This window comes from Macrobrachium rosenbergii, chromosome 45 (assembly GCF_040412425.1).
Source record: "Macrobrachium rosenbergii isolate ZJJX-2024 chromosome 45, ASM4041242v1, whole genome shotgun sequence".
Classification (NCBI taxonomy): domain Eukaryota; kingdom Metazoa; phylum Arthropoda; class Malacostraca; order Decapoda; family Palaemonidae; genus Macrobrachium; species Macrobrachium rosenbergii.
The window spans coordinates 33,453,260-33,567,725 of record NC_089785.1 but is presented as its reverse complement, the minus strand read 5'-3'; the positions used below and the strand labels follow the sequence as shown (position 1 = coordinate 33,567,725).

At 41.2% G+C, this 114,466-nt stretch overlaps 3 protein-coding genes across 4 annotated transcripts in view; 1 reads left to right on the top strand and 2 right to left on the bottom strand.

Annotated features, from left to right (window-relative positions):
• LOC136829902 (selenoprotein F) overlaps nt 1–1,545 on the bottom strand; it is a 14,041-nt gene extending 12,496 nt beyond the window's left edge. The window contains 1 exon segment of the mRNA XM_067089026.1: nt 1,383–1,545. Coding sequence (XP_066945127.1) covers nt 1,383–1,430 — 48 coding nt within the window. The 5' untranslated portion in view covers nt 1,431–1,545.
• A 20,427-nt stretch (nt 1,546–21,972) lies between these two features.
• On the bottom strand, nt 21,973–86,573 carry LOC136829901 (ADP-ribosylation factor-like protein 13B). 2 transcript variants are annotated; one of them, XM_067089024.1, is made up of 9 exons: nt 86,423–86,573; nt 45,131–45,201; nt 44,277–44,410; nt 41,608–41,723; nt 33,174–33,344; nt 31,915–32,185; nt 23,499–23,642; nt 22,709–23,000; nt 21,975–22,265 (listed from the first exon to the last, which is right to left on the bottom strand). In XM_067089024.1, the coding sequence occupies exons 1-9, from the start codon at nt 86,482–86,484 to the stop codon at nt 22,063–22,065; spliced, it is 1,464 nt and encodes a 487-aa protein (XP_066945125.1). In that variant the 5' UTR covers nt 86,485–86,573; the 3' UTR covers nt 21,975–22,062. The 2 variants fall into 2 exon arrangements, with proteins under 2 accessions (XP_066945126.1, XP_066945125.1); XM_067089025.1 differs by lacking the exon at nt 23,499–23,642 and having other exon boundaries at nt 21,973–22,265; nt 86,423–86,562.
• Nucleotides 86,574–111,997: 25,424 nt separating this feature from the next.
• Nucleotides 111,998–114,466, top strand: part of Invadolysin (leishmanolysin-like peptidase, invadolysin) — a 140,190-nt gene continuing 137,721 nt past the window's right edge. The window contains exon 1 of the mRNA XM_067089021.1: nt 111,998–112,149. Within this exon, the coding sequence (XP_066945122.1) occupies nt 112,030–112,149 (120 nt within the window). The 5' untranslated portion in view covers nt 111,998–112,029. The remainder of the gene's footprint in view (nt 112,150–114,466) is intronic.

Below are 114,466 nucleotides of genomic sequence, written 5' to 3'. Positions count from 1 at the left end.
TGTAATGGGAAAAGGTACAATATGGAATTGGAATAGAAAGGGAAATATAGAAACTGGTTTGTGTGACTCTCAGGGTGTAATGACAGGTTAATTGCCTGACTGCGACAAAAAAACAGTCAATTCCCAGCAGAGTCCAGTTCTGTGAGGGAGAGTCATCAGGAGCCAAACCCGCCATGGTGGAATGGCTAAGGATCTCTAATAATAATAACTGACCTAATAACCTAGTAGATATTATTTTAGAAAAGAGGAACCAGCCCAAAATACATGAAAATGTTTTTCTAGGTGATTTTGATGTGTTTTTCACGAATATCACCTTCATTTTCCTCGAAATTAACGGTTTTAGACTTTACTTGAGCACCTACAGTTTCCCGGGCCACTCGACCGCCGACCGAAATCGGTGGAAGAACACGGCCTTACTGTAACCCCTGTTTGTGCGCGCTGCGCAACATTACCTCTTGCCAGAAAATGTCGGGCTTGCCAAGAATCTTTAAATATGCGGATAAGGCGCGAAGCGCTGCTTTCTGCCACGGTATACTGACAGCACACACAAACAGGACGACATGTTGGTTTTGGTGTTCTTCCACCGATTTCGGTCGGCGGTCAAGGGGCCCGGGAAACTGTAGGTGCTCCGAGTAAAGTCTAAAACCGTTAATTTCGAGGAAAATGAAGGTGATATTCGTGCAAAACACATCAAAATCACCTAGAAAAACATTTTCATGTCATTTTGGGCTGGTTCCTCTTTCTAAAAATTTACCACCTAGTAGGCCGTGTTACTTAGCTGGGGGGCTCTGCCCCCTGGCCTCCCAATGAAGGTAACTCCTCTTTTTACCAAAAGCTCCCTTCTAACACTGTGCATGTGCAACAGCACGCCAGGAAGGCCAGCATACAAAAACATAATCAGTTCTGAGGTTAGTTACAGGTTAATTACAGTCGACCGACACAAAGTACAGGTGGGCTAACCTCTTGAAAAGACCCAAAAAGCTTTACTACAGGGAAAGTCAATTTCAAAGGAAAGGAAATACCCGACACGGAGCTAATGCTTAGTTTTGCCTTCAAAACACCTGAACCTAAGATTTACCCCCAAAATTCCCTCGGGGCCTAAACATTACACACTGGGCCATTCAGTGGCTGGCAAGGGCTTTCGGCCCTCATTTCGGTACCGCGAAAGCAGATGTCACGCTACATTTTGTATATGAAGTAACAGGCCTACTGCAACCATCTGACACCCACAGGTAAGCAAAGTACAATAACTGGGGCGGAAACTGTGAAATGACACCGAAAATCTCGGTAATGACGGACATTGACACTTCAGGCTCAAGGGTCACTCTCTTCAAGAGCTTGGCCTAAAAGAGCCTCCCAAAGGGGTCCCATTCGCGACTCACCACACTGGACACCACCAGGACAGCCACAGCCCCGGGGTCGACCATCATTTTGATGGCGACCTCCTCAAATAACCCGAACTTCTGTGGAAAGTTGACTCTGGTGAAGCGACGTCGAGTCTCAAACCTCCTCCACCATGCTGACGTGTTGCTGGAAGGCGCCGTTACTCATGGAATAGAATTGCTTGTAAGCCGTATTTCTTTGGATAAATTATTTATTTTCCGTTAAAAGATACATTACAACTTATAAAAAATGACTTTTTACGAGGCATTCACCTTAAGAAGTTAATATACGCGGGAAAAACCAGGAAGAAGTTTTATTATTTGTGCGCAACGCTCCCAAGGCTTTATGCCATCGGTACATAAGGAACAAAATTACTTGTAATCATTATTTCCTAGCATAAAACGTGTATTATCCTTTCAAAGCGTTGTTGTGACATAAAAATGGAATTTATATAATACATGCACCCTAAAAAGTTAGATACAGGGGAAAAAAAGGAAGGAGTTTTATTATTTGTGCGTAACGCTCCCGAGGCATTATACCACCGTTACTCGGAGGGATATCATTGCTTGTAGTCTGCATTTACTTGCATAATATTGTCTCTTATTCCCTAAAGAATTTTTCACTGCTTATAAATAATGACAATATAATACATTCACCGTAAAAAGTTACATCCAAGACCATTACTGTGGTGACTCTCTAAACCTTGACACAGAATTATTAATCACGGGAAAGAAAAGCATTTTCAATACTATATGTCCATGGTATCGAGAACATGAAATGAGGTATGATAAACTCGTAGAGTTAATTTGCACATGAAATAAGGTTCGATAAACCCGTAGAGTTTGTTTACCACATAAATGGGGATGGGGAAAGGGAAGGTGGCGGGGGTACGTGTTTGAAACCTACCCTATTATCTACAGTAACTCGTGGGTCAAATGTCGGCCACGTGCTGAATTTTGTCTAGATCAATCGAGAGGTTCAAGCGCTTGGGAACAGCATGATAGAACATTGAACCAATCTGCCAGAAGTGTCCAGGTTCCAGTGGGGTATGTGCATGGGTGTGTACGATCTCCCATGGGATATTTATGAGGGGGAACAGTAACTCTCACGGGGAGACTGCCTCGATCTTGGGTGGGTGATATGTGCTTTTAGCCTGGTGTAGTATTTAAAGAAACCGCCACTATGAAGGTACATTATCCGGGCCATAGAAAGAAGATCGCCCAGTGACATTTATATCTTTTTCCAGACTTTGAGAGAAAATTCCCGGTTGGGAAGCAGGAACTGATCGATGTCTACATAATGAATTTTCCCATTTAATGCTCCATTAGACATTTTTCTGTATGTAATGAACACCATTTCAGGTTTTAGTATAATGGTATGTTTCTCTCAACAGGAATTCGAGTTTCATCCTGAGAGGACAAATATTCGGGAAGTGGTGTTTTTACTTTTACATACTATATGACATACATTGTGGTCTAGAGTATTATAACCTTGTTACTTTGATGACCAGGGTGGTATTCACTAGTATTGCTTGGTACAGAATTATTTGTGAAACAGTATTTCCCCTAGTTACGATTTCCATGGATAGAGGGTGTGAATCACCCCATTTCATGACCGTAGCTTTAGCTGAACCACTTTCATTAAATTTGCAAATAAAGTCTAGTTTTGTATGTCAGTGTTTAATTTCAGTAGGCCTTTGTTGTAAAGATAGATACAGTGAGAGTGTAAAGTCCCCGCTCAACGCGTTCTCTGTAATTGAACATCCCGCCTTCTCATGCCTTCACATTCAACTCCTGGGGTCGACCGAACACATATTATTACCATAATTGTAAATTGTATATTTTATTGTCTTTCCAAATGATCATGGTTTATGTACATGTAACAGAGTTTTTACATTATGTATCAGGCATTACTGATCACTATGCTTTCTGTATGGACCTGTCCTGTTTTGTAGAGAATTAAGTTTGACCTCAGGTCGCCTGTAAATCTTTGTACCTGCGGTCTCTGTGAAATACGCAAACTTCTGCATCCCGCTTTATAAGCAGCTCGCTTCATCAATAAAGTTGCAGTATTTGTCTTCCTGCTCATTATTTTGCACCTCTCTCACAAGAGAAGTCGACAAAGGAGAAGGGATTTGCTGACCCAGGAATGAGCCATGGCTACCACAGACATCTTAAAGAAGTGAGATGATTGATTCTGTTCTTAAAACAGATACCCAATAAAAGATGGCCTCTTATTTGGGAGGCCATTAACACACACACACACACACACACACACACACACACACACACACACACACACACACACATTATCACATATATATATATATATATATATATATATATATATATATATATATATATATATATATATATATATATATATATATATATATATATATATATATATTCACAAGTATTCAGTTTAGCATAGCCTAAACCAGTCTGGTGAGAAATTTTAAATCATTTACTTAAATTTTTAAATATTGATGTGTTTAAATATTTTATTTATTTCCTAACTTCCAATTGTCATACAAGTATTAATAATCAAGTCAAATAAAAAAATAAGGTCTTTATTTTGCAAATGCATAAAGGTTAATATAAAGGGACATCACGACGCATCGTTGAGCTCTCGCGCCAAAAAGGAGCGCACCTCATGATTTTACTTCTCATCGGCTATTCTTCGACAAGAAACATTTTTCATCTGAAAACCTATGTATCTCCTACTTCTTGGCAAGCCCTTATATAAAAGACCTTATGGAGTTTTGGCTCGACTGAAAATGTATTTTCTCAGATCAAACAATTGTGAAAGCGTGAACCTGATCACCGAAGTCGTAGTTTGGGAGCGCAGGCTCCGTTCAATGAGTATAAAAATATTTGTTCCGACACAAATATACAAACCTCGGTCCTTTACATTAGGAGATACTTTCAGGCGTAGGCTGGAAACGGCCGTTGAACTTCAACAAGGTGGTTAGGCAGTTACTGTCCGGAGGCGGAGCACACATACTGCCAGGATAAACATTCAACTTGCTTTCGTACCGTCGTAGCGTGCACGGACGTTGTTCTTAAGTTATAGTCATGTAGAAAAATTGAAGATGAAGAAGAGGTTTGCTAGGATTAAAGAAAATGAGAAATGTAATTGAAGCTAAAGAAAAGAACTACAAAGTTGGAGAGAAAACAAAAGGTATGAGGTAAATGATATAGTGGACAAAAGCTATATCTACAAGATGGATGTAGTAACTGAAAAGGTAAAAAGGTGGAAGGATATGTAACAAGATTGGTAGCTAGAGGTTTGAAGAAGAAATGGCTGAATGGGGAAAAGATGCTCCTACATGCAATGCCAGAATTTTAAAATTTTGTTTTGACAGTAATAAAACTGAAAGATTGGAATTGTTATACACGTTAGATGTAAAAACTGCATATCTACAAGTGAAAATACAACAGAGGTATATTTAAAACCACAGTGAAGATGGTTGAATTAGTTGCAGAATTGAAAGAAAACTGTTTATGGGCTCAAGGATGCAGCAAAGGCATGATGTTATGAGTGGTAAAACTGGTGGAGGGACTTAAAGGTGAAGGAGTAGATTAGAACCTAATATATTCTTTTTGAAAAAAGACAATAAAGTGAATGGTAGTACATGTACACATGTAGATGATTTTGCTATGGAGGAACTGAAGGATTTTTAAAGGGAAACAATTGGGAAATTGAAAAATTACAAGTAAGGAGAACAAGAAAGTAAAAGTTTTAGTATATAGGAGTAATAGTAGAGCATAAAATGAATTTGTCTTAATCAGTGGCAGTATATAAATTCTATAAAGAGAACCAGAAGCCAGAAGATTTAGGTAATAGAGTATTAGGACAAAGGTTAGAATATAGATCAATTAAGTGAGACAGTTGAATTGGGTATCGCTTACATACTGTGCCAGAAATATCATATGATGTTAGTGAATTAAATAAACTTTTAAGAAGGAACGTCAAGATATGAGAAAGCTGATTAAGATAGTGAAAAACTAAGTGCATAATGGGAGAAGTGATAATAAGTGAGTTAGAAGAAAAGATTTATTGGGAAGCCTGTGCAGATGCTTCATTCAGAATATTGAAGATGGTCATACTCAATTGGGTTGTGTGATATCATTGACAGATGGTAAAAGGAGAAGCCCTATATGGTGGAAATCAGAAAAATCTAGAAAGTAGCAAGAGTCACCATTGAGCAAGCTCTGAGTGTTGGGGAGGCCATATGAAGGATTGATATATTTCAAACATTTGTGGGAAGAGATGTGTTAGGAGGGAGAAAATTACAGAAGCACTGGTGAAAACTGATGATAGCAAACCTAATGACTGCAATAAAAATCAAATTGCCAGGTAAGTAGTAAGAGATTAAATTGATATTGCAGCAATAAGAGAAACAATAGAATCTGGAGAAATAAGTGAGGTGAGATGGATAAAAGGAAAGCATCAGATAGCTGATGTATTGACCAACTGGGTTTCTGGGGAAAGCATTAGGAATTATGTGAGGGTAAGAATTGGAGAATAATGGAGATTAAGGGGATTAGGATAAGAAAAGGCTGGAGGAGGGAGAAGGAGATAAGTGTGATTGTATGTTGATTTTATAAGTTAGTCATTATTTTCTGCAGTGATGAAGTGTATGGGTATGTGCAGAATGTATAAAAAGCACATGTTTAATTTTATAAGGTGTTTTTATAACATAGCATTCCTTGTGTTTAAAGTGGCATGTTATTGTTGACGTCATAGGAAGTAGTCTGGGACTAATAGCGGGTGGGAGAAAAATGTAAACAAACAAGAGGCAGTGTAAGAAAGCATGGTGGAAAAAGGAGTAGAGAGAGCTCTCTGAGGTTAGGGCGATAATGGTTGGGTTGTGAAGTCTGTTTGTGGTTTTTGTTGTCGAGAAAGCTGGATTGCATGGAAATTAAAAGAACAACGTGAACAGGTGAGTGGATCACATAATTGAGTGATTTAAGGATACGTTAGGCTAGAAATTTTCGATGGTAGCAGGCGTGAGTTCGTTAAAATGGACGGATCTGATGGTAGCTTTGGGAGAGATGAAATGGAGGAGGGCAGCGTCCCGAGATTTAGCGGGGCACAGAGCGATTATAAAGGATGGAGAAGAACAAGTGAAGATTGGCTTGTGGTGTGTGGAGAAAGAAGTGAAATATCCGTAGAGATAAGGATGATGAGCTTAAAAGGGAAAGCTTTGAAATGTAGAGAGGAATAGATAGAGATATGAACTTAAGGATAGCGAGGTTCAAAGAATAATCCTGTCCCAAACTAGATGAAGTGTATCTAAAAGATACGTTAATGGAAAAATTACATTAATGAAAAACTATTTTAAATAGAAGAGAATCTGATGAAAAGGATAAGAGATTTTATAATTGGTATGAAAAGGCAGAGTCAAGGAGACAGTAAGGGCACTAGGGAAAGCATGTGAAGAGGAAGCAAAGGTTTTCATGTACTAGAACAATCCGAAGATCTCTGGAAGATCAAACAAATGGTATTAGCAGCTTGTGGTCTAGAAAAGTTGGAATATAAACAGGTGTCATAAATAATGAAAAAGAATATTTGAGGGATTAGGAATGAGGAGAGAATGGTTGTTAGGATCAGAAGGTTGTGAGAATTTTGGGAAGGGTGGAAAAAGCCAAGATGTCAGGGAAGATGAATCGAGGTAAGAGGGTGGAAGAACTACTTTAAATAGAGAAGAAAATATACACAATAATGCCTATGCAAATCCAGATGGCATTGGGCCAGAGATTTGTCCTCAAATTTTCAGAATAAGAGAAATCAGAAACTGGACAAGAAGAAGAAAAAAGTTTATATAGGAAAAGTTAGCAAAATAGAAGAAAGAATCTTGGGAAGAGGTTGATGCAATTTTTTGGGCAGGATGTAAGTCAACAGTTTGTGAGGAATTGTGACCTTGCACGCATTGTTGTGGAGTTTGAATCAGGAAAAATTGAGGAGAATGAATGATGAAAAGGGTCTAATAAAGTATTTAATTTTGGTGAGTCATCATACAAGTCGAAGAGGTAATGGAAATACGGTATTGAAAAACAAAAAAGTTTATTTGAAGACAGAAATTTTGCGGGGTGATCAACCATAGTTGTAGGTAAGAAAACCATGAGTAAAATGGGGATGACCATAATTTAAAGAAATTGTTAAATAAAATTATTAGGAAATGAAGAGGTGAAGTTACTGAGAAGACAGACAGGGCCATTTAGAATACCAATTTTGAGGAGGAGGTAGAAGAAGAATTGGTATTATTGGAGGGTGGAAGGGGAAGAGCCTAAAGGGAAATTAAAGGTACAATGATGAAGTTACACATCTACAATTGTACACAGGAGTGGAAGATAAAATATGGAAGCTAACAGAAGGAGCACAGTGGGTGACGGGTTTTGGGGAGAGAGAAGGAAAAAGAGGAAATAAAAAAGTTGCTAACTGACAATGTAGGATTGTAGTATGTAAAAGATATAAAAATCCAGCTAAACCAGTAGTGGGGATTTTCTTGAGTGAACATTCAATGAAGTTGGCAGCAATGGATGTGGGAAGATAGAAGAAAGTTCTTGAATGGTAGATGGCAGCAAGGTATTGTCAGGCTTTTGGATAAAACAGAAGCCAAAACTATTATAAAGACTCTTTTTGACGGGTGGTTTCACGATATTTGGGGCATAAAATGTTATCAGACAACGGGAAAATTCCGTGAAAAAGTAAGGAGGATGGCAGAAAGATGGAATATTAAAGTATTAGCCACAGCATCAAATCCTCCATAGACAATGGTTGTGTGAAAAGACAGTAGGCATAATCAAAAGAAAGCTTAAGAAGATGAAAGATGATGAGAAGTGGATTGGTCCATAGCATTAAGATGGGTAGTGAGTGCCAGGAACTTTGCTTAATAAATAATGGTGGTTTCTCCCTAACCAGCGATTAATTAGTATTTGGGAAAAATCCTTCTTGCCTAATTTAATGGAGAAGAAAGTTCAAGTCATAGCAGAGAGAAAAGGTATGGAAGAAAAGCATAGTAAGGGATACACTGAATGCAATGCATAGGCCAGAGAAGTGTTTATCAAAATGAGTCTTGTAATAAAATAAGAATTGCTCCTAAACAAAAATGTCAGAGAACATAAATTTAACAGTAATTGGGAGACGAGGTATTCTATAAGAGAAAATGAAAATGAATGGAGAGGACCTGCTCAGATGATGAGTTATCAGGTAAAACAGTAGTGGTTAAACATGGGATTCTCTGAAAGTAGCGAGAATCATGTTACTAGGTTAAAATTTATCACCAAGAAAGGAGAAGATGCTTAGTAGACAAAACACACACTGTGAAAGATGAATCCCTTGCTGCATCCAAAGGAAGGGAATATGGGCAGGAAGGAAAGATGATGGTGGCTGGAAAGATGCTGGTGTAGAAGAGACATAGAAGAGAGATTTGGCAGAGGAAACACTGGAAGATGAAGGGAAAGTGAAGTAAGAGAAGAAAGTGAGTTAATAGAAGAGATACCCAAAATTCAGAAGAAATAGAGTTAGAAACTATAAACATCTGGGACATAGTAGAAAGTGGACGATGTGTGAGCCTTGCAGGGGAAAAGATCTTTTGCAAGCAAATCTTGGGCACAAGTTCATTTTTAATGTAGAACTCACGATCCAGGTGACAAGGGATGGGTTGACTTAAAGAGATTATAGTCATGTAGAAAAAGTGAAGAGATGAAGAAGGTTTTAGCACAAGTTCGAAAATAGAAATGTAATTGAAGCTAAAGAAAAAGAACTACAAAGTTGGAGAGAAAACAAAATATGAGGAGGTAAATGACATTGGACAAAAGCTATATCTACAGATGGATAGTAACTGAAAAGGTAAAAAGGTGGGAAAGGATATGTAAAGCAAGATTGGTAGCTAGAGGTTTTGAAAAATGGCTGAATGGGAAAAGATGTCTATGCAATGCCAGTGTTAAAATTTGTTTGACAGTAATAAAACTGAGTGGAATTGTTAGCATACGTTAGATGTAAACTGCATATCTGAGTGATGAAATACAACAGAGAGGTATGTTATACCTAGTGAAGATGGTTGGAGTGGATTATGAAATTGAAGAAAACTGTTTATGGGCTCAGAAGGATGCAGCAAAGGCATGGTATTATGGGTGGTAAAACTGGTGGAGGAACTTAAAAATTGAGAGGGTAGATTAAGAACCTAATATATTCTTTGGAAAAAGACAATAAATTGAATGAGTATTTATGTACACATGTAGATGATTTTGCTATGGAACTGAAGGATTTTTAAAGAAACAATTGGGGAAATTGAAAGAAATTACAAGTAGAGCAAAGTAAAGTTTTAAGTATATGAGAGTAATAGTAGAACATAAGGAAAATGGAATTTGTGTAATCAGTGGCAGTATAACAAATTCTATAAGAGAACCAAGAAGCCAGAAGATTTACAGGTAATGAAGTATTAGGACAAAGGAGTTAACAGAATATAGATCTAATTGTGGTAGGACAGTTGAATTGGGTATTTTCATACATACTGTGCCAGAAATATCTCATATGATGTTAGTGAATTAAGTAAAGCTTTTAAAAGAAGGAACGACTCAAGATATGAAAAGCTGATTAAGATAGTGAGAAAAACTAAGTTATAATGAAATGATAATAAGTGAGTTAGAAAGAAGAAAAGATTTATTGGGAAGCTATGCAGACTGCTCATTTAAGAATATTGAAGATGGTCATACTCAGTGGGATTATGTGATATCATTGACAGATGAGTAAGGAAAGCCCTATGGTGGAAATCAGAAAATCTAGAAGAGTAGCAAAGTCCACCATTGAAGCAAGAAGCTCTAGTGTTGAGAGGCCATAGAAGGATTGATATATTTCAAACATTTGTGGGAAGAAAGTAATTAGGAGGAGAAAATTAGAAGCACTGGTGGCTTGATGCAAAACCTAATGACTGCAATAAAATCAAGTACCGAATTAAGTAGTAAGAGATTAAAATTGATGTGCAGCAATAAGAGAAACAATAGAATCTGGAGAAATAAGTGAGGTGAGATGGATAAAGGAAAGCATCAGATAGTGATGTATTGATGGAGTTTCTGGGGAAAGCATTGAGATTATGTGTAGAGGTAAAAGGGTGAATAATGGAGATTAGAGGATTAGGATAAGAAAAGGCTGGAGGGAGAGGGAGAAGGAGATAGAGTGTGATTGTATGTTAGTTTTATAAGTTAGTCATTATTTTATTTCTGCATTGATGAAGTGTATGGGTATTACCAGGATAAACATAAAAGAAAGCACATGTTTGAACAAGATGTTTTTATAGCATAGCATTCCTTATGTTTAAAGAGTATGTTGTTATTTAATGACGTCATGGAGAGAGTGACGTCACAGGACACTCTTGGAGTGGGAGAAAAATGTAAACAAACAAGGAGCAGGAGTGTAGAAAGCATGGTGGAAAGAGGTAGAAGAGCTCTCTGAGTTAGGGCGATAATGGTTATGGAACTGTAAGAATATGTTTGTGGTTTTTGTTGTCAAAGCTGGATTGCATAGAGTAAAAGAACAACGCGTGAACGGGTGAGTGGATCCATAATTGAGTGATTTAAAGGATACGTTAGGCTAGAAAAATTTTCAAATGATAGCAGGCGTGGTTCGTTAAAAATGGACGGATCTGATGGTAAACTTTGGAGAGATGAAATGGAGGCTTTGTCCGAGATTTAGAACACAGGGCGATTATAAAGGATGGAGGACAAGTCGAATTGGCTTGTGGTGTGTGTGGAGAGAAGTGAAATATCGGGGATAGAGATAAGGATGAGCTTAAAGGGAAAGCTTTAGAAGTAACAGAAGAATAGATAGAGATGAACTTAGGATAGCGGGTTCAAGAATAATCTGTCAAACTAGATGAAGTGTATCTAAAAGGCCGTTAATGGAAAGTACAGTAAAATGAAAAACTATTTTAAATAGAAGAGAATCTAGTGAAAAGGATGAGAAGATTTTATAATTAGGTATGAAAAGGCAGAGTCAGGTGTGAAGTAGGGCACTAGGAAAAGCATGTGAAGGGAAACAAAGGTTTTCATGTGTACTAGAACAATCGAATCTCACAGAAGATCAAAAACAAATGGTATTAGCAGCTTGTGGTCAAGAAAAGTTGGAATATAAAACAGTGTCACAAATGTGAAAAAGAATGTTTGAGGGATTAGAATAGAGGAGGGGAATGGTTAGGATCAGAAGGTTGTGAGAATTTTGGGAAAGGTGGAAAAGCCAAAGATATGGAAAGGTGAATCGAGTAGAGTGGAAGAACTCCTTTAAATAGAAGGAAAGTAACACTGTGTGCTATACAAATCGGAATGGCATTGGACCAGAGACTGTCCTCAATTTTCAGAATAAGAAGAATCAGAAACTGGACAAGAGAAGAAAAAGTTTATATAGGAGAAAAGTTAGCAAAATAGAAGAATCTTGGGAAGAGGTTGATGCAATTGGAACTGGGATGTAAGTCAACATGGTTGTGGGGTGTGTGCTGCGTGTTGTGGGTTTGAATCAGGGAAGAATTGAGGAGAATGAATGATCTAAGAAGAGTCTAATAAAGTATTTAATTTTGGTGAGTCATCATACAAAGTCAAGAAAGAATGTATGGAAATACCGGTGATATTGAAAAACAAAAAGTTTATTTGAAGACAGAAATTTTGCAGAGATGTACCATGGTTATTAGGTAAGAAAACCATGGTAAAATGGGGATGACCATAAATTTAAGAAAGTGTGTTAAAATGAAAGTAGGAAATGAGGTAGGGTGCAGAAGTGAACCAGGACCATTTAAAATACCAATTTTGAGAGGAAGGTGAAGAAGAATTATTATTGGAGGGTGGAAGGGAAAAGCCTAAGGGAAATTAAAGGTACAATGATGAGTTACATCTACAATTTGGCCACAGAGTGGAGATAAAATATGAAGCTAACAGAAGAAGCACAGTGGAGTATTGGTTTGGGAGAAGGAAAAAGAGAAATAAAGTTACTAACTGACAATCATGAGTTGTGAAGTATGTAAGATATAAAAAGAAATCCAGCTAAACCAGTAGTGGGATTTTTCTTAGATGGAACATTCAATGAAGTTGTAGCAATGGATGTGGGAGAGATAGAAGAAAGTTCTTGTGTGGTAGATATGGCAACAAAATTATTGTCAGGCTTTTGGATATAAAGAATGAAACCAGAAACTATTATAAAGACTCTTTTGACAGGTGGTTTGCATTATTTGGGGCACCTTCTAAAATATTATCGAACAACGGAGAGAATTTCAAAATGAAAAGTAAGGAGGATGGCAGAAAGATGGAATATTAAAGTATTAGCCACAGCATCTGGAATCTCCATGGGCAATGGATTGTGTGAAAAGACAGTAGGCATAATCAAGAAAGCTTAAGAAAGATGAAAGATGATGAGGAAGTGGATTCAGTCCATAGCATTAAGATGGGTAGTGAGTGCCAGAACTGCTTAATAAATAATGGTGGTTTCTCCCTAACAGTGTGTTGGGAAAAATCATTCACTGCCTAATTTAATGGGAGAAGAAAAGTTCAGAATCCTGCAAGCAGAGAGAAAGGTATGGAAGAAAGCATAGTAAGGATACACTGAATGCAATGCATGAGCCAGAAGAAGTGTTTATCAAATAGTCTTGTAATAAAATAAGAATTGCTCTAAACAAAAATGTCGAGAACATAAATTTGAAGAAGCATTAGTGGGGAGACGGGTATTCTATAGAAAAATGAAAATGAATGGAAGGGACCTGCTCAGGTAATTAAAGTATCAGGTAAAACAGTAGTGGTTAAACATGAGATTCTCTAAGAGAAGTGGCAGAATACACATGTTACTAAGTTCAAAAGACTATCATAAGAAAAGGAGAAAGATACTTAAAGTAGACAAAACACACACTGTGAAAGATGAATCCCTTGCATCAAAGGAAGGAATATAGATGAGCAGGAAGGAAAAGATGATAATTGGCTGGAGAAGAGGTGCTGATGTGAAGAGACTATAGAAAGAGATTTGGCAGAGGAAACACTGGAAGATGAAGGGGAAAGTGAGGTAACAGAAGAGAAAAGTGAGTTAATAGAAGAGATACCCAAATTCAGAAAGGAAATGAGTTAGAAACATAAACACCGGGACAAGTAGAGAGTGGACGATATTATTGAGCCTTGCAGGGAAAAGATCAAGCAAATCTTGGCTGATTCATTGCAATGTGAAGACTCACAGTCGGGTGACAGGGATGGGTTGACAGAGATTGTTATAGTCATGTAGAAAAAATTGAAGATGAAGAAGAGGTTTTGCTAGGATTCGAAAATAGAAACGAAATTGACTAAAAAAGAACTACAAAGTTGGAGAGAAAGCTTAAGGTATATGAGAGGTAAATGACATTGGACAAGCTATATCACAAGATGGATGGTAACTGAAAGGAAGGTAAAAGGTGAGGAAAGGCAAACAGATTGGTAGCTAGAGGTTTGAAGAAGAAATGGCTGAATGGGAAAAAGATGCTCCCCATGCAATGCCGAAATTTTAAAATTTTTGTTTGACAGTAATAAAACTGAAAGATTGGAATTGTTATACGTTAGATGTAAACTGCATATCTACAAGGTGATGAAATACAACAGAGGTATATTTAAACCACCTAGTGAAGATGGTTGGAGTGGATTATGGAAATTGAAAACTGTTTATGGGCTCAAGGATGCAGCAAAGGCAGCATGGTATGAGTGGTAAAACTGGTCTGGAGAACTTAAAAGGTGAGAGGGTAGAATTAGAACCTAATATATTCTTTTGGAAAAGACAATAAAATTGATGGTATTTTATGTACACACATGTGTAGATGATTTTTTGCTATGGAGGAACTGAAGGATTTTAAAGGAAACAATTGGGAAATTGAAAGGAAATTACAAGTAGAGAGAACAAGAAAGTAAAAGTTTTAAGTATATAGGAGTAATAGTAGAGCATAAGGAAAATGGAATTTGTCAATCAGTGACAGTATATAAATTCTATAAGAACCAGAAGCCAGAAGATTTACAGGTATGAAGTATTAGGACAAAAGGAGTTAACAGAATAGATCAGTGGTAGGACAGTTGAATTGGAGTATGCTTCATGCTGTGCCGAAATATCATATGATGTTAGTGAATTAAATAAAGCTTTTAAAGAAGGAACGACTCAAGATCTGAAAGCTGATTAAGATAGTGAGAAAACTAAGTGCATAATGGGAGAAGTGATAATAAGTGAGTTAGAAGAAGAAAAGATTTATTGGGAAGCTATGCAGATGCTTCATTTCAGGGTATTGAAGATGGTCATACTCAATTGGGTTATGTGATATCATTGACAGATGGTAAAAGGAGAAGCCTATATGGTGGAAATCCAGAAAATCTAGAAGTAGCAAAGTCCGCCATTGAAGCAGAAGCTCTGAGTGTTGGGAGGCCATAGAAAGGATTGATATATTTCAAACATTTGTGGAAAGAGATAGTAGAGGAAAAATTAGAAGCACTAATTGAAAACTGATGTAAAACCTAATGACTGCAATAAAATCAAGTACTGAGTAAGTAGTAAGAGATTAAAAATTGATATTTGCAGCAATAAGGAAAACAATAGAATCTGGAGAAATAAGTGGTGAGATGTAATTAAAGAGAAAGCATCAGATAGCTGATGTATTCTGACCAAGCTGGAGTTTCTGGGAAAACATTAGGAATTATGTAGAGGTAAAGAATTGGAGAATAATGGAATTAGAGGGATTAGGATAAGAAAAGGCTACGGAGGAGAAGGAGAGATAAGTGTGATTGTATGTTAGTTTTATAAGTTAGTCATTATTTTATTTTCTGCATTGATGAAATTATTATGGGTATTGCAGAATGTATAAAAAGAAAGCACATGTTTAATTTATAAGATGTTTTTATAGCATAGCATTCCTTATGTTTAAAGAGTATGTTATTGTTGTGACGTCTTAAGTGACGTCTGGGACAAATGGCAGGTGGGAGAAAAATGTAAACAAACAAGGCAGGAGTGTAAGCATGGTGGAAAGGAGTAGAGAGCTCTCTGAAGGTTAGGGCGATAATGGTTGGGTTGTAGATCTGTTTGTGGTTTTGTTGTCAGAAAGCTGGATTGCATAGAGTAAAAAGAACAACGTGAACAGTGAAGTGGATCACATAATTGAGTGATTTAAGGATACGTTAGGCTAGAAAAATTTTCAAGGCGTTCAATTGACACCTGTATTTTTACTCTCTCAAAGACTTTTCTCCTCATGTTTTGAGTCTTGCTTTGTGAAAGTACTTTGATTTCCCAAGGAATCTGGAGTTCATGTATGTGTTCCTTCATTCTGAGGACATTTTACTAGTGTTCCTTGTCTTTTTTTATTTCAAAGGTTCATCTCTATCATCTATATAGGTAAAGAGTCTTCGTAAGGTACTCTTGTTGCTAAAAATCCAAGTGTTTTTAATTTCATTGTTCATGCTCTTATTTTTACTGATCATATGAGAATTCATACTGGAGAAAGAAATAGTGATAGTGAAGATAATGGAAAAGCATTTTAAGAAATGCAAATCTTACAGTTCATTGAGAATTTATACTCAAAGAAGCCATTCATGTGCAAGAATTTGACAAGAATATTCTGGGATATCTTATAATTTGTGTGAAATTCTTACTAGAAAGTAGCCATTTACAGTAAACTCTCAATTATCTCTGCTGTAATATATCTACAAAGACTCTTGTGGAGACTGAAATTTGTGGATTTGTTAAAGAACACTTCATGGATGTAAATGCCAGTTATTTAAAATGAATCTTACCTAGTGTTAAAGTTAGCTTATATTTTACGTTACCGTGTCTGGGTACGTCGACATCTGATAAAGAAATATGGCAGCTAACCTGCTGAGCCGACTGTAATCACCTGTTTTCCACCAGGTGGCGTTGGAATGTGTACGTTCTTGTGAGAATTCTTCATGACGTGTCATTGTTTTTACTGTGTGAATCAGCTGTAATACCTGTGACTTCTGGCTTATTTTCTCCACAGTATTGTGCTTGTTTTCTGTTTTGCGTATGTCATCAACAACAAGCAGGAGATGAAAGCATTAGACTGTATAGGAAAGAGTTTGTGGGAACCAAATGTTTCAGATGTGCATGACCACTTAGCCTACCTGTTAGCCTAGCTGTTGAAACACGTGTTGTGTTTTCTTGATGTGAGTAATGAGTGATGATCTGATGAAGAGAGGATGAGGAGGTGTCATGAAGTGTCGGAGATGCTGGAGGTGGGATAGTTCACGTGAACAACTCTTTGAGGCACACCGTACTAAGCCTACTACTCGGTCTTTTCCTTTTGTCTTCTGGTGTTGCTGCTACTCCTCCATTAGCCTACCTGGAAGCGTAGGTCAATTTCTCTGCAGACAGAACATGGTGTCTCAGGCCGAGGTCTGTGCCTACGCCACCTCTCTCGGCTGTCTCTCAGGTTCGGATCGCATGTTCTCCAGATGAGTTGTTTGCAAGTTTGGCTCTCGCATTTGCCGACCCTAAACTCGTGGTCTGTTTTTGAGAGAGAGTGAATGTGTGTGAACTGTGTGATGATGCCCAGGGATACATCGGCGGCATAAAAACCACCGAGGCATACGATAACCCTCCACTGTCCTGCTCAGTTTTCCCTCTAGCCTCATATTTGTCTGTGACCAATTGCTGTATTCCTTTTTGTAGTAACAGCTCTTCCTCTTTCACAACATACTTATCTAGGTGAGTTGGCCTGGCGATGAACAGCTCTCTTCTGAAGCAACCACCTCGGCCAGTGATCACGTTTGCTGCCCGGTGACATCGCGCCAGAACTACTCTGCCTTCCCCACCCAGCCGTCCGCTACTTACCGCCGGCATTCTGTCCACGCCTTTTTGGCGTTCGGTAGGTATATGTAGTTCACCTTTTCCACACACGAGGCTCCATCTGATGGAGGCTCGCTCTTGGGTAGTAACCCAGCATTTCATTTAGCTTTCTCTGGTATCTACGGAATTACCTAGAAATAAGTGCTGAATGGACTTTTCATCAGGTAACACAGATCCTCTCTCCAGGAAATAGATTTTCCTTCACAAAATCCTTATATATATATATATATATAGAGTATATATATATATATATATATATATATATATATATATATATATATATATATATATATATATATATATATATATATATATATATATATATATATAATATATATATAATATATATATAATATATATATATATATATATATATATATATATATATATATATATATATATATATATATATATATATATATATATATATATATATATATATATATATATATATATATATATATATATATATATATATAAAACTCAATATGAAAAGGGAACACTTGAGTGCTGCAAGGCCTTATCTCCGTTGTCCTTTACTTAGCAGACTTGAAAGAATATAAAATAAGTTTACAAAGAAAGCTCATATAAATGACAGATGGGGATTACTAAAGAAAAATATGTACTGGGAATCCAATACAACTGAAGAATTAGCAGAACTACCAAAACAGGATTAAATATTTAAGATTTTTACAAAGGATTAGGATCAACGTTCAGAAGCAGGACAGGACAATTATGCTTATACAAGGGGTGACCATTGCAAAAATATTATAACAAAATAATTCTATTTTTGTAAAACAATAACAATTTTGCAAGATGAACATTTTTACAAATAAAATTATATAAAACATGAAATACATAAAATATATATAGGTAACTAGTTTGTAGTAAAGTCACTGATTTGTATCTTTGGTCATTCTTGAACTTTTTCTTACACAGGGTCCTAATATTACATGCCAGGGCTAAGGTTAAAATTACAATTGGAGTCATCGCTGATTATAAGCGGACTGACTCCAAAAGATTTCTTGAAGAAATGTTTTGATCTGGCAATCACTTCTTTCAGTCCAATTTATCCTGTGAGAGTTTTCACTTGAATGAATGAATATAGCAATTGGATGTTTGTCAGTTTTGACTGAATACTTTTGGTTCTCTACATATTAAATACATAGAGAACCATTTCAATGCATATTCAGTATGTATAGGAAACAACCAACCAACAACCTAACATGTCCATTTTTATTCAGGCCATCACCTTAACATCAAAATATCAATTTTTTTCTTCTATGTTTCTACGAGCTTTGCGCATTGTTAGTCCCCAGTATTTGGATCAAGAAATTGAATACGTAAGAATAATAGGGTCAGATTTATGTTATCCTTCACATATACTAGACATTTGTTATAATAAAGCCCACAAAAAGTTTTATAGTGAAAGTAACATGGAGAAAGAAATCCTTACGAACATTCTTAGCTTGCCTCATTTTGGTGGTTTTGAAAACAAAATCATTGTTAAAATCTTTTAATGTTAACCTCGTTTTTTCCTATAATAACACACTAAAAGGAATGTTAATAAAAAATAGCCATAAAGAAAACAACAACATAATATATAAAATTCCATGCTTGGACTGCCCCTCTTTTATATTGGCTAATCTAGCAAAGATTTAGATGTACGTATTAAGCAACATAAGTATTCAGTCAAAACTGGAAAAACATCCAATGCTTATTCTTTCATTTAAGTGAAAATTCTCACACGATAAATTGGACTCAAAGTTCAGTGATTGCCAGATCAAAAGATTTCTCTTCAAGAAATCTTTTGGAGTCCGCTATAATCCAGCTTACTTCCAACTGTAATTTTAACCTCAGCCCCGGCATGTATTATTAGAACCCCCTGTATAAGAAGAAAGTTCAAGAATGACCTAAAAGATAAAATCACTGACTTGATTACAAATTAGTTACCTTATATATATTTTCTATGTATTTGTACATTTAATATAATTTTTTATTTGTAAAAATGTTCATCTTGCAAATATTGTTATTATTTACAAAAAAGAGAATTATTTGGTTGTACTAATATTTTTTGGTGGTCAGTCACCTCCTTGTGTAATCTTTTAATTGTCCTGTCCCTGCTTCTGAACGGTTGATCCTAATCCTTTGTAAAACCTCTTAAATATTTAACCTTGTTTTGGCAGTTCTACTAATTCATTCTTCAGTTGTGTTGGATTCCAGGTACATATTTTTCTTTGTAATCCCTATCTGTCATTTATATGAGTTTTCTTTGTAAAACTTACTTTTATATTTCTTTAGTCTGATAAGTAAAGGACGACAGAGTTGAAAGGCCTCATATATATATATATATATATATATATATATATATATATATATATATATATATATATATATATATATATATATATATATATATATATATCTCTCTCTCTCTTTTCTCTCTCTCTCTCTCTCTCTCTCTCTATATATATATATATATATATATATATATATATATATATATATATATATAAATGGAATTCTTCAAAGGAAACATGTACCAACAACAAAAGGAATGGAGTAATACAATAATCAGTATGCTAACATCACCAATTCCTTTCTTTCTTTCATTAAATCTACAGACTATAAAACCCAAGAGAACTCCAAAGGGAAATCAGCTTACAGTAAGAGACAAGATGATACATAAATAAACATGAGGGAATAGAAAATAAAAATGATACAGCTGATATTCAGGAAATGTCAGTAGAGTGTAGGAATGAATTTGTTCCTTATTTAAATATTTGGAGACCAGAGGATTCCACAACCGCACTAGGCAAACTATTCCACATTTTAGTTGTAGCCAAGATAAAACTCACAGCATAAAAAACAAATCAAGTAAATACATCATCATGGAGTAAGAAAGGAGAAACCATACTTATCCAAAACTATGCTTAAGGCAGGCTCGTTTTAGAATTCTAATGCTACAGACACGGAGCAAAAAGACCAAGCTAACCTCAGACCTGAAGCATAATGGCAACTCTACTCCAGAAAAGACAAGGCTGCATTTACATACATTTCTTAATAAATAACATACCACCCACTCCAACACTTACATCCAGTCGTTATATCCAACACCAAATACATAAAATCAAAGCAGATTCCACAAATAACCTCATTGCATAATCCAAACATTCACTAACTATACAAGAAACTAATAAAAAATGAAAAAATAAAACTAAATCTCAAAACAAAAGCTCACAATCAATAAAGTGTTTGGGGACTTCATGAAAGCAGTAATTTAAGGCTTAAAGATGCAAGAATAATGTCACATGACATTGTCCAGAACCTCCGATCTACCCAAGCGTTCATTGCCTCCAACTGGCAGCGGTTTTCTTTCTTTTAAAAGGATCTGCAGCATCTGGGACAACTTCTTGTACATATAGAGTGCTAAATAATAGCACTGGGTCTGTCAAGATATTACACATGAAGTAAGACAAGTATCTTCAATGGAAAGTACCTAAATAGCAAAAGTCCTGCTTTTGCTTTTAGCTTCAATATGATACAGGCATAAAAACCTGGAAAAAGTATAATATTACTTTCAACAGGGTATTTTTTAAGAAGGCATTTCTCTAATAAATTTATCTTTAGTACTAATTTATAAGTAAATATATCACTACTCCTGAAATATACAAGTTGTTAAATGCATAAAAGTACTGTTTAACTTCTCATGCAAAATTGCAGGATATTACATATCAATCCAAATAATTAGATAGTCTTGTCCTAAAATATTGATCTGTCAGCCTCATAAACTGGTCAGAACACTTTCTATACCTTGGTTCATGTCAACTTGTAGGCAGCTATAAACATTCTTTGCTTTTCTTTTGTTTTACTCTTCATCTGCTTCCTTCTTAGCCTACCTTCCATTTCCAATATTCATTCAAAAACAAATCCTCTAAGTAAACCTTACTAGTCTGTGACTAATATCATAAATGCCAGATTCCATTCCTTACATGGCTTTATTGTGACATGCCAAGGTAACTCCCTATCTATTAATTACAATGTACAGTAATGGAGATCAGACTGGGCTCATAAGCTTCTGCCTAGTCTGACAAAAAAAAAACTAAAAGTTTCATAAACAATAGTAAAAACTATATTGGCAAAACTTTTTTTCCCAAGCCTACTTACTGACTGCACTTTTAAGATCCTGAGGTTATGATTGGGTAGTTCTTGAAAATCCCCATTTCACTTTTACTGAGTATTGTTATTGCCTGACCATTAATGACAAGAGAAAATGCGCAAGAGAATATCTTGTAGATGAAGCCAAAATATCCAAAATAAGGCACAAAATAAGCGCACCAAGGAAAATTCCAACAAGAAGCGATGCGTGCTAAAAATGGAATGTAGGTGGCGCTGGTGTGTTGACGGTCCACGAGTAGTGGGGCGTTGTATCGCACCTCACTGTTGGACTTTGACATCGGAATGTCTACAGGGCGGAGACCGATTGTGATTGTGTAATCTCACCCTTTCACATACACGACTCCATTTTCATGGAGCTCGCATCAGTAGTAAATCCAGCTGGCATTTTTTTTCTCTGGTATATTTAGCAAATGGATTTACCTAGAAATAAGTGCTGAATGATTATTTCACCGGGTGAGACAGGTCTCTTCAGAAATAGATTTTTCCTTTGTCAAAATCCTTTTTTTCAAACTAACTTTAGACCAAATCTTTTTTTTTTTTTTTACATCCCAATGCCAAAAGTGAACTCAAGAGCAGTAATCAGCATGAAAAGACAGCCACACCAATCAACTCTCAAAGACGACAGTGACATCCTAAAAGTTACTGCATTACAAAATACTACAATAAAACCATACCTTTAATATAGCTGACAATAGAAGGTGTGGACGGAGAAGATGATGTACGAACAGTGAAAGGGACGGCACTTCCCCGTCCCCTACTTGACACAGACCCAATGTCAAACAGCTCATCATCAGAGTCAATTGGAACACATTCATCCTTCCTATTTTCATTTGAAAGGTCAAGTTTTGAAGGGCTATAATCTGCAACATTAAAAGGAATTAATGTAAACTGTGCATAACACTTATTCAAATGTTGCCACATTTTACAACTAAACTTGAACAAAGTAATGTGGTATAAACAATTCAACTGAAGATACCCTTTCTAATATAGTACTGCTCCTCTTCACAATGTTATTGCATTTTACAACTAACCAACAAAGTGCAATGTAGTATAAAACATTCAATTGGAGATACCCTTCCTAATATACTGCTGCTCACGTTCACAATCTTGTCTTCTTACAAACACAGTACATTTAATAATGACAATTCTCCTTCACACAAAATTTTACAAAATGTGGAGATATTAGTTTACTAGTATCATATTGATACGAATTCAAACAACCTTAAAAGGTTAACTATACCTCAATGAAAATACTATGACCCATACAAATTCTACACAGGCCAAGACTGGAGACGTAACTTACAGACGGCATAACCATTTGGTTCAAGAATCCCGCTATCCTTGTCCTTGGTGGCACTTGAGGGAGAACTAGAATTGGACGATTCTTGATTGGAAGCAGCTAAGTGTGTGGAGATTCTTGAACTAAGATAACTCTGTGGTTTTGGTGGGGGAGGCGGTGTCTGTTCTTTTACTTTATGCCTTTCTGGTGACTGTCTGCTTGGAGGATCCTCTTCTTTGTGGACTTCCACTGGTTTCTCATCCACTTGGTGGCCTTTAGGCGGACTTTCCGAAGAATCTGAGCTCTGTGTGGATGCCTGTAGCCGATGAACCAAAATAAAAACAAATACTCGTTAGTACTATCAATATGGAGTCAAACAACTTGTTCTGCTACAAAGGAAGCTCTGATTTTCTTTTTTGTAATATTTACGCACAGACCACAGTAGAGTATACTTAAGACAAACTCTATATCTTACATTTTACACCTGACTCCTCTTAAAAATTAACTCCTGTGAACAGCATTTTTAATATAGGCACCATTTTGTGTACAAATAAATACCCAGCAAAATGATGAACATTCATTACGCAGTATATTTTGTAGACTCTTGCACAGTAATACTGAGACGTCGATATTGTATGTCATTAACCTAGCAAATCCAACAGCTAGTCAGTCTGTGTAATACTTTTTGATGTCTATGCATTTTTATTCTGTCTCGAGGCAGGTTAGCATTTTTATTCTGTCTCGAGGCAGATTAATGTTTCTGACTCCTAAGAGGAAAGATATTGGCGTCACACACACACACACACACACACACCTGTGGAGAAGAAGATGAAGTGGTTTCCTGGAGTTCTATCCTTGACTTGAAACCCAACTCCTTCAGCTCTTCAGCATCGGTTGAATTGCTTGCTTCAGGCTCCTCTTCCTGAGCATGGGCTCTTCTCAACTGAGGTATAGTACCCTGAACAAGGCATAGAATACATAGGATATCAAAAAGGAGACTTGACACAAAATGCAGAAGGATCTTGGAAAATAATGCTTGTATGTACTATGTACTGCAATAACAAGAAATAAGATGACAAGAGTCTGCAGATATCTTGTTTGGATATTCGCCACAAGGTAACTTCAATTAGTGCTGGTACCTCCAAGAATTAGTGCTTGCTACTCTAGCAGGTATCAGCACCTAAATTCTGTTGAGGTACAGCACCAAAAGTCTTACAGTATTGCCTTAAGTCTTTCTGACTTGCCTTACTGTTTTTATAGATGCAGTAATTTGCATTTGTTAATTTCTCCTTATTCATTTTCATCTATTTTCTTTTTCCCTTAAGAACATTCTATTCTGTAGAAGCTTCTTTACTATTCACTGGACTTTTAAGCTGGTTTCGCATTAATGTTATTCATTTTCGATAATAAAAAAATTCATTTTCAATAATAAAAAATTAAACCTAAACATGTTTAGAATTAATATTATGGCAATCCATAAACTGTGGTAGCAAATTCTCTCTGTGGTACATACAAACCTAAACGTCATCTACAATGACTTAATATCTTACCACAGTGTGCAGGTAGTGTTTCCAATTTAGCAAATCTAATTTCTTTATCATAAACCACTTGTTATAATACAGATCTTCAACCATTTTAAAAATTACAACCTCAAGATTCATCTTTGTTTATGTTCATGGAAATATTCATCAAGATTCTGTTCACGGCTAATATACATTAGATACTTCCCAAGTACATTTTATATTTCCTAAGGATCAGGAACTCTTTGTCCATTATACCTTAACAGGCAATTATGCTTGACATAGACTGTTTCTAAGAAATCATTTTCCCTTTAATGACTTTGTTCCTTGATTTTAAAAATAACAGGCCTTATATTTGTTTCAATGTTTTGATGCAAACAGCTAATTTCTCAAATATTTTATTTTTTCGAGCGAGAAAGATTATAAGAAGTTATCAAGGCCCCTTGTTTAACCCTTAGTGGATGGATTGAGCTTCAGTGTGAAGTAAAACAGGTTTGGAGAGGTGGACGGATTGAGTTTCAGTGTGAAGCAGAATTACGCACCACTGTTATGGTAATAATGATTTGAAACAAAGGTGCCAATACTTCTATATGCTATAAATTCAATAACGGCAACTTTTATACAGACGTGAGAGTTAGGCCAGTATCAGTAATGCTTGTGACTTCAATGGGGAAAGTGCTGCATCTCTCTCTCTCACATGAGTCTTTTGTAAATTTGCTTGTAAATATCGAAGGGGTTGCTGTTGTTTTTGTCTTTACAACAGTATGCCAGTTGTAAATGTAATTTACAAAGAAAATTGCACAGAAATATTAGGAAAAGCATGTAAAAGTAAAAAAGTTACTGAATCTTCCTTCTTGTAAACTTACGTAGAATATTTTACAACAAATATGCAAAAATTTTTACTACTTTTTATTTCTTATCTGTTTTGATATTGTGTGAGCAGTAATAATAATTTTACAAAACAAAAACTTATTTAATAGAAAAAACATATAAGTTGGTAAAATTTACAACTGTCTTGTAAATGAGGCCCCACAAGGGGGTTGTAAATAGTAATTTTCAACTTTCGTGGAAGTCTGGAAAATTTTTTTAGAATTTTTATTTATTCAGTGTGAATGTACGTCTCATTTTCTCTTTCCATTGATGTGATTTTTTTATTTTGCCGACCTCAAAGTTTCCCCGGTCTGGGGTGCTGCACATTGATAAATTATGCCGTCCCTTAAGGGTTAAACAATCAAATTTCTGGCCAATTCTGCGTTTTTGATGAATTAGTTCTGATAATTCTTCAGACCACCAAAGAAATTTCTTTCTGCTGTCACTGGCTGAAGGTTCTGTGATGCGCTCGTCTGCAGAACCAGTGATGAAATTTGTGATACAATATATTTCTTACTTTGTTATGGCCTCTAAATCCTTACTGGATGGGCATGATCATGTCAGGCATAATAATATATCTAGAGTGTTGTATCAATATTTTGCACCATGCAGTTTGAGCAAATTTTGTGGGAAAAATTCAGAATCACTTCCTGGGCCATAAATGACATGTCAATAACTCTTACTCAGCAACTTTTAGTACCTCATTACAGAATGACAAATCGGTGTGTGACTCCCATCCCGACATTTGTATATTTGTTTGTAAATATACCCACAGATTGCTGTTGGTTTTAGTTCTTATCTTTTATGATAGTATGTCAGCTACAATTGTAATTTTGCAAAGTAAAGTGCAAACAAATATTAGAAAAAACATGTATACCTCACAAAAAGGTACTGCATCTCCCCATCTCAGTACTTGTAAATATTTTACCATAAATATACTCAGACTTTGTCACCGATTAAGTACTTATCTGTTAAGATACTGTGTGAGCTGTAATTATAGTTTTACAAAATGAAATTTAAAAAATTATTAGAAAAAACATGTATAACTCGGTAAAATTAGCGTATTTTACGAGTGTCTTGGACAAGAGGCCCCTCACAAGGTTGGAAATATTCACTTTCAACCTCCCATGAATGGTACAGAAAACTTTTAGAATTTTTTTCCTTACACCATGTGCATTTGCATATCTTCTTTCCACTGACATGTCTTTTTTTTTTTTTTTAAAGTGGCCAACCTTAAAGTCTGTCCAGTCTATGGGTGTGCTTAATATATATTTTTTGATAGTGTAGTTGCTTGTTTTGTCCTCAAGGAGTTACCTTCCATGGTCTACCAGAGCTCCATAGTGAGCAAACTAATATCAAAGAATTCTCTTTTAGTCGGTCTTTTTGGCCAGGTATTGTGTCGTAATGATTAACATTATAACGCGTGATGGGGTTTATAATGGACTCAAAGATAAGAAGGCACTTTCCCTTATTTTCAGTGAAGCTGAACCCAGGTTTTCCAACATCAAAAGAACCTGCAAAAAAGAGAAGTGACTATTGTGCATGCACATTCGCCCTCTTGTTTACAACCGGGCTGTTAAAAACCAAGGAGCCATTAACTCTCTTTGGTCTACAGCGAACAGTTCACATCGTTACCAGCGCTCCAAACAAAATTCAACTTTTTTCTCCGTTTTCATTCTCGAGGATCAAGGAAACATCAAAAATAGCAAGATAAGTGCTTAATATTAAGTTCCAGTTAAAAGTTTGTTTTAAACCTTTGGAATTGATAATATCCTTATATGAGCCAGAACCTGGCTCGTTGATTGCTAGCCTACCTAGTTTCGTAAAGCATTGATTGCTACCTAGTTTCATAAAGTGAAAATTGTTTTAAATCCTAACTAAATGTTTTAACTAAAAGAAATGTTCCATAATTTATTATTACTATAGAAAATCCTTTCAGATTATATGATGTCTACAATAATCTAGGCAGTAAGTCAGAATAATTTAGACTAGATTAATAGTGGATGTTGTCTGTAGCCTATGTCCTTGGATTACGTATCCTAAGTGGCCTAGCTTAGACCGAGGACCCTACAATCAGATAATAATAATATCTGGGCAAAATAAATCAATAGCCTAACAATAAGGCTGCATATAATATAAATTTCTTCCTTTTATATAAGCCTGTGCACTTAAGCATGAGCTAAATAATCCAGGGCTAGCCTAGGCATTACCTTATATCAAGTTAAGTGATAACTTTTTACGAAACATCCCATTTTTGGACTAAATTGTTAGCCTAGACCATGTAACCTAGGACTAGATGAAATAGTGATTAGGACTAGATGAAATAGTAATGGCTACACACTAAGGTAGGCTAACTGTGTTTTATGTAACCCATACACTTAAGTGTGAATTAAATAATCCACATTAGGCAGTAGCCTAGATTAGAGTAAGTTATAGCCTTGCTATAAGGCTACACATTAATGAGTTACTGTTTTATATAGTAGACCAAATAGCCTAGGACTGGATATAAACAACAACCTGGGTTAGACAAAAAAAGTAGACTAACTATAATGTTTCATATTAGTAAGTTTTCTGTTTTTATATAGCCTAGGCTGTACATTTAAGAGTGATCTATAATAATCTGGATTAGACAATACCCTATACTAGGTTAAGAAAGAACAAATAAGCCTAGGATTATATATAAACAGTATCCTAGGCTCAATAAAATAACCTAGTTTTTATGACTTTGATAGCCTACCTGTAAGGCTACATACCAGTAGGGTCTTGTATAACCTACTTTCTTAAAGGTGATACAAACCTAGAACAGGCAGTAGTCTAACCAGATTAAGTAGGAACCCCTTTTTCAGGAATATCCTACTACAGGCAGTCACCGGTTATCGGCGGGTTTCTGTTCCTGACAGTGTGACGATAACTTAAAATTGCCAATAACCGACAATTGGCGATAATAGTGCTGATCCATGGTTATCGGCGCCGATAAGAGGGGACGGCCACCGCCGATAACTGGGGACTGGCGCCACCGATAACCAGGGATCGGCGCCGATAACTGGAGATTGGTGTTGAAAATCTGGTTATTGTTGTTGCTAGACAAGCACCGTAAAACCGGATGGCCGATAACCAGGGACTGGCTATATTATCCTAAAACAGTGATGGCCGAACATCAGATAATAAAAGGGTAGTCTCGGCCACATAAAACAGAAAACCAGATTATAAGAGGTTTATTTTCTGTAAAGTTTATATCCTTAAGTTTTAAATAAGCCTAGAATAGGTTAAGCAAGAACCTTCTAAGAAATCCTCTATTCTTAGCTTAACGTAGACTATACTAGAAGCATTAACCTAAGCTATATAAAACAGTAGCTTGGGTTAGTTTAACAAATTAGTTCATAGCAGTTAGTCTGAATGGCATGACAATTGGAATGAAAAATTTCACTTAGCCATTACAAAAGGACTAACAGTGTACAGTATAAGTAATACAGCCATATACAGGTATGAAAACTAACCTAAACCTTAAAGGATTTAAGTTAACATAGATATTCAATTAAATGTATTACAACTGCAAACCTGTGATCAAGTTAACCTGTAATATGGAAACTATATGAGGAACTACAGAAGTGTCCCTCACTTAAAAACAATTTATACTATCTAGCTTCTAATGACAACTTGCTTTATATCACTACAGGATCCTCAGTTCAAGTGTTCCGTAGCAAACTGCTCAGTTCACCTTTTGCTTGTGGGTACAAACCACCACCTCCCATGATGCGCATAGTCCTTGTAAAAAACAAGAAAATTTGCTTGGTCACCAGATATGCTCCTGGCAGCAAGTTTTAAGGATGAAGCAGCTCCTTTTAAACTGTCTCAATGGGTCCTAGGGTTCGGTAGGGGTGAGGAAGGGAGAGATCATATCTTTCCGGCAGAACTCTGGCAGTAGATATTTAACCCTTTCTCTGAACAAGATCAATGTTTGGGCCAAAACCCAGTAACATAAGTCCCCAATACCTCCCAGGTTAACCCTATGGAGGAAGTAGAGGAATCTTTACATGGGGTTGACAGTCTTACTAAAGAATATGAAGTGGACATTGCCATTAAATGGCCCTGCTGAACAGAGGGCTCAGGGACACAAATTTTAGCAAGTCATGGGACAAACCTTCCAGAAGGAATTCTATTTCCCATGCAGCTATAGCTGCTGAATAGGATCTTTTCCCTAAAAGGGATACTAGGATCCACCTAACTCCAACTGAAATGACTACATTTTCAGAGGGGTATAGTAACTTGCCCAGGACTTCTGCCCCTTGATTAATAGGCAGTTACAGTTCAATTGCTGAAGCTCAGTTAGACTGCGCAAGCTACCCCAAAAGGGATGCACAGTTTGCAGCATTTGATCAATTCCGTAAGAAAATAGAGTACTATCAAAGATGCCCTTGCCACAGAATGGCAATATGTCCTGGACATGAAGCATGATTCCAAAAGGAAAAGTAAATCGGTCATGTACACCCTAAAGTGTAAAAAGTACTGCATATCCTGCCCAGAAAGTGAGCATGGATACAAATGCTGCCCAAACAAGGTCTAATATTAGAATTGACTGGCAACAACAAAAGGATCAGTTCGGAATGCAGAACTTCAGATCAAAACATAATAGGGCCTCCAGTACTCATATGAAGACAGATTTTCAGAATTTGTAGTGACTAAAAAAAAGAGACAATGGCAGAATTAAAACCATCTGCCACAGTCATCCCAGTTTTGGGAAATTCCACCAAGGAATGGGCAACACTACAACTCCTTTTTGAAAGGAAAAAGCTCCCTAGATATAGCTACTCAGCACTTTGGGACCCCTATGAGAAGACTCTCAGAGGGGACAGCCTCGTCAGAAATTTATGGTAGGCCCCGACTCCTTAGTATTATAACTTCTACCACCTTGCAGGAAGTTGCCACCAAAAGGCTTCCAGAAGATTCCAGGATAATATTTTTGCTGTTGAGGCCAAAAGTCTCATGAGAACCCGATGGGAAGCACTCTGTGATTTCCTAGAATGGCGCATAAAAAAGCGCGAATGGAAGCACTGGAGGGCTTCATCAAATCACTCTCCAATGTCACTGCATTATTACATTCTAACCCCTTCTGTAAGGACCTATTTGAGAAGTCTGTTGTGGCTCAACTCAATGAGCATGCCTGCCACCAGAATTGCACAGTGTACCCTTTTCTGGGGAAAGGGGAATTCAGGAAACAAAGAACCCAAAATTTCCCTTTACCCAACACCCCCCAAAAAAGCCTCACTTTGATAAAAAATCACATATAAGCCTTCAGTCACCCCAAAAGTTTTCCTCAAAAGACAGGTAGGTGGTCAGAAGGGACAATTTCCTACAAAGGGACAACAACAGCAGCAAGGACATCCTTTTTCACAAGGTCCAGAAACCATCTTATAGGGGTAAAAAGGAAAAGCAACACCTGGAATGTCTATCAAAGGAGGAGGCAGATACCAAGAGGAATTGTATGGCTGGGGATCAGCTTTGATGACATCACAGACAATGGAAGTTTTCCCTCTGGGGGGACAGCATTATTTATATGTGAGTGTGGTAACTATTGCTGGGAGAAGGCCGACAGAACGGCAAACAAACCCAGCATGCTTAGGTAAGCCACTGCAGAACTACATCCTAAAACGTAAGTTCATGTATCGTTTCTTGTTCCTTGGTACCGAAACCTGAAGAGTATTTGGAATAAAGAATGGGACTTGAAATCTGTGGCTTGACCTCAGACCAAAATGTTTTTTTCCTCTGGGGTGTTGGGATTAAAAATTGAGAGCTTAAGCCTTTTCATCACCTGTCAATTTCTTTGTATAGCTCCTTGAGGACGAAACAAGCGACTAAGCTATCAAAAAACAGGTTTTGACATAGGAAATACCTATTTTTGGTAGTCGCTTTGAGTCCTCAAAACCCTCCCCACTTCCCTGATGAAAAGGCATGGGATTTGGGCAAGGGATTATCCTGCATTGACCAACAGAGAGTAATGGCTCCTTGGTCTTTAACGGCCCGGTTGTAAACAAGAGGGTCGACACGCATGCGCAATAGTCATTTCTCTTTCTTGCAGGTTCTTTTGACGTTGGAAAAACTGGGTTCAGCTTCACTGAAAATAAGGGAAAGTGCCCTCTCATCTTTGAGTCCATTACATACTCCATCATGTGTTATAATGTTAATCATTATGGCACAATACCTGGCCAAAATGACCAACTAAAAGAGAATTCTTTGATAGTTTGGTCACCATGGAGCTCTGGTAGACCATGGAAGGTAACTCCTTGAGGACTCAACAGCCACTACCAAAAATAGGTATTTCCTACATCAAAACCTGTTTTTTAGCCCGGCCTTTAAGGGCTAACAGATTACATGGTGGAATTTGTCCAGTAAATGAATTACATGGTGGAATTTGTCTGTTAAATAAGATTACATGGTGGAATTTGTCTAGTGAATAAAGTGTAATTTTCCCAATTTGTTTTTTATATTATACTGTGATGCTGAACAGAAATGATCTCCCAATATAAAGTGTAAGAGACATGCCACCCAATATGGTTTACTATAGGTAAAATCTTAGACTATGTCTGCTAAAGACATAAAGCTATGGGTTATAAAATACTAGTGTCTGCATCTTCCTTATTTAATCACCGTGAGTTATTATCAATTAAATATTCTATCTCAACCAGATCTGTTCACAGTTTTCCATTTTCAATCCCACAGAGGGTTGTGGCAATTGAAGTAACCAGTAATATAGTGGTTGAGGTAATATATAGCACTTGGTTGTAAAATCCCCATGTACAAAATGTAGAATGATAATGGAGTCAACTTTGAAAGGGCACTTACATTTGGTAGACCACTGCTCCCTGCCCTAGGACTAGGTTTTGTTGTGTCTTGTAAAGAATCATCGCTATCATCTAATACAGCAGTTTGCGCTCGCCTAGCCATCTGCTCGTTTCTGAGAGCCTCCTGTCTCTCACGCTCAGCTCTCAACTTCCGTATTCTCTCTTTCCTCTCATCTAGTTCCTTCTTCATTTGTAACCGTTCGTTTTCCATGTCTTGATCAACGCGTTTGTTTATATCTTTATAATGGACCACTATAGTATCTATCAACCATCTGAAATGGAAAGGTAACTATTGAAATAGGTTATAAGAAGGGACAAAAATTTTTAGGTGACTAATAAGAGGTCATCCCGACACTTTTGTACCACTAAGAATATCCAAACAAATATCCTATGTAGAAAAACATAATTGTTTTTGCGTTCACACCAAGTAGCACAAGAAACAATTTTTCTAGTCAAATGCCTGCAACTAGCCATCCAGATTCTGAGTCACAACAAAGCAATGTGATCTACAATCAGACTTCAAAAGCTTGGGCTACCCTGTATTCATTAAAGTAAGTTAATAAAATGATCAATGTTGCCTAAGCTTTGTCTCTGCTTTCCAAACCTGGCAAATGATAATGACATTAATGACATCATTAAAAGATACTGACGTAGTCATAGATGTGGTGAGCAGTAAACATTTAGTGTTAACTTTTGGAATGTCCTTCTCTTTGTGTTTCTTGACATTAAATGTTTTATTGTCTTTTGGAGAAATTTTCTCCAAAAGACAATAAAACAGGAAGGGAGACAACATATTTTTTGTCAAAATTGTTCCAACACAAGATGTATAAGAGAGTCAACACGATTTGCCTTAGTACAGTAATGGCATCAAGACTTCTTCAGGGCAAAATAAAGAAAAGAATACAGAATTTAGGCCAAAGGCCAAGCTGGGACACTTTGGAGGTCGTTCAGCACTAAAATGGAAATTGACAGAAAAAGGTTTGAAAGGTGTAACAGAAGGAAACCTCACAGTAGCACAATGAAACAATTGTTAGGAGAGGGCAGAAAGTAAGATGGAAGAAGGAGAATATGAATGGAGGTACAGTAAAAAGAATGAAACGGGTTGCAGCTAGCAGTCGAATGGACGCACTACCCACGCCCCCAAACGGCAAGCCAAAAGAAATAACAGAGGCTGTGTTGCTGGGTAGTACCTTAAAGCCATCTAAACTAGTGCACTGAAAATCTCAAAGGTAAAAGACTAAGTAATATGAATATACTTACCTAAAGCCATCTGCAATTGGTTTATCAGGTTTATTTTTCCGTGTCGTTATGGCAGAACAAGTTTCAACTCGTGTCGGACACTTGTACTTATTTACAATTTCTTCTACGTTAAGCGACTCGACTAAATCTATTTCATCCATGGCACCTTCCACATCCTGCTTGTTTGCTAGCCTGAAACAATCAAGATAATTAATATTCTATGTTGTGTACACTACTGTATTTTTTAATACAATTATTTACAGTTTTACAACTTTTTCAGTTTTTCTTTTCAATCCTTCTTCACACAGAAAATTTAGAAAAATTAATGTATGATAAAAAAAAAAAAAAAAAAACAATAACATCACCTTAAAAATATTCTTCCAACTATACAAAACCCGAGGTCCTTTACATGCTAGGAGATACTTTCAGGCGAGGCTGGAAAACGCCGTTGAACTTCAACAAGGTGGTTAGGCAGTTACTGTCCGGGAGGCGAGCACCGCCTGCCCGGATGTAAATATTCCAATTTGCCTTTCGCCCATGTGTACAGATTGAGGGGTGGCATGAGGTGGGTGAGAATTAGACTTGTTGTATATAGAAAAAATACAATTTACTTTCAAAAATTGTTATTTGTTCCGACACAATATACAAACCGGTCCTTTACTATTAGGAGACTTTACTGATTGGAGGGAGGAATCTGAAAAAGTCTCTCTGAACTGACTGGAGTTCACACCTTGTCTTCCCTTCCTGGTCGTAAGAGCGAAGGAAAAATCACCCTGACAAAAGATCGGGTTGTAAGAAACGCAAGACTATGCTTCTGACTTAGGGACCCTTTTGCATGAAAGAGGGAACGCCAGTTCATGCTGAAGTAGGCTAGGAAGAAATGACGTTTGGATGACAATAAGGCAAATACAAGCATTGGGTTTGTCTCAAAGTCATTTACTCTTTCCTCCCTTGCAAGAGAAAGGAGTGAAGGTTTCTGTAACCTGAAAGGAAATAGAACGGAAGCTCACGTTATGTGCTTACCTGCCCCGGACGCCCGGCCCAGCGCCTTGTAACGGCACGTCCGCCTCCTGCCCGTGGAAGAGAGCTTAGATAGGAGAAGGAAAGAGGCCAGTCACTCAACAAACATCTCCCAACTTACCGGTATAAACATAGGCGTAGATGCAACCTGTCTCGTTAGGGGAGCTGGATAAGCTACACAACTTGTTGAGCAGCCACCAGGACCCAAGGGAAAAGTGTCCATGACTTATGCACATCCCGGGAGGTAGAAGGAAGTGAAGGTAGTCTGTCGGGACCACACACCTCGGTTCTTCTAGCACCTGTGCCCATTATTATTCTTCCGGAATGCGAGATGTGGACCAATGCCGCGGACTGAGCTCTCGGACGGTTGCACTGCGCCGCCTTCTCCTGCAGCAGAGTGATTTCCTTATTGTCTCAATGGCCAAAAAGAAATGGTATTCTTGGACACTTCTTTCTTGGTCGAGCCAGTGCTAACGAAGAGTCGTCGACACTCAGGCCGGAGGTGCCGAGTCCTCTTCAGATAGCGCCGCAGCACCCTAACAGGACACAGTAGCATCTCGTCTGGATCATTATCTACAAAGTCCTCTAGGGAGGGGATCGTGAAGGACTCGAACCGTGCGTCAGGGACCAAAGGCCTCCTGAGCCCGCGTACAAAACTATGTGATGAAATCGGTAGCGTAACTGACTTCATCCCCTTGAGTATGATATCAAAGGAAAGTCCATGAAGTTCGCCAACTCTCTTCGCCGACGCCAGGGCAAGCAAGAAAACGGTCTTGAGGGTCAGATCCCTGTCTGACGACTCTCTTAAAGGCTCGTAAGGTGCACGAGTCAGGCTCCTTAGAACGAGAGTCACAATCCGCACGAGGCCTGAGGATCCCTGGGTGGGCAAGACTGCTCAAGCTTCTCACAGCAGAGAAATCTCGAAAGAGGAAGAGATGTTCACTCCTTTCAGCCGCAAGACTAGGCCGAAAGCGCGCCGGGTAGCTCTTACTGCTGAAATGGAGAGAAGCTTCTCTCGCGAAGGAAGACGAGGAAGTCCGCACTGCTGAACAGCAGTTTCCACCAGAGATACCCCTTCGACGCACACCAACCACAGAAGACGGACCACTCTTCCCTGGTATACCGCTGCGGAGGATCTTCTGAGGGTATCCCGGGGGTTATCCTGTTAAGCGCGCCGGGCGTGAAAGCCTCTCGCCGTAAGAGATGGTGGATAACCTCCAGCCGTGAAGACACAGGAATGCACTGCCAGGTGGAACCGCCAGCGCGAGGCTTGACGGTAGCTGCTGGGCCAGGGGAATTCTCCCGGTGCTCCTCGAGGAGAGCTAGCAGGTCCGGGTACTCACTGGCCTGTGTCATTTAAGCTACCAGAGCCTATTCTGAGATTCGGGTGATCATCATCGCTGATTACCCACTTTAATCAGACAGGAATGGAGGAAAGGCGTGACGTGTCGCAGGCTGTCCCACGGATGCTGGTGCGTCCTCCGCAGAGCGCCCATGTGGGTCCGCACGAACCGAACAGAAGACCTGGCTTTGCCAGCCGGGTGGCTAACAGATCTAATACCGGGATCGCCCCACAGGCCTAACAGCCTTCCGCTACTTCCTACTTGGAGGGACCATTCGTCCCTAACACCTGGTTTGATGTTGAGCTTGTCCCGCCAATACATTCCTCTTGCCTGAATGTATCTGGCTGATTAGCTCCACCGAAAGTGAGCTATCGCTCACTGCACCTGCATTGCCAACTGATGAAGCTGATGGGACACCAGTCCCCCCTGCTTGTTGACATATGCCACTACCGTGGTATTGTCGCTCATCAACACCACGGAGTGTCCCATCACTCGATCCTGGAACTCCTGGAGAGCCAGGAAGGCCGCCTTGAGCTCCAGAATATTGATGAAGGTGCTGTTGCCCTGTGCCACACTCAAGTCAGCAACCTCCTAGGTGTGCGCCCATCCTCAGGTCGATGCGTCCGAAACAGAAGCATGAACCGAGGGGGAGTATGGTGGATACTCCTATTAAGAGGTTCCGCCGCCCAACCACAGTGGAGGTCCTTTCTCACTTCCTCGAAAGAGGAATGAGGAAGGACTGGGGGTCTCGACTGGGACCAGAGCTCCTTTAGCCTCCACTGAGAGACCGCATGAAGACGCCCAGAGGAACTAGCTTTCTAACACCTACAGGTGACCGGATGACGACTTGCCATTGTTGAGTTTGTTGCTCCTGTCGAGACAGAGGAACAACTGTGCTGCCTCCTGAACTTGCTGATACGAGTCCGAGGAAAGACTTTTGCTGCCACCATAAGTTCATCAGCATGCCCAGGTATTCGGCCCTCTGCTTGGGGTGATCTGACTTCCAGATTTACTCACGATCCCTAGATCCTGGCAAAACTCGAGGAGACGCATCCCTGTCCTAGTAGCACCGCGCAAAGCAGAGTCGCCAGACCGAAGCAGTCGTTGAGATACCTCAGCAGACGTATTCCATGTGAGTGGACCCTAGCTGACATGAGCGAGAAAACTCTCATGAACACCTGGGGAGCGGTCGAGAGCCCAAAGAAAAGTGCCCTGAATTGGAAGACCGACTTCGAGGATCTGCCGGAGGCATCGGCGCGAGGACGATGGATGGGTATGGAAAATACGATCCTTCAAGTCCACCGTAGCATGAAGTCGTTTCTCCTGATGGAGGCTGGGGACCGATCGCGGTTGTTTCCATCGTGGAACCGAGTCTGGCGTAAGGAAACGGCCCAAAGGAGAGAGGTCTATGACTGGTCTCCATCCCCGATGCCTTCGCCATTTAGAAGATCCCGCAAAGCTGGAGACTGGTCCGACACGACTTCTACAGCATTCTTTCGCTCAGCATGGCCTGCACTTCTGCTGTAGTGCGATGTCCTTCAACCAACCTGAAAGATAAGTTTGGTGATGGACCGGAGTGTAGTGAGGGAGGCCGAGACTAAGGGTAGAGATATCCTCCCGGCTGAACATCCACTATCCAGGTCTCGGCCCATGTCGCCAAGCACGCGTCTAATGGCTCGACAGGCACCCCTCACCTTTGGCAGCTTCGGGGGAACGCCGCTCTAGCTGCTTTCCTTCTTTCACCCTTGCCCCTCTACCGGATTGGAAAGTGGGGCTGAAAGGACGGGAGTAACCCCTTTCGAGGAAGAAGAAGGCTGGTAGCCGACCCTTCAAGACTGGGACTTCTTAGGGCTGAGGAAGGGCCAGCCTGGCCCAAGACCTGGCTGCAGTGGAACGAGAAGACCCGAGGTCTTAATCCACTGCCTGGGTGGACAAGCCGGTCGTCTCATCGGCACGAAGGCTGTCTGTCGCGTATCCACCAACTCTCTAGGAAGAGAGAGAGGAACCTGTAACTGGGTCCATTCCGCGAGCGATTGCCGACTGGGACCTACAGAGATTTGGCAAAGCGAGAGAACGGCCTCACAACACCAAGTTTGCCCACAGGTTTGTAGTCTGGCGGGCAAGGTAGGAAATAGCCCTACCTCCAGACTGGCACAAGCCCCCAAAAGCAGAGTCCTCCCCCAGGCAATGAGAAGCGCCTGAGGAGCGGCATCTTCTGATACCGTGAAGGACCACAGATCGAGCCAGGAGACTGCCTGAAAGCGTCACATGGCGGAGTTTCCAGGGTTGCAGCTTGCTGGGGAGAGAGAAACATTCTTCTGCCAGACAATTGCTGTGAACGAAGACCCGATCCAGACGAACAGAACCGGTCAACCTGCTAGTCAGCAACGCCCTTCTGGCTGGAGTAAAAGCGCTTTGACGAGGTGGTAGAGGGGGATGCGGAAGAAGCTCCGAAGCGTGCTCGATCGGGCGGGAACTGTTCGCCCAGACACAAGACCGCTTCACTCATCGAAAATTCCCGGCAGCGTGTGACCACGGCAGCCCCACCGGCCTTGGGTTCCTTCTTAGGACCTCAGAAGGATTCGAGGCGCCGTAAGGACAATCCACAGGACGGCCGCGGTCCCTTCCCGAGGTCATTGTGCCGACTAATCAGCGCTATAACCTCCAAAAGTCCTCTGTATTTCGGGGTGTCCGCATCCCGAGAGGCAGAGACCTTTCAAGTCTCCAGGGTGCGGTCCTCCGAACTACTTCTCCTCAAGAGCGGAGAACCTCGCAGACTTCTGAGATCTTCCTGAACTACATCGGGCATAGGACCTGGTCGAGCCAAGGACCGAGCCAGGAACATACCCCCATGCAGTTGAACTCTGAGGAGAACACTTCAGAGTTCTCCTTCCGACTCACGCCCTTGGAGGAGACCGAAGGAGCGAGGACAGGGAGGAAGATCGGGCGTCTTCACTGCCTCTTACTGGCAGAAATCCAGAGTGTAGCAGGCCGAGGGCGGTCACCAACCCGCGGTGATGACGGGCCTCAGGTCGAGGAGAACGCTTTCATCCCAGGTGAAACGGTTCTCGGAGAGCGGAGCGGTCATGAGCCGAGCCGGCGTATTCGCTTTCCTGAGCCAGTTCGGGCCGAGGCGGCCGCCTGACTGGAGAGCCGACCTGCCGGCTGGCGCGAGCTTGGCGCTGTCCTCTAGACGCGCTTCAGACTTTTCGAGGCCGCTTCTCGGAAGACTGAGCAGGGACTTCTTCCCTGTTTCTCCATGCACTCGGCCCCTCGGGGCTGAAGCATTATCCCGGGAACCTGACCTGGCACTGGATGGAGTGCCAGCAGGAAGAGAAGGCACCCATGCCTCGCTCTTTCTTCCGCCCCACGCCTGGTCTGTACGGCGAAGTGTCCATCAGAATAACAGACTGGGGTATCCTGGTCTCCTTGAGACCCGGTACCGGAGCAACTCGCGAACGAGTCCGACGCGTCTCGCTGGCCTAGAAGCAGGAGGTTTTTAGGCGCAGCGGGAGTGCCGAAATTGGTCTGCATTACCTGGTTCCCGCTGCCCCCGGCCCGGAGGCCGGAACAGCGTCTCCTGATCCAAGATCGGAAGAACCAACGAGAGAACCCACTGCCTTCTGTAGTGAAGGAGATAGACTTTAGGAAAACTCAGTACGAGGTTTCTAGGGAGAGACAGACTTCTTTCTTCTTCGCCGGCCTTGGCAGGAAGAGGAAGAAGGCAGGACGACTTACTTACTATGAAGACGGCGATGAAGACGACGATTTACACCTTTCCTGTGACCTCTTTCTTCTTCTTTTCTTCTTCTTCACCATCTGCTTCAGGAAAGCAGTCAGATCACCAATCCAAGAAAGCGAAGACGCGGACTCAGGAACAGCAGGAACAGGAACAGCGGGAGGGGCCACAACAGCAGAAGGTGCAACCCGGGCAGAGACGGCGGAGCTCGGACCAGCACTGCCTGGGCAGCGAGCGCGTGGTCGGCCAGGAACCGGCGGGCGGGCCAGATGCAAGCGCCTCCCGCATGCAGATCTGGCAATGGCCGCGCCAAGGTCGCTGGAAAGGAACTGAGGACGGTTACCGGCTGGAGAGACAGACGAGGAACCGTATCTGCCAGCCAGGCCATGTTCAGCAACTGGGGCAGCAATGTCAGCATACGCACGATGACGCCACCATGTAGGAGGGGCCAGGGCGAATGGTGCCAGAAAGCCAGGCAGGGAACAGCGTAGTTGGCCCGCTGGATGACGCCGATACCTGGGTGTCCAGATGGCAACTGAAATCGGCATCTGACAAACCGCGAAGGTGATGTCGCGGTAGTGGCTGTTGCTGCCGTGGTAACGTGGATCGAGGGGGCCATGGGAGCCAAACTTCCAGAGCCGAGCCAGGTAGGCCCGGATGCAGCCAGGGTGAACTTGCATCATCGCCTGGCTATCGGTGCCCGTACCTGGAAGCAAAGTCGGGTTAATAGAAGAGCCTGACCGGTCCGGCGGAAAAACTCCTCCGAACGGAAGAGACTTCCGAGATGAAGCCGCTGTCCAATCCTCGCGGCCCTTCCGGCCAAACGGAAGAAACGTAAGAGGAAGGGGAGGGGAAATCCTCACCCGAGGGAGAGGGAGCAAGAAGAGGCTCGCGGGGAGGTAGAAATCCCGAAATGACGCCACCAACGGGCCGCCGGGGCGATTTCCGGACTCACTCCTTGGTAGGCTTACGACGGCAAGATCTCCTCCTTCGAACTGCCCCATTGCCCGGAGGACCACAATGTCAACACTTATTACAAGAAGAGTCACCACAGAACACACCTCGCCCCTCTGCAAGATGCAGAGAGCGCGGTGGGTCCACATCGACTCTAGATCTAAAGGAACACTTTTTTCCTCCCACCCCAGGACATACACGCTTGGGATGGGAGGATTTAGATGATTTATCCATAACACAAAAATGAAAGGAAAATTCACCAAGAATGATGAAGAAAAATGCAGTCAGGCAGAGTTAAGAACAACGTCCGTGGCGCTACGACGGCCGAAAGCAAATTGAATAGCCAAGACCGGGGCAGGCGGTGCCCCCGACAAGTAACTGCCTAACCACCTTGCTGAAGTTCAACGGCCGCTTTCCAGCCTACGCCTGAAAACATCTCCCAATGTAAAGGACCGAGGGTTTGTATATTGTGTCGAACAACCAAGTCTCACACTTTAAAACACTTAAAAATAAAATATTCTACATCAAGTCTGAACTAAAATATTCCTATTTATGTTTCCAGCGTAAATTACTGGACGTTAACTGATCAAAACTGAAAAATAAATTTATGAGGGATGGATTTACACTTCACAGAGGGTTGAAGACTGAAAACACTAACCTACTGGACTAATTACCGAAGAGAGGAGAACAAAAGTAAAACAATCCACAGTAAAAACAAGGGTTCAAACAAGTTCGCTACAACTGTATTCTAAATTTCCCAAAAAACTGAATACAGGCAGTCCCCGTGGCATCAGTTAATGGCATTCCAGTGGTATGGGGCCTGGCTAGCACTGCCATTAATCAGATTTTCGGTGCCGGTAAGCAGTTTATCGGTAAGCGGTATATTGGCGGCGGTAAACAGTTATCGACGCTGATATCCAGTTAGCAGAGCCGTTAAGCGGTTTACTGGCACTGTTATGACCAACTTTCGGTTGGCAGCGCTCGGCCAGGAATGGGACCCCTGCCATTAACTGGGGACTGCCTACCAAATTTCCCCTGAAACTAAGTTTCTATCAGTACAAGAGGACCATTTGGCCCACCACTCTTGTAACCTTAAAGTTAATTGCATTCATTATCTAGTTTGAAGAGACAGCAGTTGCATTTCTAGACTCTTACAGAGTTCACCCAAAGGGTTCGTTCCAGAGTGATAGGGGAAAGATGAGAGACAGAAAGGTTAAAAAAAGAAACTGGACAACTAAGTGGGAAGAAATGCTCCTAGGGGCAGAAGGAAGAGTTAAGACAACTTTAACTGTGTCGCTGACCTCTTAGATAATTATACAGTACTGTTCAGAACCATACCACAAATCAGATGCTATACTAACATATCTAAACACAATAAACACATAGTGTATATACTTACACAAGAACAGGCTTTCCGGCAATTTTCTTATGAGACAGCAACCCCGTTAGGACTTCTCGACATTCTCGTATTCTATCTGGAGCACTAGCGTCAACCACAAAAATAACACCATGTACCTGTGATGTAATATAGGATTGAAATGAATATAGAACTTAGGCCAAGGGCCAAGCACTGCGACCTAAGAGGTCATTCAGCACTGAAGCGGAAATTGAGAGTAAAAAGTTTGAAAGGTGTAACGGGGGAAAACCTTGCAGTTGCACTATGAATCAATTGTTAGGAGAGGGTGGAAGTACGACAGAAGACAATATGAAAGAATGTACAGTAAAAGGAACGAAAGGGGTTACAGCTAGGAGCCAAAGGCACACTGCATAGAACTTTAAGTAATGCCTACAGTGCACTGCATGAGGTGCACTGACAGCACTACCCCCCTACAAGGGTGCAATATATGAAAAAGCCCACTTATTTATTTGTTAACAAATAGCCCATGTATAATGCAAGATATTTTACAGTGCCCTGCCCTGTCATACCACTTATTACATGACCATGGAACTCCTTTTCAAATCAATTATTTTGGCTACAACTACAATGCTGAATAGTTTTCCCTAGTACAGTGTGGAATCTTTTGATTTCCAAATGTTTAAAAGAGGAGCACGTTCATATCTGCTTTTTGCTGATGCCTCCCAAATTTTGGTGTATCAGTTTTATTTTCTATTCCCTCATTTTTTAATTACTTATCACCTTTTCATTTAACCTGTGTCTCTGCAGGCTGATTTCCCTTTGGAACCCTCTTGGACTGTTGACTCTGTCCATGGGGTTTTGGCTGAAGTTTTATTGAAAGACAGATAGAAAGAAAAAGCATTTCCTGAGCCTTTACAAGAGGCAAGTTTCATTAATTACTCTTTTGGAATATACTGCAGACAACAGTGATCATCATTATAAACACTGTTATGCCATATTTTCCCTTTACATTTACTGTAGGGTTAGACAAACACTGAGTTATTTTCATTCTCTTGTGTCTAGTGCACTTTCAGCCTTAATTCCCCCCCTGGTCAAAGTCTGGGGCTTCTAACTGATTGTCAGCCTGATACTTCTGCTTTTACTACTGTCTGGCTGCTGGCTCATTTGTTTGAGATCTCAGGTAATAATGTGAAACATTACATAACCATACCAATAAAATCTATGACAGATAAGCCAATTTACTAAATCTTTTATGTATCAATAAGCTAAACAACAGATCTCCAGGATTTATATCTTTCCTCATATTCCTATTAAATCATCTCAGAAGTGTGTCACCAAATTAGGGAAGAGTCGATCATACAGCGCTTTTTCAGTGCCATTAACAGCATTTTACAGCGCTGTAACTTGATGTTGCATCAAGTTACAGTAACATAAGTGCTAACAGCAAGAATAGACATCAAGTTAAAGACACTTATGGTGCTGTAACTTGATGCAGCATCAAATTACGGTTCCATAAGCGCCATTACAGCACCAATAACAGCAAAAAACCAACTTGGGCGAAAATCAACTTACAGTGCGGCGCTGGAACGGATCCCCTGCCGTAAGTCGGTGACACACTGGGTTCATTCTTCTGGGATTTTACAACCCTAGGTGTTCTGTCTGCATCAAGGGATCTTAGTTTTAAACACTGAAAATATATACTGCATATATACATATTGTAATATTTCAGAGTCCATATCTCCATTATCAAGTTCTTCATTGGAGGGGTAGGTAGAGCTCTTGGCTAGCACACTGTTGGCCCAGCGTTCGAGTCTCCGACCGGCCAATGAAGAATTAGAAGAATTTATTTCTGGTGATAGAAATTCATTTCTCGTCATAATGTGGTTCGGATTCCACAATAAGCTGTAGGTCCCATTGCTAGGTAACCAGTTGGTTCTTAACCATGTAAAATAAATCTAATCCTTCGGGCCAGCCCTGGGAGAGCTGTTAATCAGCTCAGTGGTCTGGTTAAACTAAGATATACTTTTTTTCATATCTCCATTATCAGTCACCTGCGATTCTAGAACTTTCAAATATCTAGAATCACACGTGACTGATAATGGAGATATGGACTCTGAAATCATCCACAGAATACAAGGTGCTTGAATAAACTGGAGAAGATTGTCCGGGATATTGTACAACAAGAAGATTAGTACAAAGGTTAAAGGAAAGTTTTACAAGTGTAGTCAGATCATCGATGGTTTACGGAGCCAAGACGTGGCAGAGATGAGGATGTTGAGATGGATGTGAGGAGTCACAAGAAAGAAGAGATATGATCAGAAAGGAATTTATCAGAGTAAGAGTTAAAGCAGGGGATGTATCGAAGAAGGCCCAGGAAAGTAGACTACAGTACAGCAGTTTGGTCATGTTATGAGAAGATTATGTGTATAAAAAGGTTATAAGCACGGAGGTGGAGGGAAGGAGAAATGGAGGAAGGCCAAAATTCAGACGGAAGGATAAAAAGCAAATGACATGAGGGAGAAAGGTTTAAGAAGTCTGGATGCACAAAGGAAGGTGGAGAAGGCTAATAGGAAACAGCGACCCCACATAGAAACGAGCAAAGGTGAATGCAAAGAAGATACAATACATACTGTAACATGAAGTGACATCATAACTTGGCCAGGATAACCCACTGACACAAACACACGAACTTTAAACCTAAAACAGCCTACCTCTGAGAAATATTTTGCCCATACTGGCCGGATTTTGCTTCCTCCTCCCAAGTCGTAGATAGTGATTTCACAGCCCCTGTATTCAATGTTTTCTGGGGAGAACCCAACAGTAGGAGCTACATCTTCCACAGGATCTGAAAACAATACAGTATATTTTGCATGTTGAAAGCATACCACTTTTTTTTTTTAACACAGCCCATTATAGGACATCAGTAAAAACTAGAAAAAAGTAGAAAATATAAAATTTTGTGTAAGTAACATCTCAACTTAACTGGAGGTGTGGCTTTCTATTAAGTAATAAATCCTGTTCAGCAACAAAGACTCTAATGTATGTTATAGGCTGCACTTGAATACTTTCTAGATCTCTTACAGCTGACAGCAATTCCACAGAGTTCCTAACCTAAACTAAGCTGTACTTCACACTTGACACTAAATTTAAGAGCTTTACCTAAAATTGTATCACAACTAAAATGGTAATATAGCAAAATATTAATATAATAATGTAGCTGATAAGTACAGAAGTGACCTAAATTGAGGCCTGTTATGCCGAGATGTTACTTTTTATTTTAGACTGGAACAAGACTAATCAGTAAGCCAACGATAAAAATATATATGTAGGCAACAGATAGCTCCTTACAGAACATCAATACACTCACTTGCATGCAATACAAGCAAGCACATTGCCACCCACAAAAAACAGAACTGATATTAGAAAACAAAAAGTTATGGAACACAAACAAAAATAATGAGAGCATGCAAAGTTGCAGTGAGGAGAACAAGGACATAAGCCAACCAAAGACATACACAAATAAAGCAAACAAAAATACGCAGAATATCAAGTGGAGAATACACACCTCCCACAATGCCCTTGGCGGCTGTTGTCTTTCCCGCATTATCCAGACCCACAAGAAGTAGAGTGACAGGCCTACATTAAGACACAATATACAGTACTGAGTACAATTTGACACATCACAAGAATTTATCTTAAAGAAATAAGTTTTAAGATACTACTGTATAGCTGACTCAAGTTCTAACCGGCTACCTGATTCTCAGTCTAAAATTCTTTTATTTCTTTGTACGTTATAGTTATGGTTTTGTGAATTGTACTCTATATAAATTTAATATTGTACACTGTACTCTATAAATTTAATATTTCTGATGTGTTTTTTCTTAAATACTTGGCTGATTTCATTACTATGAAAATTCTTCAACAGAATATTAAAAAGAAACCACTTAAAATAAGCTACCTTCATCCTATGGAGTTAGTTACAAAACATTAGCCTTAATCCTAGTGATCAACCATGCATACCCAGCGTAAATAAAATTTACATGTAAGTACAAAGAAATTTCCTCTTCACATGCCGTAATCTCTTTAAAGGACTAGGCAGTCGTCTTTAAGTATAATAAAGAGCAAAAGAAAAAATCTGAAGCTTTCAGTTTCTTTTAGTTACATTTGCTTACAGAAGGCTAGCCAAATCCAGTGGTGTGGCATGGCTCTAGTATCATACTGCAGTGTCTAGAAGCTAGAAAAAATGGGATCATGCATAAAACTACAAGACAGAATGCCTGTTTACTATAAAAATTTTGGTGTTTATATCAAACAAACCACTGCTTAATAAGCCCTACGCTTAGGTTGGATGTGTACCTAGGGCTTATATGGTAACAGTTTGTAAAGGGGGAACTATTTTGAAAAGTTTTCACTCTTTAATTATTAAAGGAGTAAAATTCTTTCACTTTTTGCCCCAAATTCTCCAAGCAATGAATGCTGAGTACAGTATGTACAATGCACCCTGTTCACTTTCACCCTTCACTTGTACAAAACACGCTGAGACTTACCCTTCATCCTTAACATTAGGCTAGTTTAATCATTCCCTAAAACAAAGAAACAAACGCACGTCACTTAGTTATGTCTGCCATAACGTATCCAGGTCAAATCAAAAAAGTATATGACAAGCAACTGTAGTTAAAGCCTTTAACATTTTCATAATAAACAGATTTTAATATCACTTATGTCCATGAACCATTAACCAATATCTATATTATAAAGTGATGCACTCAGACAATATCACACTCTTGTGTATTTATGTATGATAATAGTTACCTTTCCTTTAGCTATATTCCACCCAGTTTTGAAGAAAGAACAGTAAAATATTCATCAAAAGCAATGATACACTCAGTTAATGTCAGCTCTTCTATAATGCACACCCTAAGCATCATATCGTATTCCAACAACTCACACCACTAAGTTAGTTTTCTTGCCACAATAGAATTCTCAAAGTCCATAGGGGGTAGGAAGTAGGAATTCCTCTAAACATAATGGTTTTAGCCATGAAACAAAATCTGTCAACAATTAGGAAGGAAGCAATGAAGTTATGCATCCTCTATCTCAAATGTTATGAATAAGGAGACTCACTCTCAAAGCCATCTACTGAAGATTATTTACTTTGGTAAAAGAGGCAAGCAAAATAAACTCAAAATCAACTTGAACCTCTACCAAAGGCCTTGAAGCAGGTACTGTACTAGTCTCACAATGGGTGGCCCACGAGAGAGGTGATATCTAAAGAAAAACAGAGGGGGGGCTTAAAATCTATGGGGCCATACAACTACAGCTGCCACCACAGGATTTAATAAGATGTCAAAAGTGTATATAAAATGTCCCAAACATCAAATGGCAGTTTCAATGAAAGTAGCAGAGTTTTGCTTAAATACTCAAGAGCCTTAGGGGTTGCCCAAAGCACGAACCTCATTGCGCCATTACTTACGTGAGGGCCAAGTCTTCCTCTGAGAGTGACAACACATATGCTTGTTTGATAATCTTAATGCATAAAGTGATATTCTTACAAGAATGGGATGACACCAGCTTCAGGTGGTAAAGAACACAACTAGATACAGAAATCTAGCAAATCTAGTGGCTGGTAAGTATTTTCAGAGACCCACAAATGAGCATTTAAGAACATTTTCCTTATCACCAACAAATCAGCAGATCAGGGAAAGGCAAAGAAATCTTTCGAGACTGACAAATACCAGGTGACTCAATTTTGGCAGTGACACTGAGAGCTGCTGAACCCTAGAATTTCAACCAACATAAAATCCTCTGATATTGAAAAACAAAACAGGGGTAATCATTTAAAGTCAGAAAAAATGACAAGTAACACTACATATATTATGCAAAAATGCCTACCAAACAAAGATGGTAGTAATTATGAAAAACAAACCACCCAGCTCAAACTTTGAAAGACCCTAGCCCTAACTACAAAACAAGCCAGTAAAAGATCATTCTTGTTTCTTTGTATGAAAGGAAAACCAGTCACTCAGTAGATTATAATAAAGACTGCCTCATTCACTCTGTTGGTTCTTGGGACCAGCTGTAACCCTCAAACAATTTTTAAACCCTACAAACCCAATTAATATTATCCATGAAGTGCATTCTCAGAACTCATTACTGCCTATACAAGACCATCCACTCAAATCTGTTTATTATTACTGTACAACAGTTGTGTTGAAACATCATATTTTAAAGAAAAATGTCTTTCATATGACACATTAATACCTACCTAAAATAAATACAGTAAAATATAAGACCAAAAGAGTTACAGTTCAAGTCATCTACAAAATTTATGCCAATTAATCTATGCACAATACCACAGCAAATAATAAGAAATATTATGTTAGTCCCTGGTTCATGTCATCATTGTTTTAGGCAAATGAATCAAAGCATACCATAGCAATTAGAGCAATTGTTTATACATCCATTTAAGGTGAGGCTGCAAATCAAAAAATGGTAAAGATAAAATATTTAGTATACAACAAAATACCTGTTCAGTATTTATATGAATTGGTCAACTAAGGCCACAGAACATCTTGATAAGGCAATGACAAAGTACCAAGAATCTTCATGTGTTTGACACAACCTTGAGCCCTGTGGATGTGTGAAATACACAGAAGGTACTTGGCACTCTGTCCTTTTCTCCCCAAGATTTCATGTGGCTCCAGCTGACAACTAAATCACATGCAAATTTGTGATTTTAAGCTATTTAATATGTAAATGTACAGTTGATAAATGAGGAAAAATGATAGACCAATCATCACTAATACTAACAATGGCCATAATGTGACTGAAAAAGACAATTACTTCTAAAAAATAACTGTACTATCAAATCCAACAGGAATAAAAAATCACTGCAATGAACATGAAAAGGATTAGGATTCTATCCACAGGAAACAATGAGAACTTGCTTTCCAATAAAAAATGCTGCATAGCCTATTCATGCTAAAGAGTACTTCTCTCTACCTGGCTTTTTCCCTTCCATAGGTATTCTATCAGTGGAAGTTTAGCATGTTTTTATTAGCTTTTATTACTTTTTCTATATATTTTGTATGCTAGTAATACTACTTGTACTCAATGGTCACAAGTAACTGCCTGTTGCTATTGAGCAAAGACCCCCACAGCCTTTAGTGGGTAAATCCTGTCAGGTTTCAAAGAAATCTAACCTTCCTCTCGGAAACATGAGGCTTACTGTATGTGTCATTATGAGAAAGGGTATCGAGTTTGATTTATGAAAGTTTGGTCTTATGGCCTGAAGAGTATTGAAATGGAATATGAAATTGAGGCCAAAGGCCGAGCACTGGGACCTGTGAGGTCATTCAGAGCTAAAAGGGAAATTGAGAGTTAGATGGTTTGAAAAATGTAACAGGAGGAAAACCTCACAGTTGCACTACGAAACAATTGTTAGCAGAGAGTGGGAAGTAAGATGGAAGATAATATGAATGGAGGTACAGTAAAAGGAATGAAAGGCATCGCAGCTAGGAGCCCAAGGGAGTCTACAAAGAACCTTGAGTAATTTTAAGAACGGTATTAGAGGGAAGTAAAATGTGCATGTGGAATCATGTTAAAAAATGACAGAAAAAAAAACATGTTCACCAAAAAAAGACAATCTGTTCTCCTGAAGTCAAATTATATCTATAAGGTAAATGTAGGACTAAAATCAATACAGTTCCTGAACACAGCTGAAATAATAACCATTTTTTTAAGTGTTTTTTCATTGATGGAAAAATCAGATTAATCATCAATGTTATGTGCCAAAAATGAAATGAATTCTGTATGTCAATGTGATCGTCAACGGCCAATGTGCCTACAAGCATAAATGCGACCATGGGAGTGGTGTCACGTGTTCTGTTCTCCATAGTCGCTGGTCTGAAGTTGCCAGCTTTCAAGGACACAGACCCCGCTTTATAAAAGATGTCTACAGAACATGAGAAATGGAAGCTAAAACTATAAAGACACAAGATGTTGTAAGTGTATGTGACAATGTGCAACCAATGCGTAATCAAAGTTAAGTGTTAAAAATGTTTTTATTAAAGAGAAAAAGGTTATTTATGAGAGTCTGTTCTGACTGTTCTTATATTCTCCTACGGAGTTCAGTTTAGCACATGCAGTCTTTAGAATACAGAAGCCATAAGTCCTATCTAGAAAATGGAGTATTTCAACGCGGGTTACCATGGTATAGGCTCAAAAACTATGATAATAAACTGAACAAAAGAACAGATATAAACAAATTTAATTGTAAAAAAAAAAAATAATGCATACTTTAGCTAAAAACCATCATGGAAGTTTCGATCAGCTTTTAGAATAAAGTAAATTTCTCCAAGATCAAAATAGAATTAAAAAGTCCCTTAATGAACAGTAGAAATACACGGAAGTAAAATCAAAGTAACTGTTTTCCTTCTCATATTGGGATCTTTTGCTTCATTTAGGATTGACTTTCATTCTATATTCCCTTCACCCTTCTTTTCCTTTTTGACTTGGCTTCTGGCCTGGGCTGTCTGTCCCACTGGCTGTCAAACAGTTTACAGTACAATAGTATTGGGAGGCGACAAGGGACAATTCCTTTTCAGTAATTCAGACCCCAAATACAGTTGAACCCCGCCTATTCGTGCTTCCATATTCGCAGACTCACCAATTCACGGATTTCTCTATGGAACATATATACACATTATTTGCGGAAAATTCGCCTATTCGTGGTATTTTTCACTGAGAAATATTCACCAATTACTGCATTTTCATATCATTTTCATGACTAAATGCACTCTTTGTGATAAAACTATTAAAATACTCAGGTGTAAGCATTTTTTTTTTTTTTTTTGTCTGAACTATCAAAATAGGCAGTTCTAAGCATTTGTAGAGGGGGTTTTAAGTATTCACGGATTTCAGATATTTGCGGGGAGTTGTGTTACACATCCCCCATGAATACCTAGTAAATGAAGTCCAATTATCTAAGTTACTGCTGAAAGAGCAGCTACTTTGTAAATTCATGAAATACTCTGAGAAAAGTTTATGATATATGCAACATAATTGTTATACTGTACAGTACAAAGTAGATCCACTTATTAATGCGCTCAGATCTTGAGTAAAGAATGCCTCGAGAAAATTAAAAAATAAACAAATGCAAAATGAGTTCTATACCATGCAAACCCTTCCAACAAATTCTACTTCTGCATCAATGCTACTCTAGCATTTCTCTGACTAGCGATATTCCATGCCTCCGGCGAGAAACTGACCCATGTTTGTATCCCATGTCCTCGTAGGTACTGTCAGGATACATCAATCAGGTTAATCAAATGTTATATTACAAGTCATTCATAACTATTTCACTACATAAATTCCTAGATAATGTAACTACACTATAAAGATTAAAAACTTACGTTCGCAGTCACTATGTAATACAACAACAAATACTAACTGTATATTAATACCAAAACTTTACACATCAAACAGGACATTACCATCAATTGACTGAGCAGTAAGATAAACATCCAGAACCCCTTTCATTCACCAAACACGGTAGTAAGTTTTTACAAATACACTGTACAGGGTAACAATACAGTAGTTTTCAATTTAACTTACCTTTTCAATCTAATTTCTCCTAAAAGAATAACAGTACTTAAAATCTAAAACTCAGCATTACCTTAGTCAATCTACTAGCCTAAGGACTATCTGTTTTTTTAACTCTTCACATCACAAGAATGCTTGCAAATTACTTTCATTCACTCTTTTCGAAAACTGAAAACCATTTTTCAACATTACAGTATCTTCTACATAATTCATGGCATTACTAGAACATTTTGCTAAAGTCTTCATTCACTACCAGTTCACTACACATAAATCAAAACAGTCCTAAATACTAGGACATCTAGCTGAAATAAGCACTTCAATAGAAAGATTTAAAACTGACACTTTTGTAAAAACACTCAAAAATTCATACACTGCACATATGCAGTCAAAAGGGTCACGGTATGCACTACAAAATTCCCGATCAATTCTACATCAATATTCTCAGCACTGGGTGGACCTAAAATAGGAAGTGGTTGCTTCTGAGGTACAATGTTTTGTAAACAGTATATGAATGTAATATAAATGGCAAGAGACTTCTACCTATAACATAAAAAATACACACACACACACAGGTGCACTCAAACAGATGAAGAGGGCAAGTTCACCTCTCGTGTCTTCATCAGGCAAGAGCACATGCAATTAATTCGGTGTGTGAATACCTCTGGTGGAATCTAGCATAAGTGTTAATAACGTCCTTCCTATTGTGAAAAAATAAGTGAAATCCTGAGAAGGAGAAAATTAATATGTGTTCCTAAAGACAAAAACACTAAGAACATTCCTCTTAAGCAGCTTGATGACTAGTTCTAGTATAAAATCCATAATCCAGCCTAGACAGCACAAGATCTTTGTAGTAATTTGTGAAATCAAACATGATTGAATTGTTACATAGCTAAAAAATTCCTCTTAACCTCACATGAGACCAGAAAATTATCACATGTGGATTTCTGTATAACTGCAATTTTGTATGAAGTTCCAATAAATTCTAATACTGGTTTAAATCAAAATAAAATTGTTCAAAAATTAACCTCTCAATCCACTAAGTTCCTCAAGCTATAAAACTACAGGTCCTAGCTACTGACAGACCATCTCATTTGAAGTCAACTTAATGAGGTGCCTAGAACAATTAAGGTAGCAAATCCCAGATGGGACTTCAGCTAGTCTTATTTTGGCTTTTTTCTAGACACCAAATAAAACTTGGTTTTGAGGTAACCTATGACTGTATACAGAATTCTAATGCTGTACAGTATTCAATGTGTGGATTCTTCTAAACAGCGGTATTTCAGTTGTCTTCTTCGTGCTAATGAACACTGTTCTTCACGTCTAAGAAAACCTTATCAGAACACTCCAGCAGCAATCCCATTCCTGTTCCTGCCAAACAAGGTCTTGCTTCCTGATACATAGCAAATAAAACCATGAGGAAATCAGATCCACATGCAGTAAGTAACTAGATGGCTCAAATTGCTGATGCACTAAAAATAAGTAAACCAAAGTTGAGCAGGACCTACACAAACAACTTAATTATCTTTGTAGTTACTGATGTAGTTCATGACCCCAAGTGGCAGACACATAGCCACCAAAATAGACTAAGCATTCTCTACCAGGTAAATTGATGGATACAAAACCTACAGCTATACTTTCTTGTATGTGCGATATAGAATCTCGAACTGTTTGCACTAAATCTTGGACAAACACAGTTTCATGCTTTTGAATCTGGGCCTCCTGGCATCTGCCCCTACTATTGTACTGTAATTACAGTATGCAGTTCCCAATTAACGGCAGGAGTTCTGTTCCCAGCTGAGCACCACTAACCGAAAATTGCCAGTAATTGTGGTAATACAGGCAGTCCTTGGTTATCGGCGGGGGTTCCGTTCCGACAGCATGATGATAAGCAAAAATCGGCAATTTTCAGTGCTTATTGGTGGCGATAACCGGAGATCGGCACCTCTGTTAGGTATGTATCAGTGCCAATAAGCAGAAACTGGCGATTTACGGCACCGAAAATCATCGAAAATTGCCGATTTTCATCACTAGACAAGCGCCGTAAAACCGGATCGCCGATAACCGAGTCCGCCAATAACCAAGTACTGCCTGTAAATGGCATTTATGACGTCCTAAGCACCAATAAACTGCTTAACGGTGCCAATAAACCACTTACTGACACCAATACTGTAAACCCCTTACCAGTGCCAATAAATTGCTTACCGGCGACGAAAATCTAGTTAATGCCGTCATCAGCCAAGCACCGTAACACCGAAATGCCATTAACCAATGCCGCCGGTAAGTGGGGACTGCCTATGTTCAACTAGTGAAAATGCCAGTGATAACTGACAGGACACACCATCAATCACCACACCAACCTCACAGTTGCTGGTTGTTACATCTGTATATGGTTTATTAAATCAGCTTTGCACATGAAGTTTGGTAAAGTAGAGTATACACAAACCCACTGTGAATTTCAATATCAATTCATCACCAGCATTATCAAAACCCTTGAAGAAAGGAAGGTATACCTTAGGAGTATCTTCCAATTCAGAGATTCAACAAGAGCAATTGGAAGTATCCCAATAATGCATCAAGGTGAACTCAAACGGAAACATCGGATGTAAATATCAGTTTGTATAGGAATGTCAATACACCAAAGGAACAGGCAGAACCCTTCCAAAACTAAGACACAGGAAACTTAGCAACCAAAGGAAGACGTGAACAGCATAAAAAATTTCAAAGAATGCCCTGGAAAGTAAGAGTAATTTCCTTCCCGAACGAAGCATTAATTTCATATTACCTACACTCAGTGTAACCCTTTCAGCAAGCATTACTTTCAGCTTAGATGGTCAGATTATAGCTAGGGCCAGTAGTTTAATGCTCATGAAAACTCATGAACTGAAAAACAAAATGCTAAAAATCAAGCAGCAGCACCCTCTAATGACACGTTTTTATTTTACAAAAATAGACATTATATACAGTACAGTACTGTATAGTTCTGATACAATTATACAGTACAGAGTATTATAAAATAAATAATTCAATACATGATTCTGAGTTGAAAACAAAATTTACCTCCAAAGATCTAAACTGATATTTAGTCACACAGTAAAAAACAGGCAAAAATCTCGGGGGGAAAAAACATGCGCACACATTCAAACTCACTGTCTAGCCACTTCTGGTGTTCTCCGTTTTCTTCTGGAAACAAGGAACACAAAATGGTTTCGAAAACAAAGGGAAAAACTTTAACCTTTTTAAAAGAACACATTACTCCTACAGAACTTCTTAATAAACTCAAGTACTCTACAGGATTAGCCAACATAAATATTAAACCTACAGGCTTTCATCCTTAAAATGTGACATTCATAGGATACTGAACTTCTCATTACTAATCTGAGTACTGTACTGATTGTAGACAAACAATGGCTACTTCTTCAATCTATCACATTATATAACACCCGAGGCCTTTGGCTAACACTAACCACTTTTCAAATACTGAGCTGTACATGAAACATAATCCTTTGCACCATACCAGTCCACTAAATCTTAAGAGCCTTAAATTGAAGGGATTGTGATATCTTGTACTTAAACTAAATGGTCATTATCAATACTTTTTACCTGAAATTTATTCTCTGACTGCATTTTAGTCATGGTTTCACCCTCAAAGCTTCAGTCTCCTTATTCTAGATAATTAGCACCAGTAACCTAACCTAAACAGCATGCTGGAGGCATTCTGGAACTATTCTGAAACATGGAACTACTTACACACTCCACAAGAACAGCATAACTGCTTGGTTTTACTGTTCTAAATGCTTACAAGGCTTCATACAGGAGAGGAACTTGTTTAAAAATTGAAACCAAATACAGTAGAGAGCGTGAAGAAGAGTAAACCAAATGAGAGAGAGAGAGAGAGAGAGAGATTCACAAGCCTAAGTGATCAGGTCACCTCCTCCTAAGATTTACATAAACCTATGATGTCTATGTCTAAACTTCATACTTTTATCCCTGATGTAGACCTAAGCATTGCTAAGGCACCTCCTTCCCAGCCAGGATAAAAACCAATACTCTAATCTGTACAAGTTTAGTGCAACAATAGTATAATAAGTGTTAGTACCCTACTAGAGGCTAAGCCTAATGTAATGTTGAAAATTAGGCAACTTCTAAAATACAATTACACTTAGGACTAAGCCTTAGCCACAAAACCTATACCATTCTGAAGTTTATAACAAGCATTATTTGGGTTAAGAATCTAATATCACCAAGACCATACAAAAAGAAATTAAGATTTGCATGACAAATTTATTCCCTGCCAATACATTGTTGAACAGCACCGATAGGCGAGAGGTAATAATTGTGATAATTTTTCCCAGTCTAAATTTGATCTTAGAGAAGCCACAGAATCATTCCACGAGACCTTGTCTGCCTCCTTACCTGAATATTATGCATTCTTTCCTCCCCACCCATGTGATGCCAAGAGGTGATTTCAGCCAGTTAAAAGCCATTTCAGCCAGTTACAAGCGAGCAAATAAAATTCATGGAATGGAATACAAAATTTAGGCAAAAAGCCAAGCGCTGAGACCTGTGAGGTCATTCAGTGCTGAAAGGGAAATAGAGAGTAAAAAGGATTTAAAAGGGTTACAGGAGGAAAACCTCGCAGTTGCACTATGAAACACTTGTTAGGAGAGGGTAGCAAGTAAGATGGAAGAAAGGGGATATGAACACAGATACAGTAAAGGGAATGAAAGAGGTTGTAGCTAGAGGCCAAAGGGACAGCAAGACTGAAGAAAGAAAGGCATTATTTTATAAGTTGCCAATATGAAATTGTAACCTACATTTTTGAAAAGAGCTCTTCATTCTCATTATTTTGAAACCCGTAAACACTATTCGCAAATGATGAGTAAAAAATTAATCAAATTACAACTTGTAATTTGATTGCAAAGAACCTAAGGTAATGCCTACAGTGCACCACAACTGATGGCGATACATACTCCCCTATAGGGAATAAAAGAGCCCTGCTTTACTGGGTTTCTAAAAACCATGACACTTTCAAGGTCACTGGCTTTGCTCCATACTTGAGTAATCTCTTGTTGTCATGTTTATAAACAACCACAAAATCCAGCATATATATTCCTTTACCAGTTGTAGGATAATTCCTACACAACAAGGCTGTAACATATGATGGAGGCATGTGTGTACAAGGTTTCTCCACAAAAAAAACAGACATGGCTGATTTCCTTGGTACGAAATTAATTCATCATACAATTATTGAAATAAAAGGGGAATAACATTAGATTAGTATAAATGATCATCTAAAGACAGCAGTGGCTAGAGGTACAGCAGCTATGTTTGCCAATTCTGCACTTAGTTGCTGTGCAGAAATAGAGCACAATACAAAATCTGTTCACTTTCACAAAATCTGAATCTTCAAACACAAATCATAGATAAAATGTACACCAACTGTCAAAATTATGTAAAATCCCCATGTTATGAACATGGGATAATTCTGTCTATGAACAAACCTCTTTGCCTTATATTTGCTTCAGAGCGTGTTGTACTACATGCATCATCCGCTTGCTTGTTTGCATGACAAAGACATAAATAGTAGACAGGCATATATTTTAACTGACAATACAAGACAAGACAGAGATGGCAGTTGAAAATATAACAAATTCCTGTATTTAAATGAAAGGAACAGTTGCTGTGTAATATAAATGGATCCCAAAAGCACCACATGGGATGTACATTTTTGTCTCCAATAATAATCACTCAAAATTTTTTAACATAAGTAAAAAGATGTGTTTGCCTCATAAAACTGTCTACAGTACTAGATTTAAACCACACTGCGATAGCATAATAGTTAAGATTACAACACTGCACATGGCAGGGCCGAGCTTGATTCCTATGATTGCCAAACCTAAGACTGTGAAGAAGGTGGTAAGACACAAGTACTTAGAATTAGATGCATTCCAATAATTCTGCAATGGATAGCTATTAACTAACTAATGTCTCTCATTTCCATTCCAATGGCATTAAGAGAAGTTAAAATAATTGTGATAGTTTTGCATTCTTATGGGCTTCAATGTGCTGTGCAATTAAACAACGTATTTCTTCAGTATTTTTGGGGATCATACTGAAAATCCAGTACCAATACCTAAACAATTATTTCAATCCATACAACCCATACAACAGAAACCTGCGTACATTATATTTATAAATAAAACTACAGTATAACTTTTTCTGAACTTCCATAATGAATATGCCTTTCTACAAATACTATACACTGTACGTTAAAATATGGCTTTGCACATCATCTACTTAAGGTTCTTTTGTAAGTGGCTGTCAATATGATAATTACTGCTGTCAATGTGCATGTGTACTATAACTATTACTACAGTACTGTACTATTCAAACTCTGTGTATTAATTCCAACAGACTTGACCTACCCCTATGTATAGTTCAGTACCACATTTTTCTAAAAATTTTATTCCTGATGTAACCAAACACTTAATGATCTGCCAAATCCTGAAGCTGAACTGTTGGAACTCACTCAGTTTCACATGTTTCAAAGTAAATGATGTGTATCTAATTGGGGGCATAACACATATAGTATTAGCAAAACTATCAATCATTAATTATGAATCTCAAACCTTTCCCTGTAATAGTTAGCCTGTTTTACTAATAAAATAATGATTTTTATGATAAAATCAATTTTTTAGGTTCCCTCTATCATCAGCTTTATCTGTGGCTACTTGGCGCAGGTTCAACTAGTGTTAAAATTGAAATAATCGTTAACAAATGCTCCCAATAGTTACTCCACCCACCCTTTGTAGGGGGGGGGTCAGACAGCAATTTTTATGGTTGTTCATTCTACTCTTAAAAGTCTCTTAAGAGGGGAGGAGGGAGGGTTTTTAATGACCAGAGGGTAAGTATCTAAAAACAGATTCTATCATAAAAATAATTATTTTTGAGGTGAAACTTACCTTCTATCATTAGCTGACTCCAACACTGAGTGCTACAGGTGGGCAAGAGATTCCCTATAACCAAATTATCAGATATTATAAATATCCTCATTGCTGCTTCCCTGATGAATATGATCTCATGACAAGTACTTGTTAGTTGAGGATCTTCATCAGGGGAAGTCCACTTTCTTAGGAGGTGGGACATTGGAACATGAACCCCAAATGTGGCCATTGGTTGATGATGTGCAATGCAGAATGGCAATTTATTGGCCCCTGTGCCTCAGGTCTGCAGAGTTGATGTGGGAGCTAAAACCAAAACTAAATCATGATCCCTCCAGAGTTGCCACCTAACTAATCGAGTTACTGTGGCACCTCACACCCAAAAACAATAAGAGTAACTTGGAAGAAAGTGGTACTTAACCAGCTCAGGGTAGCCTTCTCCAAAGAGGTGCAATGGCCCTGCAACATACAATAACATAATTTACTCCAAAACAACAACAAAAAAAGAGAGACCTTGTTTTCCCTCATCCAAGACAAACAAGGCCAGGACAATCGCAGTATACAAATTTATCTAAACATATAATGTGGAGTCAAATACTATGTACGAACTCAAACACATATGGTTCCCCTTTACCTAGGAAAGAGACTGATAAAGAGAGAACCTTTCCGTGTTCATAAAACAATCTCCCCTGCTGAAACCAGAGGTGCTGGTGTACGGCTGTCTTCATACTGGTTCTCTACATCCATCAAGTAGTTGGAAGCGCATACAGAACTACACTTCCCCTGTGCTGCCAAGACTAGATGGTCTAAAGGAAGGTGTTGGTGAAAACTAATAGACGTGGCAATTGCTCTGACATTGTGTGATTTCACCTTCAAAAGGGGATAAACCTTTGAAGAGACTGCAAGATGTGCCTCCAGAATTAAGGACAATCAAGAAAGCCATGGAATTCTTAGGCATAGGAACCTCAGGCTACCTGACCAAGCAAAATAGGTTCCTACATTGCTTCCTTAAAGGTTAAAGATGGGACGTACAATACTTCAGAGCCTTAACAGGGCATAAAAACAGCTCTCCTTCCTCAAGAGTCAGAGTGTCTAGCGAACGGATAGAGAAAACTCTACGAAGGGCTTTGGCCTTAACATCGTTTTGGCATGAAAGGAAGCCAAAAGGATAATTCTATTCCAGTACATGAAAACTCTACTAACGATGAGATTGCTTGTAAATCACTTATTCTTTTGGCTGAAGCCAAGGCCAACAGAAAGAGGGTTTCAAAGAAAGAGCCTTGAGAGAAGCCTCACTCAGGGGCTCGAAAGAAGGGCCTCTGTGTCAAAAGACCACATCCAGGTTCCTTAAAGTTTTTTTTTTTTTACAGAACCTTCGACATTTCCAGCTGAAATATCCCTTTGATGGGGGCAACAGACAAACCTCTAGCATATCTTAAGAGGTGCAGAAACTTGATTACATTATCAATGCTAGTGCAAAGACATGAAAAGCTCTTGGACTTCCACCATGAACTATACTATAAAGCTCCCACTGTTTCTGATACCTGTAATATGTTGGTGGATTTTCTCCTTGCAGAGAGGATAGAGTCCCTAGATCACTTGAAAAACCTCTAGCTCTGAGGAGCTCATCGACAGTTTCCAAGTGGTTAGATGAAGCATGTTGATATTTCCGTGCAGCCTCCCTGTTCCTGACTGTTGAAGTAGATTTGTCCAAAAATGACATTTTTATAATAAAATAAAGTTTTATTTATACTTACCAAGTAATTACATAGTTAACAATTCTAGTATCGGCAGCTAAAATTTGAAACTCACGGTAGTGATTCTTTTGTTTTGGTGTAGGTGACTAACCCTGCCCACTTCCAGGGAAGAAGAGGAACAACTGAGCAAATGGCTTCAATTTGTTTATGCCATTATGTCCATGCCAGGGGAGGAGGGAGGGCTCCCATTCTGTAATTACTTGGTAAGTATCTATAGAACTTTTTATTATAAAAATGTCATTTTTATATAAGTAACTTACCAAGTAATTACATAGCTGATTCCACACTGACAGGAGGTGGGATACATGGACTACTCTACCCCAAAACATTATGTAATGTAATGAATTTGAGAATAGAAAATTTGCTAGCATCAGGATAATGCCTGTTGTTTCCTTATCTGGCAAGAGAGCTGCTGCAGGAAGATATTGCCTTTGGTTGGTGCTCATCTTACTCAGTTGAGGTGAGGGGGCATGGCCCTGGATCACCTACTACATCAGTGGGAGACTTACAGTGAGGGACATCACTTAACTAGTAAGGTATACAAAAATGCCCTTGCCCAGGGTGCAGTACTAACACAAGACAATCAGATAACAACACTGTTACTTACACCAAAAGATTTAAAAAACACCATTGGCCAACCATTAAAAAACTGGAAGGTATCCGAGTACATAGTACCCCAGACTCCCCTAGAACTCAACACCATAAATCAAGGTTAAGTACTGTATTCACTAAAAACTGTTTCTACGTCCCTTAAATAGTGGGAAGCAAATACTGATTTACATCTCCAATACGTTGCTTGGAGAAAGTCTGACAGAGATAGATTGTGTTTAAACACTAAAGACATAGCCACTGCCCTGATTTTATGTGCTTTAACCTTCAGAGAAGGTAAAAGCTCTTCTCCTACTTGAGAGTGGGCTTCTCCAATGAGCTCTCTTAGGAAAAAAGAGAGAGCATTCTTCGTAAGAGGACATGAAGGATCCTTGACCAAAGTCCACAAATTACTTGAAGGCCTCTTTAACTTCTTTGTCCTCTTCAGGTAAAACTTTAAAAGCCTTTACAGGGCAAAGAGCTCTTTCTTCCTCCTCAGTTCCTAGAATTTCTCCTAAATTCTTGACCTTAAAAGGACGAGGCTAGGGCTTCAATGGATTCTCGTTCTTAGCAAGAAATCCCAGTGTATAGAAATAGATCACATCTCATCCAGAGAAACCGATCCTTCTATCTATGGCCTGTATCTCACTAACCCTCTCAGCTGTTGCGAAGGCTACAAGGAAGAGGATCTTCTTAGTCAAATTCCTGAGCGAAGCGGTGCTGATAGGCTCGAAAGGTGGCCCAGAAAACCTTTTCAAGACCACATCTAGGTTCAAAGATATAGGTTCTGCCCTCTTTTGCTTACTAGTATCAAAAGATTTTTAGTAAATCAGAGAGATCCTGATTTGAGGGTAAGTCAAGGCCTCTGTGCCTGAAGACTGAGCTAAGCAAGGCCCTGTAGCCCTTTATAGTCGAAGAGGCCAAGCCTCTGGAGGTTCTGAGGTATAAAAGGAAATCTGCAATCTCTGTCAGAGTAGTTTTAGTAGAAGAGATTTCGTTCTTTCTGCACCGAGTATGGAAAATGGACCACTTGTTCTGATAAATGTTGTAGGAAGATTGATGTCTGTTTTTCAAGATAGCTTCTGTAGCTGCTCCCAAAAACCCTCAACTCTGAGGAGTCTCTTGACAGTTTGTACCCTGAAAGAGCTAGAGTAGACAATCCTTGATAAAATCTTCTGAAATGGGGTTGTCTGAGAAGAATGTGTCTTTGAGGGAGCAGTCTTGGAAAGTCTACCAGAAGTCCCATGAGGTTCAGAAAGCATTCCTTTAGAGGCCAAAATGGAGCAATCAGTATCATCGACACATTCTGGTGGGACTGGAATTTGTTCAATACCTCTTGTATCATTCTGAAGGGAGGGAAGGCATATGGTTCCTTGTTGGACCAGTCCTGAAGCACTGCATCCGTTGCCCATGCCAAAGGATCTGGGACTGGTGAACAAAAAAGAGGAAGACAACAGTTTGTGGTCCAATGTCAGCCTTCCCCACAGTCTCCACAGGGCCAAGCAGACTAAAGGATGTAGAGTCCACTCCGTGGGAATGATTTGACTTTCTCGGCTCAGCTGGTCTGCTGGTACATTCAGCTTTCCCTGGACGAATCTTGTCAGAATTCTAGTCCAGTTCTGGTCGGCCCAGAGAAGCAGATCAATCGCTGCTTCGCACAGCAAGAAGGAATGTGTCCCTCCCTGCTTGCTTATGTATGACAACGCTGTTGTGTTGTCCAAATGACTGTTATGGTTCCGTTGTACACCTCCAAGGCAAAGGCTTGAAGACCCAAGTAAATATCCTTTAGTTCCCTCATATTTATGTGCAGTTCCTTTTGATCTTGTGACCAAGTCCTGGAGACTTCCCTGTCTCCCAGGAGAGCTCCTCAGCCCAAGTCCAATGCATCAGTAAAGAGGCTTGGGTTGGGGTTCTGAGGTGAAAGGGACTTCCCTTCTAACAACCTGCTTTCTGACCTCCACCAAAGCAGGTGTTTCTTGATGTTCTGGGCCTGGATGCCTTTTTCTGTCCCAGCTGGCTCTGAGGAAGAACTGCAGTACTCTCCTATGAAGTCTCCCCAGGGAAACAAACTGTCCTATTGAGGACAACATTCCGAGGAGACTCATCCATTTGTTGGCCAAGCAGCTCTGAAGGGAGAGAAACTCATCTATCATACGTAGATAGGACTCCACTCTCTTTGGGGCTGGAAAAGCCCAAAAAAGAAGAGATCAGAGTCATCCCCAGATAAACTATTTCCTGTGAGGGAGCCAGCTGGGACTTCTGATGATTGATCAGCAATCCTAAATCCTGGGTTAACAGAAGAGTTTTCTGAAGGTCCTCAGGCATTGTTCCTTTGTTGGGGAGTGAAGGAGCCAATTGCATCTCAGCAAAGTGAGATGTTTATCCCCATGAGATGAAACCAGGATGCCAGAGGGGCAAGAACCAGTGTAAAAACTTGAGGGGCAGTTGTTAAACCAAAACATAGAGCTTGAAATTGGAAGATCTGGTCCTGAAATACAAATCTTAGGTATTTCCTTGAATCCGGGTGTATAGGAATGTGGAAGTATGCATCTTGTATATCTACTGAGACCATCGTCTCCCTAATGAATAGCAGCAAGAATGGAACAATTCATCTCCATATGCAACTTTGTCTTTAGAACAAAAACGTTCAGTGCATCATCCTGTTGACTTGGGGACTACAAACAGTTGATTGCAGAACTCCTTTGAGCTCGGATCTGTGACCGCCTCTATTGCCCTCTTCTCGAGTAGGGAGTGTACTTCCTCTGAAAGAGCCGAAAACCTCTTTGAACCTATGGAGTAGGCAGTCAAGCTGATGGGGTTCTTGGACTAATGGAGGTCGATCTGTGAATGGGATTGTGTAGCCAAACCTCAGGACTTCCACTACCCATTGTTCTACCCCTTTTCCTTCCAACTCTCCCAAAAGAGAAAAAGCCTGGCACCTACTGGGGCATGGAGGACACTGGGTTCATGTCTTGAAGACTTGGATGACGATTTTTTGATTCAACGAATGGTAAGATGCACGTTCATACGACCTTTGGCCAAGCCCTTTGCTTGTTCCCATGAAAGGGAAAGGGCTGCAGAAGAGAAGTCTTGGAGCTAAAAGGTGGAAGCTCCTTAGGATGCCTTGAGGAATGTACCAGAAGATCCTACGTCGACTTCTTTTGTAAAGCCGAGGAAATATTATTCACCACTGACTGCAGGAACAAAAACTCATGTACCAGAGGGGGGAAGAGAAAGGCAGATTTCTGAGCTGTAGTGTCTCTCTTTGAGGTGTAAGAGCAGCAAAGCTCCCTCTTCTTTAGAATCCTCCATGGCGTGGAGAGAGGTCATTCATGAGAACCGTCTCTAATCCCCTTATCCACAAAAGAGAGGACTCCAAGAAGATCGGAAGATAAATCTGATGGTACCGTAGGGTGTTCCTGAATCTTACGAGCTAGAGCACCCACTCTCCAGTCTAAAAAGCTGACCACTTCGAAGATCTTAAACATGTTCTGCAGCAAATGGTCAAGCTCGGCTGTGGAGAACATTACCTTAGCTGCTGAAAAGGCTGGCCTACAGGAGGAGTCAATCAGACTGGAGAAGTCCCCCTGGGAGGAGGCAGGGACCCCCAAGGAAGGAGCTTCTCCAGTGGCATAACATTGATATTATCTGTTCAGCAGCCTTGTAGGGGGATAACTGAAACAAGCCTTCCCTTTCTCCCTTTTATCCGAAAGCCAAGTATCAAATTCGCTTTGTGCTTTCCTCGCCGAGGTGGAGAGCACCATTTAGGTAACTTAGAGGACTCGCTAGGAATACCACTCATCTGAAAGTCTGACGCAGGCAAAGACAGAGCAGCCAGAGAGAAAAAGGTGGGAAAGCTACACAGAAGAAACCGCAACAGAGCAGCATAAGCAAAAGGAGAACGTTCCCCTGGCTCCTTATCCACATCATCCTCAACTGATGACACCGGAGACAACGACAAATCTTTGGCACGTTTCACAGACGAAGAACGTTTCTTTAAAAACCTAAAATGTCATCTAGACACTGTTGAATGGGGACAAGAGATGGATCCAAACACGACGACGTCGAAACTTGCTGCAGAAGAAAAGGCACTGTTACTGACTGGACTGGCGCCAAGCACTTAGAAGAAGAGCCAGGATAATCAGACAACACTGCACAATGAAGACTCTCCGAGCTAGCACATGCTAATGGGCACTCGGAAGCTTCTGGCTGCTTGGCAGCCACTGGGCGCTCGAGAGACACTCAGCGCTTGACACCCACTGACTGCTCTGGCACCATAGGAAGCTCAGGTGCCAATGGCCGCTCGGGCACTACTGGGAGCTCGGTAGCTGATTGGCGCTTGGGAGCTGCTGTGCTAACTGGCACCACTGGGTGCTTGCACCTTGAAGCACCGGGAGACAGAGCAGGAGAAAAATGCTCTGCTGTGCCAACTGGCACCACTAGACACTTACGTCTTGAAACACTGGGAGAAGGTTCAGGAGACAAGAGCTCTAACACTGCTGCGCTAACTGGAGCCACTGGGTGCTTGCGTTGGCTAACGTTGGGAGAAGGATTGGGGGAAAAAACTGCAAGACAGCAGCGACTCCACCTTCTTACATGGCACCTGAGGAGAGCCAGACACCTCTGCCACCAACCTTTTCAATGGTCTTGACATGTCACTGAAGTGCCACTGGTGCCTCTATTCAGGGCTGGAAGCCTCTGAACTAGAAGAAAGAGAGTGAGCCTCCGAAGACACCTTTCCAATGGCTGTCATACACTGAGGGGCCGACTACCAGTGGGCAGACCCCACCGACCTCCTTTGGGTCTCCGGTAAGGCTTCTCCCAGGTTTAGGGGAGTATGCCAGGACCTTCATCTTGGAGAATCAGAGGGGCAGGCAGCCAGCTCCTCCTCTAATACTTCACTATTGTCACTCACTTTATGTTCCATCAAGGAATGCACTGAGGCTCCTAACTGAGCCACTGTGTTCACTAGTAACTTGAACTCAAGATCAAACTTGGACTCCAGAGGAGGGAATGGGAGAAATTACAGGTAAAGATACAATAGGCACACCCACAGAAGACCTAGCAGACTCCTGACCACCTACAGTCTTGTCATGCTTAATGGTCACTTTTCTCTCTCTATCCCTCTCCAGCTTTGACAGATAGAACTCAAAGTCTTCCAATGTTTAAGGTCCCAACCCTCACACTCAGTACATGGTTTATCTACTGAGCAAACCTGGCCCCTGCAAGTCTTGCACAAAGTATGAGTATCATATTTAGCAGAGGTTAATTTCATATTACAGCCTTTGCTGTAATAAGGAGTACTAGTAGTGCTAGTGTCTGACATCATCACTAAGCAAGTCAAGAATAAAGTACAGTCACAACCAAGAAGTCATATCCGTGAATTTCCAAGGTTTGAATAAAAAACCTAACTAACTATTTACCAAAAGGCTACCGAAGGCAAAAATACTTCAATGATCAAGATCCAACCAGAAAACCAGCAAAGTATTGAGTTCCAAATCCAGCTACTGCTCACAAACTACGTCGTAAGCCGGCAGAAACAAATTGAAGCCATTGGTCGTTTGTTCCTCTTCTTCCCCGAAAGTGGGCGGGATTAGTCACCTACACCAAAAAAGAATCGCTACTGTGAGTTTCAAATTTTAGCTGATGATACTAGAAATGTTAGCTTTGTAATTATTTGGCAAGTCACTTATATAAAAAGGTAACTGTCTGGGAACTTCTACTGTATTTACCATACTAGAAGGTCTGTGAGCCAATGCCTCCTAGGCCACCAGGGCACGAATTGAATCATGGGATTCCCTTAATTTCTTGAGCACTTCCTTCAATAGTGGAAAAGGAGGGAATGCATATATGAATAGGTTTGCCCAGTCTAAAGCCATATCATCTACTGCCGTGAAGAGATCAATGTGAGGTTGCCCAAACACCCTCCAAAAGCCTCGCACACTGTTGGGTCTAACATCTGTTCGTGGGAGAGTACCTGTCCTGGACGACCTAACATGTCCACCAGAACATACAATTGACCGGGTACAATCTGGGGCATTAGGACAATGTTCCTCTCCTCCTTCAATAGGAGTAAATCCATGGTGATGGCTGGCTACTAAGGTCTCTGACTTCGTGCCCCTTTGCTACTTAGATACACCAGAGACAATACACTGTCCAAGAAGACAAACTACTTGTTGGTCATTGCATGTTCCAGCTCTGCATCCCCTTCTGGATAGCCTACAAATCCTTGCAGTTTATGTGCAGATTTCTTTTAACTGGAGACCATACTCCAGAAGTTACCCAATCCCCCATAACAATTGCCCAGTGAAAGGTCTAGGCTTGGGGACTCTAGAGATTTCCCTGCAAGCAGAAGCTCTTCAGACATCCACCAACAAAGGTAAGGAAACAGATCTCGGTTCCAAAGAACTGATTTGCAGATTGGTTGTGACTTTGTGCCAGTGAATCCTCAAATGCAACTGAAATGGTCTCATCTGTAATCGAGCACCTGGGATTAACTTTCCAGGGGAGGCATGTGGCCTAACCTTTGGCTGGCATGCTTCTGAGGAGGCAAATTAGCGAGCACGTGTCGGAAAAAAAAAACCTAGAAAGAACAGAATCTATCACCATGCCAAGGTAGATCACTCTTTGAGAAAGTTCCTTAGAAGACCTTGCTACATTGTAAGTAACCCTAAGGTTTTTTCACTATGCCCCAGAATTAGCGGTCTAGCCCTCAGGCAATCCTCCCTGGACTTCACAGTGACAATCAATCTAGGTGCAAAAGTATCTTCACTCCTAGTAAGTGAAGCCATTTTGCAAAGGGAATTAGACCCTGGTGAAAACCTGGGTGTGGAATTTAGTCTGAAACAAGGAGCTCGAAATTGGTAAGTCTTTCCTCCAAAGCAGAGTGTAGGAACTTCCTGAATGTTGGTAAATGGGGATCATGTCAGGTGTAAACATCCGTGCCCTTTTCTCCAAGAAGGCTAAGACCATGGAGGCCAACTCTATGGAAAAAAGGGGGACAGACGGGCATAGAGGCAGAGCTTAGATACGTCTAAGACAGGCCTCCAACCTCCTGTTGTTTTTGGAACTAGGAAAAGCCTGTGTAAAATCTGGTGACGTAACCGGTATATCTTATATTAATGCCGTCTCTAACGGTGAGGAGACTTCCTGACTCAAGACCCTTCTCTTCTCTAAGTTGCCTCTGTAAGTCCAAAAGGCTATGGGCTGGTTGACAGAGGAAGCAAAGCCTGAAAGGAATGCAACACCCTTCCAAAAGTACTTTTGCTACCAAAGCGTCTACCCCTAATCATTCTCACACTAGAGTGAAGAGCCTAACCTGCTCCCCACCAGGTACCTGAGGGCTCAAGGAGGTATTCTTTATCAGACTTAGGAGTCTTGCTGTAAGAGGAGGAGATAAACTTCCCTTCCTTTGCAAACGGGATCTGGAACATAGCTGGTGAAAGAATACTTCTTCCTTCCTGCACTTGGAAGGGAAGATCTAGTAAAGGAGGTAGCATAGCCCAAAGGATGTCTAAAACAAGAATAGGAAGGGGCAGGAGACTTCCTTTTAGAGGCTATAGATGCTGACGCTTTCTTGTTGCATAATAATCCCAAAAGGATGCAGTGAAAATAATAATGACTGTTAACTAAGGAGGGAGACTGCAGGAACCAGCAGAGAGCAAGCTGCTCTCTTCTGCAATTAAAGGTTGCTCATGATATGGGATAGCTCCCCAATCACAATAAGAAACACCATGTCTAGGGATGCAAAAAAGAAAACCACTATGGTCTTTACAAAGGGATCCCTGGCCAAAGGAGGAAGAAGTTCACCAAACTCCTTCAAACATTTTTCAACTGTGTACAGCACAATTTCACAGAAAAACATAGCTTTGATAGCATTAGTCAAGCTCTTCTGTATACACATTCTCAGCCTAAGGAATAGAGAAATGCAATCTGCCTGATGCAATAGTGCCTTAGTTGGAAAAAACATGGACAGAAAAGTGCCATCCACTGCCAGATCAGGAGAAAATGGGAGAAACTCATCTGTCCGATACACTAGAGACTTTCTAATAAGAAGAAGGGGAACAAGAGAGAGGACATTTAAGAGAACTTCTTAGGCACGGCCTTAGCAATAGTCAAACTCCCATGTACAAAGTCTGATAGACTAAAGGAAGGGAGAGGCAAATAATCAGACTCCAACCTGGAAGCTCTTAAGAGAGCAGGAAGCATCTGAATGCTCCACTGAAAAGAATTGGATATCTTTCCTCTCCTCCTTGTAAGACTCAGCGCTAAAATTCTTGTAATCCACTCTGGAAAATAAGCTACTTTAACTAAGAAAGGCCTTCTCAAGGCCTGATGGAGAAGACCTGGCTGACACAGAATACGGGGGGGGGACACTTTAACCACAACTTACCTTCCAACATAGGAGAAGCACGACCTGTCCCCTTGCTGCCACTATAAACACATTCATGCGCACTTAACTGCTCACTCCTCAAAGACTCACAAGTCATTGCCACTAACTGCAGTACCGAAGAAACTCTACAGCCTACTGTCTCTTGAGGGAAGCCAACTCTTCCCTGGACTCGATGAAGAGGCATGGCCTCGCTGAGGCGATGTGCGACCGCGCTGAGGCAGCATGCAACCTCGCTGAGGCGGCATTTGGCATGGCCGAGGTATCGTGTGACCTCACTGAGGCGGTGTGCAACCTCGCTGAGGCAGCACAGAATAGGCCTGCGCAGCCTTGACAAAGGTGTATGCGGAAGCTCACACAGACTCATCGCTTCCCGTGGACTTATGGACAAACACGAATATCTGACACGCTTAGTCTTTGCTTAGGGATGACAGCCCATACATACCGCAAAATCCTTGGACGCAGACATAACTGAGGCCTTGATGAAATCAAAACTTGGACTGTCGTCAAAGAGAGAGAGTCATGGCCCAAACGTTTACTGAATGCCTAACTAAGGACTTGGGACTCCTTGAGGCAGCTCCAAGTGCAACAGCAAAATTCACTAAGGAACGCGATTGGCAGCCGCAGTGACATCATTCACTACGGAACGCGATAGGTTACCTGGCTCAGCCGAATCGCTAGAATAACTGTGGGACAATGGGTCAAACACAAGATCTAGACCTGTCATAACTGTCCTATGTGACTGCAATCTAACTCTGTCCATGGAGGAAAGAACGCACAGGCAGGAGACAGAGGACACAGTCCTAGAACATCCTGGGATGTTAGTGCTCATCTGGAAACACCCAGGACTACCCCGCCTGTCAGCAAGGATGCCGGGGGGACAGGAAAAGGTTGCGTCCGTGTACAGGCCAAGGAACGAGGGGACACTGTCCCTGCCAATGCAGCAGACACATACGATGCAAACGACTCAGTTGCAATTCAATACTAGATTTAACCAAAAAAAAAAACCAAATTGTAAAAATGTAGCCTACTGCCCTGTAGCTGATATTTGGGTGTAGAAGGATCTATATTTACTAAGGAAGAAATTAGACTTATCTCTATCTTCTTGACCAGGTAATGATTCTAAAGAAAACCTAGATTCAAGACTGTACTTATACTGTACTCAGGTCCTAAGTCACAATGGTCACAAAGGCTGTCAGAATTGTAAATCACCACTGATCCCAAGTTAGTGCATATGCACGTCAATTACTCAATACGCACGTCAATTACTCAGTCTGGTCTAGAAACTTACCTTACAAAATCTAATAGGGTTCGATATAGAAGATATAGAAGAAGAATCCATATTGCCACATACAGACCAAAAACCATACAATCCAATCGTTAACTCAGAAAACAAACAAAAAGTTTAGGGCACTTGTCTACACTACCAGCCATGTTGACTGACAAGAGTAGAATGAACAACCATAACAATTGCTGTCTGACCTCCCCCACCCTTTGTAGGGTGGGGGAGTAACTAATGGGAGCTTTCGTTAATGACTGTTTCTATTTTAACACTTGCTGAACCCGCGCCAAGTAGCCACAAATAAAGCTAACTATGGAGGGTAAGTTTCACCTCAAAAATATAAACAATATGTAACATTCACAGAGTAATTTTAAACCAAGATTTATACAGTTTTAAAACCAAGTATTATATGAACATGCCAAGCATTATTAAAATTACAATACAGGCACTCCAATGGCTTCTGGTATTATTCATATACAGTATATATCTTATATTAATGAAAGGGCAATAGTGAAACAAATTTATTCCAGTACTACACTGTCAACAATATGGTAATGATGTAAATGTACTGTGACTGATCACTAACCTGATTAACTGTTTTTCACAGGTACAGTATAACATTTTTACTTGATCTATAATAAAGCACTATAATCATGGTAGCTGTACACACAAGGTCACACAATTTCTGCGCTTTCATTGGTAATTAGTAGCGCCATAACTTTTGATCAGCTGCAACGATGCGTGAGATATGTCATCCTATTACAAAAATGACATATTTATGATAAAATAAAGTTTTATATACACTTACCAAGTAACTACATAGCTATTACATTTCATTTATTGGCAGCTTAAATTTGGAAATTCGCGGTAGCTTCCAATATTTTGGTGTAGGTAACTTGCCCCACCCACTTTGAGGGAAGGATAGGTAAAACACTACTAACGAGCCCAATTCGTTTATGCCCTATGCCCATGAGAGGGAGGAGGGAGGGCTTTGATCATGTAGTTACTTGGTAAGTATATATAAAACTTTATTTTATCATAAAAGTGTCATTTTTATATAAGTAACTTACCAAGTAACTACATAGCTGAATCCCACATTGACAGAAGGTGGGATGCATGGGCATGTACTACTTAAAAAACACTCATGAATGGAAATGAATTTTAAAATATCAAGTAGTTGACATTGATAAAATGTTTATTGTAACCCACCTGGCGAGAGAGCTCCAGCAGGAAAATACTGCCTCTGATGCGGCTCATCTTGACGGTAGTGGTGTGGCAGTGAAGCCAGAGGCGCCTCTACATCAGTGGGGCTTTGCAGCCGAGGAATACTCCGATGGCTGCCAAAGCATACAATAAAACACAAAAGCCCTTGTCCCGGGCGCAGTACCAAAACCAAGACAATAAAACACAAGTTACACATACACCATATAAAATACCAGTTACCATAACCCATTCATAACAAGACACAATGAATGATGGGTGTTCCAGGTACTCAGTAGCTCCCAACTTCCCAGAACTCGACAACCTATATTCAAGGCGAGCAGATAGAGGAATGTAAGAATACCCCCTATCCTTCCTCCCCCAACACCATGCCAGCCATGGATAATGGGCCAAGGGTACTGCAGTTCTCATAAAGAGTTTCGATATCAAGTAGACAAAGATTCGCAAACACTGATTTGCACCTCCAGAAGGTGGATTTCAAAATTGCAGAGAGGGATACATTCCGCTTGAAGGAAATCGAAGTTGCTACTACCCTAATTTCGAGGGCTAACCTTGCAGATTGGCAAGTCCTCCACTTGAAAATTAATGTGTGACTCGGAAATCACTTCTCTAGAGAACGCCAATGTGTTCTTGGATAAAGGACGGGTCGGATCCTTAACTGAACACCAGAGGTTAGGGGACGTGCCTCTGATACTCTTAGTCCTCTCTAGATAACACTTTAATGCTCTTACTGGACAAAGAGCTCTCTCTTGGTCCGTAGGACCCAGAATGTCTGTTAAACCTTTGATTGTGAATGAACGGGGCCAGGGAAAAGACAGCGCTTCATTCTTTGCTACGAACCCCATAGTAAAGCAACAGACCGCATCTCCTTGTGTGAATCCTACCTTCTTGCTCAGAGCCTGTAACTCACTAATTCTCTTAGCAGTAGCTAAAGTGACTAGAAATAGCATCTTCCTTGTAAGATCCCTGTTTCAAAGTGTCTAGTGATTTGATAAGGTCACCGATGTCTTTACCAGTCAATAGATCCAGACCTCTGTGTCTGAATACTGAGTTGAGCATCGCTCTGTAGCCTTTGATCGTGGATGCAGCTAATCCTCAGGAGGACTTTAAAAATAGCAAAAAATCTGCTATTTGCGCTACAGAGGTAGAAGTAGATGATACATTGTGTCTTCTGCACCAGCTGCAGAATATTGTCCACTTATTCTGTTGTATTGTCCAAGTGGGCTATGACCGTGGAGTTGAAAGTCGCTGTTGCAAAGTGCCTTTAGCTAAGTGTATAGCCTTCAGCTCCTTCACGTTGATATGAAGTTCTCTCTTGGATTGTGACCATGTCCCTGAAATTTCCTTGTTTTCTAGCAGAGACCCCCAACCCAGATCTGATGCGTCTGAATATAATGTGAGGTTGGGACTCAGAAGGTGTAGAGATTTCCCTTCTGCAAACCTTCCTGTTACAAGCCACCACCAAAGGTCCTCTTTGATATTTGGAGTGACTGGGAAAACAAACGAGTCCAGAAGAATCTTCCTTTGTGAACTGGCTTTTAGAAAAAATTGTACCACCCTCCTGTGAAGTCTCCCCAATGGAACAAACTTTTCTATGGATGAGAGAGTTCCAAGTAAACTCATCCATTCGTTGGCTGAGCATGACAGGAGAGAGAGGAATTTCTGAACTTTCTGAATGCTGGCTTGGATTCTCGTCAGACGGAAAAGCCCAAAAAATCCGAGAGAGCTCGAAATTAGAAGACCTTGTCCTGGAACACAAACCTCAGATATTTCCTGGCTTCTGGGTGGACTGGAACACGGAAATATGCATCCAGCATGTCTATAGTTGCCATCCAATCCCCTTGACGAATGGAAGACAGAACTGAATGAGTGGTTTCCATTTTGAATTTTGTAGTTTGAACATAGAAATTCAGGGCGTGACATCCAGGACAGGTCTCCAACCTCCCAATGGCCCTCTTGGTGAGCAGAGACGATACTTCTTGTGACAAGGCCAAATACCTCTCTCAGCCTAAAGAGTTGATAGGAGAGGACACCAAGGGAGGTTTCTCCCTGAACAGGATGGAATATCCTTCCTGATCACCTCTAAAACCCAAGGTTCTACATTTCTGTCCTCCCATTTGCTCCAAAAATGTAGAAGCCTGGCCTCCTACTGGTACATGGAGGATAGTATCCTCACTTGCGAGAGGAAGGTTTGCTGGCTGATTTCTTGATTGATAGAATGGATCTAGAATACGCTCGGGAACTGGGCTGGAATCGAACTGGGCTAGAATCTAACTCTACGGCATCAAAATGCTTGCTGTAGAGGTGAAACTGCTCTAGGTAAACGATGAGGAAGATGAAGAACGCCCAGACTCCTTCGGACATTTGGTGGACTGAGCCAACAAGTCTTGAGTGGATTTCTTTTGCAGCTCCAATGCGATATGTTCTACTGTAGCGCTGGGGAAGAGACTATGCTTCTAAAGGAGCAAAAAGAAGGTGGATCTCTGGGAGGGAGTGGCCCCTTTTGAAGTGAATGACCACCACTGTTCTCGCTTCTCAAGTACTCCCACCACGAACAAGGCTGCCAGCTCCTGGGATCCATCCCTGATAGCCTTATCTGCACATGAGAGCACTCCCAGCCAGTCTGTAGCGAAGTTATCTTGGAGAGAGGCACAGTCTTCTATTTTCTTCACTAAGGCGCCGACAGTCCAATCAAGAAAACTTAGGGTCTCAAAGACCTTAAAGATATCCTTTGTCAAATGCTCAAGTTCTGAAGTCATGAATAAGATCTTGGATGAGGAGAAAGCAGATCTCTGTGACGAATCATTCAAACTGAAGTCCCCTTGGGAGGAGGCAGAAACTCCCAGCGATGGCACTTCCCCAGCAACATACGACAACTATCTCCTCTTAGATAAAAGGAGGAGGAGGAGGAGTGCAGAATACCACTTTCCCCAAATCCCTCTTTCTGTCAGCCAGCTCTCAATGCCTGGCAGAGCTTTCTTCGAAGACGATGATAGAACCATCTCAGGCAGCCTAGGAGCTTCCACAGGCTGTCTCATCGTAAAAGATGAACTCGGCGAAGATGGAGTCACTGGTGAAAAGAAGTCCGGGAAGCAAAACAAGAAGTCCTTCAAAAGAGAGGTGTAGGCTGAAGAAGGCTGATCCTGTTCTACATCCTCTTCTTCATATGAAATGGGTGAGAGAGTCAAATCCTTGGACTCATGAATCACTGTCGGTTTGCGTAACAGATCTAGAATGCTGTGTATGCGTCGCTGAATTGATTTCAGAGAAGGATCCTGAACCGAATGAGAAGTGGAGTGTGGTGCTGGATGCCTGGATGAATTGGCGCCAGCTTGGAAGGGGAGCGATCGCACACTACAATCGTGCATGAACTACGTGTTGATATGGTTCCACAGGCACATTGGAACCTCTAGATCCCACTGTGTGCTTGGATCCCTTGGATCCCACTAAACACTTGGATCCCACAGATCCCACTTGATGAATGGATCCCTCAGATCCTGATGGATGTTTGGATCCCTCAGATCCCACTAAATATCTGGATCCATCAGATCCCACTAAATGCCTGGATCCTTCTGATCCCACTAAATACTTGGATCCTACAGATTCCACTAACTGGATCCCTTGGATCCCACTGGATGCCCAAATCTCTAGGATCCTGAAGCACGATCTACATATTTCTTGGAGATCCGCTTGGGCGACAAAAACTGACACTCTGACACAGACATTGCGGGTGACACATTAGACAGGTCATCCCAAAAACTACATGAAGGTTTGGGACTCTGATTCCAATCTATGTTCCGCTTGCACGGGATTGGAAAATCAGACTCAGCCACGGATATCAGCCTTTTCAGTGGCCTGGATGCAATTTTAAAGTGCAAGCTGCGCTTCTGACTCGCTTTGCACTTGGATTCGTCGGATCCCGAATCCGAATCACTCGATGAAAGGGCATGAACTCCGATATGGGTGCCTTTCCAGCGGCTGTCTGCCAAGCCCTGGGAATCTCGAACAACAGCTCAGTTGAGGGAGCGACTACCCGTTAGCAAACCCCACAGACATCCCTGGGACTTACGGTCTGCCTCCTCCCAGGTTTAGGGGAGTTTGACAGGGACCTTTGTCTAGGAGCATTGGTGGGACGAGTAGCCACCTCCTCCACTGACACAACGCTTGCACCGAGATCACTGGCACTAAACTTATCCATAAGGCCCCCTCACTGAAGCCCCTATTTGATCCCACTCTTTGCATCCATCACAAGTCAAGATTGAAGAGCAATTTTGTCCTCTACATTGAAAATAAATGGTATGAGAGTCATATTTGATTGAAGTAAGTCTGGTATTGCAGCCTTTGCTGCAAAACCTACTGCTAGCAAAACTAGAGTCAGACATCTTAATAAAAGGCAAAAGTCCTAGCTAAATAAGCTAATTCAATTAGCACAGTCTCTAACAAAGAATACGTCACCAAAAACAATGAAAACCATTCGGCAAATTATATTAAATCAAACGAAAGCTGAAGTCAACAACCATGTTAAGCTGTCAACCGGCAGAAACAAATTGGGCTCATTACTAGTTTTGTACCTGTCCTTCCCCGGAAATGGGCGGGGCCAGTTACCTACACCAAAATACTGGAACGCTACCACAAATTTTCAAATTTAAGATGCCGATAAGTGAAACGTAATAGCTATGTTGTTACTTGGTAAGTTACTTATACGAAAACAAATAGTACTGCACAGGGACAGTGATCTGTTGGATCTTTAACATGTGTGCTGGTAAACACCCCTGCCATACCTGTAGCCACTGCAACTTTAAATGGTCTATAAAAGCTATTTATGCTATCTAGGTCTAACTCAGCCTTACCTAAAAGGCTGACCTATATACGTAGTGCAGATAATGCTAAACACCCAAAACCTTCATGCTATGCATAAGTTAATACAGTTGCATTCCAGCTTAAGCTGTAAAATCTTAGGATAACCTAAGCTGTACATTTTTACATGAGACCCCTAATTACAGACATCACAGCTTTGTCCTTCCATCTCATCATGTACAACAACTCATTTGTATGACTTCAGTCATAAATGTTTAGTTGCATTACCAGTTTTTTGGTAAGATACAGAAATTGCAACTTTTGCTGGACTGCGCATTACACCATATTCATTACAGAGTATTTTTAAAACTGTAGACTACTTAGACTATTGTACTGTATAACCATCTGTCTAACTCTTTAGTAATTTTGACTATTACACCAGAACTGACTTTCATTATGAAAATAAATGTCTCTGACCAATTATGATGAGACTCAAGGGGAACTGGATATTTGGGTGGGCAAGCATGCCCAACTCAGTGCCAGTCTCAAACCCAGAAAACTAGGTAGGGTTGGGGACAGGAAGGGCATCTGTCCATAAAACATCTGCTAAAAACAATGATGGAACATGCTGTTCAAAACAAAGACAGCTTGAAGAAAACTCATTGAAAACAGCAACTAAGGCACCTTCCCTCCCCATCAGACTATAACATAGAATCAACTGGAAAATAATTCACATCAAAATGCAAACTGGAGCCAACAGAAAAGAAAAACTCACAAACTGTATATTACAATGAACAATCGTAACCGAAGGAATACTTCCTAACCAAACTACCCCATGACACCGAGTAGGGAGGGGGGGGTAGCTCTAACTCTGTAAAACCTCCTTCATCTTTGGCCTTCAACCTTGGCTGAATCATGTAGTACAAAATTAATGGCAGCAAAAACAAAATACCTAAAAAAAAATAGTAATAATGCGGTGCTAAAAGGCTATATATGCATAATAATATTTCAATTTCTGCAATATTCAATATCATGGTAATCAAATATTTCTGACATAAATCATATTACCTAAGCATAAATCAAAAGTTGTTACAATTAATGAGATACCTTACCAAAACAAAAATAAATAAATTATAATACTGGTAGTTATGAGCTAATTGTAATATAGTACAGCCTAAGCAAACCCCAATGTACTGTAGCCTATGGTACCTTTACCAAAACTTCAACAATACCATGCAAAAGTTTCTAACCTAGCTTACAGTAGCCTAAGCCTGGATCTCCATTTTTGTGACATTTCTAGCCTACAATAAAATTGCAATTACCCTGACATATGTCACAATGAAGGGCTTGGGTTACCTCAATGGGTAAAACTGCTAAAGAGCTGCACATGCTATTTTTGTAAGTCATGGCCAACTTAAAAGCAGCACAAAGACACAGCCTAATTCAACTGGGATACATTTTAACCGATCCTTCGCTAAAATAACAATTTTTGAAAGTAAATTGTATTTTTCCTAACTATACAAACCCGAGGTCCTTTACATTAGGAGATACTTTCAGGCGTAGGCTGGAAAACGGCCGTTGAACTTCAACAAGGTGGTTAGGCAGTTACTGTCCGGGAGGCGGGAGCACCGCCTGCCCGGATGTAAACATTCCAATTTGCCTTTCGGCCCATGTACAGATTGAGGGGTGGCATGAGGTGGGCATAACTGTAAAGGACCTCGGTTTGTATAGTTAGGAAAATACAATTTACTTTCAAAAATTGTTATTTGTTCCGACACAATATACAAACCCTCGGTCCTTTACATTAGGAGACTTACTGATTGGAGGGAGGAATCTGAAAAAGTCTCTCTGAACTGACTGGAGTTCACCACCTTGTCTTCCCTTCCTGGTCGTAAGAGCGAGGAAGGGAAAAAATCACCTCTGACAAAAGATCGGGTTGTAAGAAACGCAAGATCTATGTCAGACTTGTGGGACCCTTTGCATGAAAGAGGGAAACGTCAGTTCATGCGAAGTAGGCTAGGAAGAAATGACGTCAGATGACAATAAGGCAAATACAAGCATTGGGTTTGTCTCAAAGTCATTTACTCTTTCCTCCCCTTGCAAGAGAAAGGAGTGGGGGTTGCTTCTATAACCTGAAAGGGAATAGAACGGAAGCTCACGTTATGTGCTTACCTGCCTCGATCGCCCGGTCCAGCTTGTAACGGCACGCCCGCTCCTGCCCGTGGGAAGAGAGCTTAGGATAGGGAGAAGGAAAAGAGGCCAGTCACTCAACAAACATCTCCCCAATCCTTACCGTACAACATAGGCGAGATGCAACCTGTCCCGTTAGGGGAGCTGGATAAGCTACACAACTTGTTGAGCAGCCACCACAGGACCCAAGGAAAAAGTGTCCAAGGACTTGTGTGCAACATCCCGGAGGTAGAAGGAAGTGAAGGTAGTCTGTCGGGACCCACACCTGCCTTCAGTACCTGTGGTACCGACATATTCTTCCGGAATGCGAGGGATGGACCAATGCCGCGGACCTCGTGCGCTCTCGGACGAAAGCGTGCACGGTGTCGTCTTCTCCTGCAGCAGAGTACGCTCTCCTTATTGTCTCACGAAGCCAAAAAGAGATGGTGTTCTTGGACACTTCTTTCTTGGTCGAGCCGGTGCTAACGAAGAGTCGCCGACACTCAGGCCGGAGGTGCCGAGTCTTCTTCAGATAGCGCCGCAGCACCCTAACAGGACACAGTAGCATCTCGTCTGGATCATTATCTACGAAGTCCTCTAGGGGAGGATCGTGAAGGACTCGAACCGTGTGTCAGGGACCGAAGGATTCTGAGTCTTCGCCACGAAATCCGGGATGAAATCGAGCGTAACTGATCCCCATCCCCTTGAGTGTTTTACATCAAAGGAAAGTCCATGAAGTTCGCCAACTCTCTTCGCCGACGCCAGGGCAAGCAAGAAAACGGTCTTGAGGGTCAGATCCCTGTCTGACGACTCTCTTAAAGGCTCGTAAGGTGCACGAGTCAGGCTCCTTAGAACGAGTCACATCCACGCAGGGGCCTGAGATCCCTGGGTGGGCAAGACCGCTCAAGCTTCTCATGAGTAGAGAAATCTCGAAAGAGGAAGAGATGTCTACTCCTTTCAGCCGCAAAGACTAGGCCGAGTGCGGCGCGGTAGCCTTTACTGCTGAAATGGAGAGAAGCTTCTCTCGGCGAAGGAAGACGAGGAAGTCCGCGACCTGCTGAACAGTAGCTCTGACCGGAGAGATACCCCTTCGACGACACCAACCACAGAAGACGGACCACTTTCCCTGGTATACCGCTGCGGAGGATCTTCTGAGGTATCCTGCCATCTCTGTTGCTGCGCTGGCGTGAAAAGCCTCTCGCCGCAAGAGATGGTGGATAACCTCCAGCCGTGAAGACACAGGAATGCACTGCCAGGTGGAACCGCTGTGCGTGAGGTTGACGCAGAAGGTTGGGCCAGGGGGAATCTCTCTCGGTGCCTCGGAGAGGAGAGCTAGCAGGTCCGGTACCAATTGGCCTGTGGCCATTTGGGTGCCACCAGAGTCATTCTGAGATTCGGGGTGATCATCACCGGCTGATTACCCGGCCTAATCAGACAGAATGGAGGAAAGGCGTGCGTGTCGAGGTTGTCCCACGGATGTTGGAAAGCGTCCTCCGCAGCGGCCCATGGGTCCGGCACGACCGAACAGAAGACCTGAAGTTTTTCTGTTGTGCCGGGTGGAGAACAGATCTATCACTGGACGCCCCACAGGTCGAACAGCCTTTCCGCTACTTCCTGATGGAGGGACCATTCGGTCCCTACCACCTGGCTCTGGCGGCTGAGCTTGTCCACCACTACATTCCTCTTGCCTGGAATGTATCTGGCTGACAGCTCTACCGAGTGAGCTACTGCCCCACGTGCACCTGCATTGCCAACTGATGAAGCTGATGGGACACCAGTCCCCTGCTTGTTGACATATGCCACTACCGTGGTATTGTCGCTCATCAACACCACGGAGTGTCCCATCATTTCGATCCTGGAACTCCTGGAGAGCCAGGAAGGCCGCCTTGAGCTCCAGAATATTGATGTGAAGGTGCTTGTCGTCTCGGTGCCACACTCCCGAAGTCAGAAACTCCTCCAGGTGTGCGCCCCATCCTCGGTCGATGCGTCCGAAAACAGAAGCATGTCCGGAGGGGGAGTATGCAGGGATACTCCTATTAAGAGGTTCCTGTCGTCCAACCACCAGTGGAGGTCCTTTCTCACTTCCTCGGAAAGAGGAATGAGGAAGGACTGGGGGTCTCGGGACTGGGACCAGAGCTCCTTTAGTCTCCACTGGAGAGACCGCAAGTGAAGACGCCCGTGAGGAACTAGCTTTTCTAATGACGACAGGTGACCGATGACGACTTGCCATTGCCGAGCTTGTTGCTCCTGTCGAGACAGGAACAACTGTGCTGCCTCCCTGAACTTGCTGATACGAGAGTCCGAGGGAAAGACTTTTGCTGCCACCGTGTCTATCAGCATGCCCAGGTATTTCGTCCTCTGCTTGGGGGTGAGATCTGACTTCTCCAGATTTACCACGATCCCTAGATCCTGGCAAAACTCGAGGAGACGATCCCTGTCCTGTAGCAACTGCGAGCGAGAGCTCGCCAGGACTAGCCAGTCGTCGAGATACCTCAGAAGACGTATCCCGTGCGAGTGGGCCCAAGCTGACACACGAGAGAACACTCGTGAACACCTGGGGAGCGGTCGAGCCCGAAACAAAGTGCCCTGAATTGGAAGACCGACTCCCCGAGGACGAAGCGGAGGTACTTGCGCGAGGACGGATGGATGGGTATTTGAAAATACGCATCCTTCAAGTCCACCGTAAGCATGAAGTCGTTCTCCCTAATGGAGGCCAGCACCAATCGTGCTGTTTCCATCGTGAACCGAGTCTGGCGAAGGGAAGCGGTTCAAAGGAGAGAGGTCTATGACTGGTCTCCATCCCCTGATGCCTTCTCTACTGAGAAAGATCCGGCTGTAAAAGCCTGGAGACTGGTCCGACACGACTTCTACAGCATTCTTGCTCAGCATGGCTTGCACTTCTTGCTGTAGTCGATGTCCTTCAACGAACCTGAAAGATAAGTTTGGAGATGGACCGGAGTGTAGGTGAGGGAGGCCGAGACTCGAAGGGTAGGAGATATCCCTCCGAAGAACATCCACTATCCAGGTCTCGGCCCATGTCGCTGCACGTTGCCCAATGGCTCGACAGGCAACCCCACCTTTGGCAGCTTCTGGGGGGGAACGCCGCCCCTAGCGTTTCCCCTTCTTCTTCTTACCCTTGCCCCCTCTACCGGATTGGAAAGGGGGCTGAAAAGGACGGGAGTAACCCCCCCTTTTCGAGGAAGAAGAAGGCTGGGTGTTTCCTCGGGACCCCTTCAAGACTGGGACTTCTTAGGGGCCGAGGAAGGGCCAGCCTGGCCCAAGACCTGGCTGCAGTGGAACGAGAAGACCGGAGGTCTTAACCACTGCCTGGTGGACAAGCCGGTCGTTCTCATCGGCACGGTGTTTGTCTACCGCGGCATCCACCAACTCTCTAGGGAAAGAGAGGAGGAACCCAGCAACGGTCCATTCCGCAGAGCGATTGCCGACTGGGACCTACAGACTTGGCAAAGTGAGAGAGAACGGCGTCTCTTCGCTTTAACACCAAGTTTGCCCACAGGTTTGCAGTCTGGTGGGCAAGGTAGGAAATAGCCCTACCTCCAGACTGGCACAGTCTCCCAAAAGCAGAGTCCTCCCCAGGTACGATAGCGCCTGAGGAAGGGCTACCGCCGATACTGTGAAGGACCACAGATCGAGCCAGGAGACTGCCTGAAAGGCCGCCATGGCGGTGGCTTCCAGGGTTGCAGCTTCTTGCTGGGAGAGAAACATTCTCTGCCGACAATTGCTGCAACGAAAGACCCGGATCCAGACGAGTCAGGTCCGGGTCAACCTGTTTAGTCAGCAACGCTCCTTCTATTGAGAGTAAAAGCGCTTCTGACGAGGTAGAGGGGAGGAAGAAGCTTCTCCGAATGGCTCGATCGAAGGGAACTGTCTTGCCCAGACACAAGACCGTTCACCTGATCGAGTACCCCCGCAAGCGTGGACCACGGCAGCCCCACGAAGCCTTGGGTTCCTTCTTAGGACCCCAGAAGGATTCGAGGCGCGAAGGACAATCCACAGACGAAGCCATGGTCCCTTCCCGAGGTCATTGTGCCGACGAATCAGCACGATAATCTCCGAAAAAGTCCTCTGTATTTCGGGGTGTCCGCATCCTGAGGCAGAGGACCTTCAAGTCCTTCCAGGGAAAAGCGGTCCTCCCAACTACTCTCCCCGCAGGAGGGAGAACCTCGGCAGACCCCTGAGGATCTTCCTGAACTACGGGCATAGGACCTGGTCGAGCCAAGGACCGAGCCAGGAACATACCCCCATGCAGTTGAACTCTGAGGAGAACACTCCCCAGAGTTCCTCCTCTCCGACTCACGCCCTTTGGAGGAGACCAAGGAGCGGAGGGGACAGGGGAGGAAGATCGGGCGCGCCCACTGCCCTTACTGGCAGAACCAGTAGAGGCAGCAGGCCGAGGGCGGTCACCAACCAGCGGTGATGACGGGCCCTCAGGTCGAGGAGAACGTTTCATCCCAGGTGAAACGGTCTCCGAGGAGAGCGGAGCGGCTCGCGAGCCGAGCCGCGCGATTCGCCTCCCTGAGCCAGTCTGGCGTGGGGCGGCCTGGGACTGGGAGGAGTCGACGCAGCGGCTGGCTGGCGCGAGCCTTGCGCTGTCCTCCAGACGCGCGCCCAGACTTCTTCGAGGCGAAGCCTCTCGGGAAGACTGAGCAGGGGACTTCTTCCCTGTTTCTCCATGCACTTTCGGCCCCTCGGGGGAAGCATTATCCCGGGAACCTGACCTGGCACTGGATGGAGTGCCAGCAGGAAGAGAAGGGGCACCTGCATGCCCGGCTCTTTTCTCGCCCCACGCCCTGGTCTGTACGGCGAAGTGTCCACCGTAACAGACTGGGGTATCCTGGTCTCCTTGGAGACCCGGGTACTGGAGCAACTCGCGAACGAGAGTCCGACAGCGGTCTCGCTGGCCTTAGAAGCAGGAGGTTTCTTAGGCGCAGCGGGAGAGTGCCGACCTTGGTCTGCACACCCTTGGTTCCCGCTGCCCCTGGCCCGGAGGCCGGAACAGCGGTTCCCTGATCCGAAGATCGGGAAGAACCAACGAGAGAACCTTCTGTGTGGAAGGAGACAGACCCTTAGGAAATCTCAGTACGAGGTTTCTTAGGGGAGAGACAGACTTCCTCTTCTTGACGCGAAGCCTTGGAAGAGGAAGAGGAAGAAGCAGCAGACGACGACACGATGAAGACGAAGATGAAGACGCACGACGACACCTTCCTAGACCTCTTCTTCTTCTTCTTCTTCTTCTTCACCATCTGCTTCAGGAAAGCAGTCAGATCACCAATCCAAGAAAGCGAAGACGCGGACTCAGGAACAGCAGGAACAGGAACAGCGGGGAGGGGCCACAACAGCAGAAGGTGCAACCGGGCAGAGACGGCGGAGCTCGGACCAGCAATTGCCTGGGCAGCGAGCCGCGTGGTCGGCCAGGAACCGGTGGGCGGGGCCAGGGATGCAAGCGCCGCCTCCCGCATGCAGATCTGGTACGGGCCGCGCCAAGGTCGCTGGAAAGGGAACTGAGGCAGACGAAGGGCCGGGCTGGAGAGACAGACGAGGAACCGTATCCAAGGCCAGGCCATGTTCAGCAACGGGGCAGCAACAGTCACATACCGGTACGATGGCGTCACCATGTAGGAGGGGCCAGTGCGAGAATGGTGCCAGAAAGCCAGGTGGCAGGGGAACAGCGTGCTGGCCCGCGGATGACGCCGATACCTGGGTGTCCAGATGCGAAGCAACTGAAATCGGCATCTGGACAAACCGCGAGAAGGTGACAGTCGTGGTAGTGGCTGTTGCTGCCGTGTGGGTCGTGACTGGAGAGGGGGCCATCGGGGAGCCAAACCTTCCAGAGCCGAGCCAGGTAGGCCCGGTGCAGCCAGGGTGAACTTGGTATCATCGTCTGGCCATCGAGCCCGGTACCTGAAGCAAAAAGTCGGTTAATAGAAGAAGCCTCCACCCGGCTCGAAGGAAAAACTCCCGTCGGAACGGGAAGAGACTTTCGAGATGAAGCCGCGGTCCAACTCTCCCGTGCCCTTCCACAAGCGAAGAAACGTAAGAGGAAGGGGAGGGGGAATCTCACCCGAGGGAGAGGGAGCAAGAAGAGGAAGTTCGCTGGGAGGTAGAAACGAACCCGAAACATCGGCCACCAACAGGGTCGTCGGGGCGTATTTCCCTCGGACGACTCCTTGGTAGGCTTACGACGGTAAGATCTCCTCCCTTCGAACTTGCCCCATTGCTCGGAGGACCACAAACAACACACCCGCCCCCTGCAAGATGTGCAGAGAGCGTGTGGGTCCACATCGACTCTAGATCTAAAGGAATTACACTTTTTTCCTCCCACCCCAGGACATACACGCTGGGGATGGGAGGATTTAGATGATTTATCCATAATACAAAAAAGAAAAAGGAAAATTCCCACCAAGAATGATGAAGAGAAAAAATGCAGTCAGGCAGAGAGCGAAGAACAACGTCCGTGCGCTACGACGGCCGAAAGCAAATTGGAATGTTTACATCCGGGCAGGCGGGGTGCTCCCGCCTCCCGGACAGTAACTGCCTAACCACCTTGTTGAAGTTCAACGGCCGTTTTCCAGCCTACGCCTGAAAGTATCTCCTAATGTAAAGGACCGAGGGTTTGTATATTGTGTCGGAACAACCTAAACTTAACCTAGGGTGCCATGCCCTGACCTGGCCGATTTAGGAGCTTGGATCAATTTTATTTAGTATTGCACTCAAGCGACCAATAGGTAACTCTACAGAAAAGTTCCACAGGCCATGGTGTTTAGTACCAGCCTCTCAAGAATGAACATAAGAAAATGAACAAAGACAGTAAATTTCTCAAATCATCTTTACCTTTGGTGCATTAGGCTTATATACATCAATTTCCAAATTGCTCAGTCGAAAAAGTTTATCAATAAATTATATCTCTGTGGACCCTACAGTACGATAAAGTTTTACTTTAATGTCAGCCCCATTGGAATGAATGGTAAATTATAAACAAATGATGGTAAATACCCAGGTAAAAGTAAATTTGTGATAGACCTGAGAATGACTTTGGTAAAACTAAGTAATAGATCCGCATGGGGTATTACGTTGAAAATTGACTTTTTCTGAAGTGTTTTGATTGCTTATCAAGAATTTACCGCTATTTTTTGTCGGTCGACTGCAATTAACCTCAGAACTGATCATGTTTTTGAATGCTGGTTATCCTGGAATGCTATCGTGCATGTGCGGTGTTGTAGGGGAACTTCTGGTAACAAGTAGAGTTCCCTTCACCGGGCAGTCAGGGGGCAGAGCCCTCCAGCTAAGTAACACGACCTACAAGGCTAGATTGGGTTAGGTTAGGGTACGTTAGGTTGGTATGGTTCCTTTTATAATAGCTTTCCTTAGCCAATCCCTTCTTGAACATGTGGCTCCCTAATGTCTCTTGTATTCGCAGAACCGTTCCGTCCAGTCCGTGCAGAGCCGCTACCTAGAAACAAGTACCGTGACTTTTGTGCTTATCGTGTTAAGGAGGCTCGCGATCACAGCAAAAGAATTTTGGAGCAGATGCAGAGTAGGGAACGGGGGGGTGGGCGTGAGAAATCTGACTGTGATAATGGGCCAAACCTAACGTTTCCTAGATGCCATTCCTGACCTAACCAGAATTCAACCTACTTGACTTGACTTTGGGGGCTGGGCCTGGTCTGGCCAGGGGGGACACCCCCGATACTGAATAAGCTATCCTTGTCCCCCCTACTCTGCATACTAGCCAGAATTCCAGTATGCAAACCTAGTTCAGACTGAAATACCTTCCTGTAAAATTACCGAACAATATAGCAGTCAGTCGAAGATGATTAGACTTCGAGTATTAGGAGCTTAGCCGATCAGTACTTAGCGTAATATGTCTACCAGTTTATTTCATCAGGCAACCTCATTAAAACTGTTCATCTGGACAAACCTACGCCCACACACAAGCCAGGATGAATTAACGCAAGAAAAATACCTATTCTGCAAAACAAGATGACAGGCTAAGGTGATGTTACAGAGGAGGCCTGCCGGGATTTCTGTTCGAAAAACCATCGCCATTACGAGATACACAAGAGTCTAGAGACTCGGTCAGTCCTCCTACCTTTTTTCCTTCTTAAGGCCCAGCAAGAGAAGACAATTACCCATGTTTGCTAACCCCAACATCAATAAAGGAATCTTAATTTTGTTTTGGCTTTCACATGTCGATCTCTCCCCGTCACAAGCGGACGCTCGATCCTGGAATGTTTTGTTTACTTCCTAAAATCTCTACATCATTTACTGTATGTCAAGTGTATATTTATTGATTGTTTTTGTGTTTTATTTAATTCATATTATTCTGAAAAAAATATAATGAATAAGATGTTCTATAATGATTTATGTGTTTTAGGTAGAAAGCAATTTCTAAAACAAGTAGGGGCTACAAGCCTAATGTATTTTTTACGTTGCTCAAACGGAGTTGCTTTTTCCGTAGAGTTTTATTTGACATTTTAAAGTTCATACTTCCTTATTTAGTAAAATGCTAAGATAGAAAAATATTAATATATTGCTAAAGTACACAGGCTGCTATGAATGAAAAATTTCATAATAAGACAAAGTACTTGGAGAAATAATATATATATATATATATATATATATATATATATATATATATATATATATATATATATATATATATATATATATACATACATATACAGTATATATACATATATACAGTGTATATATATATATATATATATATATATATATATATATATATATATATATATATATATATATATATATATATATATAATCCAACAGTTGATAAAGTTATTCAGTTTTTACTAAACGATCTGTATCGTATACCTTACAGATTATGGAATTAGATGTCCGTCTCCTGCTGAGATATAGCAGCTTTTTTTTTCTAAGCTTAATTGGATTCTTATCTTTGCTTTTGTTTGAAATTCTACCAAAATATCCCGATTCGCTTGCCCTCTTGGCTCCTGTTATCAAATTCAGGCTTAAAATTAGAAGAGTTTATTCTTCATTCAGCTTGTAAAATTCCCTTCATATTCCCGCACAGAAGTCTTATTGGCAGCATAGTGGGATACATTATGCCGCACATCTATCTTGCATGCATTGGCGTGATTTCCTAATAATATTTCATCTTTGTTCCAACACCCCTGATCCTTATTTTCCCCCAGAACATTCTGGATCTCCTTCTTTTCCTTTACCTCAGGATTTCAGGGATCTCCCTCTCAGCATCCTTCATCTTAAAACACTGATACATCTTAATTGTTGAGATAATATTCCCTGCCACTTTTCTCTTGTGTCAACGTTTTTTTTAAATGCCTCTTGCCCCAGTTGCTGTTTGACAGTCTCATCTGTACGAGTATTTCCCACTTTTGTGTACTTTGATTCTCTTCCTATGGTGCATTTCTTTTGTAAGGTGTCAAAGAAACGAGCAGGTAAAAGTTACTGCTACTTTATTACAGATCCAGGCAGCTTATATTGCGGCCGACTGACGCCGGGCCGCGAGAGACAATGGAATTGACTGTGACCTGAGGTCGAAACAATAAACAATAATATGCAGTAAACGAGTACAAATTACAATACGAAATATACAGAGCTACAATATGGATACAGTCTTGATGCCTGTGAATGAAGAAACATGTGATACACAATGTGTGACATTCGTATAAATACCATAAAGTAAAAATGATTAAAATGCGTGACCTGGCACGTTTTTAGGCGTGACTAATTGAGCTTGAAGAAAATGGGAAGTCACCAAAGAAAACAAGCTCAGCGGAGACTTAATTAATGGCGCCGCCGAAACACTATCCTGGCGCCGATGTGGTGACTTTACAAATACTCTCCCCAAGACGAGGACGCGTCTGACTAATCCCTGTATCTGCTGGGACGCTGAAGGGTGCGCGGCTCCTTGAAGATAACGGAGGGGGCCTCCCGCCTGTGAGGCTGCTGGTTGGGCGGTCCCTTCCTGGGGCGGCGCCTGCGGGGTGAGGGCGTGCTGGAGTGCGGTTGGGCGGAAGGGTGCTGCGTCGCTGCGGGACTCTCCGACAGGAAGGCGGGCTTTAGCCGGTCTATGGAAACCCAGTCGTCCTTGCCTGGGAGTGCCAGCTGGAACGCCTTGCTGTTCCGTTCCAGCACGCCGGAAGGGTCCCCTGTAGGGCTTAGTTAGTGGTGGACGGACGGCGTCGACTCTGACGAAGACGTGGGTGGCGGATGACAGCTGTGGCGGCATGAAGGTGGTTGCTTTGTCGATGTATGAGCGCCTGCAAGGCGGGCGAACTTGCCGGCCACGTCGCGGAGCCTCTGCAGTGATGGGGAGTGGCGTTCATCCGTCCACGAGCTCTCCCGGCACCACGAGGGGTTCCCCATAGGTTTGTTCAGCTGCGGATGGGGTGCCGTCGGCTCTGGGGGCGGTCCTCAACCCGAGGAGGACCCACGGCAGCTGATGTTTCCAGTCCTCGGCGGTGCAGCGGGCCATGAGGATGACTTTAGGGACCTGTGGAACCGTTCGACCAGGCCGTTGGCGCTGGGTTATGCGCTGTGGTGGTGTGGTGCGTGGTTCCCAGCAGTTGAGCCAGGGCAGACCACAACTCGGAGAGGAAAGCGGGGCCCCTGTCGGTTGTGATGTGGTCGGGGCGCCGGCGGCTAACCCAACTGGAGAGCAGGGCCTCAGCGCACGCGCTGGCGGTGGCTTCTTGCATGGGTGTGGCGGGCCACCTCGTCGAACGGTCTACCACCGTCAGGAGGTATCTGGATCCGCCTGATGGGGAAGGGCCCGACGACGTCGATGTGGATATGGCGGCGGCGCCCTGGCTGTGGGAACTCGCCTACCCCGACTGCGTGTGACGACCCACTTTACTGGTCTGGCACTGCAGGCACTGTTTTGCCCAGGCCGTGGCGTCCTTTTGCACCCGTGCCAGACGAACTTTTGAAAGCAGTTTGGCGTGGTCCTGCCGGAGTGTGTGAGGCCGTGAATTATGTCGAATACCTGGCGGCGGCGTGAGGCTGGAACCAAAGGGCGGGGCTGGCCTGTGCTGATGTCACAGAGCAGGCTGGGGCCTTCGGGGCGAGGGTCACGTCCGCCACTTGAGGGATGTGATGGCGGTGCGGTATGCTGGGGTTTCTGGGTCAGCGGCCTGTTCTCTGGCAAGGTCCTGGTAATCTACACCAAGCTGCACTGCGTTCAACTCGACTCTGGAGAGGGCGTCTGCTACGGGATTTTTCTTGCCGGGAGGTACCTGACGGAACAGGTAAATTCGGCTATGGCTGAGAGGTGGCGCTGCTGTCTGGAAGACCATCGTCCCCTGCTTCGTGAAGGCGTGAACCAGTGGCTGGTGGTCTGTGAAGATTGTGAAGGGCGTCCCCCAGGAGGAACTTGAAGTGCCGAACTGCGCGGTACATCGCGCAGAGTTCCCTGTCGAAGGTGCTGTAGCGGGTCTCTGCGGGACTGAACTTCTTGCTGAAGAAGGCAATGGGCTGGGGCGCCGTTGATGATTTGCTCCAGAACAGCACCGCAGGCGACGTTACTGGCGTCTGTCGTCAGCTGGAGGGGAGCCTTGGGATCCTGGTGTGCCAAGGCGGTTGCCTTGGTGAGGGCGGCTCGTCAGGGAAAAGGCCTGCTGCTGGCTGGGTCCCCAAGACAGGGACTTCGGTTGACCTTTAGGACTTCCGTCAGGGGGCCGTGGTGCGTGATCCCAGGGATGAACCGCCTGTAGAAGTTTACCATCCCAAGGAACTCCTGGACGGCCTTGATGGAGGTGGGTGTCGGGAACTTGGCTCACGGCTGCCACTTTCGATGTAAGAGGGCGGACGCCTGTCGGAGACACCTCGTGACCCAGGAATTCTGCTTTCTGGACGCCGAAGGTACACTTGTCGAAACGGACGACGAGGCCGTTCTCTTGGAGGCACTGGAGGACTGCTTTGATGTGTCTCTGGTGTTCGCTGTGAGACCTGGAAAATATGAGAATGTCGTCGACGTAGCAGACGCAGAATTTTAGGTCCCCAGGATGCTGTCCATGAGCCGCTGGAAGGTGGCCCGGCGTTCCTCAGCCCGAAGGTGGAGAAGGCGAACACATAGGACCCGAAGGGCGTGATGATGGCTGTCTTTGGTATGTCCTCTGGCACAACAGGTACCTGGAAATAAGATTTAAGAAGGTCCAATTTAGTGAATATTTTGGCCCCGTGAAAGGAGGCCGTGAGGTCTTGCATGTTGGGTAGAGGTAGTGTTCGGGCTCTGTTGCAATGTTGAGCCGCCTGTAGTCGCCATGAGGGTCTCCAGGAGCCGTCCGGTTTCTGCACCATGTGGAGGGGAGGCCCATGGACTGGAGGCTTTCCTGCAGATGCCCATCTGTTCCATCTCCATGAATGCTTTTTCGCCTCCTGAAGGCGCTGAGGGGGAAGCCTGCGGAACTTCGCATGTGTCGGGGCCCTTTAGTCACTATATGGTGGTATATGCCGTGCTTGGCTGGGGCCCGGGGACTTAGCGGCTCGGGCTTAAATACCTCAGGAACTCCGACAGTAGGTGTGCATACTGGTGGGGCGGCGGCGCTGATGGTGGGTCTGGGTCCCGCCGTTAACGGGGAGACCGGCAGGAGTCGGTATCGAGGAGGTGCTTGCGCCCCCACGTCGACTAGCAGGCGAAGTGTGCCAGAAAATCGGCCCCTAGGAGTGGGGTTCCACGTCCGCGACGATGAAGTCCCAGGAGTAACTCTGGCCAAGGATGGAGATCGACAGGAGCCTGGTGCCATAGGAGAGGATGGGGTTCCGTTGGCGGCCGTCAGAAAGCGGCGGTTCTGGTGTCTGGTTGCGGTCCTCTCTGGATGCTGGGAAGACCGATTTAAAGGCTCCTGTGTCGACCAGCATCATCCTGCCGGAGGCGGTGTCGCGGACGTAAAACCTACTGTTTTTGAGGCCCTGGGTTCTTCGGCTGCCATGGCGGCCTGTCCTGCTGGCCGCGCCGCCACCCCGTTTTTTGAGCGGGTGAACGAGCAGGGCGGCAGGCAGCTTCGGGCGTCCTTTCCGAACCACTTGTGGTAGCGACAGAAGCCCGGGACCTCCATCTGCTGTGGTTCGGTGGACGTCTGTTGGCGATGGCGTTGACGGGCTGCTCTCACGTCCTCTTCAGGCTGGGACGGAGCTGACCGGCTGTGTGGCCGGTTTTAGCCGCTGTGAAGCCTTGACGGAGTCTGTGAGGTGTTGCGCCGTCTCTATGAGGTCCTCGACAGGCATGGTGTAGGGGTGAGCGATCTGGTTGCGTACCTCCGGGAGAGTTGGCGAAGGTAGATTTCCCGTGTGAAGCTTATCTCCTGCCTCTTCTTTGTGCCACCCAAGTCTGGTAGTGACAGGAGATCTCGACCATGCCCCAAGCGTCTCTTGAATTGAGGTCGTGGCGTGGATTTATGGCAAGGTCGATAGCACGGGCGGCCCGCTCGGCGATGGGCAGGGAGCAAGCTTCGAGGAGGAACTTTTTTGTGGTGCTGTATGTGAGGGTGTGTGTTTCGGGTACTCGCGAGATGAGTTTTCTGTGCGTCCTCCGGAAGGGCGTTGAGCACTGTGTCGGCCTGTAGGATTTCGTCCGTGAGGTCCGCGATTCTGAAGTGGCTCTCCACCTGCGCAGCCACATCGATGGGTTCCCCTGCGTAAACGGCGGCAGCTTTACGGTGAGCGGCCCGCGATTGTTTTGCCCGGCCGTCGTGTGTGTTCGGGCGCTGGTGTGGAGTTGCGGGAGGGCCTCGATGCGGGGCGGGCGGCGGCTGTGATGGGAGGTAGGTAAACCTCCGAGTCGCGGGGTCGCGTTTAACTGCATGAAGGAGGGGATATCGGCGTCCATGCTCGCTCCTTTGACCCCTTACTGGAGTGGGGTACTTTCGCGTCAGTACGCACTTTTCGTGCGCCGTGTGGTTCCGCTAGTGGCGCTGGTGGGGTGCGCCGGCGAGTCAGCACGTTCAAACGCTGGTTACAGCGCCGTGTTTAGGCCGCTAAGAGCGTTTTGGAGAAATCCTGGAGCCAAGACTGAGTCGCCGTGTGAGTCCGCTAATGGCTCGGGATACTCCGGGGGTCACCACTGTAAGGTGTCAAAGAAACGAGCAGGTAAAGTTACTGCTACTTTATTACAGATCCAGGCAGCTTATATTGCGGCCCGACTGGCGCCGGGCCGCGAGAGACAATGGAATTGACTGTGACCTGAGGTCGAAACAATAAACAATAATATGCAGTGAACGAGTACAAATTACAATACAAAACATACAGAGCTACAATATGGATACAGTCTTGATGCCTGTGAATGAAGAAACATGTGATACACAATGTGTGACATTCGTATAAATACCATAAAGTAAAAATGATTAAAATGCGTGACCTGGCACGTTTTAGGCGTGACTAATTGAGCTTGAAGAAAATGGGAAGTCACCAAAGAAAACAAGCTCAGCGGAGACTTAATTAATGGCGCCGCCGAAACACTATCCTGGCGCCGATGTGGTGACTTTACACTTTCTTCGCTTACTCTTTGGTCTATTTCTTCTTTCTTCCTGTCATTAGTCATGACATTTCCACCCAGTTTCATTCTTTTGTAAGAGCCCGATGCCGTCTCTTCCAAACACGTGTGTGTTCGTGTGTTCGTCAATTGTCATTCATCGGAGTGGACGAGACAAAACAAGAGCATCTCGTTTTCTTTCACTGGCGGAACGCGATTTCAACAACACAATATTTCCGTCTGTTTCTCCCTAACCATTGTTGTCTCGATTTGTGTACAATCACCATTACTCGCATTGCCATGCAAGCATTCTAATCATGTACTCATAATGTTCCACCGAATCTTCTGTACCAAACTGTATGCATGTTTCTCTTTGTAAAGACGCCAAACGTCTCGCCATTTCACATATATTATGCTACTGCATTTTATTCATTAATCTGTCTTGAATCTCATGCAATTGGCCATACGTAGAATTTCCTGGCCTTTCCATTGATATATGTTTCATCACTGTATGTTAATCATGTCTCTCAATATCGCCATCTGTTTGTCTGCCGACAAACACAGATGCCCGAATCATTACCTCTGTTTTTACCTGTCTGTGTGTAGATGCTACCTTACCGCTCGACACGTCAGTAACATCTTCGAAGGTTCTGTACTTTGTTTACGGGTTGCTCTAGGAGCGAGAGCCCGTGCTGGCACAAGGCCAGCTAAATCTAAAACAACAATGTACATTGATCTCAGTAAAGGAACTACCAATAAACCAGTTAACACCCAGCCAGTATGTCAATCAATCCCCAGTCCTTACACTTTCACCATCCAGTCCAGAATCCACTTACGGGCAACTGCAAGCTTTCAGAGTTCGTTACAACTTCTCTTTACTATCTCCAGTTCACACTGTACCATCAGCAAACCTCTACCCCTCAACCTTCCATGAGTAGTGCCGTCAGTGCACCTCACTAGGTGCATTGTAGGCATTACTAAGTGGTATCTGAGGCGTTCCTTCAGCCCCTAGCTGCATCCACTTTTTACCCCTTTACTTTACCTCCATTCCCGCTTCTTTCTTTTAATCTTGCTGTCCAACACCTCTAACTGTTATTTCTCATTGCAATTGTTGGGTTTTCTCCTAATTCCACCTTCATATCCTTGTACTTCATCCCCTTTATTTTCTAGATATCTTTATTATGTTGTTCAACCATCTAACTCCCTCTTTTCACTGTCGTAAGTGGTGAATGATCAAAGTGTCCCAGTGCTTGGCTTGACACTGTGAATTTCATAAATCATTCAGTCAGTTATCGAAGATTCTATTTCAAATCTAACCAGTCACTCGACACTGTCCGTAAAATCATGTAGAACTTATAACTAGTCTTGTAAACACGAGTAACGATACATACCTTAAAATTTAATGTTCTCTGCATTACACTTTCATTAATCGTGCCATGAGCATTCTCTGGGCCATACAATTCATAACGATCATATTTCTATAAATGATTTCTATATCCCTCATTCTTGCCAGCTCCCTTTCTTAGCGTTTACACTACTTAATCATTCTGTTCTGCCTGTGTCGAATCACCTGCGTTTCACAAGACTCAAGAGTCTCCTCAAATATTGCATCGGGTTTCGCCTTTTGATTTCTCTTAGCCTCCTATTTTCGCCGTTCCTCTCTCGTCGTCTGCTACAACAGTTCTTCTAAGAGTCTCCTTTTCCATCATCCACTTCTTTTTATTCCACCTTCCTCTGACCTTATTTCTAAACCATTTCTTCATCTCCTTCCTCTTCTCTCTTATTTCTTCTTCTTTCTGTCTAGAGACTCTTTCTCGTTCCCAATTGATCCCTGATTCTCTTTGCCTGCCGCAAGCGACCAGATTCACTGAACAACAGCAGCACCAGTATGCAGTAAATGTTCCTCGCTGTAGAACTTCTCAGTTCCAGAACTCCTTTATTCCTCACACCGTTGGACTGTGGAACAGTCTCGCTTAACAGTTCAAGCGAAGATGCAATGCGTTACAACCCTAAAGCAATGCCACTTGTATTTTAATAATTTGCCTAATAATTTTTCCTTTTTATCTCTTGGTTTGTTAATTTTTTTTTCTAGTAACTGATCTCTTCGTTATGTGTTTCCCAGGCCTTCTGTTACTTCTTTCAAACGAACGCCACATCCTTTGGAAGCTTGAATTTCAAGTTAATGGACCCTTTGGAATTGTTCCATATGAACAGACTTCGTCATCTGAACAGTAATAATAATAATAATAATAATAATAATAATAATAATAATAATAATAATAATAATAATAATAATAATAATAATAATTAAAAGCATTCATTTAGATAACAGTCACTGACGGACACATCCCGAATCTTTCCTCATCCGCCAAAACTACCTTCATTTGTTACTTTTGCTTCGCCTGAGGGATGTTAAGGTATATCTCTAAGCAGTCACCTTCATATCGCTATGTCATCTTACTCTTCGGCGTGATCTACATTTACATATAACTCTCTCTCGTCCACTTCTCTATCTTGTTTTCACTCCTCTCTATGCCTCGATCATAAAACTCTCTCTCTCTCTCTCTCCAGCGTTTTACGTTTCTTCCACAGACGCCTAAAATCAATACTGTCGTATTCTTTCATGCATACCAAGTCCATTTGGTAATAGTAGGTCTACCAAAAATATTGTTCTTCTTCTGTCGAAATTCATATAAGACTTGTCGTTTCACTTTGCTCCTTGGATCACCGAAGCATCCAGGTTACTCACACCCAACGGATCTACTGTCATACATTTCTTTTCGTTTGTATCACATCCAAATTTATTTAAACTCAAATGAAAAGTGTCTAATTCTTTTCCCATAGCTCCATAAGAATTGGGTTGAGATGAAAGAAAACCTGTTCTGTATTTAAAAAGGAACGATTCAGCGAACTCTCACAACACCTGTAAGCAAGAAGAGTATTGCATCACGGTTAATGCACAGACCAAAAATCCAAAGCAGGGTAAATCGAAGCGTGACATAGAACAAACATAATAAACCAATTAACAATGACTTACAGATCCACGCAAATAGTAGTAATAGCATGAGCAAAACAGACTTTCAATGAAAGTTGGTGCAAATAGAAATTTCCGCCTAACACCGCACGATGAATATCTGATACAGATTCCTGGAACTTAGAGAGACAAAACAAATAAAAGTATTATTCCTTGGAGGTTTGGAACTGTCAGCAAGAAGCTCGTGTATTTACATAACATCTACGAATCTGTACTGACTTGTCCATATAATTCACCTGGTCAGGAAATACCTGGAGAAGAGTACTTCAGGTGAAGACCCTGCTCTCTGCCTTTGTGTTGACTGACCTCGTTTTGATTCCTACTGACGTTCAAAAAAGAAGAGGCGCACAGCCAGTGTTGCCAGAAATACAGATTAATCTGAAATCTACAAATTTTTTAGCGTTTCTCAGATTTTTCCTAAAAAATAGTTTTCTTTATACTATTATAAGATGAATTATCACATATTTCTTACTATTGCCCTTCCTGCGCACACATATTATATTTAACAGTGTTGCCAGATTTACAAATTAATCTGAAATCTACAGATTTTTTAGTGTTTCAGATTTTTCTTCTAAAATAGGCGAAATCTACAGATTTTTTTTTTACCATTCGCGTCTCTAATTCCTAAAACTGAGCTACGAAATTATAAATTTTTTTTAAATTGTTGAAAATCATGGTACCCTCACGTATTCTGCTCTCATTTCTACGTTTCCAGACCTAAATGTAAACATCTTGGGAATGCAGTTGACATTTCAGGAGGAGCAGCAACCCACTTTACTATTTATGCTGCGGTGCTGTTATGGTTGTGGCCAGAATGAACAGTACAATGCAATGACACTTTCTATGACGACTGTCGTTCTGGGTGACAAGCTTACAAGTCTGGAATCTATTTCGTAGTGACTATGCAACGATATAACCAAATTATACTTCTTATTTATAGATTTTGTTTTACCACTTTTCAATAATTTAAACGAATAAATGATATCTGAGTCACATTAGATAAGCATTTTACAGATTTCTATTACTTCAACTCGTAAAACAATTTTGGAATGCCGTCTCAGAAAGGCTTGTGTTAATAGACGCCACTAAAGAAAATACACATAAGGGAACCTGAAAACTCCAAACCTTTGGAGAAAATGTATCTTTGTATCAAAGTAAGGATTGTCCTGAGAAATGAAACTCCATATGATACACAAGAATGAAAGCAATTCAGATAAAGTTTGGATTTTTTTATGAAAGGTGCCTCTCAGATTTACAAAAGATTTTCTTTTGACTAACATGCAACTGGATAAGGAATCACCTTCCTTGATTCATCTGGTGTCTTCTTTTGGCTATGAAGTAAAGTCGAGGCTGTTTAGTCATTTCCTTAAAAGACTTGAAGTTATTAACCCTGATGTGACACCATAACTATTCTGGAATAAAATAACATCAATTAGGTAAATGCACAATACATTTGTTTCCATTTTTTTTTAAACTTTGTTGCGTTTACCCAACTAAAAATTTATAGTTGAAAGAGTTGGTCCTACTATAAATTGAGAAAAAAATTAAATAAAGAAATAGGTTACCTACTGAAACGTAGGTCAGTTCCATACAAAACAAATGGTAAGAAATACATTATGTTTTGAGTTTACTACAATAAATGATTTACTATAAAGTGAAGGAAGTGTGGAAGTAATATGACAGCCAAGAAATTTAGGACTTATGATTTAGTTGTCTTGTGGGAAACGTTGATTTGAATTGGACGTGTTTATGTGAGCAAAGTAAACTTCATTATTTCTATTATGTTGCCCAAAGGAATTATCGGTGACCTGTTTTGTTTTGAACATGTTTATTAGAGTATGAAAAGTTGTATACTTTCTTAAGTCTTGTTATTTGTAGCGATCTGGGGAAATACCCTGTATAATTTTGGCTATGTTCAGAACATGAAAGCAGTAATGAATGAATGTTCTTGTATTTGTCCGAATTTCATCGTAATTATGGGCGCCACTTCCAGGATGCCATCATTTGCCATGTTTGTTTACATTTAGGGCAAGGTCCACAGCCCTCTAAAGGGCCTCGGGGCGTAACTATCATGCTTGGTGGGTGATGGAAAGGCCTATAAATACTTTTTTGGTGATGGTAGGCTCTGACACAGCTTAATTTTCCCAAGTTAATGCAACTTGCTCGACAATGCCAGCTAATTGTTCAGCCTATGGCTGTAACAACAGACGAGGTGTTTGAAGAGCGGATCCCTAGCCTACTTGTCAGCAGCAACATCCTGTCTCAACGCTGGGCAAAGTTGAGAAGCAGTTACCTTCCAGACAGGTTGCGTTCTGTCCAGCTCATCAGGACGGAAGTCTCATGAATTCCATCATCTGGCTTTGTCTTCGCTGCAGCCTCTACTACTATTTCAAATTCGAGATCAGAAAAATGCTTACTCAAAGCAACAAAAACAACAGAAAAGCGAAGATACCTCAGTGTTCATAGTACCTGTGATTGTTTATACTGTACATTTTGTATTTTTTTAAATTACCACTATTACGCAGGTTTATTTATGTATGATCATAATTTCAGTCGACATTGGATGTATACATAAATAATAAATTTACTGGCCTAGTCAATACTCTAAAGATTGAGATCTTTCAATTCTATTTCACAATCTCCAGGTAGCCGTTAGGTGTATATTTCAACAGGCTTATCTAATGTGATTCATAGTATGCCCTACATATTGCATTATGTAGGCTACATGTTGTCATCAGTGTCTGTGTTAGATAATGCCACAGTGCATCCACCTTGCAATAGAGCTTTAGTGTTTACATCTACTGAGCTAGTTATTGTATTATTTTCTAAATAATTGTAAATGATTGTGACTGTAAAAAATGGTAAAAGAATAACTATCATACAAAATTATATTAAGCAATGTTGGATGTGGTGTAAATAATATTGTACAATGTTCTACATTATTGCTGTATATATATAATAAATGATTTTAATGAAATATTGCAGTTTTTTAAAAATAGTTAAAAAAGCCAAGAATGCTGAATTTATCTCAGAAAGTAATAATATAAAATAAATTGTATTTAAATAAGATTTGAAGGTTTGACCCATTTCTGTAGCCATAATTTTGACAGGTGTAAGCTGTCAGCTGAGGAGGTTGACTGCCATAACATGTCATATGAACTGCTCACGTAGCTGTTTAAATAAATATAACTGATATTGCACACATGCATATTTTTCTTAATATTGCAGTGTGTGTGTTGAAAGAGCAACAGTATTTTGGCCGTGAATGCTCTTTAGGGCCAGGAAAATGCAGTATGAGTGATGGTGAGGCTGTCAGACTGGCCCTGTCATGCACTCAACTACTGTCTGTTCCACACTAAATTAATGTAGGCTATGTCTTTTCTTTCAACCCCTCATAACATCGAAAATATATGTATATCAACTTGAATCTGCTGTCTACAGTGCCCTAAGCAGAGCCTGTATATATTGGCTTTGCTCTAAGGTAACAGTTAGGCACCATGGCCGTTTGGAGCGCTGTGAACTTTGCCTTAAATGTAAACAAACATGGCGTCCTGTTATAATCCAATGGGAAACCTGGAAGTGACGCTGCTCGTATATATAGGCTCTGGTGCAAATGCACGAAAAAAGTGTTTAGAATAAACATGTGATCCTGTAGATTTATTTCAAATCTACAGAGTTTTTTGCTGAAAATTTTCATATTTAAAAGAAAATTATCTGGCACTACTGCACACAGCAAAAAAAAAAAGTTAAGCATTCTTCAAAGGGGAACTTTCTTCTTAACAGAGCATGTGCAAGTCTATTATTATTATTATTATTATTATTATTATTATTATTATTATTATTATTATTATTATTATTATTATTACATATTGTGCACACGTGGATAGAGACATAGAGGCATAACCAAGATAAGTATATTACAACATAAATAAATATATAAAGGTAGCATTTAAAAAAATGAAAGTACACCGATTTTTTTTATTTGTCAAACTTTTGTTTCATGAATTTTCCTAAATTCATTTTCCAACAAGATCATGAAATCAGATTGTGAGTGAGAAATATGGAGAGCTTACACACATACACACACATATATATATATATATATATATATATATATATATATATATATATATATATATATATATATATATATATATATATATATATACACACACACATATACATATATATACATATATACAGTATATATATATATATATATATATATATATATATATATATATATGTCACATACAAGTATTTATGAGTATATATAACAGAAAAAGGTAGGATAAGTTAGACAGGAAAGTCAGTAGGAATTGTACAACAGATGGAAGATATCTGAATTATCCATGGACGCCAAAGAGAAAATGTGTGCAGGTGCAGTTGAGCCAATTCTTCCTTAGGGAAGTGAAGTGTAGATGTTAAATGCAAATGAAGGAAGAAAGTAGCGGCATTTAAGATGTACTGCTTGTGTGGTGTAAGAAGAATTGGAATGGTTAAAATGTGAAGCTACACAGAAGTAGTATAAAGTCTAGTGAAGGATGGTACAGAGCACTTGAAGATGGTTTCACCTTGTTGCAAGATGGAATATCATAGGCTGGTGAAAAGTATAAAACTCTGAAGTGTTATGAGGGGGGGAGGAGAGGAAAACCAAGTAAAATATAACAGGAAGAAGATATGGAAAAGGAAAGATCTTATTCTCCAGGATGTGTGAATACATGCAAGGTAATTGTGACTGGCTGACTTTGTGTGTAAGGAGTTTCTGTGCATTTGCCTCAGATTCAGCCAAGTACAAATGGCGCAGTAACCATCAAATGGGAAACAGCATATATATATATATATACATACATATATATATATAACCATCATATTTTTTTATATATATATATATATATGTGTGTGTGTGTGTGTGTGTGGCCCCAGGACCTCATTGAAACCTGTTAGGAGATAAATATCTCCTGCTAGATATATCCAGTTTCAATGAGTCCATCATATATATAGATAATTGTGTAGTGATATACATACATATATATATATATATATATATATATATATATATATATATATATATATATATATATAAACAATGGGTATCTGGGTTTTTAATTTGCTTATTCAGCTGTCTCTGAACAGGAGCCATACATGTTCGTAAATCTCATTTTTCTATTTTCGTATTTCCTTATCTTCTTCTTATATTTCATCATCATCTTCTTCTTCTTCTTCTTCTTCTTTTCCTTCCAGTTCAAAGTTTGCGTTTTTTTTTTTTTATCATTTATCTAGTTCCACTGCTTCTAACTACAAATTTTAACCATATATATAATTTTTAAGTTATCCTCTATCATATTTACCTCGAATATCACAATCTACAGGAGATTTTCTGTAGTTAAAGCCCTAATAACGATTCACAACTTTTCTTTACTGGGCTTAAACACCTTACCCCCCCAAATAAAAATCTGTAGATTAGGATAATCGAGATGAATTTATGGCGACGTCGAAAAGGAGAAACTGAAACTTTTATTTTGATGAAGTTTGTAGTAGCCAGGAGAAAAAGAAAAGAAATTAGATAAAGAAGAAGAAGAAGAAGAAGAAGAGGAACTAGGTAAATGAAGAAGAAAAAGAAGAAGAACAAGAACAAGAAGGAGGAGGAGGAGGAGGAAGAAGATAAGGAAACAGAAAAAGTTCTCCCGTGTAAATCAGATTCGGTCTTACACCGACGTCCGTTTGTTGACATTCGTCGTGATCCAAAATATTGGTCGCGTTTTTTCAGGCAAATTATTAGTTCCTGTCGCCTAGACGTTACGAAAATCTGTCGCGCAGCTGCGCACTCTAACAGAACTCGATTTTGTTTGTGAAAGACGATTGAAGGAGTCTGTCTTTCAAGGAAGGTTTTATTCCGACCGAATAACGGCTCCAGTTTTGGCGGATTGTTCGACTTAAACTGTTCTTAAGAGACGTCAGCTCTTGTGGGCTTCCTTAGAACTGTGAAAAGCTTCCCAATGCCTTTATTCGTTGTTATTTTTATTTTTATGAATGTGATTATCGGTGTTCTCTGTTCATATTTTGGTTTGTTAATTGAGGAAAACAAGAGTCCATCTATAATTATGATTGTCTTCTACAAAGTAGTATTAACTAAAAGAAAATGGTTGTATGAGGATTCATAGACTTATAGAGTAAGTAGAAAGGAGAGTGAATGGTTTGGTATCAAAGAAACGACAGTAGATGAAGGTGTAACCTTGTGATTGGTGTTTGCAGATGATAGTACTAAGCGGCGATAATGAAGAGAAGTTACAGAGAATGATGAAATAAAGTCTGAAGGGGTTTTTGAGAGGAAGCTAACAAAAATGGGAATTTGGAATTTGGAATTTGGAAGAATATAATTGATATTTGTCTGAAAAAGGCTTTAAAGACAACAGACCTATAATCAACATAGTTTCTGAGATCTTCACAAGACGAAATTCTAACATTCTGGCTTTTAGATTTACCAGTGACTTTCAAAAATAGGTCAAGGTCAAAAATATTTAAAATGAATAATTTCGGTCAGAGGGAAATAAATCATTGGACTTGGAATTGGCTAATGACCTTGAAATTAGGTCAAGGCAAAAAAAATTTACTGTATCCATCAACTCTCTCTCTCTCTCTCTCTCTCTCTCTTCTAAGTTACTTTTTGTCTCTCTGTTCCTCGTTTTTTTTTAGAGTTGCGATCCTCTCTAGGCTCTCTTCGAGTCTCCTCTCTCTAATGAAGAATTAGAGGAATTTATTTCTCTGATAGAAATTCATTTCTCTATAATGTTTCAAAGTTAGGTTTTGTTCTGTTCCAATCTGTTTTATTTTCAAAGTTACTTTTTGTCTCTGTTCCTTCTATTTTTTGTTTCTCTCTCTCTCTCTCTCTCTCCTCAGCAACAGCCCTCATCAGTCAGTTAACAACCACACACATAACTAATTGCTTAAGCAAACAGTAGTATTGTAAGAGACCGCGATGCGGTCTCTTTCGAGCGCGCGTGTGTGCGCGTCATCCATCGGAGGGGACAAGACAAAAACAAGAGCATCCCGTTTTCTCTCTCCCAAGGAACGCAACTTCTACCATACAATATTTCCGTCTGTTTCTCCCTAACCATTGTTGTCTCGATTTATGTACAATCACCACTGCTTGTATTGCCATGCAAGCATTCTAGTCATGTACTCATAATGTTCCACCGAATCTTCTGTATCTGTTTGTGAAGAGCCAAGCGTCTCGCCATTACACATATATTATGCTACTGCATTGTATTCATTAATCTGTCTCGAATCTCATGCAACTGTCCATATGTGGAATTTCCTGGTCTTTCCATTGATATATGTTTTATCACTGTACGTTTATTATGTCTCTCACAATCGCCATCTGTTTGTCTGCCGACAAACACAGATGTCCGAAACATTACCTCTGTTTTGCCCCGTCTGTGTGTAGAAACTACTTTGCGGCTCGCACCAGCCAATATCAACTTCGAAGATCCTGTACATTCATCCCCCACCAAAATCACTTTCATGCATCATAATAAAGTTTCCATCTAACCTACCCATCTCACAGACTCATCATCAACACAGAGTTACGGGCTGCTCTAGGAGCAAGAGCCCGTGCTGGCACAAGGCCAGCTAAATCTAAAACAACAACAACATGATGTACATTCATTCAGTGAGGAACCACCAATAAATCAGACAACACCCAGCCAGTATACCACTCCATACCATCCTTACAGTATAATGGGTCTGTAGAAAACTTGCCCAAACCATTCCTTTCCTAAACTGGGAATCGAACCCAGGGTTCCTCGGTAGTGGCTGAAAGTGCTACCAATCATATTCTAATTGGAACTCCAAAAGTTCGAGCGTAGATGCAAAGCATTACTACCCTAAAACAACTATCCTTGTATTCGTACAATTTACCTACATTTTTATCCATTTATTTATTATTTGTAAATTCATTTTTCCTTTTTTGATAATTGATCTCTTCTTCAAGTCACTGGCCCCTGTGGTGGGCTTGTTCCATATGAACAGGGTTCATTTTCTGAATAATAATAATAATAATAATAATAATAATAATAATAATAATAATAATAATAATAATAATAATAATAAATTCACAATCTCGTGAAAAACAATCTGTGTAATAAGAATCCACAATTGTGTAGTAAACTGTATTCCTGTGTGAAAGACATGAGCGAAGCCTTCCGAACACCCAATTGGTGTTCCTCATCATCAGTGTTTAATAATTATAATAACAATAATAATATTAATATCATTATTATTACAAAATGCCATGAATTTAAAATTATGTGAAAACATGAAAAAAAGAAAAGAACTGTGAGAGTGTAAATGAATATATATCAGATAATATTTAAATTTTGAGAACAATAACAATAAATAATATAAGATATCGGTTACTGATACAAAATTATAAAAAATTACAAGAGAAAAACTTGAAAGTTATAAAAGCAGGAAAACTGGAAGACCAAGGTACAAGAAAAATAATTATATGGTCCCCTTGTGGCGTAAGGCAAGCAAAACAGTTAATCCTGTCATTTAAGAAATAGCAAATTGACCAATAATCATCACTTGAAATGCTGCAGGGAATAAGTATTGGTCAAATAATTTCTTGAGCAAATATTCATATTAATTTGAATATTTAGTAAAAGTGTAATCGAGGACTTCTCTGACTTTCGATCGAACATGTTTTGTTGGAGTGTAGCGAAACGTCAGTGTCCATATCTTTATATCTCCTGTCCTTTTATTAATAATTCTATATTCATTCTATTTAAGTGAAAGTATCCCTGCATGTTTCTTGGATGTTAAGGACCTTCCTTTCCAACACCTTCATATCATCTATCCAGCCTACTGTTCCCCACTCTTTCCCCATGACCAGACCATCTTAAAGCACTCAGATCCACACTTATCACCTTTCAGTTCTTCTTGTTGCTCACCCTTTTTTCTCATCTATGTGGCATCCATTTTATTTGCTACCAAATGATTATACAAACTAACTGTTCCTAATTCCTATTCTTCCACCCACCATACTAACAATCATTGCTCCATATTCTCGGTTTCCGCTTCCTTAAACGTTCTCCTTTTGTAAACATTCCCAAACACTTTCAGTCAAACTCTTTCTAGCTACTGCGGTTTCTCCTCAATATTCCCAGTCAGCTTCGTTTCGTAACACTTCATCCATAGAGCGACTGAACACCCATAGCCTGTCACTTCTTTGATAAGACTGTTTTCACTGACAGCAATTTATATTATATATCATTTATTCTCATGAGGCTTTATTTTAGAACTGCACATGTATCTGGTTTATTATGAAGAGCTCACCTATATATATATATATATATATATATATATATATATATATATATATATATATATATATATATATATATATATATATATATATTATATTGTTTAAACCCTTGTTTAAACCCTCGCTGCTCTTCACCTACCAATCCTTCTGTCATCTCTCTCCCTTTCTCAGTCAAAATCCTACCATAATCCTGTGGTTTACTGAGAGGTAACACACCCCCATAGTTGCTATAATCCTTCCACCAGCAGTACGCAATGCGGAAATATGCATCTGCACATACGCACTGGTCTTGTATGTGCATTCGCGCGCGCGGCAACATCGCTGCGGGAGGTCTTTCAATTATTCAACCCCTCACCTCACCCCCCCCGTCCTCAATCGCACCTCAAATGCCGGTGTGGCCTGCCTCAAGACCGCAACTTTAAAAGTACCAGGAAGGTGCTCTCTCGTTCTCGAGGCAGGGCGAAGGAGAGCCGTTCTAAAGACTGACTTCCTTCATCTTCGCCAGAATCCACAAACTCCGTTCTGTTAATTTTGTTTTTAGCGCATTTCTAAGGGTAGGCGGACGGGAGGGGCAACGTGTGTGGGAGTTTATCTAGCTATCACTGATGGAGAATGGTTTAGAAATGAGAAATGGGGTAGACTTATGTTGGGTGTTTCATGAGAAGAGGAAAATTAAGTGGATTTTGAGTCGGTATCTGATCCCGAGAGGAAAGGTAAACATGTCCCTTAAAAGAGGGGTGCTTAGGCCTATAGGTCTGAGAGAAAACAGAAGACGGGAGATAATTCCTTAGCCTGGCTCTAAAATGCAGTACAGAAATTTAGAAAAATGTCAAAATTACAAATGAAACACGGAATTCGTAACAAGTACATAACTGAAGCCATGAGAGAGGGTAAGAAAGGGCGGTTAGATGAAAGTGTAACTTTGTGACTGGTGTTTGCAGATTTCAGTGCTAGGTGGTGCTAGTGGCGAAAATTTACACGGAGTGGTGAAAAAAAAGTCTGAAAGACTTTATCGGCCTAGGAACCGCATTGTGAAACTGTGACAAGCTAAATGTCCAAAGCAGAAGAGTTATTAGACACCATAAGTAACAAGAGCATTTGGAGAAGCAACTTATGATTTCGAATCTGCCTCAGCAAATATAGTTTGTCAGTGATGGAAGGTCTATAATGGTCTGTAACCTGAAATATGGATTCTGATTCCATTAAGAGCCTTATTCAAATGATCGATTCCAGGGAATAGGAGAATCATATCTCATTCTGTCTCTTTACTTGGGGATTCTAAGCACCTTTCAAACAGACATTAGACCAATATCATCTTCATGTGAATTTATTTATGGGAGATAAGAAATAGATAATGAATAACAATAGAGATACTTTCTTACTACGAAATTATTATTATTTTTATTCTATCACAGTCATCCTATTCAACTGGATGGTTTTTATAGTGTGGGGTTCCAGGTTGCATGAGTCTGGATATACTTCGGCATCTAATTTTTCCAGATTCCTTTTCAGGGATCTTGGGATCGTGCCTACTGTTCCTATGATTATGGATACAATTTCCACTGGCACATCCCATATCCTTCTTATTTCGATTTTCAAGTCTTGATACTTATCTATTTTTCCTCTTTCTTTCTCATCTACCCTGGTGTCCCATGGTATTGCGACATCAATGAGTGATACTTTCTTCTTGATTTTGTCTACTGGCACGTATCACCCTATCTGTTCTGATCCCATAGTTCCAGAGGATCTTTGCCTGATCGTATTTTATCACTCCCTCAGGCTGGTGTTCGTACCACTTATTTCTCGCACAGGCTCCAGTGGAGGGCTTTTGTTACTGAATCATGCCTCTTTTTGTACTGGTTCTGTGCAAGCGCCAGACATTCGCTTGCTATGTGGTTTGTGGTCTCGTCTTTCATATTGCACTTCCTGTTATTTCTATCTATTGTTCTTTGGACATATCTGGTTCTTAGGGTCTGATCTTGTGCCGCTGTTAGCATTCCTTCTGTTTCCTTCTTGGGTTCCCCCCTCTGTAGCCACTGCCATGTTTCATCGCTGGCCATTTCTTTTTGTCTGTCTCATGTACTGTCCATGCATTGGTCTGTTGTGCCACTCCTCTGTTCTGTTTTTCGTTCTCCTGTCTCTGTATCTTTCTGGGTCTTCGTCTACTTTTATCAGTCCTTCTTCCCGTGCACTCCTTAGCCACTCGTCTTCACTGGTTTTCAGATATTGCCCCAGTGCTCTGCTCTCGATGTCGACGCAGTCCTCTATGCTTAGTAGCCCTGTCCCACCTTCCTTTCCTGTTATGTATAGTCTGTCTGTATTTGCTCTTGGGTGTAGTGCTTTGTGTGTTGTCATGTGTTTCCTAGTTTTCTGGTCTATTATTATTATTATTATTATTATTATTATTATTATTATTATTATTATTATTATTATTATTATTATTATTATTATTATGCAGAAGATGAACCCTATTCATATGGAACAAGTCCATAGGGGCCACTGACTTGAAATTTAAGCTTCCAAAGATTATGGTGTTCATTAGGAAGTATAAGGGAAGGTAAAGGGAAAAACAGAAAGAAGAGATTTCACTTATCAAAAAAGAAAACGTGATTAAAAAGTTAATAAATAGATAAAAACGTATTAAAATGCAAGGAGAACAGTATTAGGGAGGTAATGCATCGCATCTTCGCTTGAACTTTTGAAGTTCCAGTTGCGCGACGTCTCTGGGAGGCTGTTCCACAGTCTGACGGTGTGTGGAATAAAGGACGAAAAAAAATATGGTTTTTCAAGTCTCGTCCTGGGCTAAGGAAAAGAGTGATGTTTCTTCGTGTAGCTTCTGAATCCAGAGAAACGCCACAAATCTTCATTTTTCATTAATGATTACTTCTTGCCATTCTTGCGTTTTTATCTCTTTATTTATTAATTCGTTAACTTATATTTACTTTTCTGATAACTGATCTCTACTTTCTGTACTTTCTATATTACCTTTTGTTTGCACTTTCAAATGAACACCGTAATATCCTTTGGAAGCTTCAATTTCAAGTCAGTAGCCCCTGTGGGCTTGTTCAAGATGAATAGGGTTCATCTCCTGAATAATGATAATAATAATAATCTAAAAGGTGGAATTTTCTTCGATATTACTGTTCTCCAAAATGTGGAACGTTGGTCCGATGTATTCATGTCTAAACTGCGCAATTTTCTTCCCTTAAAGTTACCTGTAAATCAAGGGACTTTATTATATCGTTTCAAACTGTAAAATGTGGGATTATTATTATTATTATTATTATTATTATTATTATTATTATTATTATTATTATTATTATTATTCAGAAGATGAACCATATTCATAGAGAACGAGCCACCACGGGGCCATTGGCTTAAAATCCAGGCTTCCGATGAATACGGTGTTCATTCGAAAGAAGTAACAGAAGGTAATAAGAAATACAGAAAGAAGAGATCAGTTATCAAAAAGAGAAAATAAATCAACACATTAATAAACAAACAAATAAAAATGTAAGTAAATCATAAAATACAAGCACTGCTTTAGGGAAGTAACACATTGCAACAGCATCCTCAGGGACAATGTCCCACATCCTAGAAGTGGATGGAGTGAAATGACTAATTATTTAGGATGGTGAAGTTTAATGATAAAATCATTCGTGTTTAGTTTTCTGTAACAGAAAACTATTGTGCCGGCTTTGTCTGTCCGTCCGCACTTTTTCTGTCCGCCCTCAGATCTTAAAAATGACTGAGGCTAGAGGGCTGCAAATTGGTATGTTGGTCATCCACCCTCCAATCATCAAGCATACCAAATTGCCTCAGTAGGTTTTATTTTATTTAAGGTTAAAGTTAGCCATAATCGTGTGTCTGGCAATGATATAAGATAGGCCACCACCGGGCCGTGGTTAAAGTTTCATGGGCTGCGGCTCATACAGCATTATACCGAGACCACCGAAAGATATATCTATTTTCGGTGGCTGTATAGAAAACTCGATTGCGTCGAAGAAACTTCGGCGCATTTTTTACTTGTTTTTTTTATTAAATAAATAACTTGAGATTTAAAACCACAGCGCCAAAGACATCCTTATAGCCAAAATCCCAAAATCAGTAAATGAACCATTGCATCTCACATGCAATGAAATTAAAGAGAGGTGGATATTGTCCATGACGTCACAACGTTCTTTAATACCTTGATAACGGCCGTGTTTGTGAGGTACAGAATTTATTATCAGTGACTTAACCTCAAAGTTTCAGTCTTCTTCCAGCTGATTTCACTGGGAGGAAGAGTAACAAATCATACAATAGTACTTACACACACACACACACACACACATATATATATATATATATTACTAAAAGGACCTCATTCAAACTGGATGGTACAGTTTTTATTCAAAAAGTTACAATAGTCCACATTATCAATATACAATGATAACGCATCCGGCTGTATTTATATCTGATTAAAAGTACCCATACAGATATAAAGCAGCCGGATATACGTTTGCTATATATGGATATTTTGATATACTGTTTGTCCAAGAAAGCTTGTAATTTGAATAAAAACTCCATATATCCAGTTTGAATGAGTCCTTTCTTTTAGTAATTCTACTAATGCACAGAACAATTGTGTATGTGATAGTTAATATATATATATATATATATATATATATATATATATATATATATATATATATATATATATATATATATATACATACACAACACATATACATATATATGTAATATATGTATATTATATATATACAGTATACACACATATACATACATATATATACACACACACACACACACACACATATATATATATATATATATATATATATATATATATATATATATATATATATATACAGTATATCAAGGTGGAATACTTGATTATCATAAGCAAGGCTTATGGTTCGATTCCCAACCTGCCACCTACCAGTCGACCCATTAATGAACAGGTTTCAGCGTTGTCTGCTGCGATCAATAAAATGGTGTTTGGGGACTGGGGCTTGCAACAGCACACTCTGAAACCATCTGTAGTTCGCTAATTGTGAATTACTGAATATAAATACGGTGTTTATGAAAAACGCCGTGAAATGATTTGTAGGAAAGTCATATCAGCGAGACAGGTAGAGCCATTTAAATTTGGACCCGTGAGGTCATTCAGCGCTGAAAGTGTTATTGAAAGAAAAAATGGTTATAGAGGTGTAACAGGAGGAAAACCTTTTGCAGTTATACTATGAAATAATTGTTAGGAGAGAATATGAAAGGAGGTACAGTTAAGGGAATGAAAGGGGTTGCAGTCGGGGGCCGAAGGGACACTGCAAAGAACCTTACGTAATGCCTACAGTGTACCGTTTGAGGTGCACTGAAGGCACTAGTCCACTACGGAGGTCCAGTTCAGTTTAATTCTATGATTACAAAATCCTCTGTCAGGTAAAACGCAGAATTTTAGGTGAGATTAGATAATTATTAACACATAATTCAGGCGTGGATTTAAAAAAAAATTGTAGTTGTTTTGTGGCCTAAAATTTACTCAGTCTAGACTATTGTAACCTTAGCGTCAAGAGAGAGAGAGAGAGAGAGAGAGAGAGAGAGAGAGAGAGAGAGAGAGAGAGAGAGAGAGAGAGAGAGCGTGAACATGAAAAACTTGCAGTTATCAGTGGCCTAAAGTTTACCCTGGACTATCATAACATCAGTAGCGCACACACACACAGACTTTAGCTATCCGTTCTGCAAATGAATTTCTGCAAATAATCATCTTTGGAGCTTTTCTTTGCTTTAGGTTCAGTTTTTCTCATTCCTCGTATAATAATAATAATAATAATAATAATAATAATAATAATAATAATAATAATAATAATAATAATAATAGTATCTACTACATACCCTGTTTTCTAATCTAGCTCTGTTTCGTGCTAGTCACGTAATTGTCTTGAGAAATAATTAATTTGAAAACAGATAAGAAGTCATGAATATATTATGATACGTGCGATAATTATGTAAGTTGGTCTCATAGTTCCAAACTTGATGTTCATTTCCCGTAGAGTTTTTGAGCGTACACTCACATCAAGGCATTTAATCTTTTTAGCGAAATATTTTTCTTGTTTGTGAGAATTTTGGGTAAAATCGTGTTTTTGCGTGTTTAACATTTTTTTTTTGTCAAATATACAGAAATTTAGTCAAATTATTCATTTAGTTTCCGACGAATTTCTTTCGATTTTCTCTTGCTCTCTATCTCATTGTTTTGACAGGTACGTGTCAAGAATTAAAGGCTTAAAGGTTTAAATTAAGAATTGATTACATATGTCTTCTATTGAGTAGCCTACTGTCTACGGGAAAAAATTCTTTGAATCTATCATTTTGCATTCATTTTGATGTATTCTGCAATTTATGTCTATTCATCTACTCTGCTAGGGTTGAAAGAAATTAGAATGTGGCCGAAAAGTGCTAATGTTTTTCATGTATTGAAAAGTGAAATATGAACTCGTCTTTTTGAATGAAGTGCAGACGACGTTTAGCGTAGATTTGAAAAGATGTGAGAACGAAAACACTAGATAGCACGGATAATTGTAGGTTGGTGCTAGAGTCAAATTTGCCTTTTAAATCTGCTATTTTCTTTTAACGAATGTTCCTAGCAATGTAATGGAGTGTACTGAGTATTTATGCGTCCTTACTTATTTGGGAATCAACTAAAAAACGCGAGTTTAGGTCCAAAACGCTTCCAAGAAAAGTGGTTTCGCCCATGTTTACATCGCCCGTCGGGGGGAGGAGCCACAGGCGCCAACGGAACGCAACGCTTTACGCTACATAGAAGACGAACGAGAGAGCGAGCGCTCTCAGTGTTAGAATGGAACCATGAGTGAGAGGACGTATCGCCGGTCAGTGCTCGGGTTAAGCCCGTACGTTTTGCTTTCCTGTTTATTTTTAACGTCGGCGGAACACACATGCAACCACGTCCATCCGAAACCCGACGAGGTAAGTAAGTGCCAGTGCTGGTCGGCCCCCGTGGGGCAGGAGGGCAGGGAAAGTGCCCCGAAATTATTGATTTTAGTGTGAGGATGATAAGTGTTTGCACCAGGAGAGAGAGAGAGTGTATGTCTCTCTCTCTCTCTCTCTCTTTCTCTCCCCCTCTCTCTCATGGCACCCTGGCGATCAGCTGATTTCAAAATGTGGACTTAGTTGTTGGCCTTTGAAGACTTATTAACAAGTGTCCCGCTTCTATTACCCGTTTGAGCCTTTGGGGCATTTTTGCTGGAGTGGTTTGTGGCTCTATTAAACATGCAGTGTGATGCCCAGGGCAAACTCTAGAAATCTAGAAAAGGTAGAGCACCTAAGTGCAGAGTCGGGTGTAGGCCTGCCAGTGACTTTACACACGGCTCTGTAAAGTAATAGGCATAGGTATTCCTACTGTTTATAGAACTTGATGAAAATTTGCATAATTCAATTTTTATTAGACCACAATTATCAGTTATTACCGATTATGCTTTACATTTGGAACAGCTTACACCCCAAGGGGAATTTTAAGTGATAAGTAAGTAATTCTGCCTCGGTCGGGAATCGGACTTTTGCATTCAGCTCTTATTAAATTATAAATTCGGCTCTTATTAAATTATAATTCCCTCTTGGTCGTATTATTACTTATAGGCCTAATTCCTACCCTTGGTAGTATTATTACTTATAATTTCCCCTTGGTTGTTTTGTTACTAATAGGTATAATTTCCCTTTGGTTGTTATTACTTATAATTCCCCCTTGGCTGTATTATTTCTTATAGGCCTAATTCCCTCTTGGTTGTATTATTACATAAATATATGCCTAATTCCCCCTTGGTTGTACTATTACTTATAGTCCTAAATTCCCCTTGGTTGTATTATTACATATAATTTGCAATGGGACGTAAGTTATTCCCAGCGTAAAAGTGAATTCGACAGTAAGTGATGTTTGTGGATTAATATTTGAGTGTAAGAATGATGATTAAACTTACCCAGCCAAATATGCCCCCATTTAATTTCCAGTCAACTCTGCACTAACACGTATTTACAACTGAAGTACAGAACTACTTAACTACAGACACTTACCTGTTCTGTTTAACTGGTTCTTCAGAAAAGAAATAGATCAATATGTCTTACTACAGTAAGCAGTCAGGGACTATTTATAACAATTATTATTATATAATGTTGGTGTTATAAAAAGTTTTTTTTGTGCTGTAGGCTTATAGGTGTAAATTTATAGCACGTGCTATAGGTAGTTTACTGATAGCCGTTGGTCTCTCTCTCTCTCTCTCTCTCTCTGTCTCTCTCTCTCTCTCTCTCTCTATCTCTATCTCTCTCTCTCTCTATATCTAAATGTCTCTATATATATATATATATATATAAATTTATATAAAAATATAAATATATATATTATATATATATGTATGTGTTAGAGAGAGTGTGTGTGTGTGTTGTTGGTATGTGTTCGTCATAGCGATCAGATTTTTCCCCAGAGGCCTATGTTCACGTATTTCAGTCATTTCGTTCTCATCGCTCTATAAACGATCTAAATACAAGTATGTTGTTTTACAGCTTCTTTCGACGATCAGTCGTATTTATTATATTACTGCCGCTTCTTTGTAATTCTGTCATGCTCTGTGTCCTGTTATGCGTGTGTGGACCTTGGCAAAGTACAGAGTTCTCTCTGAATTACAATCCTGTGAACTGTAGTAGGCCTAGGCTTCCCCCTACCCCGACTTTGGCAATTCAGGCTCTCAGTCTGTTAACCTGTAGTCCCCGTAGGAAGGTAATGCCGTCGGTGCACCTCATGCGGTGCGCTGCAGGCATTGCTTAAGGTTATTTGCAGCGTCCCTATGTCCCCCAGCTGCAACCCCGCTCATTCCTTTTACTGTACCTCCGTTCATATTCTCTTTTTTCCATCATGTTATCCACCCTCTCCTAACAATTGTTTCATAGTGCAACTGCGAGGTTTCCTCATGTTACACCTCTCAAGCCGTTTTACTGTCTGTTTCCATTTCAGCGATGATAATTCTTAGGTCCCAGCGTTTCTATTCTTCTCTTTTCTTTAACATGTAGTAAGTAGGCCTAGGCTTCCCCCCTACCCCCGACTATGGCGATTCTAGTTCTCAATCCTTTAACCTGTCGTAAGCCTAGGCTTCTCCCTACCCCTCCCCCTCGCTTCAGCAATTCAAGTTCTCCAGCACATTATTAGGTCCTATTTATTACGTCCAAATTTCCGCGATTTCAGGCTTTTGAAGCTCTTCTGTGATACGTCGTGTCTTCCATATGCGCCGCTCCACTT

Excerpts from the sequence above, each read along its gene's own strand:
- LOC136829901 (XM_067089024.1), bottom strand. The coding sequence starts at position 86,484 with ATGTTGGGGTTAGCAAACATGGGTAATTGTCTTCTCTTGCTGGGCCTT. Across the intron at positions 45,202-86,422 it reads GGCCTTAAGAAGGAAAAAAG|GCCTGTCACTCTACTTCTTG; the intron begins GTAGGAGGACTG and ends GTCTTAATGTAG. Across the intron at positions 23,001-23,498 it reads CTTCATCTTCTTCTCCACAG|GCATCCACACAGAGCTCAGA; the intron begins GTGTGTGTGTGT and ends CATCGGCTACAG.